The sequence below is a fragment of the Cryptomeria japonica genome, chromosome 2 (genome assembly GCF_030272615.1).
Source record: "Cryptomeria japonica chromosome 2, Sugi_1.0, whole genome shotgun sequence".
NCBI classification, from domain to species: Eukaryota; Viridiplantae; Streptophyta; class Pinopsida; order Cupressales; family Cupressaceae; genus Cryptomeria; species Cryptomeria japonica.
The window spans coordinates 32,210,162-32,354,340 of NC_081406.1; positions in this window are offsets into that span (position 1 = coordinate 32,210,162).

The following is a 144,179-nucleotide window of genomic DNA, read 5'->3' on the forward strand; positions in this document are numbered from 1 at the left end:
TCATTACAAATCTCTCTGACAACTTTTGCACATGCTACATGAGTTGAAGGGACTAATTTTTTTGGTGTCTCAATCTGACAGAACGGTGGTTTGATGGCAAGTTGGGTTGTGAATACAAAGATCAAGTCTTGGAAGGTTGGTGAAGAGTTAGATGGGTGTGTGAAGATACTAAAAACATGATCCAAGGTTTGGAAGCCCATGAACAATCCCAAATGGCAAAACATCTATGACTGTCCTCCACCTTATGCATAACTGTCATAGTATGACAGCGAGTCAAGTTTTTATACTTGCAAGGTTGGGAGATACATTTACGTTGAGTGTGGGGTCAGAGGAAGGAGTAGGAAGGCCCTTGATAACCTTAAAAAGTGCTAGAAATTAGTAGAGGGAGGAGATGACACCATTTGTTATGACTATCCTAAGTGTTTGAGACTGTCACAGTGAGATAGTTTTGCTACAATAGGTTTCTTTTTGGCCTTTAAGGAGGGTGAAGAGTAGTAGTTTGGCTATGATAAGGAGTCTATACCATGATTTCATGAAGACCCTTAGGTTAGTGAAGATTTATGTATCAATGGGAGTTGTGTTTATGGACATTTTGGAGTCCTAATAAAAGACAGGTTTGTGTGAGTGGGGTTTTGAGGGTTTGGTGTGATCTAGGGGTTGGAGAGTCTCAAGTTGGCCTTGGGAAAGTCAAATAAGCCTAGGCTAATGTGTGTCAATGGTTGGGAAAGGTTTGAGAAGAATGAGTTGACTTTTGGGGTATGGGAGCCTTATGAGTACCTATTAGCCTTGTGAGGATTCTTGGGAGTTTGTGGAGAGTTGTCGCCTTGTTTGAATAGGTGAGTTGGGAGAAAGATCTCCCTAGGTTGTGTTGTGTTGTTGGATTCTCTGCATCAAAGTGGTATCAAAGCAAGGAAGTAGATCCTTGAAGGAGATACTTGGAATTTGAGAGAAGAGTGAGTAAGAGGTTGAAAACAAGATGCCTCATAAGCATGTTGGTACTGCCAGAGAGTTGCAAGAGTTGAGAGAGAAGAATACCAAGTTGCAAGAGTCCTACAATGTTGTGTCGGTAAGGCTTGAAGCCTTGGAGTCCAATCAGAGAAGAAATGTTTATTTGGGAGATGTGAGTGATGAAGTGACCAATATAAGGTAAGGGTTTATTTATCTATGTATGGTGGGAATCTGAATGAGGAGAAACTACTAGATTGGATTGCAGCCATGGATACCTACTTTGAAAGTGAAGATGTACCTGATGATCAAATGGTCAAGGTGGAAAAGACCAAACTAAAGGGACATGCACTTCTATGGTGGAATTATGAACAAGCTGAGAGGAGAAAGAGGGGAAAAGCTAAGATAATTTCTTGGGACAGGATGGTTGCAAAACTAAAAGGTAAATTCCTTCCTAGAGATTATGAAGTTCAATTGTTTAAGAAATTGTAGAGTTTAAAACAAAAGGACTTAGATGTGAAGACGTGAACTATTGAGTTTTATAAGTTAAGAATAAGGGTATGAAGAGATGAAGATGAAGTTGAAAAAGTGGCTAGATATCTTGGTGGCCTTAGATTTAATATACAAGATGAAATGGTTGTTACTAACCCAAGAACTATGGAAGAATGTTTTCAATTGGTTGTCAAGATGGAGGATGAGATAAAGAGAAGGAAAGATAAGTCTAATAGAGGAAGAGGTAGAAACACAAGAGGAAGAGGATCCTTTTCTAAAAGCAAGCAGCCATGTGGGGAACAAGAAGAACCAAGCAAGGGTAAAGTGTTGATGCAAGAGGTTAGAGAGATAGATTTGGAGGAGGAAGGAACTCAAGTACCTTTATAGGTAGATGCTACAATTGTCAAGAGATTGGACATCCATCATTTAAGTGTCCTAAAAGACAAGGATCCATATCAAGTGGTGGTGAGAGAAGGAATGAAAGAAGAGTCCATTATGTGCAAGAAGAGGAGGGTGTGAGTGTCAAATCTCCTCCTATCCAAGTTATGCCAAAAGATGATGGAGAGGCTTTGATGGTAAGAAGGAGTTTGTTGCAGTCACCTACAAAGCAAGACATAAGTCAAAGGAGAAGTTTATTCAAGACTACATGCAAATGTAAAGGTAAGGTATGCAAAGTTGTCATTGATTTAGGGTCACAAGATAACATGGTATCTAGGGAGATGGTAGATAAGTTGAATATAGATAGAATACCTCATGAAGCACCTTATAAAGTCTCTTAGGTAAATGATCATTAGTCATTATTGGTGAATGAGCGAGCATTTGTTGAGTTTTAGATTGGTGAGTACAAAGATATGGTTTTATGTGATGTCTTACCTATGGATTGTTGTCATTTTTTATTGGGAAGACCATGGAAAATTGATAGACAGTGAATGTATGATGATAGAGAAAACACTTAACTTATCAAGAAGGATGGAAAATAATTTAGACTAATTTCTTTACAAGAAGATGATAAGGTGAAAGGTAAAACTAATATTTTGATGTTTGGCAAGAGGGAACTTGTAAGGTGTGATGAAGTTGAAGCCATTTCAAGGATTTAAAACACTAAGACAACTGGGTTTCTTGATGGAGTGTTGATTGGAATAGTCATGTGTCCATTTGTGGAGGATAAAATCTGTCAACAAATAGAAACTCTAGGTACAACAGGTCTGGTTCAAGGTAGAAGGACTGAAGATGCAATGGAGAATGTGCAAGTACAAGTACCAAGTGACACCTCTTGGTGTGAACACAACCTATGGAGATCTTTCTTCCAACTCACATATTCAAACAAGGTGATAACTCTCCACAAACTCCCAAGAACCCTCACAATGCTAATAGGTACTCATAAGGCTCCCATACCCCCAAAGTGAACTCATGCTTCTCAATAGTTCCCAACCATTGACACAAATTAGTATAGTCTTATTTTACTTTCCCAAGGCCAACATGAGACTCTCCAACCCCATGATCACACCAAACCCTCAAAACCCCACTCACACAAACATGTCTTCTATTAGGATTCCAATCTGTCCATAAACACAACTCCCATTGATACATAAGTATTCACTAACATAAGGGTCTTCATGAAATAATGGTAGAGACTCCTTATCATAGCCAAACTACTACTCTTCACCCTCCCATCCACCCTAAAGGCCAAAAAGAAAACTACTATAGCAACACTGTCTCATTGTGTCAATCTCAAACACTTAAGACAATCATGACAAATGGAGTCATCTCCTCCCTCTAGGACTTTCTATAACTTTTTAAGGTTATCAATGACATTCCTACTCCTTCCTCTAGCCCCACACTCAACATCAATGCATCTCTTAACCTTGTAAAAACTTGACTCGTTGTCATACTATCACAGTTGTGCATAAGGTGGAGGATAGTCATAGATATTTTTCTATTTGTGCTTGTTCATGGGCTTCCAACCCTTGGATAATATTTTTTGTATCTTCTTACACCCATCTAACCCTTCACCAACCTTCCAAGACTTGATCTTTGCATAAACAAACCAACTTACCATCAAACCACTGTTATGTCAGATTGAGACACCCAAAAAAATCAATCCCTTCAACTCATGTAGCACGTGTAGAAGTTGTCAAAGGGACCTACAATGAGAAAAAAAAAAAAATGATTAATAGGTCATTCCACACTTTTGCATGGATTTTTCAATGTGGAAAAGACCCCACAACCATTTTTTACTGTCTCAGGTTATAGTAGTTCAGGGTATTGACAATTTTTACAAAAACTGGTATATCTTTGCCAAAAATGAATTGATCTGACTGAAACCAAAAGAAAAATGAAGGAGATTCACACCCCTTTCACATCCAACCAGTTTCCAACAAAGGGAAGAAGGGTTTTATCAACAAAAACTCAGAATAACCAACTATAACATCTGATCAAAGCAAAGAAATTGCAAAACTCAATGTTTTTATTGATCTCATTTTGTTTTTACATCACCATACACTATCCAACCCCCATATTGATCGAGGATAGGGTATTTAAATTCTCTTCAAGCCTCTTCCAATGGTTATAACTAATATTTGAACTTCTATCACCAAACTAACACCTAATCACCCAAGTAATGCAAAAATTGCTTGTGACAACTTTTGTCATTATGGACAATTTTTGCATAACTTGACTCCAAACCTAAAATGGGACCTATATGGAGTCATACCATTATGAATAAATTCTAATAGGCCCAAATACCCCTTATACATGGTGGATCATCCCATTGGATGCCTTAAATACACTTTCACCTAATAATGATAATTTTGACCATAATGAGACAAACGTGACCTCAACTTGAACTTAGACATTACAAATTGGTCTTCAAGGACCTTATTACACGAAGAATCATCTTCCAAGACCTTATTTCATCTTGACATGATATTGAAATGTAAAATAAATCATGATGGCCAAATAAGTGCATATGACCACCTAGGTGTTCCTACACCACAATATTACACTTAGGATAATTTTATCCTAGGTGAATTTTAATATTTATATGTACCACCATCCCCTCTTACTTGTAACTTAGGAGGGAATGTAAATAGGCCCCAATAGTAAGGACATGCTAAGTACCCATGTACATTGATTAATCCTCTCGATTATGATGAGTTAATTCAGTTTAATTGAGACAAAGGTGGTCTTGACTAAATAGAGGTAGCACATAACTACCATTAATCAATGATTGATAGGTTGTGGCAGTACTTTTGTACCTCAATTCAAGGTGAGCATGTATCATTATTAACTATGTAGGGGGGCGATATTGTCTGTCACTTCGAACCTAGAGATGTCTGCCAATTTAAATATCAAGTCCAATGGCTCTCCCACCTGAATGAACAAGATCACCCATGTTGCTGCCACTTCAAACCGTGATGGGTCAGCTCCCGCTCCCTCTGTAGTAGATGGATCTACCATAGGGGGTGTAGGGAAGGGCGTTTACTCCCACCTCGAGGCTGATGGTATTTCGTAGGGAGTAAGGAGTTCTGGCATGCTGCAAAATGATGTGTCTATTGGATAGGGTTCCCAGAGGCTTCGACTTGGCAGAAAGCAGTTTGGAGGGTTCATCTTTGTTGTTAATGCCATCTCTTTTAATCTGAAAGATGATACGACAAAGGAAATTTCTTTTAATGCTTCCATTCTCTCCCTGCATGGTATCATCTATCGGTTTCAAGGTCTTTGGCCCTCCCTCCCTTAGCTACACACATGGATCTTGGATCAATGGGAGCCCCTTATTACTGGTAAAGTTCATATCTTCCCCATGGCTAAGGTGTTTTTTGTTGCTAAATTTGATAATGCTCAGGATAGAACCAAAATCCTATGTGATAATGTTTTCAGCTGGGAGGAAAATTTTTTGTTAATGATTAAGCCCTGGCACTCTGATTTCAACCCTTCTACTGAAACATTTAATAAGATTCCAACTTGGGTTAGGTTACCTAATCTCCCCCTTCATTTATGGAATGATTCAGTTTTAAAGGAAGTGGTACCTAAAGCCCTTGGAGACTTTTTGATGGTGGATGATGAATCCTATGATTTTTTCCACTCCACCTTTGCTCGCATATTGGTTAATATGGATGTTTCAAAAGGGTTACCTGCTGATATTTTTCTTAAATCTTCTAAGGGTTCTTGGGTCCAATCTTTGGACTATGAAGGGATTCCCTTTCGATGGAGAAGGTGTTTCAAAACTGGTCATGCAGCTACACAATGTGGCTTTGAGAAAAAGGCTATGATGACCACTTGGTGGAAAGGCACTTCTCATCAACATTACATGATTGATAAGAAATACGATCAACCTAGGAGATTTTCTGAGGTGGTTGCTAATGAACCACAGGTTCCAGGGGCCTCTTCTCCAGTTGTCACTGTGCTTGAGTCTCCTGCTAAAACCCCTAATGTGAGATTGAATGGGCCTCAGGAGGTTAATTCTAGCGTTAGCGCTCCGACTCTTAAATCTGGTGGCCTTTCTGATATGGCCATGTCAACAGGGAAGAATACAGTTGATTATTCTGGGACTGAGGCTATTCACTTTCATTCACAAAATAATGGTGGGCTGGACTGACATAATTTGGTAGTGCAAGTTGAAGAGGGTTGGATTTCCATTAAGGGCAAGAGAGAAAAGTTCTCTAAGCCTCCTTTTGACATGACTCTTCGCTCCAACAAGAGTAGCTCTAAAATTAAATCTTGATGACTCTTTTTTGGGGCTTGGTTGCAGGCTAGTTGCAAGTTGTCCTTTTTGCAGTTGTGTGGCTGACTACATGTTGTTCTTTTTGCAGGGTTTTGTCCTAGGTTGTCTGTGCCTTCATGTTCATTTTGTTTAGACAACTTTCTTGTAGAGGGTTCTAGATCCTTTCAAAATCTAGTTGTAAAAGGTTTCGGGTCCCTTCAAAACCTATTTTTCCTTTAATCAAAAACTATGTAGGTGGGAGTAATTAAATATTTTTATTATCATAAGTAAATTTAATAACTAAATGTAATATTACACTTACATAAACACTATCCTAGATAAAGTTAAATATTTAAACCAACATCCCCTCTTAAGCATAACTAGGGAGAAAATAGAAATGGGACCCAATAATAAGGACATGTTAAGTACCCACGTACAATGATTAATCCTCTTGATTAGGGTGAGTTAATTTAATTTAATTAAGACAAAAGTGGCCTTGACTAAATAGAGGTGGCACATGACTACCATTAATCAATGTTTCATGTGGTGATACTTGTGTACCTCAATTCAAGGTGAGAACATGTCATTATTAGCTACATAGATGAGAATAATTCATAATTTTTACTATTTGAAGTAAACTTAATAACTAGATGCAATATTATACTTAAGATAAACACTACCTTAAGTAAAGTCAAATATTTATACCAACACCTGGCTTAAATATCATTTAAGAAAAATTAAAAAAATGTTGATAATAGCGATATATTATTTACCCATATCCAATGATTAATCCTCTTGTCAAAGGAGAGAAAAATCCCCTTAGAAGATAGAAAAGTAATACAAGAGACTTGAATATCAAGAAATGGTACAACACTACACATACTCCCAACCATCTAATGGAAGCGACTATTCTCAATAGCATGTTTTTACAATAAAATAATTATATATCTGAAATATACATTCAATATTAATTGTTCAACTGTTAAACTAGATGATACTTAATAGAACTTTTTAATGCTTACCCTCCAAAACTTACAACAAAGGCAATGAAGCCTTTGAAATCGATGTGATTTGATGCATAGTGTGATGGTCTGATTCAATAAAGACTTATTTATTTCTGCTGCAGGTGGGGACTCCTCTCTATGCATTGAATTGGGGAGAAACTTTTAATAAGGTTGTTATTTTCATTAAGGCTATGAACTATATAAAGAAATCATTTTAATATCTCAGACTAGGATGACTAGGAGAGAATAGAAATTATGTCTAATCAAGCTCACGTGGGAATTTTTGATTGCATTTGCTTTCTATGGGAGGTCATATTCATACATTAATTTTCAAAAATTCATTGACAAATACTAATATCTAAACCTGTTTTTTTCTACCTAATAAATTTAGAGCCAACATTAATTTACAGTTTATTTTTATAAAAATAAATTAGATTAAATAGATGGCGTCAACATGTTTATCTTTATATTATGTAATAAATTATAACAATTTGAATAAACATACATCACATCAAAACGGTTTGAAAAATAGATAAAACATCAGTACAATGAGAAAGAAAAAAAAAGATTAATAGGGTCATTCCACACTTTTGCATGGATTTTTCAACGTGGAAAAGACCCCACAACCATTTTTTACTTTCTCGGGTTACCCTAGTTCAGGGTATTGACATTTTTTACCAAAACTGGTATATCTTCACCAAAAATGAATGGATCTGACTAAAACCAAAAGAAAAATGAAGGGGATTTAATCCTATTTCACATCCAACTAGTTTCCAACAATGGGAAGAAGGATTTCATTAAGAAAAACTAAAAATAACTGATTGTAACATTTGATCAAAGCAAAGAAATTGCAGAACTCAATGTTTTTTATTGATCTCATTTTGTTTTTACATCACCATAAACTATCCAACCCCCAAATTGATTGAGGATAGGATATTTAAATTACCTTCAAGCCTCTTCCAATGGTTATAACTAATATTGAACTTCTACAACCAAACTAACACCTAATCACCCAAGTAATGCAAAAATTGCTTGTGACAACTTTTGTCATTATGGACAACTTTTCCATAACTTGACTCCAAACCTAAAATGGGACCTATATGGAGTCATACCATTATGAATAAATACTAATAGGCCCAAATACCCCTCATACATGGTGGATCATCCCATTGGATGCCTTAAATACACTTTCACCTAATAATGATAATTTTGACCACAATGAGACAATTAGGACCTCAACTTGAACTTAGACATTACAAATTGGTCTTCAAGGACCTTATTACATGAAGAGTAGTCTTCCAAGACCTTATTTAATGTTGACATGAAATTGAAATTGAAAATAAATCATGATAGCCAAATAGGTGCATATGACCACCTAGGTGCTCCTGCACCACAATATTACACTTTGGATAACATTATCCTAGGTAAATTTTAATATTTATATGTACCACCATCCCCTCTTACTTGTAACATAGGAGGGAATGTAAATAGGCCCCAATAGTAAGGACATGTTAAGTACCCATGTATACTGATTAATCCTCTTGATTGTGGTGAGTTAATTTAATTTAATTGAGACAAAGGTGGTCTTGACTAAATAGAGGTGGCACATAACTACCATTAATGAATGATTGATAGGATGTGGAAGTAATTTTGTACCTCAATTCAAGGTGAGAACATATCATTATTAACTTTATAGGTGGGAGATATTGTCTGTCGCTTCAAACCTAGAGATGTCTGCGAATTTGAATATCAAGTCCAATGGCTCTCCCACCTGAATGAACAAGATTGTTCTTGTTGCTACCACTTCAAACCATGATAGGTCAGCTTCTGCTCCCTCTATAGTAGATGGATCTGCCATAGGAGGTGCAGAGAAGGGTGTTTCCTCCCACCGTGGGACTGATGGTATTTTGTAGGGAGTAAAGGGTTATGGCATGTTGTCGAATGATGTGTCTATTGGACAGGGTGCCCAGAGGTTTCGACTTGGTAGACAACAATTTGGACGGTTCATCCCCATTGTTAATGTCATCTCTGTTAATTTGAAAGATGATATGGCAAAGGAAATCACTTTTAATGCATCCATTCTCTCCCTGGATGGTGTGATCTATCGGTTTTGAGGTTTTTGGCCCTCCCTCCCTTAGTTGCACACATGGATCTTGGATCAATGGGAGCCCCTTATTACTGGTAAAGTTCATATATTCCCCATGGCTAAGGTGTTTTTTGTTGTTAATTTTGATAATGCTCAGGATAGAACCAAAATCCTATGTGATAATTTTTCTAGTTGGGAGGACAGTTTTTTCTTAATGATTAAGCCTTGACACTCTGATTTCAACCCTTCTACTGAAATGTTTATTAAGATTCTGACTTGGGTTAGGTTACCTGATCTTCCCCTTCATTTATGGAATGATTCTGTTTTAGAGGAAGTGGGTAAAGCCCTTGGATATTTTTTGATGGTGGATGATGAATCCTATGATGTTTTCCACTCCACATTTTCTTGCATATTGGTTGATATGGATGTTTCAAAAGGGTTGCCTGCTAATATTTTTCTTAAATCTTCTAAGGGTTCTTGGGTCCAATCTTTGGACTATGAAGGGAATCATTTTCAATGTAGAAGGTGTTTCGAAAATGGTCATGCGGCTGCACAATGTGGCTTTGAGAAAAAGGCTATGACAACCACTTGGTGGAAAGACGCTTCTCATCAGCATTACATGATTGAGAAGAAATCTGATCAATGTAGGAGCTTTTTTGAGGTGGTTGCTAGGGAACCACGGGTTCCAGGGGCCTCCTCTCCGGTTGTCACTATGCTTGAGTCTCCTGCTGAAACCCCTAACGTGAGATTAAATGGGCCTCAGGAGGTTAATTCTGGCGTTAGTGCTTCGACTCTTAATTTTGGTGGTCTTTCTGATATGGCCATGTCAGCAAGGAAGAATACAGTTGATTATTTTGGGACTGAGGCTATTGGCTTTCATTCACAAAATAGTGGTGGGCTAGACTACCATAATTTGGCAACGCAAGTTGAAGAGGGATGGATTTATGTTAAGGGCAAGAGAGAAAGGTTCTCTAAGCCTCTTTTTGACATGACTCTCCGCTCCCACAAGAGTATCTTTGTTAGGTCCCAGAGGCAACTGAGAGGGGGGGTGAATCAGTTGTCAAAATAAATTCAAACCAAAACAACTTAACCAACTTAATGCTTAATATGGATAAACCAGTTTAATATGTCGGTAGACAGTTTTAACAGTTAATTTCTATACCGGTAAGGATTAGTGCATGAAACATAATGACAAAGTCATCCACAACACATAACACCAATATTTGTATGTGGAAACCCTGTAAGGGGAAAAACCACAGTGGGAAACCTTACCCATAATCAGATGATACTACTGCAGATAGTAAGTGTACATAAATGGGGTCTGCACATGCAGAAAGGCCAAGCGCCTAGAACTCACTACTCAATCACAAATGGGAGTCACACTGACTATAGTTGGATGGTTAAATCCAATAAGAATGTACTACACAAAATAGCATCTTCATATGCTGGATTCAGTATCGGTGTAGTTCTGATTGTCTTCAAAAACCCTCCTTCAATCTTCAAATGATGTCCGCGTGTATAGCTCTGCTTATTCTTGCATATACCTTTACACAACCCTTTTTCACATTCCACATCTGATCTTGTAAATAAGATCTTACATTTATACCATAACCTAAGACCAATTTTATTAGGTCGGCTCTACAAGATATTACAATAAAACATTTTACAAACAATACAATATCTAATGCAATAACTGATTGAACATGTCAGCTTATTTACAACAATAATTAATCATCTCCATAGCGTGCCATGCTGATCTGGAAAAGATAAACCTGCCAATGTAACCCTGAACCTATTTGCCAGTGACAACAAATATGCAAATATGGATATACCAAAAAACAAAACTCCAAGACAAGATGTCCAAACGATGTGTTTTATATTACCAGGTGTTTTCCATATCATTCCAAGTGTCGGTGATCATTATATCTTGCCAGTGTACCAGATACCGGTGATTGTGCAGAAGTCACTTGCTTACCGGTGAATGTTGCTAGATCTCCAAAGTGCTAGAGTTTTAGTAGGTGTTGACATCAATGACAAAACCATACCAAAATACCAACAATCTCCCCCTTAGACATTGATGGCAACACAAGATGGAAAAACCATCAAAGTGCCAAAATAGAAATGCCAAATACCAAAAACCAACAATCTCCAAAAAGAGATCATAACTAGAAATCAAAATACAGATACAGAGAGTAATAATCTCTCCCCTGGGAGCAACATGTGTTTTCCTTGTGTTTTTCCATACTAATCTCTCCCCCTTTGACATCAAATGCCAAAGTTACAACAAAATCAAGTTCATACAAAATACCAACGAATTATAATGAACCAACTACTCCCCTTGAGAAGTAGCTTCCTCATCAAAGCCGGAGTAAGAATATATCTTTGTTAATTCTGTCGATTGATGACAGAAATCAACTCTCTAAGTATCTACCAATGGGGGTATGACCCCAAGCTGTTCTCTAAGGTATTCAAAAGTTTCCTTAGGAAAAGGTTTAGTAAAAATATCTGCAAGCTGCTCTTTAGTATTCACATAAACCAGTTTTATTTCTTTTGCTTCAACTTTTTCCCTTAGAAAATTTAGTTTGATGGAAACATGTTTTGTTTTAGAATGTAGTACCAGATTCTTAGATATACCAATTGTTGTTGTGTTATCACAATAGATAGTTATAGGTTCCTTCCATTTTATCTTTATGTCTTTCAACATTTGCTTAAGCCATAGTACCTGTGTACAGTTAGTTGCTGCTGCAACATATTCTAATTCTGCTATTGATAAAGATGTACAACTTTGTTTCTTACTCAACCAAGAAACTAATCTGTTTTCAAGAAAGAATGCTCTGTCGGTGGTTCTTTTTCTATCATCCACATCTCCTGCCCAATTTGCATATGTGTATGCACATAATTCAAAGTTTTCATCTCTAGGATACCATAATCCAAGATTTATAGTGCCTTGTAAGTACTAGAAAATCCTTTTTACTGCCGATTCATGATTTTCTCTAGGATTACTTTGAAATCTTAAAACAATACATACTGCATTCATAATATCAAGTCTGGTTTGTGTCAAATACAGTAAACCTCCTATCATAGATTTGTATCTTGTTGGATTAACAGGTGTAGATTCATCCCTTAGTGATAATTTGTCATTTGTCATAGGTGTGCTTACTGGTTTAGAGTTCTCCATCTCAAATTTCTTTAGTAACTCTTTTAAGTACTTGGATTGACTCAAGAATATACCTTTATCAATTTGTGAGATCTACAATCCCAAAAAGAATTGTATTTCTCCAATCATAGACATTTCAAATTCTTGCTGCATTTTAATAGAAAATTCTTTACATAATCCATCTTCTCCTCCAAAGATTATATCATCAACAAATACTTCTATAATCAAGATGTCATCATTAGTTGTTTTGTAATATAAATTGTTGTCTGCATTTCCTTTAGTAAAACCAATCTTTAAAAGATACTTATCCAGTCTTGCATACCAAGCTCTTGGAGCTTGTTTCAATCCATACAAAGCTTTTCTTAACCTGCAAACCATATCATTGTCATCTGTCAAAGAAAATCCATCAGGTTGTTCAATGTACACTTCCTCTTCAAGATCTCCATTTAAAAATACACGTTTAATATTCATTTGATAAACTTTGTAGTTCTTGTGTGCTGCAAAAGCCAAAAATAATCTGATTGTCTCAATTCTAGCTACCGGTGCAAAGGTTTCATTGTAATCAACTCCTTCCTTCTGAGAATATCCCTTACACACTAGTCTTGCTTTATTTCTGACAACCTTACCATCTTCATTAAGTTTGTTTCTAAAAACCCATTTGGTTCCAATTACATTTTTATCTTTAGGCCGAGGAACTAATGTCCAAGTGTTGTTTTTCTCAATTTGTTCTAATTCTTTTTCCATAGCTTTAATCCAAAATTTATCTTCACATGCCTCATTAAAAGATGATGGTTCAATTTGAGAAATAAGACATACCTCTTCATTTGCCAATCTTGCTCTTGTCATAACTCCTTTAAACTTGTTTTCAATTATCTGATCTTTAGAATGATTCAGTCTTACATACCAGGGTGTCTTTGTTTGTTGCTATTCCTCAGTTACTATGGAATCCTCAGACGATACTGGGGTAACTCGATCTTCATTTTGTACTGGTGGATTTAGAGTAGGTTAATTTGTCAAAAATTTTGTTGCCGGTTCAGAGTCTATATACCTTGAAGTTCCTCCGAATTGTTCATCAATCTTTACATTTGTACATTCAACAATTTTCTGCAATCTTTTGTTAAAACATCTATATTCCTTGCTCTTAGATGAATAATCAAGAAATATTCCTTCATCACTTCTAGGATCAAATTTGCCAATATACTCATCTCTTCTGATGTAACATTTGCTTCCAAATATTCTGAAATATTTAAGAGTAGGAGTATTACCAAACCATAGTTCATGAGGGGTCTTACCGGTTTCACCTTTGATGTAAACTTTGTTGAATGTATAGACCGATGTACTGACTGCCTCTCTCCAATATACATGTGGTAGGTTTTCTTCTAATAACATACTTCTTGCTGCATCCAAGATAGTTTTGTTTTTCCTTTCAACAACTCCATTCTGTTGTGGTGTCCGAGGTGTTGATAGCTATCTTCTAATTCCATTTACTTCACAGAATGTATTAAATGCCTTACATATAAATTCTCCTCCTTGATCTGATCTTAGACATTTGATTTTCTTACCAGTTTCATTTTCTACCATTGCTTTGAACAGTTTGAACTTTCCAAGTGCTTCAGATTTTTCTCTGAGAAAAGTAACCCAACACATTCTAGAATAGTCATCAATGATTAGCATGAAATATCTATCACCTTGTAAGCTTTTAGTTCTAGCTAGACCACATAAATCAGTGTGAATCAAATCAAGAGCATTATTGGATTTTTCTGGAATACTTGGGAAACTACCTCTAACTTGTTTTCCAAATTGACATTCCTTACATATTGTATTCTGAGGTTTGACAATTTAGGTAAATCTCTAACTGCCTTAGTAGTACTGATTTTCACCTTGCAATCAAAGTTTACATGACAGAGTCTCTTATACCATAACCAAATTTCATCAATATGTGCAATTAAGCATGTCTTTTCACTATTATTCAAATGAAAGATATTACTTCTAGTCTGATTACCGATTGCAATTTCCAAACTAGTTCTATTCATGATTTTGCATTTTCCCTTTTTGAATTGTAACTGAAATCCTTTCTCAACTAATTGACCAACACTCAAAAGATTATGCTTTAAACCTTCAACATAGTAAACATTTTCAGTGTTACACTTACCATCAAGAGATATTGTACCCTTACCTCTGATCAAACAAGCTTTGTCATCTCCAAATCTCACTAAGCCTCCATTGTATTCTTTAAAGTTCAAGAATTTACCTTTGTCTCCTGTCATATGATGTGAGCATCCTGAATCAATGATCCATTCATCCTTTACTTCAACTTTAGCTGCCAAGGCTTGTTCTACCAGTTGAGCAGTAGGTGCAGGTGGATCTTCTGTTATAGCAACAAAAACCCATCCATTGTCTGTTGGATCCTCATCAGAATCATCAGTCACACCTTCATCAACAATGTAACAAGATTTGTCTTTATTCTTCTTAAATCTGTATCTCTGATATTCAGGGTTAGGCTTGTATGTTCTTCTAGCTTCTTCTCTTAGTCTAGCATGCCTATCAGGGCATCTTGAAGCCATATGACCAATCTCAGTGCAGTTAAAACATTTAAAGGGTGCTTTACCTTCATACTTACTTCCAACTAGACCTTTAGGCATTTTCCTTGCAAATAGTGCTTCAAGTTCTTCAAGTTCTTCATTTTCTTTCCTGCTTTCTTCAAGTTCTCTTGCATAAAAGACTTTCCAATCAGATTTGTCAAATGATGGAGCAGATGATGTTGATGCTTTAAAGGCCAAATCTGTCTTTATAGTAGCAACAGGACCAAATTCCTCAATTTCAAAGGCTAAAAGTTTCCCAATCAATGTATCCCTAGTTACTGCTATATTAGGTATTGTTCTTAACTCATTTATAGCAGTGACTTTCATTTTATATGCCAGTGGCAATCCTCTTAAAACTTTTGAAACAATTTCATCTTCACTTAAGGTTCCTCCACAACATTTAATACCCAAAACAATCTCATTTACTCTTTCCATAAAAGCAGAAATCCTTTCATCTTCTTCCATTTTCAGATGTTCATACCTGACCCGGGAGCTTTCAAGTTTTGCAATTTTGATTGTGGAATCTCCTTCATTCAGTGTTTAAAAATAATCCCAAATAGATTTAGCAGTAGACCTATCTGATAGTCCCATGATTTGTTGATCTGATAATGCGCTCAAAAGTGCTTTTCTTGCTTTGCAATCATGTTCCTCATCTTTAGTCAAGTTAGGTGGATTGGGCTGACTAGAAGTGGGAGCAGTATAGTCATTCTTTGTAACATCCCAAATGTCCTTTCCAATGCAATTCAGATGTGTCTATATTCTGATCTTCCATATGCCATAGTTGGTTCTGTAATAACCCACCATAATTCATCCAACAAAATTTGAGTATATTTTTTTTTTTTCCTTTATTATGTTTTATTCAATTGCATACTCTGGGCATCCATCCAAATAGGATTGGGCATTCATCCATTCGGGATGAGCTTCTAACCATACGGGTTAGGCAATTGTCCATACGGGACGTAATTTCCATCTATCCAATACGGGATAGGCATCTACCCATACGGGGTAGGCATCCATCCAAACGGGATAGAAGATGCTCTGGCCAGAGACTTAGACTCATCGGGACCATTCGGGTCTTGAGCCACTCACTAAGTACTACATTCTTCTAACAAGAATGCACCGAGGTCGCCGTCCTTAGGAGTAATAAGAAAATAATACAAGCTTGAATTCCGCCTCGGAATTTGGCTTAAAGCCTCGGGAAGTCAAGCGAATCCATACGGGATTCCTTCCGAGTATGCATTGAATTAAGTTTGATTATCTTATCTTTCATTTAGGATTCTTACTCAACCAAGCCTAGACCCCACCCACGAACGCCTGAGTACGAGGGACAACTCCGTCCCAAGACTGCCTACATACCTGCTTCGGCACGGGATCAAGGCGTAAAGTATGTAGTTCTATTTTCTAATCTATGGTTTGATGTAAACTGATTTGTGGGTACGCAACCCTTTCTAGGGTCAGTGTCCCAGACAGTTTCTCTGCGGTTGCTACCCACGAAGGTAGCACTTAAGCGAAGGCTCAAGATGGCCTATTGCTTGTGGCCTAAGCAAAATAACTAGAACCTAATACTTATCATGAGCGTCACCCAATTGCAAATCACCAATATCCCTTCGAGGTGAATAAATAAATAAATAAATAAAGTAACTTTCACGAGAGCTTTTAACTTGACCATCCCTAAGAGGGGTTTACTATGGTTTATCTCAACGGATGTGAAATTCATTTAAAAGTTATCTTATTAAATTATCGATCCAAGAGGGATTACCCACCCCTTGGATTTTTAACTTCCAAATGTCCCTTATTACTCCCCGACGATTTATAGGGACGATGCCACAGACGTCGTTAATGCAGCTTTATTAGGCGTTAAGTGCAGTAGTTCAACACGACGGCATTAGCCGTAAGCATGACCCAGAGGCACCATATATACTAAACGCTGCTAGTTTTGATTTTCCAACTTCCTTTATTTAGTTTTCTAACTACGAACAACAAAATGAAAGCGTAAATAATTGAAGTAACTACTTGAAGTGTAATTTGCATAACAATGAAACTTGCATAATAGTAATTTCATGAAGATATAATTATTCTATAAATAATTCGCATGCTATGGATCCAAAATAACGATTACATTTAAGCATTTGTATTAAAGACCAATCAACGATTCTTAATGGGTTGAGTAACTTAAATTTTAAAAGGAAATAGTCTACGATTTTTTTTTTAAAAAAAAAAAAAAAACTTGCTAAGGCAATTTAATTATGAGCTTGCTACATATTAGCCCAATTTTTCTAAGTCGAAATACAATATCTTAAAGTTTACCAAAATAATCAAAGAAAAACATTATTTCCTAAATGCCATTATTATCAACAAAAAAAAAAATTAACCAAATAACCTAGTGGTTGACCTAAGTATTAATTCCTAAATGTCATTACTATCAACAAAAAAATTAAATAACTTAGCAACTAACACATGTATTAATCTATAAAATAAATCCCCAAGAAAAATTTCGATTACAACTTAGAGGGAGAAAAGAACTTAATTAACACATAGTTTTTGGTTTAATGCAGGGTGCGGGGTGGGGACCACGGGTCCCATCACCCCTGCGGCCCTGCATGCGCAGGTCCGCAGAGGTGACGGGACCCGCGGGCCCCTCCGTACTCTGCGACGGTTCAACGTAACCGTCCATGCACACATTGCCGACGTCCAACGAAAACGCCATGCGTTACGGGAGTTTTTGGGAGGTTTTTTCCTAATGTTTGATATGCTTTTCTCATTTTTTTGGGGTTATTTGTTTATATATTTATATATATATATATATATATATATATATATATATATATATATATATATATATATATATATATATATATATATATATATATATATATATATATATATATATAAGTATGTATATAATATATATATAAGTTATAATATTATTGTCATTTTTCTTATACAGGAGTATTATAATTTTTTTCTTTTAATCTTATTGAAGATTACTCAGAGCAGGGTAAATAATAGACAATAACAATGTCGCAGGTTTGTCTCAGGGACAAAATGAAGCAGTAACCAGAGGGATTTTTCCATTTTTTTGTTTTCTACACAGGGAAATCCATTCACAGATAGAGAGAGTTTATATCTTTTCTTCATTTCTTTTGTTCTTTACACAGGGAAAATTCATTCACAGAGAGAGGAGATTTATTTATACACACAGGGAGATTTGTCTATAGAGAAAATTGTTTGTACACACAGGGAGATCTAATTTTTATCAAAATAAACTGAAGACAATGAATCTAATTTCCATTTACTCTACTTCTTTCAATCTGAAACTAATCTCTTATCAGAATTAAAACAATGAATCTTATTTTCTACAAAATCTGAAACTTAAGAATTTAAACAATGAATCTCATTCTACAAAATCTGAAACAAATTTCTTATCAAAAATTTAAACAATGAATTTCATTCTCTACAAAATCTGAAACTAATTTCTTATCAAAAATTTAAGCAATGAATCTTATTTAACAATAAATCTCATCCTCTACAAAATCTACAAAACTAATTCCTTATCAAAATTTCAAACAATGAATCTCATTTAAGCCATAAATCTCATTCTTTACAAAATCTAAAACTAATTTCATATCAAGAATTTAAACAATGAATCTTATTTAAACCATGACTCTCATTTTCTACAAAATCTAAAACTAATTCTTTAACAAAACACAAATGAATTTCATACTCATAATTAATCTAATCAAATCTAATCTACCATGAAAATGAGATGCATAAACTAAGTTGAAGGAACCTGGATGCTTGAAGATGGTGTAGAGTCTTCCTTGATCCTCCAAATTGAAGAGAAATCCTCCCAACAAAAATCTTAGCTGCCAATGAAAGTGGACTACAAAGGAGAATTCAACTTGCAGAAATTTCTTATGGAATAGCTAACTCTCCTTTTGAAACTTGTACCTATTTTATAAAAGAAATTTCAAATTCCCACTACCTAATTATTAATTGAAAAAAAGAGATTCTCTCCCAATTTGGCCTCCATGCAAATTGATTAGGCTTAGTGGGAGGAGTTACATGCAAGGAGGTGGAGAATCCTCTAGAAGCTTCTTATTCCTCCTACAACATGTGCCTTAATTTGGGGTGAGGGAAATTAAATAACAAATTAAAAATATATATGCATTTTCCATGTGTGTGTGGTTTATTATTTTTATTCCCTATTCAATAATTTATCCATGGAATATAAATAGAGTTTTGTATTTAAATCAAAAAAAGTGATAAAGGAGGGTTGTGACATCCTCCCCCCCTTAATCTGTGCATCGTCCCGATGCACTTATTAAATGCATTCAAAAGAGTCTATAGTTCATGTTCAAAACAAAAAGGGAAATAGCTGCTGCATCTCCTTAGTATCCTCCCACGTGTCATTCTTCTCGTCATACTGGTCCCATTGCACTTTGCACTGATCAACCTCTCTGTTGCGCAACTGGCACTGGCGCCTCTCCAAGATTCTGAATGGCTCTATCATTATTCCCCCCATTTCTTGGACCTGCAAAGCATCCCAATTCAAAATGTGTTTCTCATCAGGTACATACTTCTTAAGAAGAGATACATGGAAGACATCATGGATTCGGCTCAATTGGGGAGGTAAGGCCAACTGATAAGCAACTGGATTAATTCTTCCCAATATTTCAAAGGGTCCGACATAACGAGGTGCAAGCTTAGTCTTTTTCCCAAATCTTATGGAACTCTTGTGTGGCCTAACCCTTAGGAAGACTTTCTCTCCTACTTCAAACTCCCTTGGTGTTCTGTTTTTATCTGCATAACTTTTCTGCCTATCCGAGGCTTCCTTCAACCTTTGCCTAATTTCCTTAGTTTTCCTTTCCATTTCTTTCAACATATCTGGCCCAATAATCACTCTATCTTCAAGACTATCCCAACTCAGAGGTGTTCGACATGGTCTACCATACAAGGCTTCGAAAGGTGCCATTCCTAAAGATGTTTGATATGAATTGTTGTAGGCAAACTCTACCAAAGGTAGGTACTCTTCCCATTTTCTCTATTGGTCCATGCAGTACATGCGAAGCAGGTCTTCCATAATCTGATTTGTCCTTTCTGTCTGACCGTCGGTTTCCGGGTGGTATGCGGTGCTAAAATTTAGTTGAGTTCCTAGAGCTTATTGAAGAGTGGTCCAAAACCTGGAAGTGAATCTTGCATCTTTGTCTGATATGATTTTCTCTGGTATTCCACGCAACCTAACTATCTCCTTAATGAAGCGTCTAGCCAAGGTGGGTGCATCATCCATCAGATTTCCTGGTATAAAGTGTGCTACCTTAGTGAGTTTGTCAATTACCACCATTATTGCATCATGCCTAGAAGGTGACATGGGTAACCCTTGTACAAAATCCATACTAATAACTTGCCACTTATGTTGAGGTACATCGTGCAATTGTAACAATCCAGCTGGATGCCTATGTTCTGCCTTTACTCTTTGACACTCCAAACATTTAGCTACGTGTTTGACAATATCACTTTTCAACCCTTGCCAAAAGTATAGCTTCTTTAGATCTGCATAAAGTTTGTTAACTCCTGGGTGGCCTGAATAAGGGGCATTGTGAGCCTCCGATAAGACTACTTCCCTTAACTTCCCTGAATTAGGAACATAGATTCTATTATTGTATCTGAGCAACCCATCTTCATCTAATGTATACCCTTTGACCTTAGTGTCGGCCGGGTTGTGTCTTATAGTTAATTTGACTTGCTCATACCATGGGTCATGTCCTTGCTCATCCATTACTTGCCTTTTGAAGGAGGTTTTGAAGGTTGCTATAGTCATCAAGTGTCTCCTCCTACTTAAGGCATCTGCCACCCTATTTTCTTTTCCCTTAATATATTCAATCTCAAAGTCATATTCACTTAGAAACTCTAACCACCTTCTTTGTCTGGCATTTAAGTGAGGTTGGGTAAAGATGTATTTCAGTCCTTTGTTGTCTAACTTAAGCTCAAAGGGCTTCCCTAGTAAGAAGTGTCTCCATTTTTGCAGGGCATGCACAATTGCTGCCAACTCTAAGTCGTGGGGTGCATAATTGACTTCATGAGTCTTTAGCTTCCTAGCTTCGTAAGCCACTACCCCTTCATCTTGGACAAGTACTCCTCCTAACCCTTCAATAGAAGCATCTGTTACAACTGTGAAGTGTCCATTTGGGTCTGGTACCTTTAGAATGGGTGCTGAAGTTAGTTTTCCCTTCAAGATTTGAAATGCCTTATCACTTTGCTCGGTCCATACAAACCTTTTGCCCTTCCTTTGCAACGAGGTGATGGGATTTACTATCTTAGAGAATCCTTCCACAAACCTCCTATAGTAACCTGCTAGCCCCATAAAGCTTCTTACCTCTGAAACATTCTTAGGGATCGGCCATTCTACTATCGCCTTTATTTTATCTGGGTCGACTGCTATTCCTTCCTTTGATATTATATGCCCAAGATAGTGAATCTTTTCCTCAAAGAAGGCACATTTGGACAATTTTCCATATAACTTATGTTCTCTCAATCTTTGCAAAACAATTTGTAGGTGCGCTAAATGTTCCTCTTCATTTCTAGAATAAATCAGTATGTCATCCAAAAATACCAAAACAAACTTATCCAAGTAGTCATGGAATACACTATTCATCAGGTTCATGAATGCAGCTGGGGCATTAGTTACTCCAAAAGGAACTACTGTGAATTCATAATGTCCATATCTCATCCTGAAAGCTGTCTTCGGAATGTCTTCTTCCTTAATTCTGAGTTGATGATACCCTGACCGAAGATCTATCTTTGAGAAAACTGCCGCTTCTTTCATTTGGTCAAAAAGGTCCTCTATGCGAGGTAAGGGATACCTATTCTTTATGGTGACTTTGTTCAACATCCTATAGTCGATGCATAGCCTTAGGGTTCCATCCTTCTTCTTAACAAATAAAACTGGCGCTCCCCATGGTGATACACTTGGCCTTATTAATCCCTTAGCTAAGAGTTCCTCTAATTGCATTTTGAGCTCTTGTAATTCGGTTGTGTTCATTCGGTAAGGTGCCTTTGATACTGGTTCAGCTCCTGGGAGTACTTCAATAGAAAAGTCAAACTTTCTCTTAGGGGGTAAACCGGGTAGTTCTTCTGGAAAAACATCCTTAAACTCCTTTAAGAAAGGGGTATTTTCAAATGTTGGGGTATTTTCCTCCTTTCCTTCATCAACTTCGACCATAAAGATTTGTCCTCCTCTTCTCCTTTCCTTCTTTAATTGCATTGCTGAGATAGTTTCTATATTAATGGGTTTAAACTTTCCTCGGATTTTGACCCTTTTCCCCCCATCATCCAAACATTCAACAATTTTGCTATAACAATCTACATTAGCTTGATGGTCTGCTAACCAACTCATTCCCATAATTACATCATATAATCCTAAGGGTGCCACATAGAGATCTACCCTTGTTTCGAACTCAGGGAATTGTACCCTTGCCCTCGGTAAACACTTAGTTACTTCCCTAGTTGCCTTGTCCCCATATTGAACCGTCCATGATGACTCCATTTGATTAACTTTTAATGCATATTTGTTCACTAATTCAGGTGAGATGAAACATTCAGATGATCCAGTGTCAATTAGAATTGATATTGGTTGTTCAAATAGTGTACCTGTAGTTTCCACGGGAACATTCTGGTATCTTCTTCTTTGGTTCCTAATTGCTGCATGAATCCTCTGTTGGGGCCCTTGTTGGGGTTGATTGGCTCTAATTTGTCCTTGCATCCTGGGGCAATCTCTAGCAAAATGATTTTCCCTACACATAAAGCATCCGCCTGGAGGACCTCTCCTACCTTGATTTCTAGGGGGATCATTCCTTGTTTCATTTCCCCTGGGTGGATAAGTTATCCTGTTCTGCTGGTCATTCCTGTTATAGTTGCCCCTGTTATCATTGCCTCTGTTATTATTGCCCCTGTTATTATTACCCCTGTTATTATCATTTCCATTCCTCTGATATTGATTAGGCGGTGGTCTCCTTTCGGAAGAGTTATTCCTTTGACCCTTGTTGAAATTAGTGTTTCCATTGAATTCTTGCTTCCTTTTAAATGAGTGATTCCCATTATAGTTCCGTCCTGCTAGTGTTTGAATCTTCCTCTCTTGCCTTAGGGACTTTTCAAGTACTTCATTCATGTTTCTGGGTCCATGCATATCAACCTCTGCCCCTATGTTGGTATTCAGCCCCAAAATGAATTTCCTTGCTTGGCCTTCTTCATCCTTTTGGTACATAGGCACGTACTTAAGCAACTTGGCGAACTTATCCCAATATTGTTGAACGGATAGGGACCCTTGATGTAGATTATGGAATTCTGTCACTTTCTCATCAAAGAACAATTGAGGGAGCCACCTATCTCGAAAATGGTGAACAAATTGATCCCATGTGATCGTATCCCTGTTATACCCATTTTGTTCCTTGGTGTTGGTCCACCAACTAGCCGCCTCCCCTGTGAGTTGATAGGAGCCCCATAAAGCCTTGGTTGTCTCGCTAAAATCTCTTAACTCAAAATATTTTTCCATTTCATTTAGCCAATTCTCAGCCCCTTCACCAATCTGCCTCCCATCGAACTTAGGAGGGGTGATTTTCTTCAAATCCTTAGAGAGTTCCAATATGTTATTTTCCTTCCCATTACCCATCACATTTCCTTGATTGCTACCAGGGTTTCCATTCTCGGTACCACTTCTGTTCTCATAGTCATTCTACCTTTCCCTAAGGTCCTGCAGTGATTGTTCCAGGAAGTTGATTTTATCTCTTTGTTCGGTTAGAAGGTCGATTATAGCTTGGACCCCATCTCCGTTATTCCCTAGGTTGTGTCGAACCTCTTCATGATCTTCCTCATGGTTTTCCTCATGGTTTTCCTCATGGTTTTCCTCCCTTTGACTCCTGGTACGTCTCCCATTACCCCTTCCTCTTCCTCTTCCTCTTCCTCTTCCTCTTCCTCTTGCCATTCTAGGTTTTACCTGAAAGTTAAATTAGGTAGTTAGTTTTTTTTTTGGTAGAATAAAATTTAATTTCTATTATTGTAAAACATTCCCTTAGTTGAATAAATTGAAGTGAGCACAAGGCCTAGATTTGAACCTTTGCTCTGATACCACATGTAATAACCCACCATAATTCATCCAACAAAATTTGAGTATATTTTTTTTTTTTCCTTTATTATGTTTTATTCAATTGCATACTCTGGGCATCCATCCAAATAGGATTGGGCATTCATCCATTCGGGATGAGCTTCTAACCATACAGGTTAGGCAATTGTCCATACGGGACGTAATTTCCATCTATCCAATACGGGATAGGCATCTACCCATACGGGGTAGGCATCCATCCAAACAGGATAGGAGATGCTTTGGCCAGAGACTTAGACTCATCGGGACCATTCGGGTCCTGAGCCACTCACTAAGTACTACATTCTTCTAACAAGAATGCACTGAGGTCGCCGTCCTTAGGAGTAATAAGAAAATAATACAAGCTTGAATTCCACCTCGGAATTTGGCTTAAAGCCTCGGGAAGTCAAGCGAATCCATACGGGATTCCTTTCGAGTATGCATTGAATTAAGTTTGATTATCTTATCTTTCATTTAGGATTCTTACTCAACCAAGCCTAGACCCCACCCACGAACACCTGAGTACGAGGGACAACTCCGTCCCAAGACTGCCTACATACCCGCTTCGGCACGGGATCAAGGCGTAAAGTATGTAGTTCTATTTTCTAATCTATGGTTTGATGTAAACTGATTTGTGGGTACGCAACCCTTTCTAGGGTCAGTGTCCCAGACAGTTTCTCTGCGGTTGCTACCCATGAAGGTAGCACTTAAGCGAAGGCTCAAGATGGCCTATTGCTTGTGGCCTAAGCAAAATAACTAGAACCTAATACTTATCATGAGCATCACCCAATTGTAAATCACCAATATCCCTTCGAGGTGAATAAATAAATAAATAAATAAAGTAACTTTCACGAGAGCTTTTAACTTGACCATCCCTAAGAGGGGTTTACTATGGTTTATCTCAACGGATGTGAAATTCATTTAAAAGTTATCTTATTAAATTATCGATCCAAGAGGGATTACCCGCCCCTTGGATTTTTAACTTCCAAATGTCCCTTATTACTCCTCGACGATTTATAGGGACGATGCCACAGACGTCGTTAATGCAGCTTTATTAGGCGTTAAGTGCAGTAGTTCAACACGACGGCATTAGCCATAAGCATGACCCAGAGGCACCATATATACGGAACGCTGCTAGTTTTGATTTTCCAACTTCCTTTATTTAGTTTTCTAACTACGAACAACAAAATGAAAGCGTAAATAATTGAAGTAACTACTTGAAGTGTAATTTGCATAACAATGAAACTTGCATAATAGTAATTTCATGAAGATATAATTATTCTATAAATAATTCGCATGCTATGGATCCAAAATAACGATTACATTTAAGCATTTGTATTAAAGACCAATCAACGATTCTTAATGGGTTGAGTAACTTAAATTTTAAAAGGAAATAGTCTACGATTTTTTTTTAAAAAAAAAAAAAAAAACTTGTTAAGGCAATTTAATTATGAGCTTGCTACATATTAGCCCAATTTTTCTAAGTCGAAATACAATATCTTAAAGTTTACCAAAATAATCAAAGAAAAACATTATTTCCTAAATGCCATTATTATCAACAAAAAAAAAAAATTAACTAAATAACCTAGTGGTTGACCTAAGTATTAATTCCTAAATGTCATTACTATCAACAAAAAAATTAAATAACTTAGCAACTAACACATGTATTAATCTATAAAATAAATCCCCAAGAAAAATTTCGATTACAACTTAGAGGGAGAAAAGAACTTAATTAACGCACAGTTTTTGGTTTAATGCAAGGTGCGGGGTGGGGACCACGGGTCCCATCACCCCTGCGGCCCTGCATGCGCAGGTCCGCAGAGGTGAGGGGACCCGCGGGCCCCTCCGTACTCTGCGACGGTTCAACGTAACCGTCCATGCACACATTGCCGACGTCCAACGAAAACGCCATGCGTTACGGGAGTTTTTGGGAGGTTTTTTCCTAACGTTCGATATGCTTTTCTCATTTTTTTTGGGTTATTTGTTTATATATATATATATATATATATATATATATATATATATATATATATATATATATATATATATATATATATATATATATATATATATATATATATATATATGTATGTATGTATGTATATAATATATATATAAGTTATAATATTATTGTCATTTTTCTTATACAGGAGTATTATAATTTTTTTCTTTTAATCTTATTGAAGATTACTCAGAGCAGGGTAAATAATAGACAATAACAATGTTGCAGGTTTGTCTCAGGGACAAAATGAAGCAGTAACCAGAGGGATTTTTCCATTTTTTTGTTTTCTATACAGGGAAATCCATTCACAGATAGAGAGAGTTTATATATTTTCTTCATTTCTTTTGTTCTTTACACAGGGAAAATTCATTCACAGAGAGAGGAGATTTATTTATACACACAGGGAGATTTGTCTACAGAGAAAATTGTTTGTACACACAGGGAGATCTAGTTTTTATCAAAATAAACTGAAGACAATGAATCTAATTTCCATTTACTCTACTTCTTTCAATCTGAAACTAATCTCTTATCAGAATTAAAACAATGAATCTTATTTTCTACAAAATCTGAAACTTAAGAATTTAAACAATGAATCTCATTCTACAAAATCTGAAACAAATTTCTTATCAAAAATTTAAACAATGAATTTCATTCTCTACAAAATCTGAAACTAATTTCTTATCAAAAATTTAAGCAATGAATCTTATTTAACAATAAATCTCATCCTCTAAAAAATCTACAAAACTAATTCCTTATCAAAATTTCAAACAATGAATCTCATTTAAGCCATAAATCTCATTCTTTACAAAATCTAAAACTAATTTCATATCAAGAATTTAAACAATGAATCTTATTTAAACCATGACTCTCATTTTCTACAAAATCTAAAACTAATTCTTTAACAAAACACAAATGAATTTCATACTCATAATTAATCTAATCAAATCAAATCTACCATAAAAATGAGATGCATAAACTAAGTTGAAGGAACCTGGATGCTTGAAGATGGTGTAGAGTCTTCCTTGATCCTCCAAATTGAAGAGAAATCCTCCCAACAAAAATCTTAGCTGCCAATGAAAGTGGACTACAAAGGAGAATTCAACTTGCAGAAATTTCTTATGGAATAGCTAACTCTCCTTTTGAAACTTGTACCTATTTTATAAAAGAAATTTCAAATTCCCACTACCTAATTATTAATTGAAAAAAAGAGATTCTCTCCCAATTTGGCCTCCATGCAAATTGATTAGGCTTAGTGGGAGGAGTTACATGCAAGGAGGTGGAGAAGCCTCTAGAAGCTTCTTATTCCTCCTACAACATGTGCCTTAATTTGGGGTGAGGGAAATTAAATAACAAATTAAAAATATATATGCATTTTCCATGTGTGTGTGGTTTATTATTTTTATTCCCTGTTCAATAATTTATCCATGGAATATAAATAGAGTTTTGTATTTAAATCGAAAAAAGTGATAAAGGAGGGTTGTGACAGGTTCCATCAAGTTTAGGACTGTCCTTCCTGAAATAATTAGTAGACATTGGATCTCCTCAAGTTGTTAAACTTCTGTAAGAGAGGACTATGCTCTGATACCAATTGTTAGGTCCTGGAGGCAACTGAGAGGTGGGGGTGAATCAGTTGTCAAAATAAATTCAAACCAAAACAACTTAACCAACTTAATGCTTAATACCAGTAAACCAGTTTAATATGCCGGTAGATAGTTTTAACAATTAATTGCTATACCGGTAAGGATTAGTGCATGAAACATAAAGACAAAGTCATCCACAAGACATAACACCAATATTTGTACGTGGAAACCCTGTAAGGGGAAAAACCACGGTGGGAAACCTTACCCACAATCAGATGATACTACTGCAGATAGTAAGTGTACATAAATGGGGTCTGCGCATGCAGAAAGGCCAAGTGCCTAGAGCTCACTACTCAATCACAAATGGGAGTCACACTGACTACAGTTGGATGGTTAAATCCAATAAGAATGTACTGCACAAAATAGCATCTTCATATGTTGGATTCAATACCGGTGTAGTTTTAATTGTCTTCAAAAACCCTCCTTCAATCTTCAAATGATGTCTGTGTGTATAGCTCTTCTTATTCTCGCATATACCTTTACACAACCCTTTTTCACATTCCACATCTGATCTTACAAATAAGATCTTACATTTATACCATAACCTAAGACCAATTTTAGTAGGTTGGCTCTACAAGATATTACAATAAACATTTTACAAACAGTACAATATCCGATGCAATAACTCATTGAACATGTTAGCTTATTTACAACAATAATTAATCATCTCCATAGCATGCCATGCTGATCTAGAAAAGATAAACCTGCTGGTGTAACCCTAGACCTATTTGCCGGTAACAACAAATATGCAAATATGGATATACCAATAAACAAAACTCCAAGACAAGATGTCCAAACGATGTCTTTGATATTACTAGGTGTTTTCCTTATCATTCCAAGTGTTGGTGATCATTATATCTTGCCGGTGTACCAGATACCGGTGACTGTGCAGAAGTCACTTGCTTACCGGTGAATTTTGTTGGATCTCCAAAGTGCTAGAGTTTTAGTAGGTGTGGACATCAATGACAAAACCATACCAAAACACCAACAATCTCTAAAAGTAAATCTTTATGACTCTTGTTCGAGGGTTGGTTGTAGGTTGGTTGCAAGCTATCCATTTTGTAGATGTGTGGCTAACTGCATGTTGTTCTTTTTGTTGGCTTTCATCCTAGGTTGTCTGTGCCTTTATGTTCATTTTGTTTAGACAACTTTCTTGTAGAGGGTTCCAGATCCTTTCAAAATCTAGTTGTAAAAGGTTTCGGGTCCCTTCAAAACCTGTTTTTCCTTTAATAAAAAACTATGTAGGTGGAAATAATTAAATATTTTTATTATCATAAGTAAATTTAATAACTAAATGTAATATTACACTTACATAAACATTGCCCTAGATAAAGTTAAATATTTAAACCAACATCCCCCCTTAAGCATAACTAGGGAGAAAATAGAAATGGGATCCAATAATAAGGACGTGTTAAGTACCCACGTACAATGATCAATCCTCTTTATTAGGGTGAGTTAATTTGATTTAATTAAGACAAAAGTGGCCTTGACTAAATAGAGGTGGCACATGACTACCATTAATCAATGTTTGATCTAGTGATACTTGTGTACCTCAATTCAAGGTGAGCACATGTCATTATTAGCTACATAGATGAGAATAATTCATAATTTTTACTATTCTAAGTAAACTTAATAACTAGACGCAATATTATACTTAAGATAAACACTACAAAGTCAAATATTTATACCAACACCCCACTTAACTGTAATTTAAGAAAGAAAAAAAAAATGCTGATAATAGCGACATATTATTTACCCATATGCAATGATTAATCCTCTCGTCAAAAGAGAGAAAAATCCCCTTAGAAGATAAAAAAATAATACAAAAGACTTGAATACCAAAATAAGCTACAACACCACACAAACTCCCAACCATCTAATGGAAGTAACTATTCTCAATAGCATGATTTTAAAATAAAATAATTATATATCTGAGATATACATTCAATATTAATTGTTCAACTGTTCCACTAGATGATACTTAATAGAACTTTTTAATGCTTACAACAAAGGTAATGAAGCCTTTGAAATCGATGTGATTTGATGCATACTGTGATGGTCTGATTCAATAAAGACTCATTTATTTCTGCTGCAGGTGGGGACTCCTCTCCATGCATTGAATTGGGGAGCAACTTTTAATAAGGTTGTTATTTTCATTAAGGCTATGAACTATATAAGGAAATCATTTTAATATCTCAGACTAGGATGACTAGAAGAGAAGAGAATAGAAATATGTCTATTCAAGCTCACGCAGGAATTTGTGACTGCATTTTCTTTCTATGGGAGGTCATATTCATACATTAATTTTCAAAAATTCAGTGACAAATATTAATATCTAAACCTGTTTTTTTCTACCTAATCAATTTAGAGCGAGCATTAATTTGCAGTTTATTTTTATGAAAATAAATTAAATTAAATAGACGTCAACATCTTTATCTTTATATTATGTAATAAATTATAACAATTTGAATAAACATACATCACATCGAAACGGTTTGAAAAATAGATAAAACATCAGTACCATACAAAGAAAAACTGAATCTATAAAACTCAGACGTGGCGTAAGATGAGTCCAGTCATAAGTTATTAGCGTTTCAGTAGCATGAAATTTATTGAAGAAACCTGTGTTTCTGTTACACAAAATGTTTGGGTGATAAGGAATGCCCTTAGGACTCTTAATGGCTTTGGTGCTTACAATTCATTTTGTCTGCAGTGGATACATCTTTTCTGACTGATCTTCAACACCCACTCTTCTTGGAAATGTTTGATAGAAGTTCTTTTATTAAGATTGTTTGATGTAATGTAATAGATATGACATGTTTTTCTATGGGTTTGGTATTATAAATTTTAGTTCATTGCGGATGTTGAGAGAGACAATTTTAGATGTTTAAAAATAACTATAGAATAATATTTGATTGGATTATTGTTTTGTTCAGCACATTTAGTGAAGTTATTGATGGTTACTTTCAATCTTGTTTTCATGTGGAGATATTTTAGTAAAGTAGTGGTTAGCTCATCAAAAGAATGAATGAAATTAAAAGATAATGAATAGAAATCATTAGATAGGGGAAGAAGATGAGTATTTGGTATAGCTAATTTCACACATCTTAAGTTTTTAAACAGTACATCAGATTTCAACCCTCTTTTTGGTTGTCTTTGTATGTGACTTAATTGCTTATAGCTATTGTTTTGACTTCTAGATAGTATAGACAAATGTTGTTGGATTCGTTATGTGTCCAAGGGTCAAAAAGTGGTCATTTCAAAGTGGCGTCCAAAACATATTCCCTATTGCCCCATTACCCGTTTCTTTTGATAGCCAAAAAAATTGCACAATTGATCCAATACTTATGCACAAATTTCCTGATAATTGTGCACTATTGGTACCAATAATGTTGTACAATTGATCTAATTAATAAGTTTTTCCAAAAAAAAGAGGCAGATATTGGCCCACTAGATTATTGTTGAGTGGGCTTTAAATTAGTGAAATCTAATGAATGGTAATTGGAACATGGGTGGTAATTGGTGTGCTTCTCCTAACACAATCTTTTATGATTCACAAAAATAACATTACCATAATTTTATCTTCAAAAGAAAAATCTAATATATGTTATAGTAAAAATTTGAAAAATTTGAATATTATTCAACTCAAATTTAGATATTACAAAACAGAAAAATAATAAATATACATTATAACTAAATTATAAATATATATAGAAATTTAGTTTTCAATTATTTTTAAATCAATATTCTTAAAAGTTTTATTTATATTTATTGTTGTTCATATGTGATTAATGTCCCTAATTTCTGTTATTTATCATATAGCTCCCATTCATTTCTACCATCTCTCTTTGTATTATGTATCATTATAGTTTTATAAATTAAGTTGTTTAAAATTTGAATGGCATAGTTAGAAATTTGATATAATCTATAGGTTAGTTATTGTGTTAGATAGGTATATTATTTATTAATATATTTTATGTTAGTGTAACTTCAAAGAAAGTGGGTGTGTAAATTTATATTTTATAGTGATCAATTCAAATTATTATATTTGAAAATGCATTGTCATGATTTGATTTGGATAAAAAGAAATTATATTTAAACATTTTTTTTTTAAAATTAATTTCTTTCTTAATTGATTCATATTTTTTAAGTGTTTGAAATGTTATTATTTTTACATTTAAAAATGAATATTATGAAACTAAATGTTGGTGAAAAATTGTGGGTCAAAACACATTATGTATTTCAACATGCAAATGTTTAGTTTATCTTTTTTAAGATATGTTTCAAATTTTTGGCTTTCTATATTTATTCATAATTTATTATATTTGAAATGTTAGGATTTGTACATTGAAAAAATAAATAATGTGTAATTAAATGTTCCTAACGCAAATTGTATTTTGACAACACAATGTATAATTTAGCATGCACATGTTTAGTTCATGATTTGTAAAAAAAATCCATGTTTCCTTATACTAGATATTAGCAAGAAAATTGAGGGCTACAAACTAGAGTTTTTTCCCAAAGGATTTCTGCCTTCATAGTCTAAATACCCCAGAATCAATCCTATTGAGGCAACAAATAGAGTATTCTTGATCCTACTTAAGTTGGTAAAAGCCAAACATTGGTTCCCAAGGTGGAGGTTTTTCTATTATGGGGTCAATAGAAGACCTCATTTGAGCTAGTTGTAAGAGAGGTGTAAGTGCAACCAATAAGAGATCCCAATTTCAAATTCAATGACAAATTTGGTGGGAATCTTAGCTAGGCATAACCCCTTCTGGGATTCCAAATGAAATAACATGAAATCAAATCAAATCAAATTTACATTTGAACAATTACTACATTTATGAATAAATGAAATAAATAAATAATTTAATATTAAAGTTCAATATATGCATATAAAAAAAATTATTAGTACTATAATATGAAATAGAGAAAACAAATATTATGAATTTGAAACAAATATATTCATGAAAAAAATTAGAAAATAATTTGATTTTCCCATACTCTCCTTGTGTTTTTCCTTCTTAATCTTCAACCTACAAACATTCTAAATGAATGTAAGAAAAGAAAAATTCATAAATTAAGGTTTCACCCTTTTTTTCTTAAATTCAATGGATAATGAGATTTCCTGGTCATGGACATTAAATTGCTATTCATAATTTACCTAAGCTAAGTTTCTTTTAATAAAGATTTATTTCATGATACATGACCATGAGATTAGGTCCCATAACATACTTAGTCAAGTAACTTAAAGTGTATCATTTAATTAATAAAATAAACTTATATCTATTCAATCTAATTTTAGTGGGATATTATATAATATAGTTTTTTATTATGAAAAAAATGGGATTTGAAGGGACCTGAAACCCTTTACAAAAGGTCAAAATCAGAAATAGATATGAAAGCTTAACAGTTAAACAAAACGCTACCTATAGAAAAAAAAATAGAGACATCGGCAGCCCAACAAAAACCAAGGAAAGAAAAGGGGAGCTATCCCAAATTCTTCAACGTCTCAACAACCTCCACCTCTAGTTGATTAATGTTCTGAGCCACTTTCTTCAAATCCTATATATACTGTAGGGGATTGTCTTCCTTCCTCTTCAAGTTGGCACGAGTTCTTTTGCTGGGGCCCTCTTTCTCCAAATCCAAATCCACAACTAAATTACCCTGATAGCCCTTTTCCAAATTCACCACCATGGTATTCATGTTGTCTGCAATGGTCTTGATAACATTGTGGTTGAGAGACATAATGATTGGAGGGCTAGCCTTAAACCACACACACTAAGCAAAATATTAAGCCTAGAGGATATTAGTCAATTTTGAGTGTTTAACACATTTAAGCCTAGAACTGTATTCTTAGTGTGACTACATACATTAAGCAACATATTAAGCCTAGAAAATGTTAGTCAACTTTAAGTATTTAACACTTTTAAACCTATAAGTATAAGCTTAGTGTGTGTGATTTAAGTTGTTTCGGATTGGAGGGTATCTTTAATGCTATTCAATCTCTTCTCAAAGGCCACAATAGTTCATAGTCTTTTTTGAGGTTTTCCATGGCTTCAATAGTTTTAGAAAGGCAATCAACAATAGAGAATTTTTCCTCCTCAGTCCAAACCTCACTACCTTTTCTGCCATGTCTTCCATATGAACCCTCACCTCCAGTTTCCAGCATTTCCAGATTACTATTTATAACCCTCTGTTTTAAATTTAGGTTCTTAATCTCATGAAAGGCCCACTTCATGAGCCGAAAAAAATCCATTGCTCCATTTCTTGCTATGGCCATAATGTCAGTAGGGAACTCCTTGTCTGAATTTAAGAGGTGAGAATCAGTATTCAACTTACCTTTCTCTCAAAATTTAAATTTAAAAAAAAGACTCTTCTAAAGAGTAATCCTACTCTCCCTCTTCATTAAATTAAAATAATTTGTTATCATTCAAATAATTAATTTATGGGAACAAATTTAGTCAATCATATTTCAAGAGGGTTTTAATTAAATAATTTTTTTAACTGAAATAAATTAGTGTGCTTTATTAAAATTCTAAATCTAAGGCTTAATTTAAATTAATGGATATTTTCACTAATTAATAAAATAAGAATTAAATTAAATTAAATCATAAAACTAGATAATTTCATTAATTGCGAATGAGAAATTAGATTTAATCAAGGTTGTAATGTAATGTGCTCAAATTGATCTGCTTCATTATTATTAAATATGGTTAATATTGAAATAATAAACTATTTCTTTGAATGTCTTCATGATATGCATTAATCTTTCAATTTTGTTCATGATAGAAGTTAAAACTTTTTTTTCTTGTTAGTAGTGTGTATTGCACCCATGTTAAACTTTGGGCATTGCAAGACTTCTCAAAGCCATGTGGAAAAGAATGTGCAATATGTGGTCCAAAGAAATGGTAAGTGGATGTGGAATCTCAATGCTTGCTATGCGGCTACAATGCTTATTATACAAGATATCTCAATTTGAAGAATCTTTGGAAGCCCTAAGTGGAGTTCTAAATATTTTAGGAGCAATAGATGATGGTGGAATCTCAGTCTACGTCATGTGAATACACTACACATCCCACAAGATGTCCTTCTATGAATATTGTTAGAAGATCTTAGTGAATTAACTCATAACTCTTTAGCATTAGCAAGATGTGGTGGTGGAATCATGATACATGTCATGTGACTACATTATTGATCCTACAATATGTCCACATAATATGCTTCAGTGTGAACAAGTGATGAAGCTATTGACGGTATTGGAATCTCAATGCATGTTGAAGGATTGCATGGTAGATCCTACGAACTGCTCACATTAGTGGTGTAAATATGAATATATGTAGAAGGGGCATCAAGAGGGTTTCATCTACATGTGTAAGATTTACTAAGGGAACGTCACAATCTATTTGAGGCTCAATATCTTCATACAACTACATAATTATGATCATGGAAGTGATAGAGCAAACATTGTGTTCTATGTGATGTAAGATGTCCTTAAAAAATGTAAGACGTATTTGACCATAGATCATGTTGTAGATCAACCAAGCATATTTCCATTTTATGATTACTTGATTAAAAAACGAATCCACATAAATAAAACAATATATCTTACTCAAATCTTGATTGATTATTTATCCATTCTTTCTATAACGAATAATTCTCTAAGTTTAACTTCACAATAGAATGTTATACCAAAAGGATTGTTATCATAAACAGAAAATTACAAAATGAGCTTACCTAATACTTAAAGATATGCCCATTTTTGTGAAAGTCCCTTGAAACTTTAAAAACATAGGCAAATTATGTCATAATAGCTGTACATTCGTACGGTGTCATGATGTGAGCTATTATGGCTGGATTTTCTGCCTAACGGCTTGTGGATTAGATAAAACAGCGGTGAGAGTATATGATGTCTTCTTGCACACGCAACTTTGTATGGACAATAGCCGTTGCAGCTATAAAGCTTAGACGTGGCGTAACATGAGTCCAATCATAACTTAGCGAGGCTTGCGTTTCAGCAGCATGAAATTTATTGAAACAGCCTGTGTGATTAGGAATGTTATCACATACACTGAGCAAGATAGTGACCAGTGATGACCATCAATTTTTAAAATTTTTCTTTTTATTATTTGAGTTGATTTCATAATTTGCAATGATTCAATCTACACATTCAGGCATGAGCTGATCAAACATTTATTTAAAGAACAACCTTGACTCTTTTTTTTTTTAGGTAATGGGCTGAAGCTGATAAGGTGTACATATCCTACCTCCTTGTGGGAGTTGAACCTATGATCTCTCTTTTAAGAGTACAAGTTCTCCAAGGCCAACTCAAGTTGTACATAAGAACAACATTGACTCTTAAGAGTATTAGTAGCATCTCTTTTAATTATAAATATCTTTTAAATTAATTAATTAAAGCTATTTAATATTCTTTTCTAAAATCATTATTCGATAACATTAATTATCTTTCAGATTTTAGGTTCTAAAGTGGAATTGGAACTTCTACATCTTGTTAAAAGTCTCTGTCAAATAGTGCACAAACTACGGGCTTTGGATTTTGGGTTCCAAAGTGGAATTGGAACTTCTACATCTTGCTACAAGTCTTATTAAATGAACGTGTCAAATAGTGCACAAATTGCGGGCTTTGGATTTTGGGTTCCAAAGTGGAATTGGAACTTCTATATCTTGCCACAAGTCTTATTAAATGAACATGTCAAATAATGCACAAACTGCAGGCTTTGGATTTTGGGTTCCAAAGTGGAATTGGAACTTCTACATCTTGCTACAAGTCTTATTAAATGAACATGTCAAATAGTGCACAAACTGCGGTCTTTGGTTTGAACTTAGGACTAGTTCCAGGTTTGAAGTCATGTTGAACCTTTTAGACTCAAAATGCCATTGTGAGCTTTGGTCTCTTGTGTTGACTTGGGATATAGACAAGGTTCCACTTAAACTCTAAACCCCACTATGCCCCTTTGTAAACTTTAGCTTTGTGCATGTACTTGGGACTTGTTCTAAGTTCTAAGTCCCCTTTGCCCTTGAACCCCACAAATAATGCAATTTATAGAACATCTTCAAAGTGCCAACTCTCTATTGAGACTTGGAACATTTGGTTTTGAGTCTTTTCTTCCTTTTAATCCCTTTAACTCTCCAAATAGACCTCCACAATATTTTATGCCTTGAACATTTTGGTTCCCCACGTGTACTTAGGACTTGATCTCAAGTTCAAGTCTAATTCAACTTGTGCAACCACCAAACACTTCCACAATGTAGAACATAGACTCAACAGTAGACTTTAGATATAGTTCTAAGTCCAATGTCCATTCCAATGCTCATGACCAACAAAAATCAATCCAAGTGTCCTAATTTGACATTATGTTTCCCTTTGATCAGTTTTTCTCTCATTGAAGCCTTTATGTGAGACTAAATTTGTATATCTTAGAAGTCTTTTAATATTATGAGAAGCCACCAAAATAGTAGATGATTGTCATTTAAGCAGAATTATTGTGAATTTGTATCATTATATTAGTGAATAAATGATTGTAAATGGGTAACTAACAAGACTTTGTACTAGGACCCATATTTTCTAAATTATGGGAAGCTTTTTTAAAATTAGTTTGTATAACTAATTTAAGGAAGAATGTTGGTATAAATTAATTATTTTGATTATATCAACCATTCATATCGCCTATAGTCATCTTCATCACTCACGACCACCCATCCATAATAAATTTTGAACTAACTCTATGATGTAAAATTTATGATGTATTTTTGTATAGATCTAATACAATGAACAAAAGATTTTGTGCTTCATTTATAGTCAATTATCAATTGTATCTTATCACATTTTGCATATGATTCTACTATTTTAAACTAATTCTATATTATATAGAATTTATGATATATTTTTATATAAATCCAAGCACAAAAGATGATGTGCTTCATTTATAATCAACTAATTCACTTTGTACATTATCACATTTTACAGATAATTCTACCACAAATTTCCCTCTATAATATTTATCAAAATGATTTAAAATATACTTAGAAAGAAGTCAATATCCCGAGGATGCTATCAAAGGTTGAGTAATCTTAGTTGCATTTGCTTGAGTTGGCTTATTAGTGGAAAACTTGTACTCTTGAAAAAGAGGTCACAAGTTCAAATTATATAGGGAGTAAAGTATGTACGCCTTGTTTCTAGTATAGTTAGGTTCCTCCCATATAGAGTAGTCCCATATGGAGGGCCTTAAACAACACACTAAGTATTGACATAGTGTGTCTTGTAAGATGTGGACGTCATTTTGTTTCTCTATTTTCATTTCCAAATATGTAGTTTTGTGTCACACCAATATATATGACGCATGATGTAATGAATGATATCTTTGGAAACTAAAGGTGGTATGAATGGAATCTTTAGAAATCAAATTATAAGAAATTTTTAGAAATAATTTTATTTTAAGATACTATTTTAATATGCATTTTGTTCATCTTACCTAAAATAGGTTAGATATTTTCTTATCATTAAAGTGAGTATAATTTTGTAAAAATTTAAATGATTATAAAAGTTAAAAACCTTAAAAATTAAAATTAGAATTTTTGTAATTGATGTAAATGTATGATTAAATTGTATTTTAATTATTTTTATATAGAATATAGTTTATTAAAATAAAATTTAATTTTTAAAATATTGTATATTTTAAATAGTTTATCAAAAGAAATTAAATATGAAATTTGTATAGATAAATTTGTGATATTATTTATCATAGATATTATATTTTTTTAATATCTTTGAAAAATTTATTTAATTATTTTCAAATAGATACATTTATGATATTTAATTTTAATTTAAAAAATATTTATTCATCTTATTTATTCAACTTTCAAATATAGTATCAAAGTTTTTTCTAATAAATTTTTCTTTGTGTTTTAAAGATAGATGTATAAATGATACTTTGTATTATAATTTTAATAAATTATATACTCATCTTAATATATGATTCTATCAACAATAACCATTTTTATTGAAAAATAAATTATTTCAATAATTTTTTTAGAATAAAATAAAAATAAAATAGATTATTTATTACATAATAAATTTACTAATACATATTTTATATCTATATCTTACATAAAATTGAATTTTTCTTGCAATAATTTCATACTCTAATATTTATATTAATAAGAGTGATCTAAGTATTTGTATAAATATTTAGAAAATATTAGAATGTGATGCCATTTTGAATTTGATATAATGATTATATGAAGATTGTAATAATTATTAACTAATGATATAAGAAGCATAAGGGAATTATAATTATCAATAATAAAATTTTAAAAATAACAATTAGTAAAAAAATTATATTTTGTGTAAATATATTATGTTTGAATTATTTTTATATAAAATAGAATTCTTAAAATGAAATATGGGTTAAATATATTATGTAATTTGAATAATAAAGAGATTAAATTAGAATATTTAAACTATTAATATATTATTTAAATTACATAATGTTTTTAACATATTTTTCATTTTAACAAATTCCATTCTATATAATTATAATTCAAACATGATATATATATTTACATCAAATATAATATTTTTTACTAATTATTATTTTTAAAATTTTAACTTTTATAATAATTTCAATCTTCATATAATCATTTTATGATTTTAATACACGAAAAAATTCTCAAATATTTATACAAATGCTTAAATTACCATCACTTTACTATAAAATATGAAATTATTCAATAACACTAAAAACATAATATCCTTAGTAAATACAATCACAAATTTATGTATATAAATTTTATATTTTGAAATCTTATTGTATTGATAAACTATTTAAAACATACAATATTTTAAAAATTAATTATTATTTTAATCAATTGTATTCTATATAAAAATAATTGAGATATAATTTAATCATAGAGAATATTTGATTAATATTTGGTCTATTTAAAGGAAGATGCACAAAATACATTAAAGTAGTCTCTCTTAAAACAAAATTGTTTGTAAAAATATCTTCCTCAACTTATCGTTTCCAATATACCATTCATTACAATGGGAACCGATTTGGCCAGCCTTAAACCACACACACTAACCAACAAATGAAGTCTAGAGGATGTTTGTCAACTCTGAGTGTTTAACACTTTTAAGCCTAGAAATGTATTCTTAGTGTGATAACATACATTAAGCAACATATTAAACCTCGAAAATGTCAGTCAACTTTGAGTATGTAACACTTTTAAGCCTAAAAGTATAAGCTTAATGCGTGTGATTTAAGTCATTCCGATTTGAAGAACTTTTCTGTGAGAAACAAAAACGGAACTTACATACGTGACCCACATAAAACAGCTCACACTAAATCAAAACTTAATATGTGCTATTTAAACCACACCGTCCTATATTAATATAAACCATCTATAAACCCATAAACAAACTACTACCCAATAGTGTAGAAGTATTTCCACACCAATAGCTCATAATATTGCCCTTTCTTATGGCTGTCCACATCCTCTATGGCGTGCAAGGAAATCCATTCCATGCATATTCCATAAGATCATTTTGTTAAACAACCTACGTGCCTCCTCTGCCACCACGATTTGCATGCATGCCTACACAATAGCGACCATCTTCACAGCTAGAATTCAAATAATAATTATACAAGTCCAGTTGTTTTACAGTATTTAGCTTATCTGGGCAAGTTCTATAGTTCTTTCAAAGTATCTTCCAATTTTTTTGTGGCTCTTGACTCACTCCGACTGCTATATCTTTCAAAGTATCTTCCACTTACCTTTTGAGGTGTCTTTCTGAATCTAACGACAAATTTGAGACATATTTTCTATGGTGATCAATCAACATGTCACTTTTGAAGAGTTTTTTAGATCAACAAGAGTCACTTGTACACTCATTCTTTAAAACATATGCCACTGTGAATTGGCATGGTACATGGGAATGTTGACCAAGTTGTTATAGATGCACTTACACACATTACAGGGACAATGTTGAACAATTTATATATAACTCAAATCAGACAAAGATAATGTTGAACAGTTTATATATAACTCAAATCAGACAAAGATAATATGCAAGGTTTGAAAGAAATTAAACAAGTATATGGTACACCCAATAAACAATTATAAGTTCTTTTGAAACTTCAATATGTATGTCTATTAAAAAACAAATGTCTTTTTTTTTCCTTTTTTTAAATAAGCTAAAAATAGTTCGTATGTACATGTCAAAGATTTTTTTTTTTCTATATTCTAATAGATTTTATTGAAAAAACAAATAATGTATTTGTTTATAGTTAGAAATAAACAAGAACATGAGATAATCTTCATCAAAGAAAGATTTTGAAATTAAGAAAAAATATCTTTTTAATGTAGATATGATATTGTGATTCGATGCTTGATTTGTAAAAATATACTTTCAAATTGGAAGTATGAATAGATGCATAGAATTCATCTTTGTTACAGTTCCAATAAGAAATAAAACTTTTTGTATATTGAAATATACCAAAATAATAAAAAAGTGAAAAAATAACTAAAATTTTAAACTACCTTATCATCTTAGTTCATGATTAACAATTGAAGGACAAATGACTAAGTGAGATAAAAAAAAAAAAAAAAAAACTCTAATTGATAGGGCATCCCTTGGTTTAATTGCTCTTTTCTATTATCCCTCTATCTTTTTTTTAAACTTTATCTCTACCCTAGTGAATGAATAGAAAAATTGGTTGAGATCCTTAAGTTCAAAATTCAGATTGTATTCTTTTGCAAGGGATTTAAACCTACTAGAGTTCAACAAAAATGCCAAAATTATGGGTTGAGCTAATCACCTTAAGTTTATAGGTAGGAATCAATGTATGGACATTACACATATAGGTGGAGAGAATCACCTGAACCCTTAGGTCCTATTCTTTCATTTCCTCTATATATTGTAACTCCATAACTTTTTATTGAATTATTTTTTTAGTTATTGAAAAAATTGTTAATGTGGAAGTGGGATGATTAAGACGATATGGCTTGCATCAATAGATGTTGCATGTCATAATTGATAGAGATGTATATTTGGCATTTAATGTTAAGATGTGAATATGGGTACTATACATGAGTAGATATATGTTAGTGTGTGCTATAAGTTTAGTTTACTTGAAAATAATTCAACCCTATTTTCCAACTATAACTTAATTATTCTTATTTTGGTGTAAGTATTGCTCTTATACTAAGCTACATATAATGGAAAATGGAATGAGTAGTTTCATTTGACTTGAAGTATGATATTCTAATGATAAATCTAATAGGGTGTTTTGAACTATTATAAATAAGATTCAAATTGAATTAATATTATTGAATAAATTTATTCTAGATTTTTTTGTGAAAATAGTATTTAGGTATTGGGTATTATACACCCAGTGCATGAAATTAATAACATTTTGTATAGTGAAAAATTAAAACTAATAAATTCAAGCCAAAATTATATTTTAAGAAAACATGATTCAATCATCTCGCATACAAAACTTAATGCCAAACACCTTATTCTTAGGTGATTACAAGCATTATTTTAATTTAAGTTTTCATTCCTACTTCACATGAGTGGGTGACAATGGACAAAAAAAAATCTCTAGAAATTGCACCATAGAAAAGGTTGCATAGGCACTCATATAATCAAGCATAAAATATATATTAAAAATTAAAACTACATATATAATACACATTGATCCCATTTGAAAGTAGGTATGTACCTGTATTCTAGTGAATGAATGCATTTTTCAATATGTAAGTTTTGAAGTGTGAGCTGGATTTTTTAAAGATGAATTTCTAAATTATTCAAAAAATAAAATAAATCATTCTCTCAAATTAATAAATAAGTTAATCATTCTTATATTCTAAGGTAAAAAATTGAAATAAATTTATGATAAAAAAAATTATTGTATACATAAAAGGACTCATAGATAAATTTACTTGACTCCCTAAGGGTTTAGATCAAATTCTATCTTTGACTCAAATCATTTATTTTTATACAAGTGTACTCTTGATATATGGTGGCTTCAATACACTTCTAATAGGAAATTATAGTACTCATTGAGTAACTCAAGACTCTAGTGATCTCAAAGAGTCCAAGTCTCTAGCTAGAGTATGTTCCTATCCTTTATGGGTATATTCCTATCCCATTTAATTGCATTCCTATCTAAGATGGATAGAGTAATTTTTGTCTAATATGGATGGATTCCTATCCCATTTATATAGATGTCTATCTCACAAATATGAATACATCCTATATGGATAGATTCATATATATACATATGCATATACACATGTACACATACATATGCACATACATATATGTACATATACACATACACATATATACATATATATATAAATACACACACACATACATCTATGTATGTATGTATGTATGTATGTATATACAAATGTATATGCATATACATATGCATATACATATGCATATGTATATGTATATGTATATGTATATGTATATGTATATGTACATGCACGCATGCACATATATGTATATATGTATGTATATGCATGTATATATATGTATGTATATGTGTATACATATGTATATGTATGTAACATACATACAAATATATACATACATATACATATACATATACTATTGGAGTTGAGGAAAAATCAACTCTACAGCTCCCAAAGATCACCTACATGCAAACCTGTCACAGAAGGAGAGAAGCAAAAAAACTATGGAGGTCAAAATTCAGAGATCCAGAAAAGAGGAGTCATATTGATTGTGCAACAAGAATGCAAATCAATAATTACAGTTGTTATGAAAATACAAAGAGAGAATCCTTATAAAAGGATACTCAAAACCCTAAAGGAGAAAACCTTAAAGAATTATAAGATTCCTAAGTTTAGCTTAAGCATAGAGTATAATAGACTAATAATTAAATAAATAATTATTAGCTAATAAAATATTACTCTAACACCCCCCCTTAAGATGAACTTAGGGAGTAGCTAAAAAACAACTAAGGACTAAAAAAGCATGTAAGAAATGTAGGAAAGTAACAATGGGTCCCGACAACTAGGCCTGATAAGGTACCCAAGTACAATAAAATCTTTGTAAAGTGGAGAAAAAGGAGAAAACATTGTGGGAACAAAAATCCTCTCCAAGAAGAGATGAAAGCTCAAGTGAAGGACTAAGAAGCCTCTAAACAAGAGTGTTCCAGAATATAGGAACAAAAAAAAGTAAAAGAACACCAATGAAGCATGAAATAGCTGCAAACACTATCGAAGAGTAACTATTGATCTGAAGAACCTCCACTGAAATAGAACATGACCAGGTAGAGAAGACTGTAATATGTATGAGTGCCCTCAAATGGCACTACTCGAATCAAATGGCAAACAAAGGAAAACAACTGAACTCGAAGATACATATGGCATGAAAAACCAAAGCCTGAAGAGCTGATCAATCAAACCAAAGAAGCATTAGAACAACAAGACAAACCTCCCCATAATGCTGAAAAGGGAGAGGGACAGGTACACTGAAAAGAATGGCCAACAAGAACTACATGACAAAGAACTAGGAACAACGAAGGTGCAGAGAAAGTACATAGTGTCATGGGAGGAACACTCACTTGACACACATAATGTGGCTAATATCATGGAAGGAACACTCACATGACAAAGGTAGATGGCAAATAAAGGCAAACATCAACCCCCCATGGCACTTTATAATTAGTGCATGTACAGTAAGGTGCAAGATGTGCAAGATCCAAAGTATACAATGCATGATGGAACTTTATCTTAGTGTGTTTGCATAAATAAAATACTACAATGATCAGAAGAGATAGAAGATCAAAAACAGAAAGAACAGCTAGAGACGAGACATCCTACTCAAAGAAAGAGATCCCAGGACTTGAAACATCCAAGATATTCACTAGAGTGTTGAAAAGAAAAAAGTGAAATAAAATATACCTGAAGTAGAATTTGGAAAGAAAAATCATATGAATGGAAAGAAAATAGAACAATTTTTCCAACGATATAATTTTTTCGAAAAACAGAGTTCGGATGCTCAAGTTATGTCTCACGGAGTGCAAAAATGAACCTCTAGTTTTGATAGCAAAAAATGTCATCAAAAAAGAAAAATCAAAAGTTCAAACCTCCAGATCTGTATAGATCTTGAAAAGATCTTTCCGACGATATAAGGTTTTTGAAAAAATGCCTCCGTATGACCAAGTTACGACCAAAAGAAAAAAAAAACCCCTCTTGTAGGGCATAAAGAGGGTAAAAAATCATGTCCCAGATGCCTTGTCACCGAAAATAAGCAAATTATATATCAAAATTCATGGAATCAACCTTCTGAATCCAACTATGAGGTCCTTTTGGCACCAAAATGTACCAAAAATCAGCTACCCCCATAAATGAAAAAACAAATCTGCACAAACCCCGAATACACATATCTGAAGAACAAGGCCCAAATCTCTCATGAAGAGAACAGGGGCATGCAGATCTGGAGCTCTGATACCATATTGAAGCTGAGGAAAAATCAACTATACAGCTCCCAAAAATCACCTGCATGCAAACTTGTCAAAGAAGGAGAGAAGCAGAAAAGCTATGGTGGCCAGAATTCGGAGATCCAAAAAAGAGGAGTCATATTGATTGTGCAACAAGAATGCAATTCATAATTACAGTGGTTATGAAAATACAAAGAGAGAATCCTTATAAAAGGATACTTGAAACCCTAAAGGAGAAAACCCTAAAGAATTATAAGATTCCTAAGTTTAGCTTAAGCATAGAGTATAATAGACTAATAATTAAATAAATAATTATTAGCTAATAAAAGATTACTCTAACATATACATATACATATACATGAACAAATTCTTAACAACTGTGACAACGAAAAAATAAGTACATGAATTGGGTTGTTATAAAGAGCGTGTTCAGTATTTTTTTAATATGATTTTTATAAAACACATCTTTGACATCCAAATTAAATGTCCAACCCTAAGGATTAGTAAAATAAAATTATTCAAGCCTAAGGGAATAATTTTATTAGTCTCAACTAGAACACACTTACATTTTTATAAATGCATTAGCACAATAATGCATGTGTATTACAATGCACACATGTTATGGTTTCACAAACTAGATTATGCCACTTCTTAGATCCTATTTTCTTGCATTCAGCCACTAGTCAATTCTTCCATTTCTATTAACTCATGTACATTGATATTGGGTAACATAATAAATCTATATGGATTCCTTTAATCTATATGTGTTTTCTTTATTTTCAAATTTTTGTAGACATTCATATTGGTCTATGGTCAATCATGTCCCTATTTTTATGGTTGAGGGATGTAAGTTGAACTAGAAGTGAATAATTATCTCCTTATTTTACTTGAGATTTTAATAGTCTTTAAGACTAAGTAAAATATTTTGATATACTGTATTTTTTTATGTTGATGTTTTGGATCATGAACACTCCATATTTCACCAAATAAATAATCAAATTGTAGATGTAATACAATAGAAATGACCACTAGATTCCAATGAGAACATGAAGAGAAATAAAAGATAAATAAGAAATATTCAAAATTATAAAACTTAAAATAAAACCAAAACGGATTAACCATACCATTCATAAATGTAAAATATTTTCTTAGATGATCTAGGACAAATGGCTAAGTAAGATAAAAATAATTAACTTTGTCGATACAACATCCCTTGGTTTAGTTGTCCTTGTCCAAATATCTGCCTTCATTTGTTTGGGGTTATCATTTTTTATTTCACCTCGTCCTCAAATAATGTTCTTGTTTAACACAATGAATGGATTTATTTGTATTGAAAGTTTCACACCTTAATCATGTTCTAGGTTTCTTGTTTTTCCTTTTATTCTTTCTTTTGATTAGGCATCATATGACTTCCTTAATCCCTGATAACCTTACACAACATTAAAAAATCATTGTCTTCTAACTATTGTGATTTGAGCTTTCCTTTTAAGCATTTAAAAAAAATTATCTTAGGAGATATAAGATATTCTCAAAGCTCAACTTTCAACACCATTTTTTTTGAAAGCATCCAAGTCTATCGAGTTTCAATTGTTGGGTATATATGTTACTAATTAAATAGTTTTAACTTAAAAGTTAGATGATAGTTCTAAACCCTAATGACCAAGACTTTGATTTTACTTCTTCGAGGCCTTTTAGTATCTAATCTGTTAGGATGTTCCTTTGATACTTAAGTTTAGTAGAGTGTTAATGTTCCTCATACACAACACCTAGTTTCTCTTGTCTATGAATAAGTTTATCTTGAATTGTTTTGGACATTGATAATCAATATTGTCTCTTAAGAGTTATTAATTTTAAATGTCAAGGCACAATGATTAACTTTGAACATCATATCCCTATGATTCCCCTATAATGACCTTTTGATAGCTTTGATCCATTGATGATTGTACTTCCTACCTAGCATTTACAACTCTTTAGGAAAATATATAAGGGCTCCCTTTGAATCTTGCTCCCCAATGTGGATCACTCTAGTTACCTTTGATGGCTTTCATTCATTGGCTCTCAGGTATTTGTAATAATGATAATAGTTCATAATAAAGAAGTGATAGGAGGGCAAAAGCACATACCCGTGTCACCCTTTGGGCTAACTAGGCGCAATTCGGCCGAACTTAGTTCGGCCAAACTGAGTTCGATCGAACTAAGTTTGGTCAAATGATTTTCATGCCATGTGGAACCTAAATGACACCAATAGTTCATCCAAACTAAGTTTGGCCAAACTATTTTTAATATGAACCTAGTTTAGCCAAACTGAGTTCAGTCGAACTATCCTAAGTGCCAGGTGATGTGGCAACAAAATGACCATTTTGACTACATTTCTAAACCATGCATGTATGTACCGGTTAACAAATAAGTATATAACAAAAACTAAATAAACCATCCACATAAATGAACACCATAACACACAAAATTTATACGTGGAAAACCTCAATGAGGAAAAACCATGGTGGGATTTGTGACCCACAATATCAATTCACTGGCCATATGAAAAGATATTACATAATACAGGGGCCTGCACTTGCAGGAAGGCATACTGCCTAAAGCATACTACTCATCACTAAAGAGCCTCATTGACTACAAGCTTTCTGCCAAAGTAAATTACTGAAAATGAACTCAAGTGTGCATCTTCTATGCTAGATATAGTTCTAGTTCTAGTTCTGGTTCTGCTCTGTACCTGTTCACAAACTTGAACTATCACCGGTATTACTTCTCCTCCAAGAATGCTTTCCTAGCTATATGTAGATCATTGCATAATACAATGTTCGCATACAAAAATGATCTCCATACATATAATTCGCATCACAGTTCTGCTATACTTATTCACCTATTACATCATTCTCTCATTCACATCCTATTATTTTCTTGTCTTTACAATTGACCTAGAAAATTGACTTATATACCTATTACATATGATATGCCTTATGTCAGCTTACAATGCATTTACAAAGAATATTCAATGTCGGCCTCGACAATAATTACAAAAGGATTTACAAAAATAATGTTCCTAGTGACGGTTTGTGACTTCCATCAAGTCTTGTTGCCTTCTATCTGATCTTGTTTCCATCAATGACAACAAAATGAATCTAATGAGTGTCAATTGCTAACAATATCCCCCTTTGGCATTGATGGCAACACTCATGTGAAAAAATGGATTCCCTGTCAGTGTGCTCCCCCTGAGCAACACACTTCAACTGATAACATATTCCTTGATATTTTTCACGTATGTACATACTCCCCCTTTGACATTAATGCCAAAGACTGGTGAAAGAATAAAAAATGAAATAATACAGCTATAGTCATTCGATCTTAGTCCTCTTCAGAATTTCTGGGTATGCCTTTTGCAGCAACTGAAGATATGTTTCCCAGCCTTATTTGAAAGTGTCTGATATTGATGCAAGTCCACTATATAAGTGGGCAAGTGATTCCTTCTCCTGGGTATCTACTGGTGTGGGCTTGGCTAGCATGTCCAAGCATTCTCTTTTGTGAACACCTAAAGAGTCAAGTCTTGGACTCACCAGTCCTCTTAAATTTCTTGCTCTCCTTAGTATTTTATCTTTTTCTTTCTCAAAAGAAAAAACTTGGTTCTCCAAGGACAAAATTTGTCCATCAATAGATGTAGTTAGTGTAGTTAGCCCATCAAAAGAATTAGCAATAGTAGCCATTTTGTCATATAATTATTTCAATCTGTCATCTACATTGGTTGTTAGACTTCCTATATTACAACATACTTGGTAAATATTGGTGCATTGTTTCAAACAAACCTCAATAGAGATAAGTTTGTCCTCTATCTTCTTCTTCCCAGTTTCTATCAGCTGATCAAAAGCTACTCTTTTTGCAGCAGAGAAACTATCCAAGGCCTATCAGTCTGCAATCTATCTCAAGGATTGATAGTTATTTGATATGTGTTCTGTTAAATCTTTGAGCTTACCGGAAGGGCTTGTTCCATCCTCTATCTAACAGTCAGGCATTATTTTGTGTAATACAAAGACCGATTGATCAATTGACCCTTTGTCTATAGTTCTTTCCTTTAACAATTTCTGAGTGGCCATCATCATTAGTTCTATTGGACTTAACTCGGAATCTGATTTCATCTCGACTTGAGAAGTGTCAATTGCCAAGACTTTTGTCAGTGAATCTATTTTGCCTACCGGTATGGACTCAGTTGATTTAACCTTGTCCATTTCAACCTCTTTTGCACCGGTGGCTTTGCCACTTGGTGCAGTGTCAGTTACTATTGGTGGAATATTATCCATAGTGTTTCCAGTGTCCTATACACTCTCTGTGACTGTCTGTTGTGGTTGTGTGCCTTTAGTTACAGCTAGTTGTGATTGTGTCAAAATTGAAGTAGAACTACCTAAAATACCCTTTCCTTTTGATTTGTTAGGAATTGTAGGGGATGTTGCCTTTGCAAATTCTTCCCGAGATGTGAGAAAGTCTGGGTTTTTCTGAAAGAATTTTTTCCACCCCTTACTTGTCTCATTTAACACCTCATTCACTCTACCCATCATAAGACTTATCTGCCAGTTTTTACTACTAAAAATTACCCTATTAGCTGTTTCTATACATATTTTCATCTCTTCATTATTTATAGTCCCACATTGTTCCAAAAGTGCAACTTCCTTTATTTCCTTATCCCTCTTGATAGCATCAAGTCTCCTAGCTTCAAGTTTATTGTATAGAGATAAAGGTATCTCTTTCAAAATTTCAACTAATGCCTTCTTATAGATATCTATATGCAATAAAATAGCTTCCTCTAACTCATTTTGCTCACTCACTTAAAAAAATTCATAATATTTCGATATATTCTTTAATATTCCATCTTTTGTCACTTCATTAATAATTTCAGCACAGGTCATTGTTGTCTTACCATATCTAGTATCTTCACCCTTCTTCTTTTTGCTTGTTGTTTCCGATGTGACTGGTTTCCTCTTCTACATAGGCTTCCTTACTGGTGGTGGAGGTGCAATAGGCTGAGCTGCCTTTCTAACAAGTCTCCTCCTTGGTTCTGCCTTTTGTTGCTCTACTGGTGGTTTTACCATGTCCTTCCTTTGCACCCTTCTGAAAGCCAGAGGCTCATTATCCCCAGGGTCAAAGTCAAAAGTGATAGGGGAAATGTGAACTTGTGGTTTCTTTACTTCTTCAATAGCAACCTCTACCGGTTTGACTCCCTGTTTAGATTTGGAACCTAGTTGAGTGTCTATCTTATGCAGCAGATCTTGTACATATGCAGACATCTTCTCAATTTTCTTCTCTCTCCTTTTTCTATTGAAACCTATTTTCACTTCAAGAGCCTTTTCTCCTGCTGTACCAAAGTGTCTTGTCTTATCATCTAATGGGGCATCTAACAACATCTTTGCATAAATCTCAAAAAAACTATCATCTACCTCATATCCAAGCTCAGGTATCCATATTTGCCTGGGTTCAACTGCTTCCATGAGTGTTTCATCAGTTTTCACCATGAAACATATGTCAGTGGAATACTTCTCCACAATGTTCTTAGAGATTCTTTCCCTTTTCCTCATGTTCTCTTGAAATTTCTTGAAGTAACCATAGAGCTTATCATCCCTTCCAATACCAAGACAGGTGATAGCCAATTTGATTTGCATACCTACCGGTATGTCATGAGCCCATTTCTTCTTTCCTAAACTAGGTAGTTCATTTAGGAAATAAAGCATTAAACAGACAATTAAGTTTCCATCTGAATGTGCCTTTCTTCGTTCCTTTGATCTTTTTAAGAATTAACATTAACTCACTCCTCATCCATTCACATAAGTCATACTTCACATTATTTCTTAACATTTGATATGCGACATGAATGCATGAACTTGCAACAGAATTTAAGCGATTTGATTGAGTTACCTTATATCCTATAATAATGCTTGCAAATTTTATGTCTGAGTCGGTTATTGTGCTTACCCTCATTGATCTGCTATCAGATGTAGCACCAGTGAGTTTTTCGACCTTTATGTTGGAAATTTTCTTACCAGGTTCTTGTCCAACCCTTGGTAGCCTAGTCACAACTTGAATAGCTTCCTGCATGATCATGTAGGGTTTGTCTAACCAAATGAATTTGTTGTGAACCCTGCTCAAAACGTATTTGATCATCTCATCCTTGAATTCTAGTATGTACAGAATACCAGTTTTACCCTAAATCCTTAATTGTCTTGAATTTTGGTTTGATCTTTCCAGTGTTTCCCAATATCACTGAGTGATACATGCTTTTAATGTCTTCGGTGCCCAAATCCTCAAGAGTGCAGTGAATGTATGTCCTCACATCTTCAACATACATTACTCCTTCAGGAACCCTAGAGAACGCTTCCGCAGAGTCTTCCTTTTTGGAAATTTTGGGAACCTCCTTAAAGACTAGCCTTAACCTATCCTTAACTTCAACTATTGTCAGATTTGCAATAAAAGTAGGAGCGGAAGATCAAAATGCCATTTCTAAAAATACTTGAGTGAATGCCGATGAAAGATTTGAGTGCTTCAGATAACTGCTCGAAATCCTTTCTCAATGCTTTGATTGCTCTTAGTTCGTCTTTACTTTGCTCTGATTGCTTGAATGCTCGGTGAGTGAAAATGAATTCACTTAGCTTCTTTTATTAGTGGATAAAACCCTAATTTTCTATCATTAATGCTTCACCAACAACCCTACAAATGTCGGTTTCACAGTTAAGTGTCGGGGTAACCTTCATTGATGATGAACACAATTTTCTAGATTTCTTTCCAGATCTCCTTAGATCTCTTCCGGGGTAATATGCAAAATTTAGCAGTGACTTTGCCAACCCCTAAGGCTTATGCCTTAGTTACCGGTGGAATTTCCTGTTGGTGGAGGATTACCCTGTTCTACCAGTGGATATACCGGTATAGATCCATCTCCACTTTGTTCTTCAAATTTTCTAACCCATCTCTTAGTATGATCTTTTTGTATTGAATCTACCTTTTTCTTCCCTTTCTCATTGTCTTTATCATTATTAGCCGATTGAGTCTTGCTTCTGCAATATTTAGCAATATGACCTATTTTATTGCATGCATAACATGTAACATTGTTCTTCTGAATTGTTTTGATATATCTGGTATTATTATTATTTCTTTACCTACAATGATTAGAAAAATGTCCAAACTTTCCACTTGCATGACATTTAAGATTCATTCTACAATCTTCTAATCTATGACCATATTTCTTGTAGTTCGTGGATTGACCGAGAACAAAATTGTAGTTTTGATTTGCCTTATTTCTACATTGTTTAGCCATATGCCCAAATTTATTACAAACAAAACATCTACCATTGAATTTATAAGCATTAGATTTCCTTACTCGTTTCCTTTATTCTGATGAGTTCTTCATATCTGTTGACTAATCTTCATTAGTAGTACCAGAGCTTTCACCTTGTACAAATCCAAGTCCTCTAGAATCATCAATCTATCTTTGTCTTTTCAGTAAGTCATCCAATTGTGCAAAATTGATCCTAAACTTTTCTTTATATTCGCTTGCAGTAGTCAGATCATCTCTTAGAGTAGTTATTTGCCTTTCAAGTTCTTGTTCATTGTTTTGGAGTGTGCCAAATTAGTTCTCAATAGATTATTCTCATTAGTCAATATTCCACATTCATCAAACTTGTTATTCAAAGATAAAACAAGACTATCTTCCTTCTTCTTTCTATCCTCGATATCTTTTGATAACCTCATGGTTAGATCTTGCATTTCATTCTTCATGAGCATATTTGCTTGACTTAGTTTCTGACATTGTTCCTTAAGAGCATTCTTCTCCTCATCATCTAGTTGTTGCATAAGTTCTTTTCTTTTGGCTTGAGCAGATGACAACCTTTCTTGTAGAATAGAAATGAATTCATTTGCTTAATTCAACTTTTCTTGCAATTTCAAGTTCTTCATTCTTTCTACATCATAATCCTCAAGAGCCATCTCAAGTTGCTTTTCCATAGTCATGTTAAAAGAGTCTAGTTTCAGCATCTTCCTCAAGTTGTTAAACTTATTCCAAGGTACTAGGCTCTGATACCAATTGTTGGGATCTGAGAACACTGAGAGGGGGTGTTGAATTAGTGTTATGTCAGAATCAATAATTTATAACTTTCTAAACCATGCATGTATGTATCGGTTAACAAATAAGTATATAACAAAAAGCAAATAAACCATCCACATAAATGAACACCATAACACACATAATTTATATGTGGAAAACCTCAATGAGGAAAAACCATGGTGGGATTCGTGACCCACAATATCAGTTCACTGGCCATATGAAAAGATATTACATAATACAGGGGCCTGTACTTGCAGGAAGGCATACTACCAAAAGCATACTTCTCATCACTAAAGAGCCTCATTGACTACAAGCTTTATGCCAAATAAATTATTGAAAATGAACTCAAGAGTGCATCTACTATGCTAGATAGAGTTCTGAATCTGGTTTTGCTCTGTACCGGTTCACAAACTTGAACTATTACCGGTATTACTTATCCTCCAAGAATGCTTTCCTAGTTATCTGTAGATCATTGCATAATACAATGTTCACATACAAAAATGGTCTCCATACATATAATTCGCATCACAGTTCTACTATACTTATTCACCTATTAAATCATTCTCTCATTCACATCCTATTATTTTCTTCTCTTTAAAATTGACCTAGCAGACTGACTTATATACCTATTACATATGATATGCCTTATGTCAATTTACAATGCATTTACAAAGAATATTTAATGTCAGCCTCGACAATAATTACAAAATGATTTACAAAAATAACTCTTTCTTGATGTCGGCTTCCTTGAAGTATGGATGTCGGGTGTCAGTTTCGGTGTCAATGTAGCCCTGAATGCTTCCAATGCCGCTATCTGTCGGTATATGCCTCCTAGTGTCGGTTTGTGACTTCCATCAAGTCTTGTTGCCTTCTATCTAATCTTGTTGCCATCAATGACAACAAAATAAATCTAATGAGTGTCAATTGCCAACAGAATTAATCAAACTCTTTAATTGCCTGGATGGAGAATTTGAAGTATCATTTTGAAATGAGGGCATCAACTTTTCAAAACCACCGGTTTCCAAGGTTAGCAACATACTATCCTCATTATGAGATTTCAAAAGATCCTCATTGGCCTTGGCTTGTTTAAATGATGCAAGTTGAAGCTTTTTAATTGGGGACAAAGATGTGAGGTTAATCAGACCTTGAATGAACTTCGGATCATCAATGACTTGTTTTCCTTTCACTGACTCGACAGTGTCTTTTGCCTCAGTCTTAACCTCCACCTTCAGTTCCATCTTCTCATTTTATGTATTCTCAAGAGTTTTTGTTATATGGAGCCTAATCAAACTCGAAGGTTAAATTTTCCCTACTTCTATCAGCATGGTTTCCCCCCATATTTTTCGATGGGGGTTTGGGGGGGGCCTTGCACGCTCCCGCCAAAAAGACTTTTTTATTTTATAATGGCGCCGGGTGTTATTTTTCTATTGGTTGACATGTTGTAACCCTATTTTTGTAACTGAAATAAGTCTTGATAAAAAGGCTAAGGGTTAGGGCTTTTTTGTAGAGAATTTTGTAGCATTTTGCAATGGTATTGAGTTGCAAGGGATTCATGGTTATAATCAGTTTTGATTTACTAGATAATAATATTGGGCTCTCTGTTTAGTGGATGTAGCATGAGATTGGGTGAAACACGTTAAATTTTGTCTCTTCATTATTATTATTTCTATGTTTTTTTCATTTATGTGTTTAATATTTAGCTGCATATAATTGATATTTTCTGCATGCAATTCCTAACAGGAACCAGAGGATCAACTACAACAACCGGAGGATTCTCAACCTTGTCCTTTCCGTCATTTGCTTTCCCTATATCCTCTTCTTTAACTTCTTCTTGCACACTGACCTCTACCTGTCTATCAGTCTGGACTTCTGGAATAGAAGTATCATCCACTATCTGCTCGACTTCTGGATGACCTGTGATGTCATGTCCTATTCTCACAGTTGAAGTTCTCCTTGCCCTTTAGCCTCATTTACCTCATACTGATTATCTAACAAAATTTTTGTCAAAATATTTTCAATCTCCTTTGCAACTTCATCTTTCCTAATATGATTTTATTTACCCTATGCTTACTCCTGAATTCATTATTTGCTAGTTTAAGCAATCTATCTATCTCTTTTGTAGTAATAACTGAACATAAGTTGACCAACACATATTCCTTTGGTCTCTCATCTTCTTTATTAGTTGCTTGTCTTCTAGCATCCAAAATGTCATACATGCTCTTGTGTATGACTATCATTAGTTCGATCAATGCTTTACTATACATGTTTAGTTATTGTCCAATAGCCTGTGTTCTCTTGTCGAATTCATCAAAATTGTCATACCACTCAGATAGTGGCTTCAGGTTACCATTCTTAACTACTTCATTGAAAAACTCATCTAATGTTACAAGAGGAACAATAGTAAATTTTCCTTTTTTTAGTGCCTCATCATACTCAAATGTCTTAGATTTCTTACTAGATCTTGTTCTACTAGAAGGATTCTCCTTTGTGATCTGACTTGTGGAATGTTGGCCTTCACCTCCTTCACCGCCCATTAGATTCAATCTCTTCATCATCCAGAGTCGCAAATATGACTATCTTCCTCTTCTTTTCACCACCAGATGGCTTGATTGAATATTTAGGCTTTCTTGTTGGCTTTGTAGGACTGGAGGAGGGAGCTATGCTTTTGACTTGTCTTGGCTTATGCTTGGGCACTTCTGGTTTAGCTTCCTTCTTTACAGTATTCTCCTTAGAGAGAGTATTTTCCTCTCTATCTTTCCAGGTAGCTTCCTCAGAAATCCCCATGCTCTCTGCAAGGGCCTCAACCTCTTTCTAAACCTTCTTCTGGATCATAAATTTCTTGAACTATTGATGAAGTTTTAAGCTCTTCTCCTTGTATGTTCTGAACCTCTCCTCATTGGGGTCCACTAGTTTTCTCAACATATGTTGTGCATATAGTTTGGAAATTTGTTCTTCGACCTCTAGCCATAGGTATAATCCATACCATACAGGGCTCTATAGCTTCCATGAAACATTGATCGGTATCTACCATGAAGCAAATGGTGTCTTGGTACTTCTCTACAATGGACTTAGGGATCCTTTCCCTTTCATGCATTTCCTTCTGGAAGTTCTTAAAATTACCCCATATATTCTTGTTCTGCACCTTAGAGTCACCATATTTGTTTAGTTGTTCTTGGATGTGAACTCTTACAGTATTAGGATAACAGGTGAACAAATGAGAGGGGGGGGTGAATTAGCTGTTAACAAATTATAACTTTTAATCTACAATACAACCTTAAACAAATCAAGTATCAGTAAAGCACATATAGATGCCGGTAGGAACAGATACTGGTAAACAATAAAATTTAACAATTAACTAGATAATCAATGTAAAGAAACCATACCACATAGCACCATTATTTGTACGTGGAAAAATCGGAAAGGGAAAAACCATGGTGGGAAGTCTACCCACAGTCAGATGATACTTCTATAGAAAGTATGTGTTACAATGAGGGGTCTACACTTGTAGGAAGGAACACTACCTAGAACATACTGCTCATTACAAAAGAGTCTCACTGACTACAAAGAGGCTACAACCATCTCAAGATAAATTGACAACAATCCAATAGAGTGAACTGCTAGAAATAGCATCTAGCATGCCTGATTACAGTATCGGTTAAATTCAATGTCGGAGGACTAAATCCTCTTCTGAATCCAATTCAATCACTAATGATCAACTATCTCCTCTGCCTGAATGATATTACAATATTTTCACATTACATTCCTTGACCATGACCTTTCCAATAAACATGATACTTTACAAAGAGTTTCTACATCTTATTTATACAAACCCTAAGGCTTAAACCAATTAGGTCGGCCACCTAAAATATATTACAATAAAATCATTACATACTTACATATTACAATGATATGCCATGTCGTCTTAAGACCAAAACAATAATAACAAATCCATAAATCCTCCTCAAACATCTTGGTAACATGTAGAGTACACGTTAGCATGATACTAGTCTATAACCTAGATAGGTATCAGACCTATTCTGAGTCCACCATACCAAAGCAATGTCTTCAAACAATTGAAGCACGATCAAAGAACATCTTCAGCATCTTGAAATCCATGAAGAATTTGCAACAACACCAATTATGCATCTTGCCATGATTCCTTAATGAAAGCTCTACCGGTAAAGCCTTACACCAGTGCTAGTAAGGGTTTACCAGAGTGTATGATAGCATCCAATTACCAAACCAATACCAACTAACCAAAACATGCTGGAAGTGTCCAACAGATAGTCTCTTTTGCTAGTAACACTAGATCTTCTACCGGTTGTAATACCCTAAAAATGGTCATCTAAACCATGAGCCCCTAATCTCGACAACATCACCAAGTTCCTAACCAAAGGCAATTAAATCAATCTTGAGCACACAATTAATTTTTAAAATCATCAATGTCACATGGCAAAATCAATCACTCAATATTAATTAAATATTTATTTAATTAATTAAATCATTCCAAGTAAATCATTTTTAAACAATTATGTTATTTATTTTATTAAATATTCTAGCATATTTAATTAAATAAATCAATTTTTCATAAATCTTCAAAAATGGAAACAAATCAAGAAAGAGGAATTGGAAATTATGAACACAAATCTTCAAAAATGGAAATAAATCAAAAAAGGAATTAATTGACCAAGAAAGAATTAAAATTTGAGAAAAAGAAATCAATTGGAGATAATCTTGAAAAACAAATTAAAAATTGATAAATAATCTCAGAGAAAGCAATTAAAACAATTGAATATTAAAATTGAATGAAATAGAGAATAAATTAGTTTTTTCTGATTTTATCTTAATTTTAGTTCAATTTCCTTTAAAACTGAGAAAAGCATCCCATCACATCAATTCACCTGGATTGTGCTTCCTCTTGGAAAATATTGACCGCTCATCATCATTTGATCTCAGTCTTTGGTTTCTTTTTGAATTTTCTATAAATCCAGGCTCTCATCTCTCATTCAAAAATCCTGGAGAATATATTGTTATTATGTTGTTTTTGCTCTAGGTTCATTGAGAATTTGCATTGAGATATTGCATATTAGTTATTTTATATTGCTTAAATCATGTTAGATTAATCTTGCATATCTAGCTTAAATATTGCATCCATTTAGCTCATATTCATGCTCATATAGATTTAAAAATCCTTCATTTAGGTGTTGTCTAGTCACTGGATAGCTTAGCAATCTGAGAGCAATCTAAACTCACATCTACTAGAAGGCAATGGGTCGCTTTGTTATGGTTTTATTATTCATTGATTATTGATTTACTAACCATGCATGTAATGACTTAATTGAAGTGTTTTGTATTTTTGATACAGATACAGGTCCACTTTTCACACACATTTTTGGCACCTACCATGGGGCAGAAGACTACATTTTTCGGCCTCCAAAGACTGACTTTTTATTTTTGTTATTTTTTAGGTTTTTCAACTTTTCTGATTTTTGACCATACAGCCTCTGCATCATCTCATATGACATTTCTCACAGGTTGAAATGACAAACTACATGTGTCATACGAGAAAAAATCCTCTGTCGTATGAGCAGAAATCCTCTGTCATACGAGTAGAAATACTCTATCGTGCGAGAAGAAATCCTCTATCGTACAAGCAGAAATCCTCTGTCATGCAAGAAGAAATCCGCTGTAGTGCGAGAAGAAATCCTCTGTCGTACGAGTAACTGATTTATCATTTTTTTTCTATTTTTACTCATTCGGTTCAGTGAGAATTGTCGTATGGTCAGGTGAGAATAGGCGTACGAGTTATTGTTTTGTCGTATGAAAAACAAAGAGTTTTTGTTTAGGATTTTTCTTGAAATAAGGCTTGTGGAAGGTCAATATATATAGAATATAACATTTAAGTATAAGTGATATTTCCTCTTCTCTTCTCTCTTTCTTATACTTTAAGTTATATTCCATATATATTGTTAGGATTTTTGAGAGGGGTTTCGAACCTCTAGGAGTTATAATGCAAAATCTAGTTTTTGGAGGGTCTTCCAAATTTCAGACTTAGTCAAATTTCAGGGCATTTTAGAATTCGGAGCGAAAAATTTGTAACCACGATTTGAAATTAGGCTTGTGTAAGCTCACCAAGAGATTTGATATTTCACTAACTTTTTCTTCTTGCAAGTTTCTAAAAATTTCTTGCAGGTTGGAAGAGTTAGATTAGGATTCTTTTTTTTGAAAAACAAATTACTTTTCAGGGTTTTTTTTAAAATTAAATTTTGATTATGCTAATGCTAACCCTGAATTGTCTTATGTTTGCCTAATATTTTCATAGCCTAACCAGTTTCTGTAGGATGCTTGTCAAAGAATTTATCAATCAAACATACGCCTATCAAAGAATAAGAATAAAAACAACATGACTGTTGATACATTGTTTTTGTAGGTTGCCTAAAGAGAATCAATCAAACATTGTGTATTCTTTAATTTTTGGGCACTTAAACTGCTATCTGGTTAATGAACAAATATGTCTTTTGTGTTTTCAGAAAAATCTAAGAGGTACGAGAGTATGCTCTTGTCTTTTACAGACAATCAGAAATCTAGACCCTTGAGGCTTTTTCTAAAATTGAGATTGTGTACCTTTAGCAGGCCTGTCACAATGGGAAAAAGTAATCACCCTATGAGAACGACCCAAGTGAGTACAGCTAGACCTGAGCATTCCAACTCACTATAATAAATAGGTCTCTGATGATTAAAGTCTTAGAGGATGGGATTATTTGAGTTTTCTCTTTGAGATCTCTCATATCAAGCATTTTGTAGGGCCTCGCGGTCTCAATCACGTTTACGTGACTACAACTTGTTTCGATACCTTGTTGGGTTATAGGCCTCAATCATGCTTACGTTACTTCAAGGGGTAATTTCCAATGGAATCCCTTACTAGATACAATTAAAATTAGAAGATACCCAATTCACCTCCAAAAGGTTGATAATCTTTGTGCAAGAGAGATAGTTACTCTCCCAAGACACTTGCCATATCGTGCCCCCATTAGTGTTTGGAGTCGACTAATACAATGTTGAGAATCCATTGCATGAGACTTAGTGGTCGTATTTTGATTAGCTATTGGGCATGTACCTAAGTTAGCAAGCAAATTTTTTCTTCTCTAAGCCAACTTCCATAGGGTTTGCATGTTGTGATTGGAATTACTATTCATACTGTGTGTTTTCTATGTTTTCATCCCTTAAACTAAAACTAGAATACTAAAACTAGAGAAAAAAAATCAACAACTCAGTGATAAACTCTATCCATGTCAGAACTAATCTACCCTAAGCCGAAAATCTATCCAAAACTAGTCTATCCTGGTCAAAAATTAGTCCATCTCAGAATTGGTCATACTCAGTTGTCATACTCAGCTATTGAAAAACTCAAAATTTTTGTCTTTGTCTTGTTAACAGTCGTACGAATCTGACCATTTGTCATCCTGCACCATATCTTATGTCGTACAAGTCTTCTAATTTGTCATCCGAGCTCAATCCTCTATCATACGAGACCTAGCAGTCTGTCGTTTAAAGCTAAATCCTATGTCGTACGAGTCAGAATTGCATTGAATCCTTTGTCGTTTGGGACATGCCCATTTGTCGTACGGTACTAGGCAGCAACTCATACAAAATAGAACTGTTATTATCCTGAAGTTGTTATACTTTCGTATGGTCTTAGAAATCCTATCGTATGAGTCTCTGATTTTTCCAATCTAGAACAGTCAAACCTGTCTAAAATAGTGTACAGCGAGCCTAAAACTGGTTATCATCCTCCTGAGCATAAACAACCTTGATAGTGTACCCCTGTCATTGTGTTGCATGATTTTGTCAATCATCTTTAAGCTAGTTAAAACAACATCTTATCAAACCTAAGTTAACTTAGATAATGTCTTACACAGGATAGATCATTCTTGAAACCAGACCAGATCTTAGTAGCTTCTCTCAATCACTACGTTAAACAAACTACTAGCTACAATTTGATCTTGACTTCTGTAACACATCTAGCTCTTGGTCCTATCTGTTGTAAATTCTTGTCCAAACCATAAGCTCTTCTAAAAAAATTCTAACAAAAGTAAGAAGCCTATGGCTACCTTAGCTCAACAAATTCAAGATCTCAAGAGAGATATATATATATATGACATTCAATCTCAACAAAAAGATTCAATGACACCTCTTGAGATAAAACTTCATGATATTAAGAACACTAGACTTCAAGAAATTGCAAAACAATTACATAATATGGAACAAGAAATAATTGATAATCAAAGAACAAATCTCATACAAGATCACAAAACACCTTCACCAAGACATAAAGACATCTATTCCCTAGATAGATAGTTTACAACTTTGGGGCAATCTATTGAGTCAGCTTTGGAAGAGCTTCTTAAGAACAATCTTATCATATTGCCTAAAAAGACCACATGGGGATGTGTACTTTTGAGTAGTTACTGTGTATATCATAGGCATAACAAACATAAGACTTCAATGTGTATGGAATTAAAACATAAGATTCAAGATCTTCTTGATGATGGTGTCATTGAAATTGAAGATCCTAATGACTCACCTAAAGAAAAAGAAGGAACTACTTCTAAGCATGATCAAAATCATGAACCTATGTCTAGCAAGGCTCCATATGTGGCCTCCATCCCTTCCATGATGCCTTCATCTCCTAAAACTTCTCAGAAACAATCCATACCATCTCCTTCAAACAATGAAACTTCTCATGTTTACCTTCAAGAGCTATCTCCTATGGAAATCCAAGTTAATGATACAAGTTCCTCTAAAGATTTGAAAATCCCAAGATCCTATGCCATCATACACATTAATTCCAAATGTACCCACTCCAAACAGTCCCACTCAAAATGCTTCCCCATCATGCCAAAATATGGATATCTTCCAAGAATCCCATACACCTATGCAAAATCATATCCCTTCCTTAGAAGTGACTCCATGTCAAGAGGATAATCTGAAAAATGAAGAAACAAGTCCTATCATAAATCAAGATCAAGACACCAAAACTCCCCAATCCCATCTAATGATTGAAAAAGATTCCATTTCACTAGAATCCCATGATGATCCCCTTATACCTTTCCATTTCTTCCAATATGACTCCCTTCCATTTGAAGAGCAAACCATCCTTCCAAATCCCATTCCTAGTCTACTTCCTAAGCAAGATCATGATGCCTCTTCCACCTTTTCAAACGATCGTATTCAAAATGAAGAGTCAAACACCCTTCCTACCCTATCCAATGGTCCTCTTCCATGTCAAGATCAAAGTATCTCTTCATCTCCTTGTCATAATCCTCCATGCTCAGCTCAAGGATCCATCATGCCTACAAATCCCCTTCGTGATCCTATCATTCCTTACATTCCACCGCTATCTCATAATGGACTCGCACCTTCTTTCCAAAGAAAAGTGTATCCTACAAGTCAAAATATTTATAAAGGCAAAGGGGTAGACCTCCACAAGAAATAACCCCTCCGTATTAAAGAAAGTGTTAAAGGTCATGGCCTCAGGGAAATTTCTCAAGATGTTGGTATCTCTCATAAATCCTACATTTCTCCAATTAAATCCAAATATATGCTTTCCCCATCATCACTTCCATCCATTCTAGGTCTCTATATCCCTCCATCCTTTATGTGGGATCAACAAAGGCACACGTCTTCGAGTACCTTCCATCCATCTAAAATACCTCCATATCATTCATATCCATTCATACATTCTTTTCCTCCTCCAAGCAATTTGGATGCCAAGCATAAAAGTCATAAGTCAAGTAATCCACATGTATTCAAGGATCAACATGTCCCATCTAATCAACATGTCAAAACAAAGAAAAATATGATCCAAAAAGAAAAAGAAAAATAAAAAATGCCACAAAAGCCCACAAAGAAAGAAGAAAAGTCAAAAGTATGGGTTCCTAAGGCACTTTTACAAGAAATGCGCTCTAAGGGACTACAAAAACATGAAAAATAAAAACCATGTGGATCCCTAAGCGGTTGCTTGAAGCACAATAGTCTAAATAAAAATCAAAATTGGCATCCAAGATTGTTGTTCCTCCATCCAAACCTTCCATATCTATTTCTCCATCACCTTCTTCATCCATTTTGGGTTCTTATTCCCCAAAATCTGTAACCTTTCCTCCATCCAAATCTCAAAATTTGAGATTCACTTCTCTTCCATATGTCCACCATCCCTCAAGGTGTGTGCCAATGTTGATCTTTTCAACATTTCCATCTAGCCATACACAATTCTTCCAACATCCCATCCATTATCCAACACCTCTTTTTCACCCTTCCATCCCTCTTATCCAATCCTTTGCATAAATTATTGCCCTAGTTTCATTTCATTATCCTGCCAACATCTTTGAGCATACCTTCATAGCCATGATCTATTGTAACTCATATTCCAAGGGTACCATCCAAAGAAGCGAGATGTTGGGGTCCTTCTATCCCCTATCATGCCTCCAATATCTTTCAAAAAGAAAAAAAAATGATGAAAAATTGAAAAAATAAAAATAAAATAAAAAGGTAAAGAGAAATAAATTCATCCTTGTGTGAAAACCACTTCTTGTGGCACCTTGGGCAAGTACCATGATGAAAACCTGACAAACAGGCATCATGCGTAATCCATTATCCTTTTGCACTTTACACTAGGGGCAAGTTTCATCCATTTACATCCAACTATTATCCTTCATCATCCATTATCCCTCATTCGCTCTATCTACATTCATATCCCTTTTCCACCTTTGATCTTGACAAGGTTAAGGATCTTTACAGGTTTTGTATGTCCTATATATTGCACTTGATTCACACCCTTTAGCTCCTATCCATTGCTCACTTACATCCTTCATTGCTCCATTTTGATCTCGCTTATCATATCTACCTCCTATCCAAATCTATCCCTTGATCTTTATCAACACTATGGACAAAATGCAAAAACATGCTTTAGGGCTTCGGCTCTAGCTCGCCCAGTTGTGGATCGCAACTTAAGGAGTGGGTATGCTCCCCATGGTCTTGAGTTCGAGTCCCTGACTGTGTTAACTCTGTGTGTGTTGCTACCTTGTGAGCGGGTTGTACACACTGGGAGATTAGTCTCCCTTCAGCAAGGACACCTCCAAATTCCATGATAGTGAATATAAAAAAAACATACTTTCCACAAACCTCTTGACATGACCACTTCTTTGGACCATATGGCTTCATTATGCTATATCCTTGCTTCGTTGTGCTATATCCTTGCTTTACATTATTAGATCAAGTCCCTGTGCTTGGATTAATGTTGTGAGATAGCCCTTGAAAGCATCCACCATCATTCGCTTATCCATTCATGTACTCAAAATCCCTTTTTCCTTGCTAGACATTAGGGGCAAACATTAAAAAATCATAAAAATCATAAAATGTCCTGAACAAACTCATAAAAATGATAAATGTCCTGAAGAAATCCTGAAAATTAGCAAAAGTCCTGAAGAAATCCTAAAAATCAGAAAAAGTCCTGAAGAAATCCAAAAAAAAAAAAGGAAAAAGAAAAAAAGAAAAAAAAGGGAAAAAGAGAGAAAATGCCTTGGTGAAAACCTGGTAAATAGGCACCTTGGTGAATAAAAAAAAAAAATGAATCTCTGCTACGTAGGTGACAACCTGGAAAATAGGCGCCTCTTGTACTCAGATGCTCCATCTATCAACGCAACGTTGGCATTCCCGCTTTCCTGCATATTTGCTCTCGCTTGTACATATTTCAGTCACTTTTTTGACATCCTAGTTCGTTGGAACCCTCATGGCTTGAAACCGATCAATGTCCTAGTCTTAGGTAATCGACAAAAGCACATTACATGTCCTAAGCAGTATCAACCAAGTCAACCTTACGTCAGTGAAACCTAGTTGTCCACTCCAAGTCAGTTACTTGTCTCCTGACTACTAAAGAGTTTTTATCACTAAGTAAACAAGCAAAACAACAAACAAATCACTGAACAGTTTGAGCTATGCATGAAAATTTTCTTTGAGTGCTATCTTTTATTGAATTTCAATTATTATCTCTCTGAGTAACTCAAGGAAGTCTATCTTGACTAAGAGGAGCAAGGATTGGGGGCATAATATCTTCGTTGTTTTCTGCTTGTAGGAATGATCCCAATGATTTGGAAACATCTAAATTAGCTAGGTCTCTATGATAAGAGCCTTCACATCAAGGTGAAATTGCCTCACATACCTCAACTCTACTTATTTGAATGCTACGGGAAGGTTCCCATCATTTCTTTGTCTGTTTTGAGGGAATTTCTTTATTGTGCAATCTAGGTCCATGCGTAATTTGTCCAAGGATATGAATGGAAAAAGGGTCATTTCGGACAAGATAATTAATATTGCACATGAAAAGAAAGGAATCTAATCTGCCTTTCGTGGTTGTAAAATGCTCAATGATGAAAATTAAGCTTTTCAAAATCCAGTGACCAGGTTTAGGTCGCATTTTGCATATCATCTTGCATTTCATTTTGCATCTTGTGAATTTAAAGTGATTTTGGTATGGTAACAATGATCTCTTCATTTTCTGCATGAGCACTGGAAGCTTCATCATTTCTTAGCTAAGTGGTCTCTTTTCATCATTTCTTTGATCGAGTACTTGTGTTTTGAGATGTTAGCTGCATACATAAGCATTTTATATAGATTCATACATTTCACTATCACTCATTTGCATTCATCTTATTGTATAGAAAAATGAAAAATTTGCATTACTCATTACTCATTCACATTCAATTATTTGCATATGAAAAAGAAACAAAAATAGACATCCATAATCATTTGCATTACATACATTCATACTAAATAAAAAATGCATACATGTAGAATAAAGCATATAGAAAACATCTCAAAAATCTAATCAACACAAGTATATTGAAGTCAAATTAGATCTTGTATATATATTGTATCAAGTCTAAGAGTAAAAAATGAGGTCCAATGACATGTACAAACTCCCATCCGAGCAAGAATCATATGGCTACAAAAAATGGGTGTGTCTGCCAAAAAAATATCCGAGCTACAAAAAGAATATCTAGTTCTGGGCCTCTCCCTCATTGCCTAGTGGAGGAGGTGGATCCTGATGACCGGGATCTTGATGAGGTGCCCGAGCTCCCTCTGACCATACCATATACTGCGAGTAGGGTATCACCTGTTGCGCAACAGGAACTGCAACACTATATGCTGCAACATAGTAGACTACCCTACTAGTCTGGTGAAGGACCTCTTGTCGCAAGGGCTCTATCTTTTCTCTCATCTCTACTCTTAGTGCTGTGATCTGGTGATCATGCTCGACCCTCACCTCGGAAAGCTTTCGGTCTTGCTCTGCCAGCTGAGTCTAAGCCATTGTCAACTGTGATTGCAACTCTGCAAGATGTGCTCTCATCGACCGCCCTGCATCAGTCCCCTGCTCTCTCGCAAGCTCTCCACCCCCATCTCCACTTCCAATACCACCCTACTCCTCTCGCCACTGATGGACCTGTCTTAGAGCTGATCGCTCCTCCTCAGCTCTACCCAATATCACTCCTACTCTCCCAAGGGATCCACCCTCACCCCTCTATTATCCACCCTCGGCTAGAGCCCTGCTGCTACTAGCACCAGGATCACCACCTGTCCGCCTTGGAACCTTGGCTCTCTATCCCTATCCCTATCCTAGCGCGGGACATCCTCTATATGAGGAGCCTGCTCCACTGGATCCGTAAATAGAGGGAATGGATGTTGTTGAAACCAATCCCTAAATTGGGGCAATACCCCTGCATCCGCCACATCATCCAAAAAGTCCCATCTCAGTCACTGGAGACCACTCAGCTCCTGCATAGCCAAGGCATAGGATAACCATGGAGACCATCCCTATCTCTCTTTATCTACATAACAAGCATAAGTTGTATACTCCTGGGATATCCCCTGAGGCCGGCCATACTATCTCATCACTTGTGAAATGATGAATAGCTCAACAATGGTCTATGATCTCCCGATGAGAGGGCACATAACAAAAAGGTCCCTATGAACCAACTACTAGTCATCTCATGACTCTAAGCCCCTATATGGTCTCCATACTATGGCTATCAGGTCATCAAGTTATCATCTCCAAAAATCTACCTTGCCCAAATGGGGCTCGGTAATATATCTGGCATACCTGTATATCATCGGCTGCCCAGGCTCTCTACTATCATCTACTATCAGTCGATAAATGGGAAGGTGCTCCCAAGCCCAAACCTATAAAATATATACACCCGCAGCCATACTCCTACCATATTTATACACAATCTCATGCATCTCTCGATACATGTGAGCCAATATACAAGAACCCCAACCAAGCCTCTAAGGGGTCTCCATCAATCTCATCTGCATCTGGCCCTAACCACACTGGAAACCTTGTTGTCCTCTATCTGGCATCATAAAACAATTGATAAAGCTTGCTAGAACACACGCCAGTGGAAACTCCTCACTGTATCTGCTCATCAATATGTCCCAATTGATGGAATGGGTCAAAATGTCTGGATCCCTGAATACATGCCTAACCGCCTGTAATCTAGGTAACAATGCGGTATCATAATCCACCTTCCCCAAGCATAAGGGATACGAAGGATCTTGTACACATCCTCGGGAGTGATAGTCAACTCCCCCACTAGAAAATGAAATGTGTTATGCTCTGAGTGAAAAAGCTCAACCAATGTTGTGAGCATACCATGATTAACACAGATATCAGGTAATCTCAAAAGATGAGTCAAACCACATAAATCGACCTGAGCCTGCTCAACCTCAGATAAATGTTGTACTAATGCCATGGTGAAAGGATATATGCATCTCAAGAGCATAGGAGGTAATCAAACCTGCAAAAACCCAACAACAAACATCAGAAAACATTCCAAATAAGCCAAGACGAGAAATAAAACATCACGCAAATCCAACTATGTCACGTGGAAAATCAAATTTTCAAGTTTGGACCTTCAAAAATTCTCACTGTTTCCCGAATGATAAAACACAAAAGGGAAACATCTCGTACGAGTCAGGAATGGCTCTCGTACAATAAAACATTCCCAAACGATAAATTATAAGACCCCGCATGACAAAATGGTTTTTTTACAGACATGTGGTACGATACGAGGGTAAGGTCTGAATGACAATTCTAGTGGCCTTAAACGATAAAAGAAAATTTAACAGTTACTCATACGAGACATAATCCTGTCTCACATGATAAAACGTAAAACCCGACCCCAAACATGCCAAAAACTTGAAAAATGAACAAAAAAAATTAAAATTGAAAACATAAAGAGGCTTAAGATCGATCACTTACCACGGGCTCATAGTTTCGGGGTCGATTATGACATCTCTAGAGCTCAAATCAATGCTGACGAGTAGGGACCACCATTTTCTCACATAAGCCTTTTTGAATTTTCAAACTTTGGAGGGTTAAAATGATTTGAAAATGACACTTTTGCCCCATATATAGCCAAAACCCTAATTTTTTCAACTTGCTCTGATGGACATGAAAGTTGTACCCTTAGCTAATTCGACCATTCTGACTCCATTTTCGGGATTGAAATCAAAATTCGAGATCATTTTGCTAGTCAATTTCACAAAATTTGGACCACTTGGCGCTTTTTCATCAAACTGCTAATTCTCTTCTTCAATTTGCGCTCAATTTCTCATTAATAAAATGTTGAATCTCAATTTAATCAACTTTGCGCTCAATTTCTTGTTAATCAACGCTAAATTTTTAAATATTCCTCTAAATCATTTGTGCTCAAATAACTTATCATCACTAAAAATTGCCTATAATCATTATGTACCCTCGCTATCTTTCGATTTCGCTCCCGAGGGGGCATACTCGTGACCTTCTGACCTCACATCTTCAATGTCGAGAAAATTTTCAAATCTTCATCGAAAGTCGAGAAAAAATCTTTTTCAACTAAAGAAAATCAATCAAATCCTTAATGCTAAGGGGCATCTCAACTTCATCGCTTTATATCAAGTTGAGATTTCTCGATCATCTGAATCAAATCAATCTCTAGGGGCATATCAGTTTCATCACTTCAAATCAAGTTGATATTTGTCTTTTATCTAAATTAATCTCTTAAAGTTAATTAGTTTCATCGCTTTTCATCAAGTTGATTATTCGTTTAAACTCAATCAAGGGTTTAAAGAGTATCTTTGATCACACTCAATCTATGCAGGTGTTCAGTTTCGTCACTTTGGATTAAGCTGGACAATTTATCTTTGCTCATTGTATCTTGATCAATCAAGTTCAAGATCAATTTTTATCTTCACTCACTGTGTCTAGTTCAATCAGGTTCTAGACTAGTAAGATCCACTTCTTGATCAATCAATTTCAAGTTCGGTATCTTGTGTTTTCTATCATTCCTTAGTTCGTGATCAATCAAGTTCAGAATTGGTATCTCCTAGACATCAAATTTTCTTTGAACCAACGCGCTGCTAGCACATTAATTCAAATAGGGGCAAATGTAATACCCTAAAAATGGTCATCTAAACCATGAGCCCCTAGTCTTGACAACATCACCAAGGTCCTAACCAAAGGCAATTAAATCAATCTTGAGCACACAATTAATTTCTTAAATCATCAATGTCACATGGCAAAATCAATCACTCAATATTAATTAAATATTTATTTATTTAATTAAATCATTCCAAGTAAATCATTTTTAAACAATTATCTTATTTATTTTATTAAATATCCTAACATATTTAATTAAATAAATTAGTTTGCCATAAATCTTCAAAAAAGGAAACAAATCAAGAAAGAGGAATTGGAAATTATGAGCACAAATCTTCAAAAATGGAAATAAGTCAAAAAAGGAATTAATTGACCAAGAAAGAATTAAAATTTGAGAAAAAGAAATCAATTGGAGATAATCTTGAAAAACAAATTAAAAATTGATAAATAATCTCAAAGAAAGCAATTAAAACAACTGAATATTAAAATTGAATGAAATAGAGAATAAATCAGTTTTTCTGATTTTATCTTAATTTTAGTTCAATTTCCTTTAAAACTGAGAAAAGCATCCAATCAAATTAATTCACCTAGATTGTTCTTCCTCTTGGAAAATCTTGACTACTCATCATCATTCGATCTTAGCCTTTGGTTTCTTTCCAAATTTTCTATAAATCTAGGCTCTCATCTCTCATTCAAAAATCCTGGAGAATATATTGTTATTATGTTGTTTTTGCTCTAGGTTCATTGAGAATTTGCATTGAGATATTGCATATTAGTTATTTCATATTTCTTAAATCATGTTAGATTAATCTTTCATATCTAGCTTAAATCTTGCATCCATTTAGCTCATATTCATGCTCATATAGATTTAAAAATCCTTCGTTTAGGTGTTGTCTAGTCACTAGATAGCTTAGCAATCTGAGAGCAATATAAACTCGCATCTACGAGAAGGAAATTGGTCACTTTTTTATGGTTTTATTATTCATTGATTATTGATTTACTAACCATGCATGTAATGACTTAATTGAAGTGTTGTGTATTTCAGATTCAGATACAAATACAGATACAGGTCCACTTTTCACACACACACCGATAACCAAAACCTGTCTGCTAGTAACCAACCATAACAACTAGTATTGACATCAATGACAAAACATCAATGCAACACATAATTAATTCATCCATAATGCCAACAATCTCCCCCTTTTACATTGATGGCAACACTAGATGTGAAAAACATCTAAGTACCAAGAAGTGTCAAACAAGTCTCCCCCTATGGAAGACAACCAACAATCTCTTGAGTATTAATAGCTCTCCCCCTGTGAATGATATTTTTGTAAGGTTTTGAATGATTTTTCACATTACTATCACTCCCCCTTTGACATCAATACCAGAAATCTGACAAAAATATCAAAGCAATAATGTAAACCTCTAAATCTCAAAGTTGACTACTCCCCCTAAGTAGTAGCACCACTCATGAGTGCCAGAATGAATAATGTCTCTGATAATGCATGTCAGACTGATGACAAACTGCATCAATCAAGTCTCTGTCAGAGGGGTAGAAACTCCTAACCTTTCTCTCAAATACTCAAATGATTCCTTAGACATCAGTTTAGTGAATATGTCTGCAATCTATTCTTTAGTGTTCACATAAACCAATTTGACTTCCTTTGCTTCTACCTTGTCCTTCAGAAAGTTATACTTTATTAAAATATGCTTAGTATTAGAGTGAAATACTGGATTCTTAGACATGTCAATAGCTACAGAGTTATCACAGTAGATAACTACCGGTTCACCACAATTTATCCTTATATCCTTCAACATTTGCTTCATCCACAAGACTTGAGTGCAATTAGTTGCTGCTGCAACATACTCAGCTCTACAATGGATAAAGAAATGCATGACTATTTTTTGTTGATCCATGAAACCAGTTTATTTCCAAGAAAGAAAACTCCACCAGAAGTGCTCTTCCTATCATCAGTATCTCCTACCCAATCTGAGTCAGTATATGCACATAAAGTGAAATCATCATTTATGGAATACCATAAACCATATTTTTATTCCTTGCAAATACCGGAATATCCTCTTTATTGCACATTCATGATTTTCTTTAGGATTACTTTGATATCTTGAAACAATACTTACTCCATTCATAATGTTAGGTCTAGTCTGAGTTAGATATAATAGACCACCAATCTTAGACTTATACCTTGTCGGATTTACTGGTGTAGAAGTATCCTTGATAGATAATTTCTCACTTGTCACCATAGGAGTACTTACTGGTTTGTAATTTTCCATACCAAACTTCTTCAACAATTCCCTTAGATACTTAGTTTCAGAGATAAAAATGTCATTGTCAATTTGAGTAATCTGCAAACCTAAGAAAAATTTCATCTCACCAATCATGGACATTTCAAATTCATTCTTCATGTTGTTAGCAAATTCCATGCACAATTTATCTTCTCCTCCAAAAATGATATCATCAAAAAATACTTCAATAATTAGAATATCATTATCAATGATCTTATAATATAGATTACTATCAGCATTGTCTTTAGTAAAACCAAGCTTCAAAAGATATTTATCCAACCTTGCATACCAAGCTCTAGGAGCCTATTTCAAACCATATAAAGATTTCTTCAATATTCAAACCATATCTTTATCATCTGTCAATGAAAATCCATTAGGTTGCTTAATGTAAACTTCTTCCTCAATCTCACCATTCAAAAATTCACATTTAACATCCATTTGATAAACCTTATAGTTCTTATAAGCTGCATAGGCAAGAAATAATCTAACAGCTTCAATTCTAGCTACAGGTGCAAATGTCTCACCATAATCAATTCCTTCCATTTGAGAATAACCTTTACAAACCAATCTATCCTTGTTCCTTACAACTTGACCATTCTCATTTAGTTTATTCCTAAAAACCCATTTAGTTCCAATAACATTCTTATTTTTAGGTCAGGGAACTAAAGACCAAGTTTCATTCTTCTCTATCTGATCTAATTCATCATCCATAGCCTTTAACCAGTGTTTATCCTTACAAGTTTCAATAACATTTGTCAGTTCAACTTGAGAAATAAGACATACCTCTTCATTTGCCATTTTTCTTCTTGTAATAACTCCCTTGTTCCTATCTCCAATAATTTGATCTTCAGAATGATTTAATCTTACATACCTTCGTGTTTTCTGAACTTCAGGTTCATTGCTCTGATCATCAATCACAGTTGAAATTTTTTATTATGCCGATGTAACTATCTTAGCTTTTTGTACCGGTTGAGGCATTGTCGATTCAGTTATAATCATTTCCACTATCGGTTCCCTGTCATATGATATAGAATGATTTTTGTACTGTTCATCCACTTTCACATTAGCACTCTCCACAATTTTATGCAATCTTTTGTTATAACATCTATATGCTTTGCTCTAAATTGAATAACCAAGAAATATCCCTTCATCACATCTAGGATCAAACTTTCCAATTGAATAATCTCTTTTGATATAGCATTTACTTCCAAAAATTTTGAAATACTTAACAGTAGGTGTATTTCCAAACCATAGTTCATAAGGGGTCTTACCGGTTTCACCTTTGATGTGAACTTTGTTGAATGTGTAGACTGTTGTACTTACTGCTTCTCTCCAGTAGATATGAGGCAATTTGGCTTCCATCATCATAGATCTTGCTACATCCAAAATGGTTATGTTCTTTCTTTCAACTACTCCATTTTGCTGAGGAGTCCTAGGTGCAGATAGTTGTCTCCTGATTCCATTTGTCTCACAATAACTATTAAATTCATGAGAAGTTAACTCATCACCATGATCTGATCTTAGACATTTGATTTTCAATCAACTTTCTGCTTCAACCTTTACTTTAAAGATCTTGAATTTCTCAAAAGCTTTAGACTTCTCCCTTAGAAAAGTCACCCACATCATTCTAGAATAGTCATCAATAATTAGCATGAAATACCTATCACCTTGAAATCTTCTAGTCCTTGTTGGACCACATAAGTCAGTGTGAATCAAATCAAGTACATTATTAGAGTTATCATGTATGCTCTTAAAAGAAGTTCTAACTTGCTTTCCCAATTGACATTCCTTACATACCGGATTATGAGGCTTCATAATCTTAGGTATATCTCTAACTGCCTTAGTTGAACTAATTCTTAACAATACAATCAAAATTAACATGACACAAGCTCTTATGCCATAGCCAACTCTTGTCAATATGAGAAATCAAGCATGTCTTATTACTAGTGTTCAAGTGAAAGATATTACCTCCAGTCTAAATACCGGTTGCAATCTCCAAACTAGTCTTGTTAATGATTTTGCATTTTTTATCTTTAAACTGAAGTTAAAAACCCTTATCAATCAATTGACCAACACTTAAAAGGTTATGCTTTAAACCTTCTACATAATAGACATTATCAGTATTATGCTTGTCATCCAAAGAAATAATACCTCTACCTTTGATCATACATTCCTTGTCATCTCCAAATCTGACTTGACCACCATTGTATTCTTTTAGGGATAGAAATTTCCCTTTATCTCCAGTCATATGATGTGAGCATCCACTATCAATTACCCAGTCATCCTTATCTTCAACTTTTGATGCCAGGGCCTTCTCTTCATTTTTGATAGCTGGTTCTGGTTCATCTTCCTTCAAAGCATAGAACACCCATTCCTTTCCATTGTCGGATCCACTAGCAAAGTCTTCTATCATTTCATCTCCAAAGCCATCTGTTACTCCTTCCTCATCTGCTATGTAGCATTGTTTACTTTTATTGAATCTATATATGTTCTAGTTAGGCATAAAATATTTCTTAACTCTTTCCTCAAACCTTGTATTCCTTTCAGGACATCTAGATGCAAAATGACCAATCTTATTACATGCAAAACATTTAAAATGTTCTTTTCCTTCATACTTACTTCTAGTTGGTCCTTTAGGTACTCTTCTAGCAAATAAGGCTTCAATTTGCTCAATTTATTCATCTTCTTTCCTCATGTCTTCCAATTCTTTTGCATATAGGGCTTTCCAATCACTTTTTTGATAGATGTTGATGATGATGCATGAAAACCAGGTTCAGACTTTATAGCTCCAGAAGATCCAAATTCTTCAAGCTCAAAAGCAAATAATTTCCTAATCAGAATGTCTCTATTAACTGAAGTGTTTGCCATTGTTCTTAACTCATTAATTGCAGTTGCCTTCATCTTGTAAGCCAGTGGAAGGGCTCTCAAGACTTTGGAAACTATTTCATCTTCACTTAGAAATCCTCCACAACATTGAATTCCCATAATAATCTCATTTACTCTTTCTATAAACACAACAATTCTTTCATTATCTTCCATTTTTGTTTTCATATTTTACCCGGTAACCATCAAGTTTAGCAATTTTGATAGTAGGATTACCTTCATTCACAGTTTTCAATTTGTCCCACATAACCTTAGCCAATGATTTATCAGTCAATCCCATGATCTACTAATTAGTAAGTGCACACAAGAGGGCTTCTCTAGCTCTGCAATCATTTTCAATATTCTTATCCAAGTCTGCAAGAGAAGGATTAACAGATGTTGGATCATAAGATGTGTATCCTTTCTTGGTGATCTCCCAAATATCCTTTCCAAGACATCTAAGATGAGTCTCCATTTGAATTTTCCATATCCCATAATTTGTTCCATCAAGATTAAGGATTTCTCTTCTGAAAATAGTTGTTGGTGGATTAGAAGTGTTAGTTGCCATAGGATCTACCTCAAGTAGTTAAGATTCTACAAAAGAGGACCAAAGATCTGATACCAATTGTTAGGATAACTAGTCAAACAACTGAGAGGGGAGGGCCACAATATAGCCTTAAAAAAATCAAGTATTGGTAAAGCACATACAGATGCCGGTAGAAACATATACCGGTAAACAATACAACTTAACAATTAACCGAATAATCAATGTAAAGCAACCATACCACATAACACCATGATTTGTACATGGAAAACCTAGAAAGGGAAAAACCATGATGGGAAGCCTACCCACAGTCAGATGATACTTCTGTAGAAAGTATGTGTTACAATGAGGGGTCTGCACTTGCAGGAAGGAACACTACCTAGAGTTTACTGCTCATTACAAAAGATTCTCACTGACTACAGAGAGGCTACAACCATCTCAAGATAAATGGACAACAATCCAATAGAGTGAACTGCCAGAAATAGCATCTACCATGCCTAATTATAGCCTCGATTAAGCTCAATGCTGGAGGACTAAATCCTCTTTTGAATCCAATTCAATCACCAATGATCGACCAACTCTTATGTCTGAATGATATTACAATATTCTCACATTACATTCCTAAACCATGACCTTTCCAATAACCATGATACTTTACAAAGAGTTTCTACCTCTTATTTATACAAACCTTAAGGCCTAAACCATTTAGGTCGGCCACCTAAAAGATATTACAATAAGATCATTACATACTTCCATATTATAATGATATGCCATGTCGGCTTAAGACCAAAACAATAATAAAAAATCCACAAATCCTCCTCAAACATCCCTGTAACGTGTAGAGTACACATTATCATGATACCGATACATAACCTAGATAGGTATTGGACCTATTCTGGGTCCACCACACCAAAGCAATGTCTTTAAATAGTTGAAGCATGATCAAAGAACATCTTCAGCATCCTAAAATCCATGAAGAAGTTGCACCAACACCAATTATGCATCCTGCCATGATTCCTTAATGAAAGCTTTTTCGGTAAAGCCTTAAACCAGTGTCGGTAAGGGTTTACCAAAGTGTATGATAGCATCCAATTACCAAACCAATACCAACTAACCAAAACATGCTCATGGAGCATATAACACATGAAATCAAACATACTTCATTGATCCAAACATGTCAGAAGCGTCCAACAGATAATCTGTTCTGTCAATAACACTACATCTTCTACCGATAACCAAAACCTGTCTGTTGGTAACCAACCATAATAGCTATTGTTGACATCAATGAAAAACATCAATGCAACACATAATCAATTCATCCATAATGAAAACATACAGGTCTATCAAATGTCCATTGTACTCGACCAACACTTGGAACCTCTTTCATAAAGTAGAAAAACAAACATAGAAGCAGTGTTCCGAATTTGGAAGGATGGTTCCTATTTTCTTTGATCTTATTAATATTCTTGATAAGCTCACTCTAGACCAATGCATAAAGATCATATTTCTTGTTCCCTCTCATCATCTCATATGTGACATAAATGGTAGTATCAGAAGCAGAATTTTCTCTACTAGAATAATAGATTTTGTACCCAATGACCATTGATGCGAACCTGATATCATTATTTTTCATTGCCTATTTTTCAAATTTTGACCCTGTCATATTTGTCACATTGTCATTCTTCACAGCCTTTAGGGATGGCAATTCTTTGGATGCACATAATCCTGTTATGGCTTGAATGACTGTCTTGGTAATTTTGTGAGGCTTATCCAACCATATAAATTCATCATGAACTCAGATCAAGATGAACTAGATCCATTCATGTTCATACAATATTGGAAACCTGACGAATTGTGCAAAACCCTTGTTCTCCAATTCTTCAAATTTTGGTTTCAATACCAATCGTGTGTCTGCTAGTTGATTGTTGTACAGATTCAGCATTTGTGAGCTACCCAATTCCTCAATAGGGTAGTGCGTATATACCCTAATATCTTTGATATGTAGTACTCTGTAGAGCATTGATAAAAATGCACTCTTAGGATTGTCTTCCATCGAAATGAATGGATGATTCTTGAAGCTTGGATGCACATGCTTGGTGATTTCAACAACCAATGGAATTGTAGTGCCAGATGCAACAATCTTATCAAATTCAAATTTCAAACTTCAACCGAAAAGGGGTTTCACTGTTAAATACATTTCAATCAGATACAAGATCACACACCAAATCTGGATATCACTTCAGAATCTTTGCAAATTCTCCTTACTGTGCTCTTTCGCTTCGAATGCAAAGTGAGAAATGAATGGTTAATTGGCCTTTTATCCTTCACATACCTAGCTTTTTACTCTAATAAATGCACTTTTCCCTAATACTTTTGGGTACTTTGCATTTCACAAAGATCTTCTACAGTCCTTTAGATCTACTCGAACTCTTCTAGAAATTCATCATAAACATCTATGATCATCACACATACCTCTACAACCTACTAGAATAAGGTACAAATCTCCAAAAGGGGGTTTGAAATAGTTTCATGACAACCCTCTTAAGGCCAGATGCCTTAGCTTAGTTACCAGATGAGGTTCCAAGACTGGGATCAGGTGCGGACCTACTCATTGCATTATCATTTCTTTTCTTCACCCAAGTCTTCTTCATCTACTTTCTGATCTCTTCAACTTTTTCTTTTCCCTTCTCATTTGCCTTCACATTCATATTCTTGTCTTCTAGACCTCTCCAATTCATATTTCTACTTCTACAATACTTAGTAATGTGACCAAATTTGTTGCAGGCATAGCAAACAACATTTCCTTACATAGGTCTAAAGTTTATCTCATTTTCCCTTGATCTACATTGATTAGAAACATGTCCAAACCTACCACATGCATAAGATCTCACATTTCTCCTATTCTGAAAAGTTATGCATCACACTTCTGCATACATTTTCCTTATGACCATATTGCATTTGAAACATTGATCGGTAAAATTTGGACCATTATTGTTCATCCTATTTCTGCACTGACTATCCATATGACCAAATTTATTGCAAAGAAAACAATCACCATTGATTTTATGAACATTATGTTATCTTACCGGAGGCTTTCTTGAATTGTTCTTCTATTGAGCTAACTTGGAGCTTTCACCTTTCTCAAATTCAAGACCTTGAGTATCATTAAGATTCTCTTGACTTGCAAGCATCTCATCTAGCTTGGCTGAGCTAACCCAAAACTTCTCCTTATACTCATTTGCAACATCAAGATCATATTTGTGAAGGAGGACCTTCTTTCTAAGATCTTCCTCATGCTCCCTAGCATCTTGTAGGTTAGTCTTCAACTGTCCATTCTCATTCTCAAGTCTGCAACATTCTTTAGATTTGTCTTTCAATGACAGAAATATTTTCCTTATTCTTCTTCCTTTCTTCAATCTCCCTTGTCAATTTCATCACAATATCTTCCATTTCATTCTTTTGAACTGCATTATCTCTAGCAAGTCTGTCACATTCTTCTGTCTTTTCCTCTAGGTCTTCTTCATCAATGCTTTGAATTTCTTTCTCTTGAAGCTGATCAACATGCTCCTTTCTCTTTTCCTTGGACTTTCTCAGTTGCTCCTTTAGTGTCTGAATGAAATTTTCAGCATCCTTGAGATTTTTTCAATTCCCAAACTTTGGCTTTGGATTGATCAAGATCATCAAGTGAAACAAGTAGTTTTTGTCTAAGACCATTGGAATCCATTAAAACACCTCCTCAGATCTTCCTCAAGTTGTTAGGCTCCTTCCAAGGAACTTGGCTTTGATACCAATTTTTTTAATCAAGGAACATTGAGAGGGGGGGTGAATCAATGTTCAGCAATTTTTAACTTTAATAACCTAATATTTCAACCACTTAATGCAGACAAAGAAAAGTAAAGTGTAGAAACACAAATCCAAGATCAACAAAAACATAACACCAAGATTTTTACGTGAAACCCCAGTTAAGAAAAAAACCACAGTGAGATTCAAACCCACAATATTAAGATAATTTATTATAAGTATAAAAATATTACATAAGGGGAATGCACATGCATTCAGGCACACTTTCTAGAGCTCACATCTCAATTAAAAATAAGGGCTACAACCCGGAAGGCTCAGTGTCTTATTAAATAATTATAAAAGATACAAGAGGGTTTGAACTATTTAATAGAAAAAAACAAATGCTTGAGTATAGTTCTAGTTAAGCACAAAACACATAATCCTGCTCTACTCTGCTACTTTGCTCTATTATGATATTTTGCATTATACTAGAGCACCAATCTTCCAACCGCACACATGAAACTATGCACAATCACTTATACACACTTCACACACAACCATTGATCCCCCAAATGATCAAATCAAACGATCTAATTGTACATCATAAAATTGTGACCCTTGCAATTTTCGACCGCATTTAGGACTTTGCATTAGTGGACGAATCCCTAAGCCTGACCAGAGACCCAAAACATGCTCATGCCATCAGAAACTGCATTTTACATCACTCTGCATTGTCTCTTAGCTGCTACCTATCCTAAATTAGGGCAGAATAGGGGCGTGGTGCCCATGTCCCCCCTAGGATAGGGGTGTCACACCCCTGTCGTCCTAGGAAAGGGGTGTGGCACCCTTGTCCTAGCCCTATTTTGGGCCCCCTTTGGTCCTATCTTACATTGAGCTTGTCAATTGTTGAGTAGGAAAAGTTTCCCTATGTTGGCCTAAGGTGGGAAATTATCTAAACACCCCTAATTGGCAGGTATATAAGGAGCACTTCCTCCCCTATTTGCACAGGTTCGACAGGTGGATCATAAGTTGATAAGTGAAGTCAGTCATAAGCATTCAAGCATTCATTCAAGAATTGAGCATTTCAAGTCTCCTTTCAAGGCTAGGTGTTCCATTCAAGACAAGGATTCAACCATTCAAGAGGAGATTTCTACCAACATTCAAGACATCCTATTTCACATATCCATCCAAGCAAATTCATCTACAAAGGTATCAACCTTTCAATTACATCCTCTCCTTGAGGTGGATTCACTTCAAACATTTCCTTCCATTTACTTACTGCATTTTTCAACCACTTGGTTAATTACAAAATGGGGTTTGACTTGAAGGCAAACCCCCAATCCCAACAACATTCTTCTCTCTTTTTTGTGTGTAGGTTGAAAGTGTGCAGCTATAATTACAAGTTTAGGCTTCATTTCCAAAGACAAAAAGACTCTTTTCGATGCATGGATTTTTTCGAAGGACTGTGTGCAACTTCAACCTGGTCCCTGCAACTTTTGTTTAGATTTGCAGGGAAGCTTTGTCTCGACATTCTACTACTAATTCCATGTGCATAGCTTCATCTCGCATCTTTATCTCAATATATAATTACTTCTTTGTCATTTCTACACTTAGTCTCAATTTTCTTAATTCAACTAGTCTATTATAAAAGAGGGGTTAATTTATTTTCCTAATACATTCCAAAGTTCCTACAATTCACTTAGCATTCAATCTCTTTCCATTGGGATTGGATCTAGTGAATTCAACCCCTCTTTTAAATGTAATGTGTGTGAAAAATTGAAGGGAATCTTTTGTGAAACTTTCATCCCTCTTTTGAGGGGAGTAGACAAGTGGCACAATGAGAGAGCTTGCAAGGAGAGGGAAGAAGCATCAAATGCTTGAGAATACATGAGGGTTACCCTCCATGGTTGGGGTTATGTGATAAAGCTATTATCCAAGGGTAAGGTTATTATCTAATGGGTAAACCCTTGTGCAAAGTTTACCCATGGTTAGGATTTGACCAAAGGGACAAAACCCATGTGGGTTAGTGTGTTGAAGAAGCAAAACCATTATGAATTTGTAAGAGTCTTAAATGGTTGAGATCATGGGTTGGGGGTTAATCTTGGATTAGGATTGTGCAAGTGTTTAGGAGGGGATTAGGCTAATTAGAAGGGATTAGAAGAATCTAGAAGGTGGGTTTAGTGAGCAAGTGGGTTTGTCAAGTGGGTGAGGATAAATAGGTTTTTTAATTAAATGATTTATTTAATTAATATAGCTGATGCAACTTGCATTTGTAGGAGAATGCGAGTGGATGGGATAAATGGGATTTTAAATAAATGTTTATTTATTTAAATGTACATATGATTTTTGAAATTTTGTTTAAATAAATCTTAATTTATTTAAATAAGAAGAAGAGGGGGAATTAAATAAACTTATTAATTTACTTAATATTTGGACTATAGTTAGTAATTAAAAAAATTTATAAATTTATAAAATTTATTTAATTAGATTAGAAGAATAGGTTGAAATGATTAATTAAATATTAATTTAATTAATAGAAGAATGTTAGTGTATTAAATAAATATTAAATATTTATTTAATTTAGTGGATAGATTAATGTGTCTACAAAAACAGTGAAAGGTCATTGATTGTGTGGTCTTCTCTTCATGCAAAAGAAGAACCAAATTCTTGGGTGATTGATAGTGGGTGCTCCAATCACATGATTGATGATAGAGGAAATTTTATCAATCTTAAAAAGTGCAATGGTTGATTAGTTAAGTTTTGTTAAGAAAATGGTGTCTCAAACTTGCATTTACATGAGATTACTATTTAAAGTAAGTTTTCATTTGAGCATGAAATGGTGCGAAATTCTCCTTGAAGCTTATGGTTCGCTAGATAAGTATTTCGATAAAGTTACATCACAAGATCACAACTAGTTTTGAAGATATTAAATTTTCCATTTTGGAGGGGTCCAATGAAAGGTTTAAATTTGATTTTAAGGACTTTAGAGGCCCTAAAATGCCTTGAAAAGTGGGTGGAACTTCGTGAGCTTTCCGAATCTTCAAACTGTTTGTCAATCAGACACGCGGTTCTCAAGTTATGGCCTCTGGAAGTTTGTACTCCTGAAATAGGAAATATAAAATACATCGGACACATAATTGAGCTTTAAAAAGGGAGGGACAGACGTCATAGGGCGTATAAAAGGGAGATAAGGTCAGTTGTGCCTTATTGGGTGCTTTTAGCCCATGGTTTTGTAATACCATTTGATGGTTTCTTATATTGTATCTCCTATATATGAGGTGAGTGAGATCGAGGTTGTGTGTAAGAGAGTCTTATGGCTATTGAGTTACCTCTGAATCTCTGATTAGTGGTACTCCTATGAAGAGCTTACTTTGCAAGTATATTGCAATCTTATTTTTATTGTTGAATAATATATTGGGTGGCTTTTAGAGTGTGGGATTTTTCTCCCAAAAGGGTTTTCCCCACATAAATCACTGTGTTATGGTTTGAATGTTATTATATCTATTTTTGTTTTATGTAACTGTTATAAAGATCTGTAAAAGTTTTTGCATTACCCTCCTCTCAAGGTTAGTGAAGGAAGTTGTTCTGCTACTTAATTTCCTTACAAGTGGTATCAGAGTTTTATCACCTTTGGTTTCAGTTGTGGGTTGTTGGGTTTTTTGAACCAATCTAGATTCGAGTAGGAGCTTTTGTAGAAGACACTTTTTGTTCTTGTTGCAGGAATTTTCAGAGAGTGGAGAAATTTAATGGGATGAATTTTGGGATGTGGAAGCTAAAGATGGAAGATCTACAAATAGATCGAGATCTATGGGATGCTATTGATGTGAATTTCTAAAGGCCCTCATATCCTACTGTGGCAGCTCGGTATGATGTTATGGACCAAAAGACATGGGTTTGATTAGACTCTGCCTAGCAGACTCTATTATGATCAATGTCCATGAAGAACACACTGCAAAGAAACTATGGGATAAGCTTGGTGAAATGTATCAAGTGAAATCTTTATTAATCATATTTTCTTGAGGAAGAAATTGTATTCCTTGAAGATGAAAGAGGGTGGAAGAGTTCTAGACCACCTAGAAAAATTCAATATTTTGGTGGCTCAATTAGTATATGTTGGTGTTAAGATGAACGAAGAGGAGAAATACCATATCTTTCTTTGTTCTTTGCCTGATTCATGGGATTCTCTTGTTATGGCTATCGGTAGTACTTCTGTTGTTTTGAAGTCTGAAGATGTGGTGGGAGCCCTACTTGGTGAAGAGATGAGAAGGAATCCCACAGTTTGAAGGAAGACCTAATTGTTTGTGGAAGATCTAAAGAGAAAGGCAAGAAGAATGAGAAGCGTGATAAGTCCAAATAGAAAAGGAGATCAAAATCTTCTAGAAAGTCCAAAGTCATTTGTTGGAATTGTGGTAAACCAGATCACATCCATAAGGACTTCAAAGAAGAAAAGAGGAAGAAAAAAAAGAAGATTGATTCTGATTTTGAGTTCGAGAAGGAAGATGGTGATGCATTCATTGCGGCTTTGATGACTCATGTAGGTAATGATGTCTAGTTAATTGACTCAGGTGCATCTTTTCATATGACTTCCAATAGAGATTGTTTTTCTAAATATGAAGAATTTAATGGAGGAAAGGTGTACTTGGGTGATGATTCACCTTTAGACATTGTTAGTCAACGTAAAGTTAGAATCAGTTTTTTGGATGGTAGAATAAAAAGGATTAATATTGTCCTACATATCCCTGGTTTAAAATGAAATATGATATCAGTGAGTAAACTGATAGATGCGAGTGTGCAGGTAGTCTTTTCTGAAGTAGGATGTAAGATGATTAAGGGTGCTATGTTAATTTCTAGAGGTGTTAGGTTTGACACTTTGTATAAGCTAGATGCATACACTGTTGAGTGTAATAGCACTTCTGTAAAAAGAAAATCTATGGAATATTTGAGGGTTTCACCTTCAGCAGATGGGAATGGCTTTTGCGTACCTAAGGGTGATCTTTCTTCTAAAGCAAAGTTACCTGCAGAGAAGACTATGTTATGGCACTAGAGGCTTGGCCACATTGGAGAAAAGGGTCTAACGACCTTGAAAAATAAAAACCTTATTGAATATTTGAATGATTGTAATCTTGAATTTGATTTCTGTGAGCATTGCATTTATGGAAAACAAAACTGCGTTCATTTTTACTTGAGTTCTCATAAAACTTGTGGTGTTTTGGATCTTATTCATTATGATGTGTTTGTTCCTATAGATGTTCCTTCAGTTGGAAAATCCACATATTATGTTTCATTTATTGATGATTTTAGTAGAATGACATGGGTATATTTTCTAAAGAGTAAATCTAAAGTTTTCAATAGATTTAAAGAATTTAAAGCAATGGTTGAGTTGCAAACTGGAAAGAGAATTAAATGTTTGAGGACTAATAATGGTGGTGAATTTTTCTCTAATGATTTTGATAATTCTATAAAGACTGTGGCATTAACAGATAGAAGACAACTCCATATTCTCCACAACAAAATGGAGTTGCAGAAAGAATGAACAGGACACTAATGGAGAAGGCTAGGAGTATGCTGAGTGGTGTTGGTCTAGAACAAAATTTTTGGGCTGAAGTTGTTGCCACTGCTTTCTACCTAATTAACAGGTCTCCTACATCATCTCTTATTCATAAAACACCTATGGAAGCATGGTCAGGTCACAAGCCTTCATTGAGACATATTAGAGTTTTTTGGTTGTGAGACATATGTACATGTGCCAAAGGAGAAGCGGACAAAGTTGGAGAACAAGGCTGTGAAATGTATCTTCATCGGGTATAGTTATGGCGTGAAAGGATACAAGTTTTGGGAACTTGTTGCACAAAAGGTAATTCATAGTAGAGGTTTTATTTTTAGAGAAATCAAATCTCTTTCTGTTACATTGCAGCCAGAACAGACTAAAAAGGAAGATTTTATTCAATTTCCTTCTACACCTAAAAGAGTTGAATCAAGAACCCTAGATAGGCAAGAAGTTGAGGAGAGCTCGTCTACCTTTAAATCTTCAGAAGAGGAGGAAGAACCTCCAACTCAGATTGTTTGAAGGTCTACAAGACATAGAAAACCACTTGAAAGGTATTCACCTGATGACTGGAGATGTGTTTTTTCTTTGAATACTAATGTGGATGAACCGAAATTTGTAGAAGAAGCATTATGTATGAATGATGTAGAATCCTGGAAGATTGCTATGGAAGAAGAAATGGCAACTTTGAAAAAGAATGATACATGAGATCTTGTACTATTGCCTAAAGGATGAAAGTCTATTGGTTGCAAATGGGTGTTCAAGAAAAAGATTGGTTGAGGTAGAAGCATTGAGAAGTATAAAACAAGGTTAGTTGCTAAACGATACTCTCAGGTTGAGGGTGTTGATTATGGTGAGATATTTTCTCCTGTTACCATAATGACATCCATTAGATTCTTGCTTTCTATTACTGCTGGTTATGATTTAGAAGTTGAGAAAATGGATGTGAAAACTACTTTCCTTCATGGTGATTTGGAGGAGGATATTTATATGACACAACTGGAGCACTATGTGGTGAAAGGTAAAAGTAATTCGGTCTATAAATTAAAGAAATCCCTATATGGCCTCAAACAGAGTCCTAGAATATGGTACCAGAAATTTGATACATATGTGTTGAGTTTGGGATTTGAGCGTTCTAAATTAGATCACAGTGTTTATTATAAATTTGATGGTGATCATTTCATGTACATTGCACTGTATGTTGATGATATGTTATTCATTGGTAAAGGGAAAGGTATGATTTCAGAATTAAAGTCTCAACTCGTTGCTAAATTTGAAATGAAAGATCTTGGTGCAGAAAAATACATTCTTGGGATGGAAATTAGAAGAGATAGAGTAAACATAAAGCTATGGCTAGGCCATAGTAAGTATGTGAATTTAGTGTTACAAAGGTTCAACATGCATGATTGTAGACCATTGTGTGTTCCTTTTCAGTTGGAACAAAATTATCTACTGCAGATTGTCCTACATCCCCATCGGAGATGGAAGACATGAGCAGAGTGCCTTAGCAAAGTACAATTGGAAGTTTGATGTATGTTGATAGTGGGCCTGTTGGCTTGATGGTGATTGTAATGTATACATCATTTGTTGTCATTGATGATACACTCTCACACACACATATGATTATATTGACTACCAGTGTAACTTTAGTTGTTTACTCTGTCAACCGGTATGTTAGAGGTTATACCAAGAGATTTATCTCTAACTAGCACTTTGTGTCAACCGGTATGTGCATAAGAGACAATCTGTGATTATACCAAGTCGACATCAAGATGAAGATAAAGATCGAGATCTAGTGGAGATTTAAAGGAAAACGGTTCATATGTTTTATTCAAACCGGTATTTGGTAATTTTTGGATGAGTTACCACATTTCATGATGAGTTACCAACACCAACTGCTTGGCGGCAATTTTTGTGATGAGTTATGATCACTTGTCCAGATACACTGCACCTAGGAAATTGTGTTATGATTTCTTAAGGCCGACATGAAATCATAAGGTCTATATATTGACATTGCAATGAATTATTTGATATAGTGAAAAGTTTTATATTATGTGCGAAAGGAAAAAGAGTTATGTCGAAGAGTATGAAGGAGAGCAGTGTTGAATATGTTTAGAAGGATCTGATTAAGCAAGTATTGTGCTACTCAAAATAGATAAAACCATTCTTGTTGTTTTCTAACCATTACAGCAGAATCAAATCCCCTAACCAGGTAAGCTCTAACAAGCTTCAATGTATAAATCCTTTAACGGGGTGATCCATTAGTTTGGATTTTGAAATCCTCCATCGAGGTTACTCCTAACAGGGTACTACCTTTAATAGGGTATAAGCTTCTAATCAAGCTTTGGAATCTCTAACAAGATTTGCTCCTAGCAGAGCACTTTGTAGACCTTAACCGATCAGTTATCTATTACTGCAGATAGTTAGCTTGTGAGTTCCATCTCACCGTGGTTTTTACCTACTTGGGTTTTCCACGTACAAACACTTGTGTTATGGTCGATGCTTTACTTTTTTTGGATGTTGTTATATCATTTTGGATTGCATGCATTGTGTTTAAAAGCTTTGTTAAGTTCATCTATCGATTAGTGTTTGAAGTAGTTTTATTTTTGGTGTCACTGATTCACCCCCCCTCTCAATGCTTTTCAAGTCCATCAATTGGTATCAAAGCCTAACTTCTTTGAAGCCTAATCACTTAGAAGGGATCCTTGAAACCACCATGGGGGACATGAGCTACTTCGAGATGGCTAGAGAGCTAGAAGCTAGCAGAAATGAACTTGAAATCCTTAGGGTCAAACTGAAAGCTTCACAAGTCAAGAGAAGAGAGCTAAGTGAACAAATATTAGAGATATCTGATAATAGAGTTAAGTGAACATCTATTAGAGATATCTAATAATATTTCTTCAGATGAAGCCAATATTGATGCTTTAGCAGAGGAAGTTGAAAATTTAAATGGTGAGAAACTGAATCTGAGGAGAGAGCTAGAAGCTCTCACTATCTGCATGAGTCAAGAATTGGAAGCCAGAAGAGCTGTTGAAGATATTATGAAGTAAAGAGATCAAGAGATCACAAAGATCAAATGGGAAAGTGTCACTATGCATGAGCATTTGATTGCTGAAAGAGAAGAAAAGGAGAACCTGTAGCTAGATCTTGAACTGGCATCATCTCTGAAAGAAAACTTGTCAAAGCATAATGAAGATCTTATTAAACAGCTTACTGAATCTAATGAGAAATTGGAGAAGTTCAACAGAAGTTCTACCATGCTGGAAGAACAAATTTAATCACAAAGAATGAAGGGTGATATCTCTGGACTTGGTTTTCACACAACTGAAAAAGGTGAATCCTCCGGTACAAAGAGCAACAATCCTAAGAATAAATCTTCTCCTAAGATCAACAAGCCTACCGGTAAGAAGGTCTTTAAACCTGTTTGCTTTGTTTGCCACAAACCTCGTCACATTGCAAATGTTTGTAGAGACAAACCTAACACAAATGCAAGTTACAATACTAATGCTAGGTATGTGTCCAAGAAATTTGAAGGTCATTGCTTCACATGTGGAATGTATGGACATAGATCTGTTGAGTGTAGATATGGAGCAAACAATCCTATACCACACATGCATCCAAGACCAAATGGTGACCGGATGAGGAATTTTGACAACCTGGTAAACCTAAACTGGAAAAGACCCTACGGCAACTAGTTTAGTCCATTTGAGATGGAAAAGGTAATAAAAATGTTTTGCACCATCTGTAATAACTTTGGTCATGTGGCTATGAATTACAGAAGAAGAACAAGAAGAGGAAATGTAGGACCTTGGAGATCATCTGATATGGTTTTTTATCACTGTAAAAAATCGAGGCACTTAGAAAAATTCTATATATCGAGAAACAACAAACCGATCAACTCTTCTAAGGATCAGAAAGGAAAGCAGAAAATCAATGTTGAAGAAACCAGAGAGGAAATGAATTGGATTTGGAAGAAGAAAAGTGATGACTCACTTGGAGAAGAAATTGTTCCTTCACTCAGTGAAGAGAACCCTACACTAGTGACTTAAGCCTTTTTAATATGGCTAAGGGGAGCTTAACGGTTAAAATACCTCTGGACCCCTTGAGAAAAATGAGCAGGAAAAAAATTTTGAAACATAAAATTTTGATGACTTTTTGTCAATATGTTATCAACTGGTTTTCCCCTTGAGCGATGAAATTAGGGTTTGTAACCCAAAATGGGTGAGCATTTAATGCAGTAGGTAAAAAGGATAAAAGCAAGTTTTACTTTGTCATTTTTACCCTAACGCATTCGAGAAATAAATTTGAAGCACTTGCAGAGTTGAGAAAGATTGTTTTAAATTTCTGAATTGTTTCGTGATTTGTGAAATTTAGCTAAATTAAAGGTAGCAGAAGGTTGAACTGGTGTACACTTGGGCATTTCAATCGGTAAACGGGGCGACGTGTGCAAAACAAGGTATTTCTTTGAACATACTACTTTGAATCTTGTTCATCTGGAATGGCATCAACTTCAAAGTTTGTAGAGAGGTTAATGATTACTTCTGAGCCTATGGAAGCTATAGAGGCAGAACAAATTGTGTCTTATAATGCATTGTCACAAGTTTCGAGTGGAGTTGTGATCAAAGGTGATTTGTCTAGTTACATTGAATGCAAGATAGAAGGTTTAGGATCTCTATACATTTATACACAGTTGAAATCACTTTGTGATAGGAACGAAATGATTGAAACGAAGTATTCGAAAAGGGTTTTCATAATCCCGCTTACTTTCTTGAAGATTTCAAGGATGAGCATATCAGAATCATTTTGAGTCAAGTTCATGGAGAGAATATGTATTTAGAGAGAACTCGCATAATAACTAAGGAAGCCATTCAGGCTGTAACTAGTTATTTCTCAACTAGTGAAGTACCTGTTCTCAGAATAATTTCAAAAGACACAGTATTCTCTTTAACCGGTTCTACTTCTGATAAGTGTGCCTTTTCTATCAACAATATTAGAGACCCTGCAGTGAAACTAGCAGCAATGGTAATAGGCTACCAAGTATTTTACTCTAGTAGCCTTAATAGTGTTCCATCTGCAGCAATTCATACTGCTCACAGAATGATTGTTGATAATGCAAATTATGATCTCTATGAAGCCATCAAAAGGCAATTATTTTAGAATTTGCAATTAGTTAAAAAGGATAACAGCCAGAAATTCAAGTATGGTCAGCTATTGGTCGGATTATTCTTCTATTTTCAGAACTTTCTACCAAGAATTGGAGACATTGAGTGGTCAAAGGATTCACCGGTCTCAGCACAAATTAAGAACAACATCAAGGTTGTAAATAATACTTTCCCTGCTGCCATGAACAAATATTTTAATGAGTTCCAAAAGAAAATGAGTATGAGAATGAGACTACCAGAAGAAGTGGTAAAGAGCTTTGAAAAGGATATAATCTTCACTGTTACCACTAATTTTTGCCTGATGCAAGCAATTGAGCCAAGAGAGGAAGAAATGGATGACATGAGCTATGAGGTAAACTATGACCTACTAGTTAGTTTCCCTCCTTTTCCCAAAATTCCAAATTTCAAAATTCAGTGGTTAGGTCCTAAAACCCTAATTTTCAATTTTAGTTGGATTTTGTGTAAATTTCAATTAATTTCAACCAATTTTAGCTTTCTACATATTATTTAAGGTGGCCCTATCCATTAGGTTTGACCTTTTTCAAAATTGAAATTCAATTTCTTAATCTTTTTCAAAACCCTAATAGGGTCCTATTTTGACATTCAAACCTTAATTTTGCCTATCTAGAGATTGTAAAATCAATCAATTTTTGGGGGTTAGCTCTCAACTGATCGTAGCTTTCATCCCTAAAAATTTCTGAAAATTTTGGGAGGACCGTGTGCAACTTCAACATGGTCCCTGGCTTTTTTCCAAAAAATTTGGGAGATTGTTATGACTATATTTAATTGCTTAAATCCAGAAAATTGGTTGATTTTGTCAAATTTTGATCCCTCTAAAATTAAAAAACACTTCCCAATTTCAACATTACAACTTCCAAGGGAACATTTAAAATTAAGTGGTTAATTATAATCTTCCCTAATTTTAATTTTTTTAATTATAAATTTGAAATTAAGTGGTATCTCATTGGCCCTAATTTTAAATTTCAATCTCTTTTTATAAATCTTTCTTGGAGATTGTGTCATTTCTTCTTTCCACAAAGTTCAAATTATATCTTCATCATTTTCTTGAATTTTGCATTATTCAATTTTGCAAACTTTTTTCCCAAAATTCAAAATTCAAATTCAAATTTCAAATTTTCCATCTAGTGCATGAGTTTTACAACTATTAGTCCTACCTATACTATTCCCATTAGACGAAGCATTAGAATTAGGGCTTCCCAAGGTTTAATTCCTGACAAGATGGAGCCTAATTTGGGTGACTTCTACAATGAGGATATTGCTAACTCTTCCCATCCTAATAACATATCTACTTACCCAATTGATGATTCCCATGATGAAGAAGAAGCTTTGACTAGAGTTTCCATAGATCAACTTTCAAAATTGGACAATAATTTTGATAATTTCCAACAATGGATGTCCCAATAATATCCTAATAGTGAAGCTCTTCCATTAATTGAAGGTCTAAAATGCATGCTTCAAAGTGGTAAGAATTGAATTGATATATTGTGTGGTATTGCTCACATTGTTGATTCTAATGTTATGCCTATGAAGAGTTGTGTTGAGAACTTAGGTTATTCACAACCTTCTACAAAAATCAATCATTTTATTCCTTTGAACACTTATATGGGTATTATTCCTACTTTCACTTCAAACATCATGGCTACTTCAACTCAAAATGTCATACCTACAACCATTAGTCATGGTGGCAATCCCTCTTCTTCATTCAATCGTCCATCTTTATCTATGCCTTCAATGAGTATTCCTATTATCTCTCAACCAATCAATGTGACATAAGGAGGCAATTCATTCAATAATTTTACTCCTCCTTTTAGTGTCCCATTTCCTACTCAATCATCACCTATGCCTAATTACCATAGTGTCCCACCACCTTATTCTCAATCAATGCTTTCTTTCAATAATATCACACCACCTTCTCAATCAAACATGTCTAACATAAATTCTTCAACCGAAGCAACCATTAATAACCTTGCTTAAACTATGTCTTCATTGCAACAACAAATGGCTTCTATGAGTCAATCCAAGTTTAGTGTGCCCACATTTGATGTTGTGAGCCCTCTTTCTCTTGATATTGTTAGAGTTGTCACTCCTAAGCATGTTGAAGTTCCTCAATTGGAACTCTATAATGGAAAAGGTGATCCTTTAACGCATGTCAAAATATTCCAAACTTTGTGTACTAACTTTGCTTATGATCAATGATTACTTGCCAAATTATTTACTAGAATATTAAGAGATAAGGCTTTACAATGGTATTTCTCTTTTCCTTCTTATTCTATTACTTCTTTTCAACAATTAGCAAATGCTTTTATTCAACAATTTCAAAACAACATAGGTCCTAAAATCACTTTGATTGATTTAATGCATTGTAAACAAGGTATTAAAGAAAAAGTGACTAATTTCATTTGTAGATACAAGCATTTGTGTTCTCAAATTTTGTTTCCAGTACTTGATAATGATATTCAAAGAATTTGAAAATTTTCTAATTTGCAAAAAGACATTAGAGAAAAACTTCAAATGGAGCAATCTACTCCTATGGCTCTGAGTGATAAGGGTGAGAGTGCTCAACAACCGTTTGTGAAGTTCAAACCAGACAAAGGCTTCATAAAATTCAATGACACCATTAACAACAACAATGTGAATGCTACAACAGGTGTGCCTCCTATTTCTAAATTTTTTAAAAGAGAAAGAGAATTTACTCCTTTGAATTAATCTTTGTATAGCATCATGTATCAGTTGTTACAAATAAATGTTATTAAACTTCCTCCAATAAAGCCAGTTGACCCCTCCAAGGAAACTTCACCTCACTTTGATAATAATTCTTTTTGTCAATTTCATCGTCAACCTAGTCAGGATACTGAAAAATGTTTTTCATTAAAATGTAAGATTCAAGACTTGATTGATAATAATACTATATATGTGGTAGGTGTGAATTAAAAGGGAAACAAATTAGTAGCTCCTCCTAATCAAAATTTTAAGATTTTCACTGATCCTTTACCCTCTCATATCTCTAATGTGATTGAGATTGAACATACCTCTTTCTCTCCCTCTGATTTTACTTTCATAGCTCCAAATATGGTTAATATGGTAGAGAAACAAGAAACACCTAAGGATCCATGTATCACATTTGATCCTAGTGAGACCATTAAGGCACTTGATGACCCTTTACACATAGTTGCGAATATCCAAGACAAACCTTGTCGTGGTGTTCTTATTGATCCCTCTTGCATGGTTAATGTCATCACTGAAGAATATCTTTATACTTTACATTTTCATCAACCAATCTATGATGATACTAATGTGGTCATTAAGTTGTTTGATGGATTTTCTTGTCCTACTATTGGTTATATCACACTTCCTTTTGAGGTTCATACTAAATCCATAGATGTCCACTTTGTTATCATTGCTTCATCTAATCTATAAGTGTTTGAAATTTCACAGTAGATAAATAATAAATGTTAACCATAGCTTATTTTGACCAACTAAAAGAAGCCTAGGTGTTCCTATTGATTACTTTTGGCCTCAACAATTTAGATCTCTTCCACCAAGAAGTGATTCTCTCTTTAAATCTTATCAAAAATGGAAGAAAGATATGATTTTATCCTTAAGCCAACCTAGAACTCCAACACTTGATATTCCCATCATTCTTGAAGATGAAGTTCTTCCCCTAATGGATAGATCTAATCTTCCACCTAAGGAAGACTCCCAACCTATTCCTATGGATGAAACCATGCCTTCTCCTAAGAAGAATAATAATATTCCTCCTAAGGTTGGACATATACCTCCTCCTCGTGATGGACCAGGTCTCCTTCCTAGACCAAACATTCCTCCTTTCCATGATGCAGTTCCACCGCCCTCCTCTTATAGAGAGAAGAGAGTTGCCTCTCCTCTTGTCCAATCTAAAATACCTCAACCTAAACATCCAACTACCAAAGATGAGAACATTCTTCCTTCAATAAATATTCTTCCTTCTTCCCAACCTTCCACTAAGACTCGAAGAAATTATTGTGCAAGAGAACGCCAATGAAAACGTCATGTTAGAGCTCATGAAGTTATTTCTCAAACTATTCAATCTCCCAAAATACCAATAGTTGACATGATTCCATTTTCTCCTCAGCAAGATGTTGAACCTAAATCTCCAAATCATAAGTTGCAAAATGCATGTGATGGTTTTACTTCTATTCATGTTAGAGATCCTATTTTTATAAATCTTGTTGAAGAAATGGGTGAAATTTTATTCATGATGGAAATACAAGTCCTCCTAATGCTTCTAATAGTGAATATCATTATGTTGATGTTGACAAACATTTATCTACAAAATTTTCAAAATCCTTAATCCTAGCTCCTAGAAATGGACAAAGTGACTTAGCACATGAGCATAGTCCTTGTTTGGATCTTGTGATAGCTCCATCTACTGTGCTTGATGTCGCACCTCTGGTCTATTTCCCATCTTCCCAAAATAGTGATCAACAAGATCGAGAGGAGGATGTCGTGCTAGACTAGCTACATTAGCACCATGGATTCTCTACCTCTCTCCTTCTTTCTCTTTTGTGACCATTCTTCTATGTGTATCCCTATTCTTTTATTTGTTGTCCCTAGTTATGTTTACTTGAGGATGATGCAAAGAATTGAGATCTCTTTTGGTCTCTTTCATGTTGACTCAAAAGATACATGTGCTCCCTTTCTTCCAAGGTGGTTTCCTTTCTTTGGAGAATGAGGACTATTCTATACATATATACATGATATACTGTAAAGCAGAAAATCGAACCCTAAGTGTTCTCCCCCACTCCAAGGAGAAAGGGGGTCACTAGGATTGATGATTTTCACTTAGGAGGGACTTTACATTCAAAAGAGGGGTTGAAACCCACAAGATCCAATCCCACACAATGCAAGACTAGATTCTAAATGAGTTTCAAGGGTTGAGACATCAAGGATACCCTCTTTTGTAAAGAATGTAGATAGAAAGATTGAACTAGGAATGCATGTAAAGTAAGAAAGATTCGCTTATAAACAGAGATAGGGATACGGGATGAAGCTATGGACCTAGAATTAGTAGTAAAATGTCGAGATGATGTTGTTCTGCAAATTCGAGCAAAAGTTGACGGGACGATGGCGCCCGGCGTACACACGGTCCTCCGAAAAATTCGCGAAATGAAGGGGGATCTGTTCATCTCTGCACAAGGATTCCAAATCTTCAATTACAGCCGCGTACCTGCAACCTACACACAGAAAAGAGAGGACGATTGGGGGGTTAGGGATTAGGGGTTTACCTTTAGCTCAAACCTCGGTTTTGGAATTAACCAAGAAATGAGAATGCTGTAAATGTAAATGTTTGTAATGTAAACAAGTACTGATACCTTGTCGTAAGAATGTTTGTATTCTTACATGCGAAGGTGTAATGAATGTTGTATTTTGTATGTTGTAAGTGATCTCCTCTTCAATGGTTGAATCCTTGTCTTGAATGCAACACTTAGCCTTGAATGGAGACTTAGAATGCTCAATTGCTTGAAGGAATGCTTGAATGCTTAAATGTTTGAATGTTGCTTCCGCCTCTTGCTTGCATATATTTTTCTCTTTTTCTCTCACCTCTCTCAAATGGGAGGGGAAATGTAGTTTATATACTTGTCAATTAGGGTTGATAGACTGATTTTTCTGACCTTAGGCCAACCTGGAAACATTATTTCCCAAATTGCAAACTTAAAGACCCGATGCCCAAAAGAGACCGGGCCCAAAATAGGGCCAGGGACCAGAGCGTTGGGCGCCATGGTCCTGAGGGACTAGGGCATTGGGTGCCATGGTCCCACCTCCTGGGACAGCAGGGTGCAAGGAAGGATCAGACCAAGGTGCAAAAAGATACAGTTTTTGGTGTCGTAAATAGGTTTTAGGGTCTCCATTCAGGTTCAACGTTGCGCCGCCATCGTGAAGACCCAAATGCAGTTGAAATTGCAAGTGTCACAATTTTAGGACACTACATATACATGAGTTATCATACAACATACTGACCCTGAGGAAAGTGAAGCCACCTCATGCTTTGTGTTTTGTGTTCACTATCCTTGGGTTTATTCCTTGATTGGGGGCTAAATTTTGTTAGACAGTTCAAATAACCTGAAGACAACTAAGAGGGGGGGGTGAATCGGTTGTCACCAGATTACTGAAACATTAAGCAATTAAAACTTTATTACCAGAATACATAAGATCAATACCGGAATACATAAACCAATTATCGAAATAGTAGATATACCAATTAAGCACAAGAAACAATTAGAGAAAAGATACCATCCACATGACACCAAGATTTGTACGTGGAAAAACCGGTAAAGAGAAAAACCACGGTGGGAAGCCTACCCACAGTCAGATAATACTTCTGCAGTAAGTATGTGATTACAAACTAAGGGGCCTGCACTTACAGGAAGGCCAACAACCTAGAGCATGATAGTTCTGATACTTAATATAAGTATAGATCCAATAGCCAACTAGATGAGAGGGGGGGGGTGAATCATACAAACTTAATCATCCATAAAAACATTAGATTCAACCTCGGTAACACATATATCAGTCATATAACCAAAAATTGTCAAACATGCAAACTCAAAAGCATATGAAGAATATAAACCTCATAACGCTAGATTTAATGTGGAAACCCAAATAGGGAAAAACCACTATGGGATTTCAGACCCACTGAGAAATATACTCTTCTAGAGTATGCTTAGTTAAAACAAAATCGTGTTAAATATTACAAACACATTGCTAGATGTGGCCCGGTTAAGGGATTTCCCTCAGATCTGTTAGGATCTTCACTTTGTTAGAAGTGACCTTGTCAAAGGATTTCAAACACTCAATCAGAATGTCACCTTGTTAGAGGATTTACATATAAGACTGTTAAGTCCATTCGGTCAAGAGATTTCCTCTCACTTTCATAAAATAATAGTAATACAATCTATCTGCAACTTCACATATAAAAATGCTAAAGCAGATTCCTATTTGTTCAATACAATCTAGACATAGAACTAATCTTGTCTATCTGTTGGGCATCAATACTCTATTATTCTAAGAGGTCTTCAAGCTTCTATGCTCGGTAATCAATATGTAGCATCCCTGTGCATACACTTGCCCACATGCATTGTTTATCAATAGTTTCCTATTTATAAACAATCTTCTAACTGCTTAATCTCTTTGTTCACATTTCCCATGATCAATCATAGCCATTAGATCTTCAATCTTGTCTAGGTTCATTGTATCTTTCGATCTGAAAACATTTTACCCCACCTTGGAACTTGCACATTCACCTTGGAACTTTTGTTAGGGTAATGCGGTTCAATCTGAGTTGTAGATCTTCTTGCTGACTTTCCATTGCCTTAGATTCGCTAACAAACTTTTTCCACGGCTTACCAATCATTGATCCGCTCCAGTTCATTAGCATTATTCATTAAATATCACATGTAAACATTTAATGCATTCTGTTGTAGCTCGGTTACAACTTGGTGAATACTAAACTTCACTCGGTACACATTCTATCTTCATTAACCGACTGTGATAACCTTAGGGTTTACCAACTAGGTTCTTTAGGGTTTACCGACTAGGTTCTTTGCCTGATAACATAGTATAGTATTAACCTTTACATTTTACAACATATGTATGATGTTAAAACAATCTAAAACATCAAGATCTCATCATTGTCTAACTCGGTAGAGTTGCCCATTGAATAGCTTATCCCCTTATTCATCATATTATTTCCTGTGTCTTTACCGACTTCTTTATAATCTTCATATCATACTTCTCAAGATATGGCAACATCATACTGAATTAGAAAATCAATTTCTTGACATCAATGACAAAATAATAATATCAATAGAGTAAAACATCTTTAATAAGTTATGTCCATAATCATCAACAACCTTCTCAATATCCTTATTGAAATTTCAACAATCTTTCATTGTCTATTATAATGTAATATTGCCAACAATCTCCCCCTTTGGCATTGATGGAAAAACCAATTGATTTGACCTTTAAAAGATTCTGATTGCTGTGATTTTGAAATGCTGAAATGCTCTCCCCCATTCATTAGACTTCTCTTATGTTTTAGTCTTTATTTCAATCTATAGTCTTCTCTCAGTCTTCTCCCATATATTAGTCTTCTCCCCCTTAGGTCTTCTCTCCCTTAGGTAGGTCTTCTCCCCCTTTGACAACAATGCCAAAAGGAACTAAAACATAATTTCTTTCTGTAAGAGGTTATTGCCTTCTGTTGTGTATCAACTGAGTCTCGGTTAGAGCATTTGTCTTACATTCTTGTTCCCTGTATCATTCTCTGTATTATTCTAGTATTAATTCTAGTACACTTTCAGAAAAACATTCTAAAGTGTATCAATCCAGCATCAACTCCCCAAAAGATATTCAATAGAGTCATCGAAGTGATGCTTCCACCGAACACAGTCAGTGAGTAAAAGATAGGGGTAGGACCCCAAACTTACTTCTAAGATATTCAAAAGTGTCCTTTAGTAGTGGCTTGGTGAAGATATCAGCTATTTCCTCATTTGTGTTAACATATTCCAGCACCACTTTCTTCTCTTGAGCTTCTTATCTAAGATAATGATATTTGATAGATATGTGCTTTGTCTTAGAGTGCATAACAGGATTCTTTGAAATATTAATGGCACTAGTATTGCCATATAATATAGTTACTGGCTTGGTAACTTTCTCATTTATGCCTCCCAACAGTTGTTTGATCCATGCAATGTTGGTACAATTCAATGCTGCAGCAACATATTCAGCTTCGGCTGTTGACTGAGAAACACACCCTTGTTTCTTGCTAAGCCAACTCACTAGTCTTTTTTCTAAGAAGAAAGCTCCTCAACTTGTTCTTTTTCTGTCATCAATGTTGCCTGCCCAATCAGCATCAATATAAACTTTTAAATCAAAATCATTTCCTTTCTGATATACTAAGCCATAATCTTCAGTGCCTTTTAGGTATCTGAAAATTCTTTTGATTGTCGTCATGTGTATTTCCTTAGGATCTGCAGAGAATCTTGCAACAATACCTACTACATGTGCTATATCTAGCCTGCTGTGAACAACATATTCCAACTTTCCAATCATAGATCGGCAAAGTGTCTCATCAACAGATGCAGATTCATCATTCTTTGATAGTTTACAGTTGGTAGTCATAGGAGTACTTACTAGTTTTGAATCCTCCATTCCAAATTTCTTCAAGATTTCCTTTATGTACTTGGATTGAGTAATGAAAATCTCATTTTTCATTTGCAGTATCTGTAAACCTATAAAATACTTTATCTCACCGATTAATGACATCTCAAATTCTTTGCTCATTTCATTTCCAAAGTTCTTGCATAAAGAGTCATTTCCACAAAATATAATATCATCAACAAATATGGCTGAGATTAGTATTCCATTTTCATCATTCTTCATGTACATGTTGTTGTTCTTAGTTGTCCTTATAAAACCAATCTTAATCAAATAAGAGTGCAATCTCTCATACCATGCTTTAGGTGCTTGTTTCAGACCATATAAAGCTTTGTTCAATTTACATACCTGATCTTTATCATTGTCTTCAACAAATCCTTCAGGTTGTTCAATGAAAACTTCTTCTTCTAATATTCCATTCAGAAATGCAAATTTGACATCCATTTGATATACCTTGAAGTTTTTGAAAGCAACATATGCCAACAATGTTCTTACTCCTTCAAGTATAGCAACAGGTGCAAAAGTCTCACCATAATCAATTCCTTCTTCTTGGGCATAACCTTTGCAAGCTAATCTTGCTTTGTTCCGAATGACCTCACCTTTTTCATGTAGCTTGTTTTTTAAGATCCACTTTGTACTGATTACATTTTTTTCCTTCGGTCTTGGGACCAATGTCCATGTGTCATTCTTCTTGATTTGATCAATCTCTTCTGTCATAGCATTTATCCAATCTTCACTGTTAAATGCCTCTTTCACTATTCTCGGTTCAAATTCAGATATCAAACATGTGTTCTATCTCAGTTTGTTCCTTGTCATCACTGGATCATCCTTATCTCCTATAATCTGACTTGGTGCATGGTGTCTTCTGACATACTTGGCTAATACAGGCTTGGTAGGCTCTGTATGATCTTCTTCATCGCTCGGTAACTAGATATTTCCTCCATTTTCTCCAACAGTTATCTTAGTAGGACTTCTCGGTTGCACATAGACAAATTCATCATAGTCTTCCGGTTCTTTGGAATACCCTACAAATTCATCAATTTTCACATTTGCACTTTCTTTCTTCAATTGAACTTGGTTCAAGGTGTAAACAGCTGTGCTTATTGCTTCTCTCCAAAATGTTTGTGGAACCTTCTTCTCAATCATCAGTGTTCTAGCACAATCCACAATAGATCTATTTCTTCTTTCAGCTATTCCATTCTGCTGTAGAGTTCTCGGTGTAGAGACTTGTCTTTTAGTACCATGATCATTGCAAAATAGGTTGAACTCATTAGATGTGAACTCTCCTTCTCTATCTGATCTAAGACATTTCAGTTGTCTTCCTGTTTCATTTTCAACTCTAGCCTTGTACCACTTAAACATTTGTAAAGCTTCTGATTTTTCTTGTAAAAACATTACTGACATCATCCTTGAATAATCATCCACAAATAATATGAAATACTTATCACCATAATAACTTTGAACTTTCATAGGACCACAAAGATCAGTGTGCACAAGATCTAAAATTCCCTTAGAAGTGTAGGACTTACTTGTAAAGCTAGATCTTGTCATCTTACCCATCTAGCATCCTCGGCACATAGCATTCTCAGGTTTTTCAAGACTCGGTAGACCTCTTACTCTGTGCTTCTTACTTATCTTGATCAGATTATCAAAATTAACATGACAAAACCTTTTATGCCATAACTAGGTATTGTCAATCTTTTCATGCAAACACTTATTGTGAGTTGAGTCAAGGTGAAATGTATTACCTTTTGTTTGTGTCCCGGTAGCAGCTAACTTTCCATTCTTGTCATGAACTTTGACAATTCCTTTCTAAAATTCTATTCGGTAACCTGTGTTGTTTAGCTGTGCTACACTCAACAAATTATATTTCAAACCTTCAACCCAATAAACATCATTGCATCTTGCTTTATCAAGAAGTGTTATGGATCCTTTACCTCTCACCAGACATGGTGCATCATTACCAAATCTAACATATCCTCCATCATAATCTTCTAACATAACAAACTTGTGTTTATCTCCTGTCATATGATGTGAGCATCCACTATCTATAATCCAAGAATCATTAGTGTTTATGTGAGATATTAGGGCTTTTTCTTCATACCTTTCTTCATCTAATCCATCCTTGATAGCCACATAAACAACTTCCTCTGTATCAATCTCATTTGATTTATCATCTTCAGATTCCTCATCAACAATTAAGCATGTCTTTCTATCTCTTCTTCTGAAATCTCGGTGTCCTCTATAATGATTATCTTTTTGTCTGTCATCTCAATAATCTCTCTTTTCAGTGAAATCTTTGTTAGGACAGTTAGAAGCCATATGTCCAATCTTATCACAATTGAAACATTTCAAAGGTAGTTTTCCTTTATACTTACCTTTGCCTCTTGGTAACCTTTTGGCCAATAGTGCTTCAAACTCTTCTTACTTTCAAATTTCTTCATACAGTTTGTGTAACTCCTCCATGTTCTTCTAAAATCTTTCACTTGCTCCACTATGATCTCCTTCGGAGTACTTATACTTTCTTTCATTGTAATCATTGGATTCATTTAGATGAAAAGAACTAAATGTAGATTCAACTTTATTTACCGATGACCCACTGTTATCAAAATTACTTAACTCAAATGCATGTAGCTTACCAATAGTAGCATCCAAGGAAACTGGAATATTAGGTATAGACCTCAATTCATTGATTGCAGAGACTCGGATTGCATAGGCAGGTAGAAGGGTTCTTAACAACTTACTTGTCACATCCTTCTCTTCAATAGTTCCTCCTACTCCTTTGATTCGATTTACAATCTCCTTTAGTCTTGTACTGTACTGGGTTATGTTCTCACCTTCATTCATCCTCATAGATTCAAGTTGTCCTCTTAACATATCAACTTTTTCTCTTTGAACATGTTCATCTCCTCCATATACAGATATGAGCTTAGTCCACATTGCCTTTGCATCATTGCAGCCTTCTAGATCATTAAACTCAGAATTGGTCAATGCAGATGTTATTTCAATCATTGCTTGAATATGTTCTTGCTTTGCCTTTATCTCTTCCATAGTCAATGGATAGGTGCTCGGTACAACAAAATCATTCTCTAGATAGTATATAGCATATTCTCCAACTCCTGATAGATGTAGCTTCACCCTTTTCTACCATGTAGAGAAACTTGACTTATTTAGCTTAGGTGCATCCCTCTTATACATCTTTGGATCTTTAACTCAAGTGCCTTTAAACTTTCCTTTCGAAGTCCAAAGCTCTGATACCAATTGATAGTTCTGATACTTAATATAAGTATAGATCCAATAGCCAACAAAATGAGAGGGGGGGGTGAATCATACAAACTTAAACATCCATAAAAACATCAGATTCAACCTCGGTAACACATATATCAGTCATATAACCAAAAAATATCAAACATGCAAACTCAAAAGCATATGAAGAATATAAACCTCATAATGCCAGATTTAACATGGAAACCCAAATAGGGAAAAACCACTGTGGGATTTCGAACCCACTAAGAAATATACTCTTCTAGAGTATGCTCGGTTAAAAGCAAATCCGGTTAAAGATTACAAACACATTGCTAGATGTGGCCTGGTTAAGGGATTTCCCTCAGATCTGTTAGGATCTTCACTTTGTTAGAAGTGACCTTGTCAAAGGATTTCAAACACTCAATCAGAATGTCACCTTGTTAGAGGATTTACATATAAGACTGTTAAGTCCACTCGTCTAAGAGATTTCCTGTCACTTTCACAAAATAACAGTAATACAATCTGTCTACAACTTCACATCTAAAATGATAAAGCAGATTCCTATTTGTTCAATACAATCTAGACATAGAACTAATCTTGTCTATCTGTTGGGCATCAATACTCTGTTATTCTAACAGGTCTTCAAGCTTTTGTGCTTGGTAATCACTATGTAGCATCCCTGTGCATACACTTGCCTGCATGCATTTTTTATCAACAGTTTCCTATTTATAAACAATCTTCTAACTGCTTAATCTCCTTGATCACATTTCCCATGATCAATCATAGCCATCAGATCTTCAATCTTGTCCAGGTTCATTGTATCTTTCGATCTGAAAATGTTTTACCCCACCTTGGAACTTGCACATTCACCTTGGAACTTGTGTTAGGGTAATGCGGTTCAATCTGAGTTGTAGATCTTCTTGCCGACTTTCCATTGCCTTAGATTCATTAACAAACTTTTTCCATGGCTTACCTATCATTGATCCACTCTAGCTCATTAGCATTATTCATTAAATATCACATGTAAACATTTCATGCATTCTATTGTAGCTCGGTTACAACTCGGTGAATACTAAACTTCACTCGGTAGACATTCTGTCTTCGTTAACTGACTGTGATAACCTTAGGGTTTAATGACTAGGTTCCTTAGGGTTTACTGACTAGGTTCTTTGCCTGATAACATAGTATAGTATTAACCTTTACATTTTACAACATATGTATGATTCTAAAACAATCTAAAACATCAACATCTCATCATTGTCTGACTTGGTAGAGTTTCCCATTGAATAACTTATCCCCTTACTCATCATATTCTTTCATGTGTCTTTACTGAATTCTTTATAATCTTCATATCATACTTCTCAAGATATGGCAACATCATACTGAATTAGAAAATCAATTTCTTGACATCAATGACAAAATAATAATATCAAGATAGTAAAACATCTTTAATCAGTTATGTCCATAATCATCAACAACCTTCTCAATATCCTTATTGAAATGTCAACAATCTTTCATTGTCTGTTATAATGTAATATTTCCAACAGAGCACACTACTCATTACAAAAGGAGTCTCACTAACCACATAAAAATCCAGACTACAATCTGGAAGAAAGAATGAACTGCAATAATAGCATCTCCTATGCCTGAATACTATTTTGGTTAAGCTCAATACCAAAGAACTTAATCCTCTTACATAAACCCAAATCGATCACCAATGATCAATCAAATCCTCTGCATGAATGATTATTACATTATTCACTCCTATACCATCATTTTCATCCATCATGATTTACAATGAGATCATACACATATATATACAAACCCTCCACCATAAACAATAAGGTCGGTCACCAGACAATAAACCAATTACATAATTACAAAACATGTTGGCCTGAGACCAAAAAAATATCATCCAACCCATAAGTCATCCCGAAAACACATTGAGAAGACCAAACAACATGTTACATTAAGTCGGTCCATAACCTAGATAGTACCAGACCCAATTTAGGTCCGACGTGCTAAATCAATCCCAATCAGACAAGTCTTGAACATGATTGCCATCAACATCTTGAATCTCTACTAGAAGCCGCACCAACACCACTTATGCATAGCATAAAAAGATCTTCAACAAAGCTCTATCGGTGAAACCCTCATCGAATCAACAAACCAAGCTTACCAGCATATAAGATAGCATCCGATCACCAAATCAAAACCAACTGACTGAGCATATATCTAAATAGCATCAATAGTAGATCTAAGCCAAAGCATACCAGAGTATACCAGATCATCATGATCTAATCAACTAGAAACCAAACAACCTACCGAGACCAAAAGGATACTAGTAAAGAAGCCAAAGAAGCTAGTGTTGACATCAATGATAAAACATCAATGCAACACATAATCAATTCCTCCAAATGTCCAACAATCTCCCCCTTTGACATTGATGGCAACACTATATGTGAAAAACATCCAAGTGGCGAGAAATGTGAAACAAATCTCCCACACAAGAATATAGCAATTAAGTTTTGATCTATACTCTCATTGTAGATGATATCTTACTTAAGTTCTATAAATTTCTCCCCCTAATGTATATATCTCCTTAAGTTTTTCACATGAATATCTCTCCCGCTTTGACATCAATGCCAAAGATCTGACATAAATATTAAAGCAAAATCATAAACCACTAAAATCACAAGACTAACTACTCCCCCAAAGTAGTAGCATCACCACATCAATCCAGAATGAATAATATCTCTGATAATGCATAGTAGATTGATGCCAAATAGCATCAATTAGTTTCCTGTTGGAGGGGCAAAAACCCCTAATCTGTCTCTGAGGTACTCAAATGATTCTTTAGATGAAGGTTTATTGAAGATGTTTGCAATCTTCTCTTTAGTGTTCATATAAACCAATTTAACTTCATTTTCTTCCACCTTTTTCTTAAAAAAGTTATACTTGATAGATATGTGCTTTGTCTTAAAGTGAAATACCGGATTCTTTGATACGTCTATAGCAACAGAGTTATCACAATGAATAACTATTGGTCCATTCCAATGCACTTTTATGTCCTTCAACATTTGCTTCATCCATAAAGCTTGTGTAGAGTTATGAAGTACATGACTATTTCTTGTTGATCCATGAAATAAGTTTCTTTCCAAGAAAGAAAGCTCCACCGGAAGTACCTTTTTGGTCATCAACATCACCTACGCAATCTGCATCTATATATGCACATAAAGTAAACTCATAATCTTTAGGGTACCACAAACCATATTCAGATGTTCCTTGTAAGTATCTAAAAATCCTTTTCACCGCACTCTCATGATTTTCTCTAGGATCACTTTGATATCTTGATGCAATGCAAACTACATTCATTATATCTAGTCTAGTCTGAGTCAAATATATGTAAGGAAGTTAAGTAGCAGAAACAACTTCCTACACTAACCTTGAGAGGAGGGTAATGCAAAACTTTTTCAGATCATTACAATAGTTACAGAAAATAGAAATAGATATAATAGCAATCATACCACAACACAGTGATTTACGTGGGGAAAACCCTTTCGGGAGAAAAACCCCACCCTCCAAAAGCAGCTCAATATTTTATTCAACAATCAAAAATAGATTACAACATACTTGCAAAGCAAGCTCTTCGTAGGAGTACCACTAATCAGAGATTCAGAGGCAACTCAATAGCCATAAGACTCTTACACCCAACCTCTATCTCACACACCTCATAAATAGGAGATACAATACAAGAAACCGTCAAACGGTATTACAAAACCATGGGCTAAAACCACCCAATAAGGTGTAGCCGACCTTATCTCCCTTCTAGATGCCCTATGACATGTTAAAGCACACATCAACATGTGTCGCTCCCTTTTACAGCTCATTTATGTATCCGATACAAATTATTTTTCCTATTTCAGGAGTACAAACTTCCGGAGGCCATAACTTGAGAACTGGGTGTCCGATTGACGAACCGTTTGAAGTGTTGGAAAGCTCGCGAAGTGCTCTATCACCTCATAACCTTCTTCGCCGGTTACGACCACTTTTCAGGGTGTTTCGGAGCCTCTAAAGTCCCCAAAATTAAGTTTAAATATTTTATTGCACCCCTCCAAGACGAAAACTTTAATATCTTCAAAACTAGCTGTGACCTTGCGACGCAACTTTACCGGAATGCTTATCTAGCCAACCAGAAGCTTCAGGGAGAGTTTCGCACCATTTCATGCTCAAATGAAAACTTACTATAAATAGTAACCTCGCATAAATGCAAGGTTGAGACACCATTTTTTCCAACAAATCTCCCACTTGTCGAACACCTTGCAGGAGCGGAAGGGAATGTCAACACAATGAATCAATTGCTAGGGGCCATAAGGCCCATAGACTCTGAACACCATCTGAACTTCTCTGTGCTCACAGCCTTAGTTAAAGCATCTGCAACATTCATCAAAGTTTCCACCTTAACCAGCTTCACCCTACCATCTTCAACCATATCTCTAACAAAATGATACTAAACATCAGTATGTTTGGTCTGGGCATGAAATGTCGGGTTCTTAGCTAGGCTAATCACACTTTGACTGTCACAGTAAACTGTCACTGTACCTTGTTTTATTCCAATATCCGAACACAGTCTCTTAAGCCAAATGGCCTCTTTACAAGCATGAGTAGCTACCATATACTCTGCTTCAGTAGTGGATAAAGCAACCACAACCTGTCGCTTACTCATCCAACTAATTGCACACCAAACAAAGTAAACACATAAGCACTGGTGGATCTTCTGCTATCAATATCACCTGCCCAATCTGAATCCACATAACCATGGATATCAAGGGTAGTCATGTCTCCAACTGAATTACCATGATAACACAAAGAATACTCTGAAGTACCCTTCAAATATCTGAAGACTCTTTTGACTGCATCCCAATGAACTCTACCAGGATTAGACATATATCTAGAAAGTACTCCCACTGCTTGGGCAATGTCTGGTCTAGTACAGACCATAGCATACATCAAGCTTCCAACCGCACTTTGGTAAGGCCCTCTGCTCATGTCTTCCATCTCCAATGGGGATGTAGGACAATCTGAAATAGATAGTTTCATTCCAACTATAAAAGGAACACTCAATGGTCTACAATTCTGCATGTTGAACCTCTGTAACATTGAATTCACATACTTACTCTGGCCTAGCCATAGCTTTCTGTTCACCCTATCTCTTCTAATTTCCATCCCAAGAATGTGTTTTGCTACACCAAGATCTTTCATTTCAAATTTAGCAGCGAGCTGAGACTTCAGTTCTGAAATCATACCTTTCCCTTTACCAATGAATAACATATCATCAACATACAATGCAATGAATAAGAAATGATCACCATAAGATTTATAATAAACACAGTGATCTGATTTAGAACGTTCAAATCCAAAACTCAACACATATGTATCAAATTTCTGGTACCACATCCTAGGACTTTGTTTGAGGCCATACAAAGATTTCTTCAATTTACAGACCAAATTACTTTTGCCTTTCACCACATAGTGCTCTGGCTGTGTCATATAAATATCTTCCTCCAAATCACCATGAAGGAAAGCAGTTTTCACATCCATTTGCTCAACCTCTAAATCATAAGCAGTAGCAATAGAAAGTAAAAATCTAATGGATGTCATTTTTGCAACAGGAGAAAATATCTCACCGTAATCAACACCCTCAACCTGAGAGTAGCCTTTTGCAACTAACCTTGCTTTATACTTTTCAATGCTTCCATCTGAACCAATATTTTTCTTGAACACCCATTTACAACCAATAGGTTTTCGTCCTTCAAGCAATGGTACAAGATCCCATGTATCATTCTTTTTCAAAGCTGCCATTTCTTCCTCCATAGCAATCTTCCAGGATTCTGCATCATTCATACCTAATGCCTCTTCTACAGATTTTGGTTCATCCACACTAGTATTCAGAGCAAAAATACATCTCCAATCATCAGGTGAATACCTTTCAGGTGGTTGTCTATGTCTTTTAGACCTTTGAACAAGTTGAGTTGGAGGTTCTTCCTCCTCTTCTGAAGATTCAGAGCTAGACGAGCTCTCCTCAAATTCTTGCCTATCTAGGGGTCTCGATTCAACTCTTTCAGGTGTAGAAGGAAGTTGAATCACATCTTCTTTTTTAGTCTGTTCTGGCTGCAATGTAACAGAAGGAGACTTAATTTCTCTAAAAATAACACTTCTACTGTGAATTACCTTTTGTGCAACAGGGTCCCAAAGCTTGTATCCTTTCACACCATAACTATACCTGATGAAGATACATTTCACAGCCTTGTTCTCCAACTTTGTTCGCTTCTCCTTTGGCACATGTGCATATGCCTCGCAACCAAAAACTCTAAGATGTCTCAATGAAGGCTTGTGACCTGACCATGCTTCCATAGGCATTTTATCAACAAGAGCTGATGTAGGAGACCTGTTAATCAGGTAGCAAGCAGTGGCAACAGCTTCAGCCCAAAACTTTTGTTTGAGACCAGCACCACTCAACATACTCCTAGCCTTCTCCATCAGTGTCCTGTTCATTCTTTCTGCAACTCCATTCTATTGTGGAGAATACGGAATTGTCTTCTACCTGTTAATTCCACAGTCTTTACAGAATCTATCAAAATCATTAGAGCAAAACTCACTGCCATTATGAGTTCTCAAACATTTTATTTTCTTTCCAGTCTGCAACTCAACCATTGCTTTAAATTCTTTAAAACGACTAAAAACTTCAGATTTACTCTTTAGAAAATATACCCATGTCCTTCTACTAAAATCATCAATAAATGAAACATAATATGTGGATTTTCCAATCGAAGAGACATCTACTGGACCAAACACATCAGAATGGATAAGATCCAAAACACCACAAGTTTTATGAGAACTCGAGTAAAACTGAACGCGATTTTGTTTTCCATAAATGCAATGCTCACAGAAATCAAAGTCAAGATTACAATCATTCAAACCTTCAACAAGGTTTTTATTTTTCAAGGTCCTTAGACCCTTTTCTCGAATGTGGCCAAGTCTCTGGTGCCATAACATAGTCTTCTCTGCAGGTAACTTTGCTTCAGATGAAAGAGCACCCTTAGGTACCCAAAAACCATTTCCATCTGCTGAAGGTGAGACCTTCAAATCTTCCAGTGAAGTATCTGCAGATTTACTTTTTACAGAAGTGCTATTACACTCAATAGTGTATGCTTCAAGCTTATACAAAGTGCCAAACCTGACACCTCTAGCAACTACCATAGCACCCTTAATCATCTTACATCCTGTTTCAGAAAAGACTACCTGCACACCCGCATCTATCAGTTTGCTCACAGATAACAGGTTTCGTTTTAATCCAGGGATATGCAGCACACCATTAATCCTTTTTATTCTACCATCAGAAAACCTGATTCTAACTTTACCTCGACCAACAATGTCTAGAGGTGAATCATCACCCAAGTACACCTTACCTCCATTAAATCCTTCATATTCAGAAAACCAATTTCTATTGGAAGTCATATGAAAAGATGCACCTGAGTCAATTAGCCAGGCATCATTACCTGCATGAGTCACCAAAGCCGCATTAAATGCATCGCCATCTTCCTTGTTGGACTCAGAATCAGAATCGAACTTTTTCTTTTTCTTCTTCTTCTTTTCTTCTTTGCAGTCCTTACGGATGTAACCCAGTTTACCACAATTCCAGCAAATGACTTTGGATTTTCCAGGAGATTTCGATCTCCCTTTGGATTTGGACTTGTTGCACTTCTCATTCTTCTTGCCTTTCTCCTTAGGTCTTCCACGAACGGTTAGGGCTTCCTTTGAACTGATGGATACCTTCCTTCGCATCTCTTCACCGAGTAGGGCACCCACCACATCTTCAGATTTCAAAACAACAGAAGTACTACCGATAGCCATAACAAGAGAATCCCACGAATCAGGTAAAGAACAAAGCAAGATCTGACATTTCTCCTCTTCGTCCATCTTAACACCGACGGATACTAATTGAGCCACCAACATATTGAATGCTTCCAGGTGGTTTGCAATTCGTCCACCCTCTTCCATCTTCAAGGAATACAATTTCTTTCTTAAGAAAATTTGATTTAATAAAGATTTCACTTGATACATCTCACCAAGCTTAGTCTATATCTTTTTTGTAGAGTTTTCTTCATGGACATTGATCAGAACAGAGTCTGCCAGGCACAGTCTGATTAGACCCTTGGCTTTTCGGTCCATAACATCATACTGAGCTACCGCAGTAGGATCTGAGGGCCTTTGGACATTCGCATCAACAACATCCCAAAGATCTCGATCTATTAGCAGATCTTCCATCTTCAGCTTCCACATCTCAAAATTACTTCCATTAAATTTCTCCACCTCTATTCTCCCTGACGAACTCGCCATCTGAATATTCCTGCAACAAGATCAAAAAGTGTCTTCTGCACAAGCTCCCACTCAAATCTGGATTAGTTCAAAAAACCCAACTGCCCACAATTGAAACCAAAGGTGATCAAGCTCTGATACCACTTGTAAGGAAGTTAAGTAGCGGAAACAACTTCCTACACTAACCTTGAGAGGAGGGTAATGCAAAACTTTTTCAGATCATTACAACAATTACAGAAAATAGAAATAGATATAATAGCAATCATACCACAACACAGTGATTTACGTGGGGAAAACCCTTTCGGGAGAAAAACCCCACCCTCCAAAAGCAGCTCAATATTTTATTCAACAATCAAAAATAGATTACAACATACTTGCAGAGCAAGCTCTTCGCAGGAGTACCACTAATCAGAGATTCAGAGGCAACTCAATAGCCATAAGACTCTTACACCCAACCTCTATCTCACACACCTCATAAATAGGAGATACAATACAAGAAACCGTCAAACGGTATTACAAAACCATGGGCTAAAACCACCTAATAAGGTGTAGCCGACCTTATCTCCCTTCTAGATGCCCTATGACATGTTAAAGCACACATCAACATGTGTTGCTCCCTTTTACAGCTCATTTATGTATCCGATACAAATTATTTTTCCTATTTCAGGAGTACAAACTTTCGGAGGCCATAACTTGAGAACCGGGTGTCTGATTGACGAACCGTTTGAAGTGCCGGAAAGCTCATGAAGTGCTCTATCACCTCGTAACCCACTTTTCCAGTTATAGCCACTTTTCAGGTCATTTTGGAGCCTCTAAAGTCCCCAAAATTAAGTTTAAATATTTTATTGCACCCCTCCAAGACGAAAACTTTAATATCTTCAAAACTAGCTGTGACCTTGCGACGCAACTTTACCGGAATGCTTATCTAGCCAACCAGAAGCTTCAGGGAGAGTTTCGCACCATTTCGTGCTCAAATGAAAACTTACTATAAATAGTAACCTCGCATAAATGCAAGGTTGAGACACCATTTTTTCCAACAATATAGCAACCTCCAATCATAGACTTGTATCTTGTAGGATTTATCGATGCAGATTCATCTTTCCTTGTCAATTTCTCACTTATAACCATAGGAGTACTAACTAGTTTAGAATTTTCCATACCAAATTTCTTCAACATCTCCCTAGCATACTTAGTTTGACAGATGAAAATACCTTTATCAGTCTGAGTAATCTACAAACCTAAGAAAAATTTCATTTCCCCAATCATAGACATCTCAAATTCATTTTCCATATTGTTAGAAAATTCCATGCACAACTTATCCTCACCTCCAAAAATAATATCATCAACAAAGACCTCAATAATTAATATATCATCATCAATGACTTTATAATATAGATTATTGTCAGCATTACCTTTAGTGAAACCAAGTTTTAAAATATATTTGTCCAACCTTTCATACCAAACTCTAGGTGCCTGTTTCAATCCATATAAGGATTTCTTTAACCTACAAACCATATTTTTATCATCTAAAAGTGAAAAAACATTAGGTTGCTTAATATAAACTTCCTCATCAAGATCCCCATTTAGAAAAGTACACTTAACATCCATTTGATAAACCTTATAGGTTTTATGTGTAGCATAGGAAAGAAATAATCTTACATCTTCAATCCTAGCTACAGGTGTAAAAGTTTCACCATAATCAATTCCTTCCTTTTGAGAATATCATTTACAAACCAATCTAGCTTTATGCCTCACAACTTGTCCATCTTCATTTAAATTATTCCTAAAAACCCATTTAGTTCCAATAACATTCTTATTTTTAGGTTGGGGAACTAAAATCCATGTGTTATTCTTTTCTATCTAATCTAATTCTTCTTCCATAGCTTTCATCCAAAATTCATCTTTATATGCTTCAGTTACGGATACCAGTTCAGCTTGAGAAATTAAACATACCTCATTAGCTGCCAATCTTCTTCTTGTCATCACTCCATTATTTTTATCCCCAATGATCTGATCTTTTGAATGATTCAACCTTACATACCTAGGAGTCTTATGACTCTCTGTTCTAGCAGCATCCAAGATAGTTTTGTTCTTTCTTTCCACAACTCCATTTTGCTAATGTGTTTGGGGAGTAGAAAATTGTCTCCTTATGCCATGATTCTCACAAAAATTAAACTCACCGGATGTGAATTCTCTACCATGATCTGACCTTAAGCACTTAATCTTCAATCCTGTCTCAGTTTCAACTTTAGCTTTAAATATTTTAAACTTTTCAAAAGCCTCATATTTTTCCCTAAGAAAAGTAACCCACATCATTCTAGAATAATCATCAATGATTAGCATAAAATATATATCACCTTGAAAACTTTTAATTCTAGCAGGGCCACACAAATCAGTATGAATAAGATAAAAAACATCATTAGATTTTTTTGTATACTCTTAAAAGAGGTTCTCACTTGTTTTCCCATTTGACATTCTTTACACACCAGATTATAGGGCTTCACAATCTTAGGTATATCTATAACTACCTTAATTGAACTAATCTTTACCATGCAATCAAAATTCACATGACATAGCCTTTTATGCCAAAGACAACTCCCATCAATTTGTACAATCAAACATGTCTTTTCATCTGAATTCAAATGAAATATATTACCTTTTGTTTGGTACTGGTTGCAATCTCCAATCCAGATCTATTAATGATCTTGCATTTTTAATCCTTGAATTGTAATTGAAATCCCTTATCCACCAATTGTCCTACACTCAAAATATTATGCCTTAAACCTTCAACATAATACACATTATCAGTATTGTGCTTACCATCTAATGATATAGTTCCTCTTCCTTTGATCATGCATGCTTTGTCATCTCCAAATCTAACCAGACCACCATCAAATTCTTGTAAAGATAGAAACTTCATTTTATCTCCAGTCATATGATGTGAACAACCACTATCTATTACCCATTCATCCTTATCTTCAATTTTATTAGCAAGGGCCTTTTCTTCAGGTACATTCTCTTCCAGTGCCGAAACATCTTCCTTGATATCCAGGAACACCCATTCCTTTCCATTGTTGAAACCACTAGCAAAGTCTTGTGTCAGTTCATCATCAGAATCAATCACACCTTCGTCATCTGCAAAGTCACATGATTTATCTTTGTTTTTCCTATACTTATGCTTGTTCTAATATCCACAGTTAGGCTTAAAATATGTTCTAGCTCTTTCTTCAAATATTGAATTCCTTTTAGGACATATAGATGCAAAATGACCTATCTTATTACATGCAAAACATTTAAAAGGTGATTTTCCTTCATACTTACTTCCTACTGGTCGTTTAGGTATTCTTCTAGAAAATAGGGTTTTAATTTTCTCAAATTATTCATCCAATTCCTTTGCATATAAATCTTTCCAATCTTGCTTGTCAGTTGATGATGTAAATGCATGAAAAGCAGGTTTAGACTTCATAGCTCCAGAAGGTCCAAATTCTTCAAGCTCAAAAGTAGATAATTTCTTAACCAAGGTATTCCTATTGATAGAAGTATTTTCCATTGTTCTCAATTCATTAATTGTAGTATCCTTCATCTTATAAGCCAATGGTAAAGCTCTTAGAACTTTAGAAACTATTTCATCTTCACTCAAAGATCCACCACAACATTGAATTCCCATGATAATTTCATTTACCCTTTCCATAAATGCAGTAATCCTTTCATCTTCTTTCATCTTCGAATTTTCATATCTCACCCAATAACCATGAAGTTTATCAATATTAAAGGTAGGGTCACCTTCATTTAGATTCTCCAACTTGTCCCATATAGCCTTTGTTGATGATTTGTCAGTCAATCTCATTATTTGTTGATCAGAAAGTGCACACAAGAGGGCTTCTCTATCTCTACAATCATTCTCAAGCTCCTTATCCAAGTTTTTCAGAGGAGGATTGCCAGATGCCAGATTAAAAGGGGTAATGCCATTCTTGCTTATCTCCCAAATTTCCTTACCAAGACATCTCAAATGATTCTCCATCTGAATCTTCCATAATCTATAATTTTTCCATCAAGCCTATGAATTTATCTTCGAAAGACAGCTGCAGCTGAACTAGATGAACCTAAACTATTCGTCACATAGGTTCTTCCTCAAGAAGTTAAGCTTCTATAGAGAGGAACAGAGCTCTAATACCAATTGTTAGACAATTCAAATAATCCGAAGACAACTAAGAGGGGTGGGGGTGAATCAATTGTCACTGGATTACTGGAACATTAAGAAATTAAAACTTTATTATCGAAACACATAAGATCAATACCAAAATACATAAACCAATTACCGAAATAGTAGATATATCAATTAAACACAAGCAATAATTAGAGAAAAGATACCATCCACATGACACCAAGATTTGTACGTGGAAAACCTGATAAAGGGGAAAACCACGGTGGGAAGCCTACTCACAGTCAAATAATACTTCTGTAGTAAGTATGTGATTAAAAATTGAGGGGCCTACACATGTAGGAAGGCCAATAGCCTAGAGCACACTACTCATTACAAAAGGAGTCTCACTGACTACATAAAAATCTAGACTACAATCTAGAAGAAAGAATGAACTGTAATAATAGCATCTCCTATGCTTGAATACAGTTTTGGTTAAACTCAATACCGAAGGAATTAATCCTCTTACATAAACCCAACTCAATCACCAATGATCTACCAACTGCTCTGCATGAATGATTATTAAATTATTCACTCCTATATCATCCACCATGATTTACAATGAGATCATACGCATATATATACAAACCCTCCACCATAAACAATAAGGTCAGTGACTAGACAAGAAACCAATTACATAATTACAAAACATGTCAGCCTGAGACCAAAGAAATGTCATCCAACCCATAACTCATCCTAGAAACACATCGAGAAGACCAAACAACATGTTACATTAAGCCGGTCCATAACCTAAATAGTATCCCACCCAATTTAGGTCCGCACACGCTAAAGCAATGATCCCAGTTAGACAAGTCTTGAACACGATTACCATGAAAATCCTAAATCTCTACTAGAATCCATGCTAGCACCACTTATAAATAGCATAAAAATATCTTCAACAAAGCTCTGTTGGTGAAACCCTCACTGGATCAACAAACTAGGCTTACCAGCATATAAGATAGCATCTGATCACCAAATCAAAACAAACTAATTGAACATGTATCTAAGTAGCATGAATAACAGATGTAAGCCATTTCCATAATCCAAAGCATACCGAAGTATACTAGATCATCATGATATAATCAATCAGAAACCAAACAACCTACCAGGACCAAAAGGATACTAGTAAAGCAGCCAAAGAAGCTAGTGTTGACATCAATGACAAAACATCAATGCAACACATTATCAATTCCTCCAAATGGCCAACAAAATCCTTGTGATAATGTGCTCCCTCTCTTTCTCTCTCTTAGGTGTATCCTACCTTAAATAAATAGCTCCCAATAAGGCGTACATGATCACTTTAAAGTGGGGGAATACACCCTGCTCATATTTTCCTTCTTAATACTTGGAGTAACTTACTGAACTTGGCTTTGCTTTAAATTTTTGGTATCCTTTCTTTTCATGACTCATAGTGAGGGAAACTTTACTACTTCCAGTCATGGTTCTCCCTCTTTGGTGTAGGAGTACCCCATCAAAAATCTACTCATGACCCTAAGGATTAATACTAGGATCATTAGGATGTCTTAGTGTGTCTTATGTTTCATGTATGCAATAAACCTCACCATGTAAGCCCATGTCACCAATTAGGCAATTTGAGAAACCAATTGGGAAAATGTGGTCAATAGGGATAGTAGATGGTTTAGATTTGTGTTTGATAGGTTTTAGACATGTTTCATTAGTTTTTGGTTGATCCGTGTATGTGTATTCCAACCTTAGCAAGTTTGACAACATTTTGTGCAGAATTGCAAAAAAGCAACTTTTGAGTGCAAAAGTGCAACTTTTTGAAATTCGGTTGGGGGAAGCCTTTCAATGGCTCCAACCTACTCCAAATTTGGTGGGAAACCTTTGGAGAGTTTTAGAATCCTTTTAGGCATGATTCCCAAGGTTAATCCTATTGTAATTGGAGTTTATGAAGCAATAAAACACAAAATACTACAGTTTTACCAGAAATTCTGAGTTTGTAGGAGTTGCATGTGCCTGTACGGATTGATTTGAATCCCACCATCCATGGAGTAGATAGGGGGATGCAATATATTTATTTTTGTGGTGGTATGAGGTCCTAATTATACCGGAGTAGTGATAACCCTCCACTTTTCTAACTGCAACCCATAAATTGAGGGTTTGGAGAGGGTTTTGGATGAAAATGGCCTTATCTTGCATCCTAGTCCATTAGAAGACTCTTGCTTTGGAGGGGTGCATGATAAGCCTCTTTAATTTATATTTTTAATGGTTTTTTTAGGGTAAACTTGGTTGTGTGGAGAAAAGAGCAAGATTAGGTAGGCATCTCTATGTGACTACCTAGGATAAGATTTAGGACACTCATCATAAGTTGTCATATCGGTGGATTCTAGGTGTGAAACCCTGGAATTAAAGGTTACTCACCATCCCCTACATTCCCATAGATTTTTTTTCCATTTTGGAATCATTGGTTGGTAGTTGCTTTGGAAAATAGGGCTGATTGCCCCTATTAGGTCTCTTAGCCTCTAAAGGGATCAGACCTTGTAGTTGTAGACCTGGTCAAACCATTTTGAGGATCAGTAAAACTCCCAAAATAGTGTTTGAAATGGTAATTTTTTTGTATGGGTGTGTGGAACATTTTTGAGTTAAGGTCCATTTTATCGCCAAATAGGGCTACAAGCTAGGAGGTAGGTTTCTAAAGGAGGTATAAGGAATTGGAGCCTAATCTCAAAACCAATGCTTGGACTAGTTTCTAATGGCCATAAATGAGCCAAATCCTAAGTCTTAGGAGCAGGGTGTCACTGGATGTGGTAGGATAGGTATTGAGGCAATTACTCATCTTGAGTAGGCCCAAGCCTAGTGAATGTGTGTGTAGTTTCATCCAGGGTGTGGAGTCCTTCCTTGCAGAACCCTTGTGATCATTTGAGGGGTCAGTAGCCCAACCTCGTTTGGGTAGGGCTCTGCATCAAGTGGTATCAGAGCATAGGAGTGTTCTTTGGATAGAAGGAAAAGACAAGATATTAGAAGAAGAGGGATCCCATGAGGCACCTTCAAGAATGACCAATGTTGAGTTGAATTTCTTGGTGAAGAAGCAAATGGCAGAGAGAAGAGAAGTCAACGCTGAGAATCAGGCCTTGAGAAATGAGATGGACTGGTTGAAGGACAAAGTGGAGAAGGGAGAGAGAGACTCTGGAGAAGAAGGGGATGAAGAGGAGATCCCTGCAGACCAGAGACCCTTAATGAGTGTCCTCAAGTCCATGGAGAGAAGAACAATGGATGTGAAGATGTATCTACCAATATTTGCAGGCAAGATGGATCCTGACATAGTGATGGAGTGGATAGACTCCTTGGACAATTTTTTTGAAAGTGAAGACATACTAGACCACCAGAGGGTGAAGATGGCTCAATCCAAAATTAAAGGAGCTGCACTAACTTGGTGGACTTTTATCCTAGATGAGAGGGTGAAAGAGGGAAAGAGAAGAGTCGCTACATGGAAGAAGATGATGGCCTTGGTGAAAGAGGCCAATGTCCCAATGGACTACAATATCCAATTGCATAGAAGGAGATAGAATTTGAAATAAAAGGAGATGGACGTTACCCTAGAGACAGTCCAAAAGTGCTTTCAATTTGCACTCAATGTGGAGGGGAAGTTGAAGAGAAGGCAGGAACAAAATGAAAAAGGTAAAGGGAGACAACAAAGAGGGGGAAGAGGCCCTTTCAGAGGTAGAGGAAATAGTTTTGTTTACTAGGGAGACTCTAACCAAGAAGGCAATAGAGGAGAGAGCAGTTACAACCAAGGAGGGAGCTACAATCCAAGAGGGATCTTTAGGGGTAGAAGACCACCCTCTAGAGGAAGATCCCAAGGTAGAGGACCTCCTAGGTGCTACAACTACAACCAAGAGAGGCACATGGCCAATAGATGTCCGGAGAAGGCTTCTAGCTCCATGGGAGAAAGGAGAAGCAATTTGGTGTAGGAATCTGATTGTCAAAGTGTGGCAAGTGCAAACACTTATCAAAGTGTTAATGCTCCTGATAGCTATAGCTATCCTGAAAGAGGAGAGGATCTGATGATGAGTATAGTAGTAACCACCATGAAGGTACCTAACAATGAGCCTACACAAAGGAAATCTCTTTTCAAAACCACTTGCAAGGTAGGAGGAAAGGTATGCAAGGTCTTGATAGACTCCAGATCCACTAAAAAATTTATATCACTTGAAATGGTGGGAAAGCTTAAACTTAGAAAGCTACCTCATCCTTACCCCTACAAGGTTTCATGGCTCACCCAAGGTTAGAAAGAAGTGGTAGAAGAGAAAGATTGGGTGGAGTTTTAGACTGGATCTTAAAAGGATAGATTACTATTTGACATAGCAAAAATGGATGCATGCCATCTCTTGTTTGGGAGGCCATCACAATATGACTTGAAAGCTCATCATGATGTGTTGAGAAGCACCTACTCAATCACCAAGGATGAGAAAGTGATATAACTCTTACCTCTAATAGAGGAAGAGATGGAATCAAAGGGAAAGGATGCAAAGGTGCTAATGGTAGAAGGTAAACAACTCATGGAGATTGTAGAGAAAGGTGCAGTTTGCTATGCCCTCATGCCTAGCCCCAAGGTGACAAGGAAAGAGTAGTTTGCAGAAGAGAAAGAAGGAGGATAGAAGCACATAGAACCTATAGTCAAATAGATTCCTGATAAATATCAAGGAATCATCTCAGATGGAATGCCAAGATCCCTACCATTGGTGAGAGACATCAATCATTGCATAGATCTACTCTCCCAAACAAAGTAGCCTACAAACTCACTCCAGACCAGAATGTAGAAATGGTAAGGTAGATTGAAGAATTGCTTGAATCAGGACTGATTGGCAAGAGCTTAATCCCATGTGCAGTACCTATTGTCCTTGCACCCAAGAAAGAAGGCACTTGGAGGCTTTGTATAGACTCAAGGACCATCAACAAGATAACTATAAGGTATAGGTTCCCAATCCCTAGGATAGAGGATTTGCTTGATTGCTTAGGGAGTGCTAAGTATTTCACCAAAATAGATCTAAAGAGTGGATACCATCAGATTAGAATAAGGCTAGGGGATGAATGGAAAACAACTTTTAAAACCAATGAGGGGTTGCATGAGTGGAAAGTTATGCCATTTGGGTTGTCCAATGCCCCTAGTAATTTTATGAGGTTGATGAATGAAGTCTTGGTGGAATTCATAGGAAAATTTGTCATAGTATACCTAGATGATATCTTGATCTTTAGTCACACAAGGGAAGAACACCTCAAACACATAGATATGGTTCTCAAGAGGTTACATGAAGAGAAACTAATGATAAATTTGGATAAGTGTTTGTTCATGCAGGAGGAGATCATCTATTTGAGTTTTGTAATCTCACAAGGTGAGTTGAAAATGGACCAAGAGAAGGTGAGTACTATACTATCTTGGCCAACACCTAAGACTATGAATGACGTCTGGAGCTTCCATGGTTTAGCAACTTTTTATAGGAAATTCATAAGAGGATTTAGTCATGTTTGTGCACCTATGCTTGACACCATAAAGGGAGGACAAAAGTGCAGGTTCAGTTGGACCAAAGAGGAAGATGATTCATTTGAAACATTGAAGAAGAAGGTTGTAGAACAACCAGTCCTTGCCTTACCAGACTTCAACAAGATATTTCAGGTGGAATGTGATGCAAGCCACATGGATATTGGGGGTAGTGCTCAGTCAGGAAGGAAGGCCTATTTCTTTTTTCAGTGAAAAGCTAAATGATGCCAAGAAAAGATACTCATCTTATGACTTGGAGATGTATGTTCTAGTACAGTCTTTGAAGAAGTGGAGACACTATTTATTGCCTAAGGAGTTCATAGTTTTTACTGATAATCAGGCACTCAGTTTCATAAATAGCCAAGAGAAGCTAAACCACCAACACATGAAGTGGGTAGAGACCCTAAAAGCCTTCACATTCACCCTCAAACACAAGAAGGGAGTCAAGAAAAAAGTTGTAGATGCTTTGAGAAGGAGGGTCTTAACTATCAACCAAATCAAGATGGAGATCATTGGTATTGATTCCTTGAAGAGTATGTATGATGCTGATGAAGACTTTGGAGAGATATACAAGGAATGTGAAACATCTGGTGAGAGATACCATATTGAGTTTACTGAATTTTTGATACAAGATGGATTGTTATTCAAAGGAGTGCAGTTGTGTATTACTAAGTGTTCCATGAGGTTGAATATCATTAGGGAGAAGAATTGTGGAGCCATGGCAGGTCATTTTGGCCTTGACAAGACCCTAGACCTTGTGAAGAGACATTATTACTGGCCTAAATTGCAGGAAGATGTAAGAAAGTTTGTGGAGACATATGTAATCTGTCAAAAAGCCAAGGGGAAGTCCACAAATGTGGTTTTGTATCAACCTTTACCCATTCCTTCTAGGCCATGGGAGAGCATAAGTATGGACTTTGTATTGGGTCTGCCTAGGACAAGGAGGGGATTTGACAATGTCTTTGTAGTGCTGGATAGGTTTAGTAAAATGGCTCATTTCTTGCCATGTAAGACTTCTTGTGATGCATCCTATGTTGTAGACCTATTCTTCAAAGAGATAGTCTGGATACATGGATTTCCCCTAAACATTGTTTCAGATAGAGATGTGAAGTTCATAGGTCACTTTTGGAGGACCCTTTGGAAGAATTTGGGGACTAACCTAGCTTTCTCATCAGCCTACCATCCTCAAATGGATGGGCAAACTGAAGTTGTCAATAGATCATTGGGAAACCTAATAAGGTGCTTGACAAGGAAACATGGAGAAAAATGGGATAGTATACTATCATAGGAAGAGTTCTCTTATAATGATACCATCAATAGAAGCACAGGGAAGTCTCCTTTCCAGATTGTATATGGCATCCACCCAAGGGGAGTGTTGGAGTTAAGGGATTTACCCAAAGAAGAGCCCATTAGTGCAGATGGTGAAGATTTTGCATAAGCCATCAAAGAGGTGCATGACCAAGTCAAGTCTCATCTCCAACAATCTGTAGTGAAGTATAAAGCTTATGCTGATAAGAAAAAGAGATGTACAGTTTAGTGTTGGGGATTTGGTATGGGTACATTTGAAGAAGGAGAGACTCCCAAAAGGCAAATATACCAAGCTCATGTAGAGGAAGATTGGACCATGTCAAATATTGAAGAAGTGTGGAAAAAATTCCTATGAGATCCAACTTCCTCCTGATCTTGGATTATCACCCATTTTGAATGTCTGTGATCTTACACTTTTCAAAGGTAGTGACAATGAAGGGGAGGAACCCATGTAGGTTGCAACAGATAATGACATTCCAAAGCATGAATCACCTAAGTTGAGCAAAGTGTTAAACATTAGAGTCACAAATAAGACAAGGAACAAGGATTACAATGAGTATTTTGTGGCTTGGCAAGACAATCCAGACTCTAAGGTAGTTTGGATGACAAGTGAGCGGATATCAAATCATGGTGCAGATTTACAAACTCTGATCTCAAGTGGACTTGAGATTTCTTCTCGCAGGGAGTATGGTGCAGGAGCACCCCATCAACAAGCTACTCATGACCCTAAGGATGAAGAATAGGATCATTACGATGTCTTAGTGTGTCTTGTGTTTCATGTATGCAATAAACCCCACCATGTAAGCCCATGTCACCAATTAGGCAATTTGAGAAGCCAATTGGGACAATGTGGTTAATAGGGGTAGTAGATGGTTTAGATTTGTGTTTGATAGTTTTTAGACATGTTTCATGAGTGTTTGTTTGATCCATTTATGTGGATTCCAACCTTAGCAAATTTGACAACATTTTGTGCAAAATTGCAACTTTTATAAAAGGCAACTTGTATGCAGGAAAAGTGGGTCGATAGAACTTAAAATGTGAAAAATGAAGCCTAAGGAGCCTTTCTCACACACCAATAGGACTTCTTTGTGCAAGCTAACGAGTCATGATGTATGGCTCAGCTTCCCAAGGTTGGTTTCATGGTTCTCTATCTCACAAGGTCCCTTAAACCAATTTCTTTGCTCTCAGATCATTGAGCAAAGTGGTTTAGGGATGACAAATGCAAGAACGAGGGATGCTTTGGTTGATTTTAAGATGAAATGCATCCTAAAATATGCATGATCCTATAAATGCAATAAACTAGATTATAAGATGACAAGATTAGTAGCAAGACTATCCTAGCATGATATACTGGTCTATGATTAAGCTAAATGATAAAGAAAATACTCTAAACATGCATATTTAGATTAATTCCTATTGAAAAGAGGCTAAATGATGAGCAAAAATGATATATTAAAGCTTGGTATGATGCTAAAGACTTGGATCATTAAAATGGAGGATGGAGAGCTCTATTTATAGCAAAAATAGGGTAATGAATGGCCAGGATTGAAAGAGGTAATCAAGGGTTGAGTTTGAAAGTTGGGAATCCATGTTCACAATTTTCACCAATGAAATGTTGACAATTGGCAACATAGGGTTGGTTGAGAGGAGATGTAAGAAGCATTAAATGCTTGAGAAGACCTCATGATTATCTTAGGGGGTAAGGGTTATGGTTAAGTTAGGATTACCCATTGGATAAAGGTTTTATCCAAAGGATAAACTCTTGTGCAAAGGATTAAGGATAACCATGGTCAAAGCAATAAATGCTTGATGAGACCCTTGGGTTACATGGAGGTTGAGTTTAGGGAAATTCTTTAATCATGCTAGAGCATTGAGTTAACCATTAACGGTTTGGGAGACTTTCAAAGTTTAAGTGGTTGAAGCCTTTAAGGGTTTTCAAAGACTTTGAGGGTTTGAGAAGTGACTTACCATTGCTTAGGGATGTGACAATATTTAGGAGATGGGTTAGGTTAATTTAGAAGTGATTAGAAGAGTCTAGAAAGGGTTAGGAATAGGGTTTAGGAAGCAAGTGGGAGATGTAGGATTTTGCAAGTAGATGGAGGGATAATAGGATTTAACTGAATAAAATGAATTTAATTCAATTTGGTTGCAATTGGGGAAATTAAATAAATTAGATTTATTCAATTTAGGATAAACTATTTAATTAAATTTGAATTTAATTTAAAAGTGGATAGGGGATTTAATTGAATAAAATGATTTATCCTATTAAATGGTAAAAGAGGTCTAGTGAATTTAATTAAATAAATGGAGTAATTTACTTAATTAAATAGAGTAATGTGATTAATTCAATTAAATTGGATTTAATTAAATAGAGAAATGAACGTAAGATATTCATTTAGGAATATGGTCATTTTTATACGTCTACACAACTTTTTGAAATTTGGTTGGGGAAAGCCTTTCAACGACTCCAAACTACTCCAAATTCAATGGGAAACCATTGGAGAGTTGTATAAGCCTTGTGGGCACTATTCCCAAGGTTTCTCCTATTGTAATTGGAGTCTGTGAAGCAATAAAACACAAAATACTACAGTTTTCCCAAAAATTCCAAGTTTGCAGGAGTTGCATGTGCCTGTACGGGTTGTGTTGAATCCCACCATCCATGGAGTAGATAGGAAGATGAAATATATTTATTTTTGTGGTGGTATGAGGTCCTAATTGTACCAGAGTAGTGAGAGCCCTCCATTTTTCTATCTGTAACCCGAAAATTGAGGGTTTGGAGAGGGTTTTGGATGAAAATGGCCTTATCTTGCATCCTAGTCCATTATAAGACTCTTCCTTTGGAGGAATGCAAGATAAGCCTCTGCAATTTATATTTTTCATAGTTTTTTTCAGGGGAAACTTGGTTGTGTGGAGAAAAGAGCAAGATTGGGTAGGCATCTCTATGTGACTACCTAGGACAAGATTGAGGACAATCATCATAAGTTGTCATAGCCATGGATTATAGGAATGCAACCTTGGAATTAAAGGTTACTCACCATCCCCCACATTCCCATAGAGTTTTTTTTCCAGTTTGGATTCATTGGTTGGTAGTTGCTTTGGAAAATAGGGCTAATTGCCCCTATTAGGTCTATTAGCCTCTAAAGGGATCAGACCTTGTAATTATAGACTTGGTCAAACAATTTTGGGGATTAGTACAACTCCCAAAAGGGTGTTTTAAATAGTAATTTTTTTTTATGGGTGTGTGGAACATTTTTGGGTTAAGGTCCGTTTTATCACCAAATAGGGCTACAAGCTAGGAGGTAGGTTTCTAAAGGAGGTATAAGGAATTTGAGCCTAATCTCAAAACCAATGCTTGGACCACTTTCTAATGGCCATAAATGAACCAAATCCTAAGCCTTATGAGCAGGGTATCACTAGATGTGGTAGGATAGGTATTGAGGAAATTACTCATCTTGAGTAGCCCCAAGCCTAGTGAATGTGAGTGTAGTTTCATCCAAGGTGTGGAGTCCTTCCTTGCAAGACCCTTGTGATCATTTGAGGGTTTAGTAGCCTAAACTTGTTTGGGCTTGTCCTTAGGTGTGTGGGCAGGGTTCTGCATCAATCTTGGTCTTCCCTTTTACTTCGTCAATCAAAGTTGTAAGATCTTTAGTCCACTGGGGGCTTGGTGTATCTTGCCTCCTTGATGTGGTGAAAGTATTTCAATCTTGTCTCCTTTCACTTTACCGATAGTATTGGCATACTCTTATACTCTTGCTAAAGTGGGGGCTAAATGTAGCGTCATAAAATTGTGACCCTTGCAATTTTTTACCACATTTGGGTCTTTGCATTAGCGAACGAATCCCTTAGCCTGATCTGAGACTCAAAACATTCTCATGCCATCAACAACTCACATTTTCCATCACTCTACATTGTCTCTTAGTTGTTTCCTATCCTAAATTAGGGTAGGATAGGGGCATGGCACCCCTGTCTGTTAGGCCCAATATGGAAAGCTAATGTACTAAGAGGGGAGGGGTGAATCAGTACTTCAAAACTTTTCTTGAATAATAACTTTACTATTATGCATAAACTAAATAGTGTAGTAACATAAAATAAAGTTAAAGCAAATAGATAACAATCATACATGATTCACTCCATAACACATATATTTTGGTTATGCAGAAACTCTTGGTTAGAGAGAAAAACTGTGGTGGGGATGGCACCCACAACTTCACTACTGCAATAATAAAGAGTGCTAGGTTAGAGCTACATTTTAGCTATTTCTAATAGCTTACCTTGTTAGGAGTAACAAGATCTGTTAGATCTACCTTGCTAAAGTATTTTACAACATTTAATCTGAATGTTGTACCTGGTTAGAGGCTTTACAATTTATAGACTTGATTAGAGTCTTTTACCCTGTTAAAGGTTTCTCTTTCAACTTCACAATATTACAATAAAATCATTACAAATATCTACAACTTTACATTTGAAATGTTATAGCAGATTCTATGTGCTCAGAATAGATTACCTTGCTTATAGCATACCTCAGTAACCCATATAGTAACTCAGTAAACCCTTATGTTTACTCTATTCTTTGACTGTTCTTTGAAAACCTTCTCGGTGACCTCTGTGTCTCTGTAACAGTCTTCTTACACACACATATACACCCTTAACTTATGTTGTATAAATAGATCCCTTAAAATGGTGATTCAATTCATTGCTTTGATCTTACAAACAAGATTCCTTGAATGAATAACTAAACAAAATATTTCATTGGTTAGATTGATCTCAAAATCATACACAATCTTCTGGTGTAATTTCCAATGTGATAACGGTTAGATGTGCCTCGATCTTGTAACACGTTTTCATATGCATGTCTAGGTTCAATGTATCTGGTAACACATTTCACTTGGTGTATATCAACTCGATGTGTCATCTTTACTGCTCGATGGCCATAAAAAAATACTCGGTAGATAGCTTGGTGTGTACTGTGTTTTGTGACTGCTTTCTTCTGTAACCGACTAGACTGTGCATATCGACTTCTCTGTGTATACCGACTACATGATTTGGTAGTGCTAACTGACTAGAGTATATAGTATGACTTTGAATATAAAAACTAATGGCAACTTGATAAGTAGTAACAATATCCCCTTTTGACGTTAGTTGAGATGTTTGATAAAAACTACTTTCAAAGTCATAACTCAAAAATCTATATACATTGCAAAATGACTATACTTGACAATATATACAATAGTCAATGAAAATAGTATATTCAGATATACTCCCCTTATCATTATACTATACATAACTCTGATTTTGCATGCTCGGTTCTGTGCTTGTGTGCTCTGCTTACTGTCATTGGATACTCTACATACTCTACTCGGTATACTCCCCCTATATACAATACTCCGAATACTATATCAAAACTATATCACAAAAAATTGTATCACTCCCCCTTTTTGACAAACATCAAAAACTTAATTTCCATCCGGGGGTGGTAACTGATCAAAAATAGATTTATACTTCTTCCGGGTGTTAGTGAGTGTGACAAAGAGTACATCCTTTACACTTTCCATTAAAGAAGTTTGTGCTTGAATATTAGCCAATAGGGATATTAAGCCATCAAGAGTACTTCCCTCTTGTGTAGTAGATAGGTGTGTAGCTCAGTTAATCTATTCTTGAACTAATGAAAGATGAGGAAGGAATAATGTCTGGAGTGTCATTATGTCCATCCTGATCTTATGTTCTTCATTTCTTAGTTCCAGTTGTTGAGCCATGAGCTGTTGAAGCTTTGTATAAAAATTCTAAACCGAATTGGGCTCAGTGGTCAACCTATTTGAGAGATCGGTGATCTCTTTCTCAATTGTATCAGTTTTATTCTTGATATCTTTAATGGATATAGAAAATGTGCAAAGTTTCTGAAATAAATAAAGAATATGCTTGAGTTGAGGGGACAACTCAGCAATGAATTTGACAAGCTTGACTTTCCCAATAGCTAGAGCTTTTTGTACCTCTTCTATCATTTTTGCAGTAAGTTCTTTGTCCTTTAGCTTGCTCAAGTACTTAGATGCATCAACTCCAGATGTTTCTATTTGATTAAGGAGTTCATCCAATTGAATGTGGATGGCTGCATTGGTTGACACTGTAGCTGACGGTAGCATATCTGTCAGCAATGTCTTCACCTTCTGAAGTACTTTATTCTTCTTTTGAACAACCATCTATTTTTCTTGTTTGGCCTTTGCTTTTCATAGTTCACCGAAATCAATATGTGCTTGCCCCTTTAATTTTGAGATATCCACATTGGGCAACACTATTGGTTTAGATAAATCAACTTTGAAACTATGCTTTTTCACCTTCTTCTCTTTACCTTTGGTCAGTTGGACCAAGACAATAGCTTGAGAGGCTTGTTGACCCTCAGTAGGTTGCTCAATAGAGGCAACACTTTGGTCAATTCCTATAGCTATTGTGGTGTCTTATGGTGCCTCGGTACTGGGTGTCTCAGCTGCTACATTTTCGGTGCTTGAGGGTGCTTGAGAGGTCTTTTCTTGAGTTGTACCTTCTGTTGCTTCAGATTGGTGACCTTCTATGCCTTGTGCTGTATCCGGAGGAGCTTCGATAGAGACAGGTTGATTGATCGATGGGTAAGGCTAAACTTGTTCTAAAATGAATTCACTAGATACAATTTTTGCATATGTAGTGCCTTCAATCATCTCCTGCTCCGGTGCTTCTACATCCATGACATCTTCATCAATTTGAATAGTGTCAGCCAGGTCTTTCTTGGTAGCATCAGGACCTTGTTCGGTGACATCAGGATCTTGCTCGGTGACATCAACAATTTCAACTTTAGATTGTTCACCGACATCCTTAGTTTTGAAGATTTCCTACCATTTTGCTTTTGTCTCATTTTTTACATCAATATATAGCCCATTCATCAGTTTTAAGGCAAACTGTTTGACAAAAAAATTGGAATTGTAGGTTGTCAAATGTTCCTTTATTTCTGCTATAGACATATCAGGAAATAGATGGACTAGACTTCTTTCTCTAATTTGTTTCGCTAAGTCCATTGCATATTTCCACCTATTATCAATATGTAAGTAAAGTTCATTTGGAAGTGACTTTACTAGTTCTAATGGAGCTAGCCGAAATTTTAGAAGTGTCCAAATAACAACTTCTTGAATTTGTCTCTTCTCATCATTATTCCTAGTCTCATACTTGACATATCTAAATCCTGCAAATCCACCATATTATTTTAGATTGGCACAGAAGTTTTCAACACTATGAATATTTACCTTCTTGCTCTTTACAATCTGGAATTTGTTTGCATCTTCAGATTCTGTATCACTAGACTCTTTTGCCAGAATGAGTCTCCGAGTAGATTTCTTGTAGGTCTTGGTTACCTTGGGAGTAGTAACACTCTTTTGTTTCTTACTTGGTGATGTAGCTGATGCTCTTGTGTTAGGTCTCTTTGTTGGTGGAGTCGGTAGGGCCTTTGAAGTGTCTAGTTTCTTTCTCTTCAACACTTTACCCTTAGGCAATTTGGTGCTCAATGTTGTTGTTGCCTCTTGAGGTTCAGATGCCTCTTCGGTGATGGCAAGAGTGCCTTTGATAGGTGTAGAGGAAGATTCTTCTCCAAATTTCTCAGATAAAACCTTTATCATCTTTGTAGCCTTTCTTGTAGCCTTGGGTACTACAATGCTCATTTTTACCTTTTCCTTAACTTCTTCATAAGTTCCATATCTTAGCTCGGTAGCATACCTTGGTAATGTAAGATATGCATCAATTTTCTATTGTGTGATATCAAAGTCAATCTTGTAACCCATTGGTGGCAAATATTGAGTCCTTGGTTCCACAACATTCACATAACAGTAATCAGTATCTACCTCAAAGCATATATCATCTTTAAATTTCTCTACCAGTTGGGGTGGAATCCGGTACCTGTTGTACATCTTCTCTTGAAATTTGCTGAAGTAGTCATCCATTATATCATTGAAATTATCTCCCAACTTCTTGATAAAGTCATTAATTTGATGGGTGATTGGTCGGTGTAGCTCCCAAACTACTTTACCGACTGATGGAAACAATTTCTCAAAGTAGAAAAACATGCATACAAGAAGTGAACCAAACTTCAGTGTATTTGTCAAGTCGTTCTTCTTCAGCTTCCTTATTGTGTTCAGGTTCTCAAACAAGTTCTTCAATAACACTTCACATAAGTCGACTTTCATTCCCTTTTTCAAAATTTTATAGGCTAAGTCAACTACTGCACAGGGTACACCGTTTTCCCTTGCTAATTGGGAGAAACAGTAACCGATTAATCTAATGGCAAACTTAAGTTCTGCATCAGTGACATTGTTCAGTTTCAGTCCTCTATAATCATATTCTACTCCGGTTAAACTGATTAACTCCTTCTGTGATATCATCTTCTGAGCTTGTGCATGATCATAGATAAGATAATTGGTGATCACATGAATGATTTCCTTGGTGATTTTGAATGGTTTCTCTTCTAGCCACATGAAATTATCATGAACTCTACTCAAAACAAACTTAACCCATTGGGGCTTGAACACACGAGGGTAGGTTAGGGCTTCAGTCAATCCCTTGATTCTGATGTGTTCATACTTGTTGTTTAATACACCATCAGTACATAATTCATCATAGGTGTCTCTAATCTCAACATCATCGAGTTCTTCAACATGACATTTGGTGAAGAATCTAACATCTTCAACTAACAAGACTCGATCCGGGATGAGTGAAAAGGCAGTTTTGTCATCCGGTTCAGAGGCAACTTTAGGAGTCAAAGTGTATTTCAGTGAGGGCTTCTCCACATTCTTGACAACTATGGGATCTTGGATCTTGGGTGCCATTGTATATTTCAGGTAAAAACTTAGCAAACTATCCTTAGGGTTTGACGGTTTACAAATGATAGATGCTTCACACTCAGTAGATAACAGCAATTTGATAAGATCGGTAAACTAGCTTGATAGTGTGATGAGATTTGATGTAAATACCTTGAATTCGCTTTGAATGAAGTTTGATCGCCTTGCAATCGCTCTGCTCTGCTCTTTCAAAAACTTGGTGAATGTAAATGACCGCGAAAATGCTTTTAAGTACACAAAATACCTTATCAAGCTTCGTGCGGGTTAGGTCAAAAATATTAAATGCACTCGGCTTACCTTTAACCGATTTACTCTCCTTTTTTGTTTTAACTGAGTAACCAAATTTCCTTCATTTATCGACTTGACAGGCTTCCTGTATTCACCAACTTGACATGTTTCTTGTAAAGTACTTTTGACAGAATTTTAAACTTACTCATGCATCTTAACTATGCAGATTTGAATTTAGTACATAATAGAATAGGAATTGTTATGATTTTAACCTTCAGAGAATGCAGTCCCTTCATACCTTTTCTGATTAATTTGGAATAGGTGCACCTAACTCGGTAGGTAAGGTGCTTTCTTCATTTGACACAATTTCCTTCTTTTTCCAAATCATCTTTAATTTTTCTTTTATTTCCTCAGTGTCTCCTCTAGGTTGATCTCTGCAATCTCCAACTAAATGTCCAACTTTGTGACAATGAAAACATGCCATACCAGGATTTCTCCATGATCTTCGGTTGTTCATTCCAAACCTTATTAAACAGTTGGCACTAATATGTCCATATCTTCCACAACATTCACACCATATCCTTGTGTTGTAATCCCATGGTACTATTGCATATTGTCTGTAAGAATCTATGTGAGTTCAGTAACTTCTAGTGTTTGCTCGGTGTGTAGACCATATGTAGTTCTTTTGCTTAAGCCAGCACTTCTCAATACTATGTCCATATCTATTGCAGTTTCTACAAAACCCTTTGTATTTTTTCTTCTGATAGTTGTTAACAGACTTTTTCCTACATTGATTGGATGTGTGACCATATTTATTGCAATTGTAACAATAACCATTGGACTTAGTGATATTCGGTTGCTTACCTTTTCTAATTTGGCATATGTTGGTAGTATGACCTTAATTTCCACAGTAGTAGCAAATAGGCTTCTTTCTTTTGATGTTATTCCTATTTCCAGCTTGCTTTGATGATTCTCCTCTCTTGGTAGTATGAATTCCTTTCTCGGTAGAGTCTTTTCCTTTGTAACTGAGTCCTGCATCTCTATTGGGTCTTCTTGTATTCAATTTCTCATCCAACATCTTTGATGCTTCATAACTCTTCTTCAGTGTTCTTTGGATTTCTTCTCTGTTTCAAGTTCATCGGTAAACCTTGATACTTTGAGTTTCAATGCTTGATTTTCATCATTCTTCAGAATTGCTTCATGATGTGTATAACCTAGTTGATCTGTCATATTTTGTTGAACCCCAGGTTTCATCATTTTTATCAGATACTAAGACTTCAAGTTGTTGTTTCTCTCTCTATAGATCTCTTGCTTTATCCTCAGCTATCCTCAATGCATCTAGATGTTTAGTCATCTGTGTACTAAAATGTTCTTGTTCTCTTTTCATTGATTTTATTTGATCAACCAATGTTTTGTTCTTTTCTTTCAATACTCCAATCATTTCTTCAGTCTCTTCAGATATACTATTCTTAGATGATGTCTCAATTTGTTCCACTAACTCTTGAGAATCCTGCAAGTCATCAGATAATCTTCTTCTTACTTTCAGAGATTTTTGCATTTGCCTTTGCATGTCTACAATCACTTGATTAGCATGATCTAGCTCTTCTTGCAGATATACAATCCTCTGAGATTTTTTATAGCCTTCCATTGATAAGATCTTTCTCTTTAGGTAGTTAAACCCTTTTCCAAGATACAAGCTTTGATACCAATTGTTAGGCCCAATATGGAAAGCTAATGTACTAAGAGGGGAGGGGTGAATCAGTACTTCAAAACTTTTCTTGAATAATAACTTTACTGTTATGCATAAACTAAATAGTGCAGTAACATAAAATAAAGTTAAAGAAAATAGATAACAATCATACATGATTCACTCCATAACACATATATTTTGGTTACGTAGAAACTCTTGGTTAGAGAGAAAAACTGTAGTGGGGATGGCACCCATAATTTGACTACTGCAATAATAAAGAGTGTTCGGTTAGAGCTACATTTTAGCTATTTCTAATAGCTTACCCTATTAGGAGTAACAAGATCTATTAGATCTACCTTGCTAAAGGATTTTACAACATTTAATTTGAATGTTGTACCTGGTTAGAGGCTTTACAATTTATAGACTTGATTAGAGTCTTTTACCCTATTAAAGGTTTCTCTTTCAACTTCACAATATTACAATAAAATCATTACAAATATCTACAACTTTACATCTAAAATGTTATAGCAGATTCTATGTGCTCAGAATAGATTACCTTGCTTATAGCATACCTCGATAACCCATATAGTAACTCGGTAAACCCTTCTGTTTACTCTATTCTTTGACTATTCTCTGAAAACCTTCTCAGTGACCTCTGTGTCTCTGTAACAGTCTTCTTACACACACATATACACCCTTAACTTATGCTGTATAAATAGATCTCTTAAAATGGTGATTCAATTCATTGCTTCGATCTTACAAACAAGATTCCTTGAATGAATAACTAAACAAAATGTTTCATTGGTTAGATTGATCTCAAAATCATACACAATCTTCTGGTGTAATTTCCAATGTGATAACGGTTAGATGTGCCTCGATCTTGTAACATGTTTTCATATGCATGTCCAGGTTCAATGTATCTGGTAACACATTTCACTTGATGTATATCAACTCGGTGTGTCATCTTTACTGCTCGGTAGCCATAAAAAGATACTTGGTAGATAACCTGGTGTGTACTGCATTCTATGACTACTTTCTTTTGTAATCGACTAGACTGTGCATATCGACTTCTCTGTGTATACTGACTGCATGATTCGGTAGTGCTAACCGACTAGAGTATATAGTATGACTTTGAATATAAGAACTAAAGGCAACTTGATAAGTAGTAACACTGTCCTCCTAGGATAGGGGCATGGCACCCTTGTCCTAGCCCTATTTTGGGCCCCCTTTTTTCCTATCTTGCATTGAGCTTGTTAATTGTTGAGTGGGAAAAATTTTCGTATGTCGGCCTAAGGTGGGAAATTATCTAAACACCCCTAATTGGAAAGTATACAAGCAACACTTCCTCTCTTATTTGCATAGGTTTGATAGGTGGATCATAAGTTGATAAGCAAAGTTGATCATAAGAATTCAAGCATTGAGCATTTCAAGTCTCCTTTCAAGGCTAGGTGTTGCATTCAAGACAAGGATTCAACCATTGAAGAGGATATTTCTACCAACATTCTAGACATCCTATTTCACATATCCATTCAAGACAATTCATCTACAAAGGTATCAACCTTTCAATTACATCCCCTTCTTAAGGTAGATTCACTTTAGACATTTCCTTTCATTTACTTGTAGCATTTTTCAACCACTTGGTTAGTTTCAAAATGGGGTTTGACCAAAAGGTAAACCCCCAATTCCAACAACATTCTTCTTTCTTTTTTGTGTGTAGGTTGTAGGTGCGTATCTGTAATTGTAGGTTTAAAATTAATTTCCAGAGACAGAAAGACCCTTTTCAACATGTAGATTTTTTGGAGGACTGTGTGTAACTTCAACCCAGTCCTAACAACTTTTGCTCAGATTTGCAAGGAAGCTTTGTCTCGACATTCTACTACTAATTCCAAGTGCACAACATCATCTCGCACCTCTATCTCAAGATATAATTGCTTATTTTTCATTTCTACACTTAGTCTTAATTTTCTTAATTCAACTAGTCTATTATAAGAGAGGGTTAATTTAATTTCCTAATACATTCCAAATTTCCTACAATTCACTTAGTATTCATTCTCTTTCCATTGGGATTGAATCTAGTGAATTCAACCCCTCTTTTAAATGTAATGTGTATGAAAAATTGAAGGGAATCCTCTATGAAACATTCATCCCTCTTTTGAGGGGAGTAAAGCTTTTCGCTTGATCTCCCCTCATCACTTTTCACCATATTACACTAATATATTTGTAACATCAAAGTAGATCAATTCCATGTTGGCCAAAAAAACCGCATAACACACAAATGAAACGTGTTGCCCAAGTCGACTCAATTTGATCCAAAAAAAACTAAGCTGACCAAAACAATGTATCCACATGCTTCCCATATGTCAGTTCAACAACCTCAAACATGTAAACAACTACCAAAATTACTCTGCACGATCTGAACAAGGAATCTTCACACGCTACTGCTACAAAACATTGTTCTACCATAAAGCTATCTACCGGATCTTCCAACTTACTCAATTCACAACACTGGAGACCATAAATCTGGAATAAGGCATATTACACGTCCATAATGCATCTCTGAGATCCGTGATAGAAAATACTCAACGCAATAGATCTACCAAATAAAACAATATACACTGTCAGATAACCTTTTCTTCTCACCAAACCTCACCAGACCTCAATCAATCTTCTGGTATGAATGAATCATGAACTACAGAATGAATCTTTGACTCACATTTCCATCAATGACAACATCTGATCATCAATACAATGTCCATTGCCAACACACCTCACCATGCTCAAGAAATAGACACAAGCCCCCACACACACAAGCAACAAGGCCACCATCAACAACATAAAAAGGTAACATAAATGATACATATGGACAAATAGGACACACCACAAGGGTTCACCAAAGGCTTCTATGCACAACCACTTAGGATAGTGTTCTAAGGTACAAATAGGAAAGAGTGTCATCACATATCCTTAACATGGGTTATCCTGGCTAGCCTCTCTAGGCCTCGACCGCCATTTGATATCTTATGTGGAATCGTGCAATCCTTTCATGAAGACAAGGAGGTTCAATCATGCTAGATCAACATCCCATGGATGACTAGGCCTTCCCACTCCCATCCTTAGTTTGTACAAGCACTTAAGGCCATGGGAAAGGCATCTCAATTGTCTTGTTGTTGGCATAACTGATGAAGATAATGATGGGGAGATTGTTGGCATATGGAGATGTTGATGAGATGAAGATGACCGGTAAAGCTGATGGAGATTGGTGGCTAGATGATGATGATATCGTTGTAACTTGTTTCATGACTTTATTTGTGTTGTCATTGATGGCAGTCATGTTTTCTTAGTCATCTAAGTCATCTAGACCTACCGGTATAGCCTAACTAGTAGTGGAGCCTGTTGACAACAAGGTAAATAGGAACATAGCAATGATCAAGTAACCGGTACGGACGATTGGTGAAGAGTTAGATGATGTAGTTTATGGGAGCATTGAAGATAGGAACATGCACCTATGTTCCAAACTGCATCAGTAGCTTCGATGTATTGAGTGATTTATGATTGACTGTCCTGAACTCTATGAAGAAGAATAAATACTGGTAAAAGATCTTTAACCGGTAATGATTTATGGTTTGGCGATGGATCGTATCATAATAATAACTTAGTGGTGACATGTCAAAATCTATGTGTAATGATAAGATGGTGTTTGAGCATGTACAAGGATTGAATTTCTTGGGAAACAACAAAGTTCTTAGTAGAATGTGACAAGGGTTCGATTGCTTATCAAATCAATGTGCGGTGATCATTCTGTTAGGTCCTGAAGACAACTAAGAGGGGGGGTGAATCAGTTGTCAAATAAATTCAAACCAATAAAAACTTAACCAACCTTAATGCTTAATATCAGTAAACAAACTCTATGCTGGTAGACAGTTTATCCATTAATAACAGTACTGGTAAAGATTAATGCATGAAACGGAAAGATAATAACATCCACAAAACATAACACCAATATTTGTACGTGGAAACCCTGTAAGGGGAAAAACCACGTGGGGAAACCTTACCCACAATCAGATGATACTACTACAAATAGTATGTGTATATAAATGGGGTATGCACATGCAGAAAGGCCAAGCTCCTAGAGCTCACTTCTCAAACACAAATAGGAGTCACACTGACTATAATTGGATGGTTAAATCTAATAAGAATGTACTGCTCAAAATAGCATCTTCCTATGCTAGATTTAGTACCGGTGTAGTTCTGATTATCTTTACAAATACCTTGCTTCACCTTCAAATGATGTCTACGTATATAGCTATGCTTATTCTTGTGTATATCTTCTTACAATTCCTTATCCCAAAATGCTTATCGATCTTACAAATAAGATCTTACATATATACCATGACCTAAGACCAATTTTAGTAGGTCGGCTCTAAAAGATATTACAATAAAACAATTTCAAGTAAATCAATAGCTGATGCAATATCCAATTCAACATGTCAGCTTAATGCATTTACAATAACAACAAAATCTTCTCCAAAACATGTCGTGCTGATCTGGAATAGATAAGTCTGTCAGTGCATAACCTGGACCTATTTGTCGGTAACAACAAATATGCAAATACGAATATGCCAATGAACAAATCTCCAATATAATGTGTCCAAATGATGTCTTCGACATAACCAGGTGTTTTCCATATCATTCCAAGTGTCGGTGAACATTATATACTGTCGGTGTACCAGATACTGGTGACTGTGCATAAGTCACTTGCTTGCCGGTGAACATTGTTGATCCTCCAAGGTGCCGGAGTTGATAAGTGTTGATAGGTGTTGACATCAATGACAAAACCATACCAAAATACCAACAATCTCCCCCTTTGGCATTGATGGCAACACAAGATGGAAAAACCATCAATGTCCCAAAACAAAAATGCCAAATACAAATAAACCAATAATCTCCCAAAAAGAGATCATAACCAGAAATCAAAATTCAGAATTAATTTCTCCAAAGTAACAATCTCTCCCCCTGAGAGTAACATGTGTTTTCATTGTGTTTTTCCATATCAATCTCTCCCCCTTTGACAACAAATGCCAAAGCCAATACAAAATCCAGGTTCAAATATAAAATACCAACCAATTCAGTATGCCAACTACTCCCCCTAAGAAGTAGCTCTCCTCATCAAAGCTGGAGTAAAAGATTTCTCTGTTAATTCTATCGGTTGATGAAAAACATCAATAGTCTAAGTCTCTATCAGTGGGGGTATGACCCCAAGCTGATCTCTAAGATATTCAAAGGTCTCTTTAGGCAGAAGTTTAGTGAAAATATCTGCAATCTGCTCTTTAGTACTCACATAAACCAATTTTACTTCTTTTGCTTCAACATTCTCTTTCAGAAAATTTAGTTTGATAGAAACATGTTTGGTTTTAGAATGTAATACCGGATTCATAGATATATCAATTGTTGTAGTGTTATCAAAATAGATAGTTATAGGTTCCTTGCATTTTACCTTTATGTCCTTCAACATTTGCTTAAGCCATAATACATGTGTACAGTTAGTTGCTGCAGCAACATATTCTGATTCTGCTATTGATAAAGATGTACAACTTTGTTTCTTACTCAACCAAGAAATTAATTTGCTTCTAAGAAAAAATCTCCACCAGTGGTGCTTTTTCTATCATCCACATCTCTTGCCCAATTTGCATCTGTGTATGCACATAATTCAAAGTTTTCATCTCTAGGATACCATAAACCAAGATTTGTAGTTCCGGAAAATCCTTTTTACTATTGATTCATGATTTTCTCTAGGATTACTCTGAAATCTTGAAACAATACATATTGCATTCATAATATTAGGTCTTATTTGTGTCAAATACAGTAGGCCTCCTATCATAGACTTGTACCTAGTCAAATTAATAGGTGTAGATTCATCCCTTAGTGATAATTTGTCATTTGTATTCATAGGTGTGCTTACCAGTTTAGAGTTCTCCATCCCAAATTTCTTTAGTAACTCTTTCAAGTATTTGGATTGACTCAAGAATATACCTTTATCAGTCTGTGAAATCTGCAATCCTAAAAAGAATTTTATTTCTCTAATCATAGACATTCCAAATGCATGCTGCATTTCAATAGAAAAGTCTTTACATAATTCATCTTCTCCTCCAAAGATTATATCATCAACAAAAACTTCTATAACCAAGATGTCATCATTAGTCACTTTGTAGTATAAGTTGTTGTCAGCATTATCTTTAGAAAATCCAATTTTTAAAATATATTTATCCAATCTAGCATACCAAGCTCTTGGAGCTTGCTTCAACCCATACAAAGCTTTCCTTAACCTGCAAACCATGTCTTTGTTATCTGTCAAAGAAAATCCACCAGGTTTCTCAATTTAAACTTCTTCTTCAAGATCTCCATTCAAAAATGCACATTTAATATCCATTTGATATACTTTGTAGTTCTTGTGTGCTGCAAAAGGCAAGAATAATTTGATTGCCTCAATTCTAGCTACCAATGCAAAGGTTTCATTATAATCAATTCCTTCTTTCTGAGAATATCCCTTACACACTATTCTTGCTTTATTTCTTATTACCTTACCATCTTCATTAAGTTTGTTTTTGAATACCCATTTTGTTGCAATCACATTTTTGTCTTTAGGCTTGGGAACTAATGTCCATGTGTTATTTTTCTCAATTTGTTATAGTTCCTCTTCCATAGCTTTAATCCATTGTTTATCTTCACATGCCTCATTAATTGATGATGGTTCAATTTGAGAAATAAGACATACCTCTTCATTTTCTAGTCTTCCTCTTGTCATAACTCCTTGATAGTTGTTCCCAATCATCTGATTTTCAAAGTGATTCAGTCTTACATATCAAGGTGTCTTTGTTTGTTGTTGTTCCTCAGTTACAGTGGAATTTTTAGATGATATCAGTGTAACTGGATCTTCATTTTATACCAGTTGATTCACTGTAGGTTCATTTGCCAGTATCTCTGTTGCCAGTTCAGAGTCTATATACCTTGAAGTTCCTCTAAATTGTTCATCAATCTTCACATTTGTACTCTCAACAATTTTTTGTAGTCTCTTGTTAAAACATCTATATGCCTTGCTCCTAGATGAATAACCAAGAAATATTCCTTCATCACTTCTAGGATCAAATTTGCCAATATACTCATCTCTTCTAATATAGCATTTACTTCCAAATATTCTGAAAGATTTAAGAGTAGGAGTAATACCAAATCGTTGTTCATGAGGGGTCTTACCAGTTTCTCCTTTGATGTGAACTTTGTTGAATGTGTAGACCATTGTACTTACTACCTCTCTCCAATATACATGTTGTAAATTTGCTTCAGATAACATACTTTTGGCTGCATCCAAGATAGTTTTGATTTTCCTTTCTACAAATCCATTCTGCTGTGGTGTCCAGGGTGCTGATAATTGTCTTTTGATTCCATTCACTTCACAGAATCTATTAAATTCCTTAGATGTGAATTCTCCTCCTTGATCTGATCTCAGACATTTGATTTTCTTACCGGTTTCATTCTCTACCATTGCTTTGAATAGTTTGAACTTTCCAAGTGCTTCTGATTTTTCTCTAAGAAAAGTAACCCAACACATTCTAGAATAGTCATCAATGATTAGCATGAAATATCTATCACCTTGTAAGCTTTTAGTTCTAGCTGGACCACATAAATCAATGTGAATTAAGTCAAGAGCATTATTCAATTTTTTTGGAATACTTTTAAAAGATGCTCTAACTTGTTTTCCAAATTGACATTCCTTACATACCAGATTGTGAGGTTTGACAATCTTAGGTAAATCTCTAACTACTTTAGTAGTACTAAATTTTACCATGCAATCAAAATTTACATGACAAAGTCTCTTATGCCATAGCCAACTTTCATCAATATGTGCAATCAAGCATGTCTTTTCACTATTATTCCAATGAAAGATATTACCTCTAGTTTGATTACCGGTTGCAATTTCCAAACCAGTTTGGTTCATAATTTTGTATTGACCATTCTTGAATTGTAACTGAAATCCTTTTTCAACTAATTGACCAACACTCAAAAGATTATGCTTTAAACCTTCAACATAGTAAACATTGTCAGTATTATGCTTTCCATCAAGAGATATTGTACCTTTTCCTTTGATTAAACAAGCTTTGTCATCTCCAAATCTTACCAAACCTCCATTATATTCCTGAAAGTTCAAGAATTTACCTTTATCACCAGTCATGTGATGTGAACATCCTTAACTCCAACTTTAGTTGCCAAAGCCTACTCTACCGGTTGAATAGTAGGTGCCAGTTGATCTTCTGTTATAGCAACAAAAACCCATCCATTGTCTATCGGATCCTTATCAGAATCATCAGTGACTCCTTCATCAACGAGATAACAAGATTTATCTTTATTCTTCTTAAATCTACATCTCTGATATTCAAGGTTAGGCTTGTATGTTCTTCTAGGTTTTTCTCTTAGTCTAGCATGTCTATCGGGGTATATTGAAGCCATATGACCAATCTTATTACAGTTAAAGCATTTAAAGGGTGCTTTACCTCCATACTTACTTCCAATTGGACCTTTAGGCATTTTCCTTGCAAATAGTGCTTCAAGTTCTTCAATTTATCTTGCATAAAAAGCTTTCCAATCAAATTTGTCAAATGATGGTGCAGATGATATTGATGCCTTAAAAGCTAAATTTGTCTTTATAGTAGCAATAGGACCAAATTCCTCAATTTCAAAAGCTGAAAGTTTTCCAATCAGTGTATCCCTAGTTACTGATGTATTAGGCATTGTTCTCAACTCATTTATAATAGTAACTTTCATTTTATATGCCGGTAGCAATCCTCTTAAAACTTTTGAAACAATTTCATCTTCACTTAAGGTTCCTCCACAAAATTTAATACCCAAAACAATTTCATTTACTCTTTCCATAAAAGCAGAAATCCTTTCATCTTCTTCTATTTTCAGATTTTCATACCTGACCCAAAAGCTTTCAAGTTTTGCAATTTTGACTATGGAATCTCCTTCATTCAATGTTTCCAAATGATCCCAAATGGCTTTAGCAGTAGACCTATCTAATAATCCCATGATTTGTTGATCTGTTAATGCACTCAAAAGTGATTCTCTTGCTTTGCAATCATTTTCCTCATCTTTAGCCAAATTTGATGGATTAGGCTAACTGGTTGTAGGAGTTGTATAGCCATTCTTTGTAACATCCTAGATGTCCTTTCCAATGCAATTTAGATGTGTCTCCATTCTGATCTTCCATATTCCATAGTTGGTTCCATCAAGTTTAGGACTGTCCTTCCTGAAATAGTTAGTAGACATTGGATCTCCTCAAGTTGTTAAACTTCTGCAAAAAGAGGACTAAGCTTTGATACCAATTGTTAGGTCCTGGAGACAACTAAGAGGGGGGGTGGTGAATCAGTTGTCAAATAAATTCAAACCAATAACAACTTAACCAAACTTAATGCTTAATATCAGTAAACAAAACTTTATGTCGATAGATAGTTTATCAGTTAATTATAGTACCGATAAAGATTAATGCATGAAACAGAAAGATAATAACATCCACAACACATAACACCAATATTTGTACATGGAAACCCTGTAAGGGGAAAAACCATGATGGAAAACCTTACCCACAATCAGATGATACTACTACAGATAGTGTGTATACAAATGGGGTTTGCACATGTAGAAAGGCCAAGCGCCTAGAGCTCACTGCTCAAACACAAATAGGAGTCACACTGACTACAATTGGATGGTTAAATCCAATAAGAATGTACTACTCAAAATAGCATCTTCCTATGCTAGATTTAGTACCGGTGTAGTTCTGATTGTCTTTACAAATACCTTGCTTCACCTTCAAATGATGTCTATGTGTATAGCTCTACTTATTCTCACGTATACCTTCTTACAATTCCTTATCCCAAAATGCTTATCGATCTTACAAATAAGATCTTACATATATACCATGACCTAAGACCAATTTTAGTAGGTCGGCTCTAAAAGATATTACAATAAAATAATTTCCAGTAAATCAATAGCTGATGCAATATCCGATTCAACATGTCGGCTTAATGCATTTACAATAACAACAAAATCTTCTCCAAAGTGTGTCGTGCTGATCTGGAATAGATAAGCCTGCCGGTACATAACTTGGACCTACTTGTCGGTAACAACAAATATGCAAATACGAATATGCCAATGAACAAATCTCCAAGGAAAAGTGTCCAAATGATGTCTTCGACATAACCAGGTGTTTCCCATATCATTACAAGTGTCGATGAACATTATATTCTTTCAGTGTACCAGATACCGGTGACAGTGCATAAGTCACTTGCTTGCCAGTGAACATTGCTGATCGTCCAAGGTGCCAGAGTTGATAAGTGTTGATAGGTATTGACATCAATGACAAGACCATACCAAAATACCAACACATTCAATGGTGGAAATTGTCTATAAATTTATTATAATGATCTGTAATGTATTTTGGCGGATTTTTTTGCCATGCTAAATTTAAATTTCTTGTATTTTGAATGTAGTTAGGGTTATGTAGCCGACCTAACTAAAAAGTGTATTTAGGGCTAGTTGGAGAAGAGTTTTTGTGTTGGTAGTTTGAGAAGAAGGTGTTGCCGAACCAGATTAAAGTGTCTGCATGTGTGTAGTAGAGTTGTGTTGAAAAGGATTTGTACTAGCAAGCAAGGAAGTGTTGTAATCAAATCATTTGCCCTGTTGCTCCCTAATAGTTACAACAGTTTGAAATCCCTTAACTGGGTAGATCCTAACAAGTCTTATATTGTAAATCCCTTCACCGAGTGGCTCATTAACTTGGGTTTGAAATCATCTAATAAGGTTACTCCTAACAGGGTAGAGCTCCTAACAGGGTTGAGGCAAAATCCCTTGACTAGGTGACTCCTAACAAGGTCTGCTCTTAACCGAGCATATTGTAAGCTCTTAACCAGGATAGGCCTTTAACCGGGCACATTCCAAAAGAGTACAAATATTTTGTGGGTGCTAATTCCCACCGTGGTTTTTCCCATTTGGGTTTCCACATGAAAAAACTTTGTGTTCATATGGTGATTGCATTGTTAATTTGAGCATTTGATATCTTTAGTTTGTTTGCATAATGATGAACACTTGAGTGAATGGTTTGGTAAATCAGTTTAGAAGATTATTTGAGTAGTTACTGTCGCATGTAAAATTCATCTTTATCCAAAGTATATCAATTAGAATTCAAAGAGAAATCACGAATCCCTATCTAATCAAAGAATTCAACAAACAGACAATGAAATAATGTAAATAAGTAATAGGAATGTAAAATATATTAATCAAAATCCCCTATTCCATGATTGCATATAGCTTTCATTGTTCTTCTCTTCTTTGTGGTATGATGGTTCTCAGATCTTGCACTGGCAACCTGCAAATGACACAAAGATTTAAAGTTCATGATTCAGAGGAATTGTAAGGATTGAATGCTCAATTTATAGATTATTGGAGAAGATTGATTGAAAGGTAGAACATATTGATCAAGAGGTGGAACTCAGGTGAGC